This window comes from Salmo trutta, chromosome 39 (genome assembly GCF_901001165.1).
Source record: "Salmo trutta chromosome 39, fSalTru1.1, whole genome shotgun sequence".
In the NCBI taxonomy this organism is placed as follows: domain Eukaryota; kingdom Metazoa; phylum Chordata; class Actinopteri; order Salmoniformes; family Salmonidae; genus Salmo; species Salmo trutta.
Window position 1 is genome coordinate 19,273,753 of NC_042995.1, and position 109,773 is coordinate 19,383,525.

General features: G+C 44.8%; 4 protein-coding genes and 1 pseudogene across 9 annotated transcripts; all 5 read right to left on the reverse strand.

The window, feature by feature from the left end:
- Positions 1 to 4,182: 4,182 nt before the first annotated feature.
- Positions 4,183 to 17,569, reverse strand: LOC115179860 (NGFI-A-binding protein 1-like). 2 transcript variants are annotated; one of them, XM_029741722.1, is made up of 7 exons: positions 17,483 to 17,569; positions 9,199 to 10,016; positions 8,810 to 8,943; positions 8,349 to 8,520; positions 7,733 to 7,901; positions 6,813 to 6,950; positions 4,183 to 6,603 (listed from the first exon to the last, which is right to left on the reverse strand). In XM_029741722.1, the coding sequence occupies exons 2-7, from the start codon at positions 10,012 to 10,014 to the stop codon at positions 6,527 to 6,529; spliced, it is 1,506 nt and encodes a 501-aa protein (XP_029597582.1). In that variant the 5' UTR covers positions 10,015 to 10,016; positions 17,483 to 17,569; the 3' UTR covers positions 4,183 to 6,526. The 2 variants fall into 2 exon arrangements, with proteins under 2 accessions (XP_029597582.1, XP_029597580.1); XM_029741720.1 differs by lacking the exon at positions 17,483 to 17,569 and adding an exon at positions 10,844 to 11,277.
- LOC115179859 (major facilitator superfamily domain-containing protein 6-A-like) lies at positions 16,454 to 25,316 on the reverse strand. 4 transcript variants are annotated; one of them, XM_029741717.1, is made up of 12 exons: positions 24,983 to 25,313; positions 22,979 to 24,309; positions 22,750 to 22,820; positions 22,479 to 22,533; positions 22,019 to 22,344; positions 21,204 to 21,301; positions 18,456 to 18,617; positions 18,079 to 18,177; positions 17,797 to 17,882; positions 17,483 to 17,683; positions 17,253 to 17,256; positions 16,935 to 17,044 (listed from the first exon to the last, which is right to left on the reverse strand). In XM_029741717.1, exons 2-12 carry the CDS (start codon positions 24,305 to 24,307, stop codon positions 17,034 to 17,036), a joined length of 2,442 nt encoding a protein of 813 aa, XP_029597577.1. In that variant the 5' UTR covers positions 24,308 to 24,309; positions 24,983 to 25,313; the 3' UTR covers positions 16,935 to 17,033. The 4 variants fall into 4 exon arrangements, with proteins under 4 accessions (XP_029597576.1, XP_029597577.1, XP_029597578.1 ...); XM_029741716.1 differs by lacking the exon at positions 17,253 to 17,256 and having other exon boundaries at positions 16,454 to 17,044; positions 24,983 to 25,312; XM_029741718.1 differs by having other exon boundaries at positions 16,986 to 17,304.
- A 139-nt stretch (positions 25,317 to 25,455) lies between these two features.
- Positions 25,456 to 27,761, reverse strand: LOC115179861 (insulin-like growth factor-binding protein complex acid labile subunit). 2 transcript variants are annotated; one of them, XM_029741724.1, is made up of 4 exons: positions 27,445 to 27,761; positions 26,806 to 27,148; positions 26,466 to 26,625; positions 25,456 to 26,325 (listed from the first exon to the last, which is right to left on the reverse strand). In XM_029741724.1, the coding sequence occupies exons 2-4, from the start codon at positions 27,132 to 27,134 to the stop codon at positions 25,753 to 25,755; spliced, it is 1,062 nt and encodes a 353-aa protein (XP_029597584.1). In that variant the 5' UTR covers positions 27,135 to 27,148; positions 27,445 to 27,761; the 3' UTR covers positions 25,456 to 25,752. The 2 variants fall into 2 exon arrangements, with proteins under 2 accessions (XP_029597584.1, XP_029597583.1); XM_029741723.1 differs by lacking the exon at positions 27,445 to 27,761 and having other exon boundaries at positions 26,806 to 27,244.
- A 20,666-nt stretch (positions 27,762 to 48,427) lies between these two features.
- On the reverse strand, positions 48,428 to 109,070 carry LOC115179613 (aryl hydrocarbon receptor). Its single transcript, XM_029741245.1, has 13 exons — positions 108,346 to 109,070; positions 107,550 to 107,570; positions 107,238 to 107,428; positions 85,035 to 85,150; positions 78,885 to 78,974; positions 75,430 to 75,553; positions 74,438 to 74,571; positions 64,949 to 65,151; positions 58,909 to 59,018; positions 55,408 to 55,549; positions 52,776 to 53,279; positions 51,293 to 52,529; positions 48,428 to 48,595 (listed from the first exon to the last, which is right to left on the reverse strand). The coding sequence occupies exons 1-13, from the start codon at positions 108,384 to 108,386 to the stop codon at positions 48,428 to 48,430; spliced, it is 3,081 nt and encodes a 1,026-aa protein (XP_029597105.1). The 5' UTR covers positions 108,387 to 109,070.
- Positions 67,119 to 69,448, reverse strand: LOC115179219 (polyadenylate-binding protein 1 pseudogene; annotated as a pseudogene).
- Positions 109,071 to 109,773: the final 703 nt, after the last annotated feature.

Here is a 109,773-nt window from a genome sequence, read left to right on the forward strand (position 1 = left end):
CTACACACATTAGCATGTATTGTTATTGAATTGCAGGCTACCGGTAATTACATTTCCCCAAAACCTTTATGATTTTCCTGTGATGTTTTATTGACGTGCGCAGTGATTAAAAAAAATTGCCATACACTCAAATAAATAACACCACTCAAATGGGTAGACCGTCTAAATAAATACTATTAGCATATTCTTTACAATGAAATAAATTTTCTAGATGTCATGCCGAAGAGAGTGATCCACATGCATGATAATACAAATGACCCATTATTGACTTGTTATACTGTCAACAGTATATGTCTGTCTGCCTGCCCATGTGCCATTAAACTAGAGTGCTATTTTGTGGTAACTTGACAAGGTATGTCCACACACGTTTAAATATGAATTGCCTTTACTTGCAAACTAGAAAATAAAGACGTACAGCAGCCATGTACAAACGGTAGAATACTGAGAGCGATATAGCCAATTTAACATGAGAAGTGTCCCGTTTTACTGCGCCGACTCTGGGCGATGACATCACAGAAGGGTAAAGGTCACGGTCAATACTAACGTCCATAATAACAACGCTTACATGAATAGTAATAATACTATACTGCAGTTAAGCACAATTCAGTAGGAATTATTTGTATAGTGTTCACCGTATAACACATTTGTACAATGACCAGAATAAACAACGTAGGCCCAGTTCATTGTTCCATTTGTTTGTAGAGAAAGTCAAGCTGCTTTTCACTGAGGTTAACTGAATTTGAGCATAAAATGGGCCAATCTTTCTCAAACCTTTCCCCTCTTTGACAGTGCAGGCAGCTGTGGGCCTACCATCCCACTGCATTACACCCTCGTATTGCTCAGAGGAGAGAGGAATAATGTACATTTCTAAAAGTTTAAAACCCATCCTTTGAAATTATTTTCTATTAACTGTAATGTTCATCTCGCTCATGAAAGCCTTTTTGATTGTATTCTGACACCTTCTGGCCAACATGTATACTGCAGCCATTGAGTGAAATAGCGTAAATGCCAACTTCTACACAGCCTATACACAGCCTATACACAAACTCAAACCTCTCTCATAGAAACATAAAAATAAACAAAAATACACAAAAAACTTTGATGGTGGTGCCGAGTAGGATGAGCACAGGTCAGCACTGACAATTGAATACATGCAGAAAAGAAAAAAATCTATTAGGTCATGGGATAGTTCACCCAAATGACAAAATTGCATATTGGTTTCCTTTCCTTTCATTTTTGATATATATAAAAATTACAACCCCCACCATGTGAAAAAAAGTGATGTCATCAACAGCCAATGTTTACTTTTTTAATTTGGGCTATAACAGTCTATTACAAATCAGTCTGACAGTACTTTTGACAGTATTTCCACCTGACAAATCAGTTTGACAGTACTTTTGACAGTATTTCAATCTGAAGGAAGTATGGCTTGAGGTGACTGAAAAGCATCAGAAAGGTATTGGGAAGTTCAGAAGATCATCAGGTCATCAGATCATTTCCCCCCCAGTCTGATTTAGTGCCTGGTCTTGTCCACTCTGTTCTAATGAGTCCTGCATGGTTTGTGGGCATTGTAGAGGGAAACAGAATTCTATTTTGTAGTGTAAACGATTCAAAAGATAGAAACACATTTGTTGGAAGAAAACCGAAACCGCTCTGTTTATTACAACCACATGTTCTATGAACCAAGCTCAATTTTATTTCAGAGTTTCTCCCGCGACCGTCATTTTCAAATGAGGTGACCCCACATTGGGCCACGACCCCTAGTTTGGGAAACACTGCTGAAATAAAACCCAAGCATACCTTGTCCATACGCTGATTACAGGGTAAGGAAACAAATGTCATTTTGCAATTTGTGTGAACTATCCCTTTAAACAAAGCAACCTCCTGGACTTAACACTCTGATAAAAACTGTTCAAATAAAAACAAACAAATAACTAAATAATCAAACCTTTATTAGTTGCACTATTGGAGAAGATGAGGAGATAATTCACTTGATACCCACCTCTATTCAAGCACTGTTAGTTTCATGCTTTGTTAAATGGGGGTGATGGCGCATTCACCAGATCACACCCACGCAGTTTAGCAGCCGGGCTGAGCTCCCTCCCACTGCCTGTAGTGCCGCCGCCTACAATCACTATTGCCATGGCAACACATCAGTGACTTGCATTGGCAGGGAGGCCATCACACAGGGCTGAGATTGGAAGGATGGGAGGGAGGGAGCTACACATGTGGGTGTTCAGTGATGAGTTGACCTGATCTCAGGAGAAAATCTGTGTGTGTGTGTGCGTGCGTGAGAGAGAGAGGGCGAAAGAGAGAGAGAGATGTGAAGTATGAAAAGGACCTGCGTCAGAGTGAGCAGAGTGAGTCATCGGGCAGTTTCAGAATGTTTTAATATGACACTGATGCAAATGCTTTACCACAGACAGCGGTTCATCATCCCTTTCTTTTTTAAGAAGAGAAACTGTTGACTGGACCACATTCAGTCTGTCTGTTAGCATTCATTATACCTATAAATACCAGTATAGGTTCTCTGCCATGGAACAGTTTAGCTGTCTAGCTGTAAAAAAAAAAAAAAAAAGAACCGAAAAAATCTAAATGTTATTATTTTATCGTAGGACACAATAATAAGATTAATATACACTGCTCAAAAAAATAAAGGGAACACTTAAACAACACATCCTAGATCTGAATGAAAGAAATAATCTTATTAAATACTTTTTTCTTTACATAGTTGAATGTGCTGACAACAAATCCACACAAAAATAATCAATGGAAATCCAATTTATCAACCTATGGAGGTCTGGATTTGGAGTCAGACTCAAAATTAAAGTGGAAAACCACACTACAGGCTGATCCAACTTTGATGTAATGTCCTTAAAACAAGTCAAAATGAGGCTCAGTAGTGTGTGTGGCCTCCACGTGCCTGTATGACCTCCCTACAATGCCTGGGCATGCTCCTGATGAGGTGGCGGATAGTCTCCTGAGGGATCTCCTCCCAGACCTGGACTAAAGCATCCGCCAACTCCTGGACAGTCTGAGGTGCAACGTGGCGTTGGTGGATGGAGCGAGACATGATGTCCCAGATGTGCTCAATAGGATTCAGGTCTGGGGAACGGGCGGGCCAGTCCATAGCATCAATGCCTTCCTCTTGCAGGAACTGCTGACACACTCCAGCCACATGAGGTCTAGCATTGTCTTGCATTAGGAGGAACCCAGGGCCAACCGCACCAGCATATGGTCTCACAAGGGGTCTGAGGATCTCATCTCGGTACCTAATGGCAGTCAGGCTACCTCTGGCGAGCACATGGAGGGCTGTGCGGCCCCCCAAAGAAATGCCACCCCACACCATGACTGACCCACTGCCAAACCGGTCATGCTGGAGGATGTTGCAGGCAGCAGAACGTTCTCCACGGCGTCTCCAGACTCTGTCACGTCTGTCACGTGCTCCGTGTGAACCTGCTTTCATCTGTGAAGAGCACAGGGCACCAGTGGCGAATTTGCCAATCTTGGTGTTCTCTGGCAAATGCCAAACGTCCTGCACGGTGTTGGGCTGTAAGCACAACCCCCACCTGTGGACGTCGGGCCCTCATACCACCCTCATGGAGTCTGTTTCTGACCGTTTGAGCAGACACATGCACATTTGTGGCCTGCTGGAGGTCATTTTGCAGGGCTCTGGCAGTGCTCCTCCTGCTCCTCCTTGCACAAAGGCGGAGGTAGCGGTCCTGCTGCTGGGTTGTTGCCCTCCTACGGCCTCCTCCACGTCTCCTGATGTACTGGCCTGTCTCCTGGTAGCGCCTCCATGCTCTGGACACTACGCTGACAGACACAGCAAACCTTCTTGCCACAGCTCGCATTGATGTGCCATCCTGGATGAGCTGCACTACCTGAGCCACTTGTGTGGGTTGTAGACTCCGTCTCATGCTACCACTAGAGTGAAAGCACCGCCAGCATTCAAAAGTGACCAAAACATCAGCCAGGAAGCATGGGAACTGAGAAGTGGTCTGTGGTCACCACCTGCTGAACCACTCCTTTATTGGGGGTGTCTTGCTTATTGCCTATAATTTCCACCTGTTGTCTATTCCATTTGCACAACAGCATGTGAAATTTATTGTCAATCAGTGTTGCTTCCTAAGTGGACAGTTTGATTTCACAGAAGTGTGATTGACTTGGAGTTACATTGTGTTGTTTAAGTGGTCCCTTTATTTTTTTGAGCAGTATAAAATATATTTTTTAAATCTTATAACATAGAAAACATCATTTTCCTTCTTTCTGGATCAGACATATACCATGAACGAGGAAAGACAACCACCATAAAAAATAAAGTTTAATCATGTTTATGTGCTGTATAACAAATAAAATATATTAGTGTTTAAAAAACAGGTGCATATCTACTGTGTAGGCAAGCCTAGGCTAACTCGATGACTTACGATAACAGCGATAAGTACATGAATCAATGTACTATTAACATCTTGACTGTCTATCACGCTGCTGAACATGCGTCGGTCTGTGAACGTTACACGACACTGATTAAACTAAACCAGTACAGAGGACAGGAGAAGTCACCTAGCACAGAACAGAACAGACAGTGGGCCCAGAAAGTATGTACTTAAACAGTACTTACAAAAGTATTGCATTTGTTGCAGTCTTATTGAGCTAGAGAGACTACTATTAGAAAACTGTTGTGACTGCGGTGACCCCCCAAAAAAGACCAACAGACTATAGAGCAAGACAGATTTACACATTGGAAACACAACATTAAACTACCATCTGAGAGCTAATTCTAACATACATCTTGAATTATACATTGGTGGTCACAGCTGAAACACCGCTAGGATCTAAGACTACTAGGCTATGTAACATTAACATCTTATGATAACAGACACTTTCACTTGTTTTCTCTAACAACAGTTATTCGGTTTTTGCTCTACACACATAAACACTGTACTGAGATTGACACCAACACTACACTGACAAAACCCTGCTTTTGGGATTAGGCAAATATTCTTGTAATACTACAGGCCAAATTGGCCCTGTCGATCCTACAGTGAGATATGTATTAAAACACAACTTTCTGGAGTGCAACAATATAACAGATAGTGATAGGGGAAGAAATCAATACAGTTACATATCGGGATATTCTTTTTGACAATATATTGCAATATTATTTTGGACAATATCGCAATCTTATTTTTGTGCTTGTTAGCTGTACATGCGCAAAAACTCCAGTATTTTCTCTTCTATAGCTTGTTATCCATCTTCTTTTAAAATGGTGAGCCAACATCCTTTCGGCACTTTTTCACATGACTGATCAAAACACCTTTTTTGTGGCTTTAATGGCTCTTTTTTCATGGCTCTGCAGTATCAAATCACAACACATATCGAATTGGCACCTAAGTATGGTGATAATATTGTATCGTGAGGTCCCTGGCAATTCCCAGCCCTAATAACAGACCAGGGGCCCTACTCAATAAAATGGGTAACTCAGTAAATGTTGTGTTGAGGTTCAAATGTGCATTCTTACAGTTCAAGATCATGTGTTTGACAGACTTATCAAGGAAACTCGATTTGTCTAGGCCAACCCACGGGCAGACTGGCCATCTGGCATTTCGGGCAAATGCCAGATGGGCTGGACAATTTTTTTGCCTAGTGTGCCTGTCTAAACAGTTTTTTTTGTGCACAATTATCATGATCTGGCTAATAATGGGGGCCTCAAGGGGAAAAAAATGGGCTGGTATGGGGGCCTTGAGGAAAGAAATGGGCCTGTGTGGGGGCATCAAAGTAGAAAAATGCTGGGGCTGATTTTTGGTCCCAGTCCGTCTCCAGGCCGACCTATCCCATAACACTGATCTGAACTCTGACTGGAGATCTATACACAAACAATTCTGCAGCCTCAGTTTAATTTACAGTACCACTCATAAATACATACAGTAGGATGAAGCAAAACTATAATTTCTCCTCTACAGATAGCTCTCTCTTTTCACCTCTGATTAAAACAGAATCCTACTGTATTCTTTACAGTACATCAGTTACCCACCGATTGAACACGACAAGCCAAAAATAGCTTGGGGTATTTTGGTTCTTTTTCATATCCTGACCATCCTGACCCGCTGCGCTCTTGTTTCACTTAACTTCATTCAAATTCATGTAGCGAAACAATGTAAGCTCAGGAGATCAGGATTGTGGTACAAGGCTACTTTCCCTACCCATCATTCTTAAATAACATCATGTACATCAATCAATAAATACATAAAGACCTATTCAGCATGAAAGGTATCCTGTGAAAGGACATCCTTGTTCAGTTTTCCCCATGACTGAGTCTGTGCTCTACTCTAGACGCTTTGGCAAAAAACCTTAGACAAAATTAAAGAAAATAAATGCTTTTTTTGAGGCAACGTTGGTTTGTTAAGGCTCTACTGTGGCTGTGCTTGCTTTAGTATCCATTGATTTGACTGAGATAGATGCTTAGTGTAAAAAGTGTATATGATGACTAAAACCGGATGGGGAAACAGACGAAGGATGGGAGGCACTATGTGGAATCCTCTGGTTCTGATTTGATGGTCTTCCTGTCAGTGTGGTTGGCCGCTTGATGCGAGGATCCATTTTCTAAGGTAAAACACAAAGAAAAAGTCATCAGAATAAAACATGCCATGTGTTTTCTAATCATATACCTTTTCACTCATACTGTAGCTTGAATGTAGGCAGGTGTGTGCATGCAACAGACCATTACTAATACTCACCGTTTGTAGTGTGTATGTATGTTAATACATATGTGAGTCAAGAGTGAACATACATTTGCCTGAGTGGTGCTGTACCTGTTGCTGGTGCTTTGGCCTCATCTGTGTTATGGTTGTTATGGTATCGTTTGAGCTCATTGGCTAGCTGCTTCCCCAGGGGAAGCTCCCCCTCCGCCACACTCTTACTGGCCACACGCAAGTTCATTGGTTGCTCGTCTGAAAACATACATAAACACACAGACAAACATGGGGGCATGGATAAACCATTGAGACACACGCATCCATATTACACAGCCAATTCCAATGGCGCTGCTGTTAGAGTATCATTCAAGAAGCTGCTTAGATGATGCGAAAAATGACATTAACATTCCGTCTCTCAAAATCTTGAGAGATCTGATGCGCATTTGCTGTGGGCCCGAGTTTGTACTCCACTCGGTGCCCAAAAAAGATTTTATACACTTCTTCTCATTCAACTTGAATAAGGTGCTTTAAATAGCTTATGAAGGAGAGACAGGATGAAAGAGAGAGAGACAGAGAGAGAGTGGGAGAGAGGAGAAAGACAAAGAGAGAGAGAAAGAGAGAGAGAAAGAGAGAGAGATCGAGAGGGAGAGAGACGCCCCTGGGCAGCAACATGGCGGAGGAGGTGAACAGGCGTGGGAGAGTTAATGACAGGTGCAGAGAGAGGATAATTATGGGTAACATGAATATAATGAGCTGTCAGGAGTATGGGCCGTGCGAGAGAGAAAAGGACGAGAGAGAAAAGGACGAAGATGGGATGAGTCCCTGAGGGATGGCTACCGGCTTAACACAGTTATGATTCCTCCTCACTTTGAGATGTGTGAGAAAAAAAACAGATACAAACTGATTCCCTGACTTATAAAATAAGATTTGAAAGCTGGAAATGGTGATTCACAGAGCTGTGAATTTGGAGCATGAGGATAGCACTCATGTACGAGCACACTACAAAGAGAGATACAGAAGACAGACAGTACCATTACCTTGGTGCTCTGTGCTTTTGTCTACCGACGTGCCGTTGGTGCCTGGAGCCTCACTGAGGTACTTCAAAGCCCCTGCAGGTATCCTCCAGTCCAGAGCGTGTAACCTCTCCTGTACCGCCGCATCATGGAGGATCTCCATCTGTCTGGCTAACAGACGGTCCAACTGCACCTGTTAAAACACAATACATTTACAGTTCGTTAGCGACTGCTCCTACTCTTGTCAAAGACATGCCTCCAGAAATGACAGTGTCAAATAAACGTGTCTCCTATAATGTTTACTTTATAAAAATATAAAAATGTAACCCCTTTTTCTCCCCAATGGAAGCCAGCCGCAGCAATGTATTGGAGGAAACACCGTTCACCTGACGACCAAGGTCAGCCTGCAGGCGCCCGGCCCACCACAAGGAGTCGCTAGAGCGCAATGAGCCAAGTAAAGCGCTCCCCTAGCACGGACGACCCGGACCCGGACTCCTGATCACGGCCGATTGTGATACAGCCCGGGATCAAACCCGGGTCTGCAATGACGCCTCTAGCACTGCGATGCAGTGCCTTAGACCGCTGCGCCACTCAGAAGGCCAATGTTTACATTTTATAATCCATTTTTCAAGTATGTTACCTGAAGGTTTCTCCCAACTATCTCCTCTCCTTTGGACTTGGCGCAGGCTAGCTGTTCCCTCAGTATGCCCTGTCTCATGTGGATGGCCTGCAGAGCCTCCTGGATGTCAAAGAAGTTCTCCTCTGTCTTGATTCTTTTAGGAGACGGCTCATCTCTGTCGCCGCAGCGAGACCTACAGTGGAGAAGACAATAAATTCAGTTTGTATGCAGAGAAACATTGAAAGATATGGAAAGCATAGTCTGAACATGACCTGAATCATACCATACGATAATTTACACAACTTAAAAATATGTCTCTGTAAAATGTAACACACTACAGTAATTAGTTACATAGTAATAACCATGAGGAGAAAATGTACTTAGCAAGTAAATAAGTCACCCATGCTTCCCAACTTACCTTAGCATTGCTAACTCTAACAAGCAAGGTTGTGTGAGGTGCAGTGGAGGAGAGTGGCTCTTACTTGCTGGTCCTGTAGGTGTATTTGTAGGTGACCTCTCTGGAGATCTGCCTGGCCAGACCAAACAGCTCGTCTCTACGGGTCAGTAGTACCATGTCTCTCATACACAGCTGGGCTGCTGCTTCGTTCACTGTCAGCTGAAAGAAAGAACAAAGATGAGTCATGTTGTCAACTATAACTGGAGATACACAATTCTGTCAGAGAGCTCTTCAGTTGTAACTTCTACTGACCTAGTTTTAGACAGCTGAAGCAAGCGCACACATTTTCTTCAGGTGATTTACGTTTTGTAGTTTTCACCTCTTATTTGAGGAACTGAGGTTTGTCACTTGTATTGCACTGCCACTGAGTAGACTAACCTAGTACTGCAAAAGTATCCCATCTCTTATCCCTACCTCATGAAGCGTCAGTTGTTTGCCGTCCCTCCTCTTCGAGTCGAAGCGTCCGTAGATGGCGCTATACTTCCTGATCTCCTCCTCTCTCCTTGGATCATCATCACTCATATCAAAGATGTGGCTAATCATCTTAGCAAGTTTCTTATTGGTCTTCAGCTGCTCTTTGACCTCCGCGGGGTCGCTCTTAGACAGGGACGGGGTTATCCGGTCCACACACTCCAGGACAGACTGCAAAGCTGCAGCGTCAAGTGCCTCCTGACCCTCTCGGGGTGACGACGGAGACCCCCGATCGGACGGAGAGAGGCTCTGTTCGCTGTCGTTGCTGTGACCCGACCAGAAGCGCCCCTCGCTGCCGCTCTGCAGTGGAGACCCCCCTGACACTCTGTCCCTGGCCACTTCCAGCTTTCCTGGATCCAGACATGATGCAGCTATGATTTTGGGAACCTTGACATGGGTCTCGCCACGGGCGCTGTTGCTACCCCCTCGCTCCGCGCTGACTGGCGTGGGTGACCCCTCGGGTAACTTATAGACTGGTATACTACACACCGGTACAGATGTCAGGGGCTGATTAAACAACGTTGGATTGGTGACCCAGTCTCGCAGGGATTTCTGGAGCCTCCGGACGTGCAGGGGCTTGCTGGCCATGCCCACCAGAGCCATAATCTCTAGGAACTCCTCCTCCCCGGCCTCACAGAGCTGCTGCACATCATCTCCTCCCTGCTGGATGAAGGCCTCGTAGTAGTACAGCAGGTTGGCCCTCTGGAGGATTCGGTAGAGCTGCAGCTCCCCCAGAGTTCTGGGCAACGCCGCCGCCATGCCTGGGAGAGAGAACACAAGACGGGATGGGCAAGAGGTTCTGCCTGACCAGAGAGTGTTGGTGTGTGTGTGTGTGTGTGTGTGACTGGCTAGCTGACTGACTGAAAGAGGAAGAGGCACTCCCTCCACTCTGTCTGAGTTCCCTTTGTAAGTTCTGCACTACTAGGGCTGCAGAAGGAAGAGTGGCGGTTCGCAGTTAGAGTCCTGTTAGTTGCTGATGGGACCACATGCCACAATCCTCCTTTGCAGTATGTGTAGGTGGCCTCTCTAACACACACAGGCTCCACTTGCTTTAGCCAAGGGATTGTTAACTACCCATTTCTTGCAAGTTAGAGGACTATGCCACAAATAATTAGATATTGCTGAACGACCCTTGTGAATGATATAATTTGATTGTTTATCATAAATGGGAATTCAGAGAGTGTTTGCAAACAACTGCACAACTACTTCATAACCACATGCTGTCAAAACCTCTGGGCAAAATGCAACGCAACCTGATAAAACCCGACCTTCCAAAGAACAGAGAAAATCAAGACAATATGACCATGGAATATTTGCACAAATCAATCTAGCTAAATAGAAAATAAAATAAATTCGTTTCAAAACACACAAAGTAAAAAGGTAAATACAAAATGCAGTGACCCAGCACCAGACTAAATGTCACTCACAACCGGTCTTGCAAGTAAATCCGCATCAGGAAGATGAGTAAAAAATACCATTGTCTGCAATAATAGAACAGTGCTGCAACATTGTATCAAGGCCACAACTTGTTAAAGTATTATCATAGCCCAATAACTTATTCCAACGATGTATTTTAAGTGTTACATACCTGGTGAACGTTAGTCCCCTTTCGTTTCCTTTATCTAGTTTTTACAATCTACCAGCTACAGTATAGGCTGAACTGCCATAAACTGTAACTGAATAAACTGTACAATTATCTGTAGATCTATAATTTCCTAATAAGCGCGCTCTCTGGCCTAAAAAGCCCTCGAGTTCTTTGACGTTTCCCTTCCCTCCTTCGCCTCCTTGAATAGAAATACGAGTGTGTTGAACGTCTCTAGACTAGATGAGTGTGAGCTGCCTGCTTGCTACCCTACCCCCCTCCTCCCCGGCGATTGAAATTGGGATATTCCGCGGTTGCTACAGTGCTCACTCCCACGCGCCTGCGTGACGCAAATCCTGGCGTGGGCGGACAGCGGCGTGGGAGGCTTCTGCATGGAATACCAAGCACCACATCTCAGCAGTGGCAGAGGCAGGCAGCGTCGGTCACCTGGGACGGTGTGAGGCGAGGGCAGAGTAGACCCTAAAACGCCCTTTTGGCTATATGACTGTATAGAAGTGAAACTGTTGACATTTCAGATAGACTAATAAGGATCGGCTCATATCATCTATGATGTAATTAGGTTATTTGATCTTTTAATTAATTGACTGACATGTTTTTCACTCCTTCACTCTTTGGATAAAACACGTTAGTATATGCAAATTATGTTTCTATGCAAACATTTATTTTGAGGGTCTTGCCATGACAATTTAGTGTCTTGGTGTTTTACCCATCAGATTACTCTCAGAATTGAGGCAGTAAGTGGTAATATAGGCAGAGAGAGAAGGGGGACTTTGCCCTATGTCTGCATGGGAACCACAAACATTTCTCTAAGGACTTACACACACCCACACAAATCTTCGGCTTTCACCAGCCCGTTTTCCAATATACTCTCAGACTTGTGCATTGCCCATTTCACTTTGGGCGTGGACTGTCTACAATACACATAATCAACTCACAGAACAAGACGTTCATTCTGTGTCCTTCACTGTCATGTGACTATAAACTCTTACTTTCACATTGTTATCACAAATGATATAAAGGAGAAAGGCTTGTTCTCTCTAGAGACACAACAGAAAGCGTCCTGCTTACTGTTATGATAACTCAATCTGCTTCTGTATCAATGAGCTATTTCTGGAAAGTAGGCCATGCAGCCACAGCACACAGCACAGCCTTAGGGAGATGATGAGACTTTGTTTTTATCCCGGAAAATAGATCTATAATATATCTAGAATCTACACACTGCTACTGAACAAACTCTCAGCGCACATTTCTTGTACTCATGAGAAAAGAGACTCGGAAGCATTATACACCGACTAACTACTATCTATATTTGCAGAGCTACTTTTTTCAGCTGCAATTTTTTTTTAAAGAAAAATTATAATTATGAATATGTATTTACCGAGCTAGGCTACTACTTTAACTGCTACGTTTTTTTTTTACCAAGAAGATGAATTATCAAGATAATTGAGTAGAGAAATATACTGTATTTCCCATCCTTGTGAAGCTATGAGACCAGAGAACAGAGAAAAGAACCGACTAGCTACTATTTACAATAGTTTACTACATTATATTTTATGGAGAAGATTAATGATGAGGATAGGTAATTGAGTCAGAGAATGCGTCCCAAATGGCACCCTATTCCCTATATAGCGTACTTTGGACCTGAGCCCTATGGGGAACAGGGAATAGGTAGCCATTTGGGACACAGGCAGAGTAGAGGAGCAGCTGTTGTGTGGTTTTGATGTGCTTTCCACACAGCCAGACAGGGCCAGGGTAACAGAGAACAGGTACGTCCAGCCCAGATAGTTTCCAGCAGCACACCCACTCCTTTAATCCTGTCTGTGGACGGCCCTGACCTGCCAGAGCCCACGCGCACGCATGCACGCACGCACGCACGCACGCACACACACACACACACACACACACACACTCTCCGAATACACCCGGCATTGCTGCCATGCACCCTGTTACAGGGCTACATACACGCTAGATATGTTTTCCATTGAATATGTCCACTTTTAGAGATGAGATAACATATATATTTTCCATTTGCCTCAAATAGTTTTATCGGCACTGTATTTCAGGTTTCTATAAGTGCTCTTTTTAAAAGTATTCTGTACATCTTCACTGTTGTACCAATTACAAACCCGTTTCACCGACACCCACGCACGTGTGAGCTTGACAGCCCCTCGCCTTCCCCTGTGATAACACCCCCACACACACCAGAGGAAGCTTCCTGGTCTCAAAATGGTTAAGATGAAGGACATGAATAACACATCCATTAGAATATAATAAATTCAATATTTACAGACACGAGCACCTATGCAGGTGTTATAACACATTATGCATTAAACACTATTAAACTATAAATGTGAATAGTTGACTTTCATAGTTTTGTTAGTAAGTGAAAAGTAACATTTGTGGGCGAACCCTAAACGGTATGTAACGTATAGCCCATTATTTGGTGTTTTTGTGTCCGATGCCATGAGCATCTTATGTCTGAGTGAACATGTGTCTGCGAGCTAAGTGTGGGTGGAAGTGTGCGTGTGGGCGGCAGAGTGTGCTGTGTATGTGGGCGGAAGTGTGTGTGTGGGTGCGGGTTGAGATAAGTACTACAATCTTAGAACTGACGAGGTAGTATTACTACAATGAACTTGACAGCATTTTTAGATCAATGTCATTATGTTGATTGTGCATCTCTATGTCCATAAATGCAGCAGATGAAAATTCAGTGAATTCCCCCCCCCCCCAGTAAATAGTGGTCTGTCTATACAAAACAGATACGCCAAACTAGTACCTAATGACAAACACAGAGGCAGGCTAGGATTGATCGGCCCACACTCAGGGTCCGTAGTGGGTTTCTCAGTGTCATAATGAATGGAGATTACATTCCTAAACCCCGGGGGTTTTACCCATGTGGGTGGGCCTACGATCATGCAGGTTCCAGAGACCCCCTCACCGCCCACCGCCTAGCCCAGCTAATGTGTGTCATATTATCTTCCAATGTACTCACTCACTCACTCACTCACTTATCCCCATCACGACTGGGCTGGCTCATAGGGCAGCAACAAAGGCTCTCCACTTCTGCCGGTCTTCGGCCATCTTCCCCACTGTGCACCAGCTCTGATGGTGTTGGAGCTCAATCTGCTAACGCAGGGGAAATATCACCTCACACAGATGCCAAGTCTAGACTCGTGCTCTTAAATGGCGGTTTAATATGATGATTTATTTCAGACACATTGTATTATATCCTCAGTCTATCAAAGATAACCCAGTTCCCTTTATAAAAACGAGTAGAGCTGATGAAACAAACTGTGCAAACGAGAAATGAGTAAAACTAATGTTGGTGTTCTCTTTGAAGCGAAAGCCGGACAATTTTGCATGATTATTGCTGTTAAGTTTTTGATCTCAACCCAACCAGCATGAAAAACAACAGCAGACGCTAGGGATTAGGATCCCCCCCACTCACACGCCCACCCGCAAATCAAGTCCCTGACTCAGTGACAAAACCTCAGCAACATAGTTTGCCTCACATGTACTTTTCAGTACTTATCATATGTACTTATCCAAAGGGATGAGTCTGTTTATCTCTCTCGGCACTTGACAAGAAACTGACATACCAATTATTTAAGTGGTGAAATGTTAAGTCAACTGCTTAGACCTCATTGAACCACTACTGGGTCGGGGAGTCATTGTACTCTTCCACGCTGTCCTTGCTCCTTGAATCCTACGGCTTTGCTGCCCAACCGGGTATTGGTGGGAGTAACCATGTTTCTGAGCTCCCTTGCTGTGCCTCCTGCAGGCTAAGGCTGGGGCTGGTGTGGGCTGTGGGCTGATGGCTGGCCCTGTAGGCGTTATGTATGGTTGTATTGATGACGGTAGAGACAAAGCCTCTCACTGTGTCACACGGGGCACTTTTTCTCACTCTGCAGGACATCCTGGGTCATGCTTAGTAGGGCACACAGCCACCGCAGCAAAACTGTTTGCAATGGAAAGCGACAATCTGTGCTCTAATTTGACACATTCAGGTAGTAGGCCTAGGCTACCACTTCCACTGTTTTAAAAACGTTTTCCACCAACTTAACAACATGACCCTGGTGACTGTATGCGACGTATGTGTAGAACTGCATCAGTTGCATTGGAAATCAAATCAGGCATTTTAATTTACTAGATGTCAAAAGGTCCTAGGCCTACAATATACACAAAACGCATAATAATACAAATAATAATTTCAAATGCATAGTGCTTTTCATTAAATAAAATAATCTCAAAGCGCATGCAAAGCAAAACACCACATGTAAATTGATGGTAGAGACGGATATTGAATCTCTCTCTATTTGGCTTGGGATGAAAGGTTAGGAGTTGAGGAAGTTTGGATTGGAAAGGCAGTGTAGCTTCAGCGGAGGGAGGGGGCCTCGATGGTACAGCCAGAGAGAAACCAACACAGTCGGGACATTCCAATAATCAATTCACTGCCTCTCCGCTGTAACACGTAGCACATGTTGAACTATCCCGGAGTGTTTCTCAAAGATCACGCAGGCCTACACAATATCACACCTATCATTCCAATGATCAGCATGATTATTACCATGCGTAGCTATTTCATCAGTGCAGCATTGTCAGTGTACAGTACTGTGCAAATCAATAAAAGGATGATGCTACAGTACTACAGCAGTCCCATGAGGCCCTACTGAACATGGCAGCTGTTCGGTCCGATCATGTCCTAGCATGTTGGAGTGTCCACACCACAGGCATAAATAGGACCAGTTCATGACTCAACACTATCAGCAAAGCCATACACAGCCACAAGGCATTGCAGCGGGACTAATGTATGCGCGAGTCCGTGTGGTCAAGAGTAAACAAATATTATACTGGTGTTTGCCTCAATAAGATCGTTGAGGAACATGGGAATGTCATCTTTTTTTATTATGCTTTCAAATGAACTGATTCATGAGAGTACTTTCAAATGAACTGATTCATGAGAGTTCTTTCAAATGAACTGATTCATGAGAGTACTTTCAAATGAACTGATTCATGAGAGTACTTTCAAATGAACTGATTCACAGAGTGCAGCTGATAGAGAAACCTTAAGGTAAAATGTAAAAATGATTAATTCCTTAGATGTAGACAACAGGCTTAACAATATTGGATAAGACAGCTGCCACGGTCAGTCTTAGTCTCTCGAGACTGTTATAGTAGAATCACTTTATATAGAGTACACCTAATAATGATAATGAAGGACATTAACTGCTGTGTTGAAAACAAAGACGATTCGGGGGAAACAAGTCCAATAATGAAATCATTTCCCCCCCCTTCATCTTCAACATCAATATTAGCTTATATTTTCTGCCGAGACAAGGGATGTTGCAGGTGGCATTGTGGTGTAGTTTCTGAAGAGAACACCATTACTGTCCTCCCACACACTCCCATCAGCAGCAACAGCAAGCACAGCCTGACCTCAACACACACACACACACAGACGCACACACACGCGCGCTTATGGTTAGTACTTCAATACGGTACACTACTGCCACCAAGTGTCTACTCTTAGGATTTTAAAAACATGCCGGAATAGACAGCCATAATATAATTGAGACCCCAGAAAAGCAGCGAAAGTTAATGATTTATCTACGAATACATTTTTATTGTATATACACATATCATTTCATCCCAAGAGTCCAAATAATAACATGATTGTCAGAAGCGCGTGCAGGAAGACACAGATGAAATAAATACATTACATTCTAGAAGGCAACAATTCCCTTTTGTCCCTTTCTGGATCAAATTCTATTTACACAATGCCAGATCACACACACACACACACACACACACAGAAAGCTTATCATTCAGTACTTTTTACAGCACACAGTCATCGATGTGGACTAGTGCTCATTGCTCCTTACCCCTTTCCTACTGCACGTCGCAGGAACCCAATGAGGCCCGCGAGTGAATGTAAGTACCGTCTCTAAACTCAAATCAAGCAGTTGACGTGACGCCTCAAAGTTACCAGGTGAAAAAGCCAGAGTGCTCCACAGAGCTCCCCTAGTCTGGTATGGGAGAGGGCTGGGATTCGGGGTGCTCTGCGGGGCGGGCCTTGCTAGGTATGCTGCTGGGGTAACCGTTATGGTGGCGTGGGGACTCCTTTTGCTCTGCGTTGTGTTCAGTCTTCACTACCTGGTATTCAGAAGAGTTCTGATCATTTTCCTCCTGGCAACAGACGAGATAATATAACATCATTGGCTAATCAATCGTGACAAAATGTTTTGGATACACTAACGATATAACCAAACCATGCACTAAACTAGTAAACCAAACACAGGCACATAGGACATTTGACCACATTCACCACCGCACGTCACAAAGACAGTGTCGAATTCACCGCTACAGTGCACACAAAGAGCAAACACAGTCTCACCTTTCTTTAGTTCACACGAAGGCGTGGGGAGGAAATCGTTCACATATTGTCACTGTTAATCATACGATATAAAAATAAATCTAATTGAAGTAAAAGATTTAAAAGGTTATAAAAAAAATAATAACAAATTGGCTTGAAATTCTTAAACTTTCGATGCGCACATCCGAGGACAAGAGTTCTCATTGAGATTTGACACATCTTTATAAGATGACTACCGTTCATCATCCTACCTGCAGTGGCTGTGTCTCTGAGGGTAGACTACTCTTGGTCATGCAGTACATCTCTCTGATCTGGCAGACAGCGAAGGCTATGGTGACCCAGGGGGATCCACTCAGCACCCAGGCAGGTCTGTTAACATCCTCCTGCTCCTCCTGGTGCTTTGTCTTCTTAGCCGGGGGTCTAGGGTTAGAGCGGGGCACCATCACACCAACCTGGTAGTAGTAGTAGTAGTAGTAATTAGTAGTACTAATAGTACACGTCATTGTCCCACAATAGGAAATTGGTTTGCTGAAAGAAGCAGTACAACAATTTGGAAAGTTCTGACCTGGCTCTGGTTCTGCATCAAGTCTATGGTAGCGATGGGAACTGGACTGGAAGGAACTGGAATGTTCTCTGCTAGCATCCTGTCCTCTATTGAGGGGGAAACAATTTAGGTTATTTGTGTATGGTACACTGTTAAAAATAAGGGTGGTTTGCAGTTCTATAAATAGTTTGCTTTTAGTGCAACATATGAAGCAATCCATTAATCCATTCTATACAGAACAAATTCCTCTAACAGTGCAGGGTCTGTAAAAAATATGAACTGAGGTGCTCTCCCCTCCCTCACCCTTTTCCTCGTTCTGTCCGGTCAGACATTGAATGAAGGAGAAGATGAGGAGTATAACCAGGGAAGCCATTCCAATCCCTCTGAACGTCTCTGCAGCTCCTGGAAAAAGAAAGATGCACTTTACAGATACAGAAAAAGCATAATGGTTACACTTTGTATTAAGGTGTCATTTAACAGGGTTATGAATGGTTTATACATCCGTTTATAGACAGTTGATTATTAGCGGGCGTGCAGTTTATAAATATGTAATAAATAGTATAACTCATTGGTTCTCAAAATCATGTTCTAATATAAAAACACGGCTGTCTGTCAAGAGTTGCAAAATTTCACTACTCAAGCGGGACTGTCAAAAGGGGCCGTTGTTGTCGCATCCGTACCAAAATAGTTGACGAAGACGCCCCCCACCATGGCCCCACAGCCCCGTCCCAGCCCCAGGTGTAGACCCTGGAGGATACCCTGGGCAGAGGTCCTCAGAGCTGGGGGCACCGCGGCACTCAGGTAGGAGATACAGGCTGCCCAAACCGACGCATGGGTCACACCTACAGCCCAAAGAGACGGACAGAAAGACAGACAAAACAAAAAGTTTAGAGAAGTGAAATACTCTACGTGGCTCAATTGGTAGAGCATGGCGCTTGCAAAGCCGGGGTTGTAGGTTTGGTTCCCACGGGGAACAGTACGAAAAAGTACAAAAATCTATGCACTCACGACTGTAAGTCACTCTGGATAAGAGCGTCTGCTAAATGACTAAAATGTAAATGATGCCAGAGGACAAACATCGATGGAGGTCTTAAACATTACACAGCCTATAAGGATAAAAATGCTTCTTCAAAGTAGGGGCGGCATGTAGCCTAGCGGTTAAGAGTGTTGGGCCAGTAACCGAAAGTTCGCTGGTTTGAAACCCTGAGCCGACTAGGTGAAAAATCTGTTCATGTGTCCTTGAGCAAAGCCCTCAACCCTAATTTCTCCTGTAAGTCGCTCTGCATAGAGTGTCTGCTAAATGACAAAAAAACCCGTAAAATGTTATACATTATTTCAATAATAATGCCATATAGAAGAAAAAGCAGTCTGTCTTGTAGTATTAGCATCAATTGGGAAAACAATCTAACAGGAAACCTCGCCTCTCTTTTATTTAAGTCCTATGGTTAAGGAAGTGTTGACACTTAGACTTCCATTCATCATCAGTCAGGCAGACGGACTTGTCATTCCGTGACCACAGATTCAAGACGTCAGATAGATATATATACATATCCTTACGCTGAAGTAACGGGATGGTCATCTTACTTTGCTTTGTGGGCTGGGACTGCAAAACACTCCTCTAAGACACAGAGCTCAGGAAGAAGCTATAGCACCAAAGCAAACAGTGCCTCTCACTTATGACCAGTAATAACGAGCTTATTCTTATGTATTGAGCATATTATCTGTTTTTACTAGAAATATTGTCATGAGGCGTAGGCCTATAAGACATTTTATCCGCCACCATTCAAAACACAACGCCATAGTTAAATTCCTTGCAAGAATCATGGATGAGTACATTCACTATACAATACGGGACCTCTGTCCTAGAGCAGGGGATGGCAACAGGCTTTCTTTTTTGGCCCCCCAAAGTTTTTAGTAAAATAATATACAAATAATCATCATATACTCTTCTTGACCAAAAGTATGTGGACACCTGCTCGTCGAACATCTCATTCCAAAATCATGGGCATTAATATAGAGTTGGTGCCCCCTTTTCTGCCATAACAGTCTCCACTCTTCTGTTAAGGCTTTCCACTAGATGTTGGAACATTGCTGCGGGGACTTGCTTCCACTCAGCTACAAGATCATTACTGAGGTCGGTCACTGGTGTTGGACGATTAGGCCTGGCTCGCAGTCGTCGTTCCAATTCATCTCAAAGGTGTTCGATGGGGTTGAGGTCAGGGCTCTGTGCAGGCCAGTCAAATTCTTCCACACCGATCTCGACAAACCATTTCTGTATGGACCTCGCTTTGTACACGGAGGCTTTGTCATGCTGAAACAGGAAAGGGCCTTTCCCAAACTGTTGCCACAAAGTTGGAAGCACAGAATCATCTAGAATGTTATTGTATGCTGTAGTGTTAAGAATTCCCATCACTGGGGCATCCCAAGTGGCGCAGTGGTCTAAGGCACTGCATCGCAATGCTAGCTGTGCCACTAGAGATTCTGGGTTCGAGTCCAGGCTCTGTCGCAGCTGGCTGTGACCGGGAGACCCATGGGGCAGTGCACAATTGGCCCAGCGTCATCCGGGTTAGGGGAGGGTTTGGCAGGGATATCCTTGTCCCATCGCGCACTAGCAACTCCTGTGGCGGGTCGGGCACAGTGCACGCTGACACGTTGGCACGGTGTTTCCTCCGGCACATTGGTGTGGCTGGCTTCTGGGTTAAGTGGGCATTGTGTCAAGAAGCAGTGGTTGGGTTGTGTTTCAGAAGACACAAGACTCTCGAGTGTAAAGTAACCAGGAATTCATCTAAAAATGTGTTTCATTTAGGAAGTCTGTTGTCAAGTGTTTGCACACCAAAAAAATTATGATACATGATTGTGTCTCAAAATACAATCTCTTTTTGGGCTTAGTTGTGGTCAATTTGCAGTGTACAAATTATAGTATGGATCTAGTTGCCTACCTCTGTCCTATTGGTTATTGTGTACCCAAGGTGTCTGAAAGAGGGAGCGGAACAATATATTCTCTTGTCCAGTGTTTGACAAGACCCATCCAACCTGCTCTTAAATAATCTTTCATCTGTAACCACAGAAAGACAAACAGGGGTAACATTGTGCCTATTCACTAGTCATATGACATTACCAGGATATCCTTATTCAATTTCCTTTTGTTGATACTGTCTTTTAATACGACAGTTTTTGATGTGATACTGTAATGGCCTTTTCACTTAAAATCAATATTAACATTCCTTTAAATTATATCTTATCCTGTTCTTGTTTAGTTGGCACGGACAAAGGTGTTTCATAAGGCAGAAATAACAGAGATTCCCGTCCTAAGACGTACTTTACTGAGGCTCCATAATACAGCCCTTAACAACGGACTCAAATTTGAACCTTTCCTCAGTCAGATGTCAACAGGAAGTAACGTCGATGTCGGACCCGCTCTCTCTTACCTTGTAAGACCTCCATAGGCAGAACTATCCATGCATTCTCCAAGTAAGAAATGTACAGGTAGCGTGCTGTGTTACATGCCAAGCCAATGTACAAGACCCTAAGTTAGGAAAACAGGGAGGAAAGAGAGGAAATGAGTGATGAGATTTTCAGAGGTTAGGTACTCGAGCAAAAGTTATTAAGAAGAAGCAAATAGATAAAATAGTGTGATGTATGGAGTGTATAAGCTTGTCAGCCTTTTTGATTTATTATCCCAGGTCTAAAGAGATGCCCTACTTGGCATAGTTAGTATGACTCTTTGCGTACAGTGCCCATTGAACTGGTGAGGCAAAAAGCAGTGGCACAAATTCTTCTTGAGACCTTTGCACTAATAGGTAACTGCATTACTTGCCGGGTTACAACCTCCCAAGATGTTAGAGAAGAATGTTTGAAAATTGTGCGTCAAAATGACATAGGTCACACAGAGCTGATAGAGTGATGGGCCTCTCTCCTTAAACATAACACCACACTCTCAAATGTCCCTGCTCTGTGCTAGGTCTGTCTGTCTGACTATAGTATACGCTCAAGGTCTGTGTGACGTTCAAGCAAGAGGCACTCTAAACGAACACGATTGTTTACATGCAGCATGTCTAGTTGAGGTAAAACGGGAGAGCAAATGTGGAAATCCTCAGTTTCAGAAAATACTGTGGGCTTTGGTTGTTGTTGTTGCTGCTGCTGTTTTTGGTAAAAGATTTGGCTAAAAGAGATGGATAATGCGATATCCCTTCCTCCACCACCCTCCCAAAACCTAGAACAACATCAACAACCCCATCCTTACCTGATATGTCCCACCAGCTCGATAAACTTATGACTGGTGAAGTAAGCAGCCAGCTCCGACACATGACTCAAAACCGAACACACACCAAACAGCGTGGTGGTTCCCTTCAGGTCCTCTAGATGCCAATACAGGAAGGTGAACACAAAGCCGTAACCGAAGCCCATGAACCAGGCGACGAACAGCACCGTGCTGTACTGAACACTACAGAGCAGCCTGAGGAGGTCAGTGTAGTGGAAAGGCTGTTCGGTGGTGGACTCTGGGGTGATGGGGGTCTGGTCCGTGGCGGAGCTCACGCTCCCCTCTGGAGATGCAATGTTCCCCTCTACCTGTGTGAAAAAATGAAGGTGTAAAACAAATAAAAAATGTACAATTTTCTATTTAAAGCAGTATTTACTTCTGCTAAAGAAATTAGAAAGACTATTTCCACTTAGTGTGAGTTTTAATTTTCCAGTTGATTTACCTGTGGTATCTCTACCTCCTGGGGCCTCTGAGGCACCTCCTGTCTGTAGTCCCCACTGTCAAATCAAATCAAGCTCAATTTAAAAGATCATTTAAAACCCCCACACATTTACCGTAAAATAATACAATGAAAGATATTAAAAACAAACAGCAATTGTATAAAATAGATGAATAAAAGTACATAAAACAAAATGGAAGTCTAAAATAACAATAAAATCATTGATTTAAGGAAAAGCTAAAAGGATAGGGTTTCAAACATAATTTATTATTACCTGTCGAAGTAGAATTGGGTTGCTACCACCAGGGCCAGGCCCATCATCACTCCAAACACTATGAAGGCCACCTGGGGAAGGAATGAAAGAAAGAGAGAATGAGTGAATGTATGAATGAGTGAACAACTGAACAAAATTAAATTAACTCCATTTTTATTTACGTATCAACTATGTTGCCCTTAGTGACCCATCGCTTATTATTTGTCACATTTTCAATGTCATACATTACCTGGTAGTTCTTGTACTCGGGCAGGATACAGCCGACCACGCCGTCGATGAGCAGCGTAATGTGGGTGTGGTCTATCCAGATACCCACTAGCAGCATGGTCACGCCCCAGCCAAGGGACCCCCACATTCTCTGCAGGCCGTAGCGGTCCCGGTGCTTCCCCAGGTACTCTAACGTCACCGTGTCCACAATGGTGACTGCCGGTGCGCTGAAGAACTCCCCCACGATGATGACCAACAGGATTAGGAGAAAGATGCTCTCGACCTGATCCTCGTTGTACTCAATGATGTACTCTTTAGGTTGGGTGGGGGCAGGGGTAGTGGTAGTTGTTGCCATAGTTGTTGAAGTAGTATTTGGTGTAGCTTGAGTGGTATTGGCCTGCTCGTGAGGCACCAATATGGAATGTGTGGTGGGGGCATGGGTAGGGGCAAGGGTGGGGGTTTTAGTGGTCAGTGGCATAGTTGTGGTATTCAGTAAAAGCTGAGCGGTATTGCCTTGCTCATTCGGCACCACTCTGGGTTGGGCATGGGTGGGGGTGTAAGTGGTTGTTGCCGTGGCATTGTTCTGCTCGTAAGACACCCCTGTGGATTGGGTGGTATTGCTATCAGCACCTCTCCTATGCCTGCGGCGTACGCTATAGCCAGAATCAAGGCCATTCAAAACAAAAAGGAAGCTAGGAAAGTAACTTCGAAACAAATCCCGACGACTTCTCCTCGTGTGATTGGTGGAAACGTCCGGGAGCGAGCCATTAATTGGTGTCATAGTCGTCAAGGGCAGTATTGGTGGAGCCACAGTGGTGATGTCCACCTTCTCCTTACAGATCATGGCAGCTGGTTTGACAAAGCCGATGCCACAGTTGAACACCAACCAACACAGCACAGAGAACAGCAACAATGGCTTCCCTTTCTTAAAACGATCGGCCACCACTCCCCAGAATGGCGCACTGCAGAACTCTATAAAGTACCGGATCCCAACCAACAGTCCACTACGGCTTGGCGACATCCCGAGCTGCTTGTAGTAGACGGCTAGGAGTGGGTGCAGGGAACCATACGCTGCATAGAAGAAGAAGTAGAAGATCTTGGAGATGAGGAGCTGGGAGTTGACTCTGAGGGATATCCTCTCAAAGCAGCCTAGGTCTTTCAGTGGTGAGGCCATGGGTGTCTCTGGAGCAGACTGTGTGTCTGATGCTGCAGCAGACACTGGAGTGGAGCCTGGCTCTCGGTCGGTCTGCACCTCCAGGGAAAGAGTGTTGAAGGGTTCATCCAGGACGTACTTCCTCTTCTGGTCCTCTTCATCATCCGATAGGATTACCACTTTGTCGTCTGCAGCCATCTCTGGAAGACAGGAAGTTAGATTCACGTTTACTGTAACCTAAACAGTAGGCTACATTGATTATCATAAGGATACAGTCTATGTGTAGCAATATTGATGTTACTCATATTGATGTTACACAGGAAACGGAAACCACTTGTTACTTACCTACTTCATGTACTTGATGTGCTGGTTAACAATATGCATAATAAAGTTTGCTTAACTATATATATATATATTTGTCTGTCGTGACTACAACACAAAGCATATTGAAACACTATGCTATACAGTAAATATGTTTAGCATGGCTAGAATTGGCTACAATAGATATTAGGCTATCAACAAGTTGCACAAGTGGTGTAACAAATATAGTAACATTGTTACAACCTAATAACTCATGTTGCTCGTGAGTGGGAATATCATATCAGAAGAACCGGTGAAACCGGTGCAAAAATACGTTTCGCCGTCCAATGCGGAAGTGTAAACGAAATGCATGTTTCACTATCAAATAACACTTCACACCAAATTGAATAAATAAAGGTGCAACGTTTACTTTAAACAGTGCTGAACAGCGCACTTAAATCATACTATTGTAGATACGCAATAAAATAAAATAAAACGTCATAAATGTGAATTAGCACAGTTTATCTTTAAATTGGAAATGAGCTTGGACGCCAACTTTCTCATCAATCTTACCTGCAAAAGTCCCCGGTCCGTGTTTCCTATTCTTTCAACTATGACAACGCAGGTTCGGCAGTGGCAGTTGCGTCTCCAAGTCTGAAATCGAAAGCTTTCTGCATTGCCTACAGTACAGCTTATTCCGTCGTTATCCTATGCATGCATGATACCGATGATATACCATAAGTAATATCCTTAATAAAGACCAATAAACACATCCTAGTTCAGGCCATTTCGCTTAGACTGGAACTTCCGAACTCGATTCGCCCAGACGATGGGCCTCGTGTGAAGTCTGTTAAAGCGAACCCAACCTCTAAACAGTGTACCGCTGCCCTTCAACATACACCAACTACTGTAAATGCATAAGAGCATGTTTATAACGAAGGGTAAAGGCAAGATGTGCAATTGTTATTGTTTCTAAAAAAAATAATCTATAAAATGTATATTTCCTACACCATAAAGGAAATATATAGAATACAATGCAGCCAGTGCACATTTCAATTTCGTTGAATTTAATATTTTTCACACCTGTAGTATTGTTCATATTGTATATCAAAGTATCTAATAGAACACTACAAATTCTGGTATTATTACAAATGCAAAAAGTGTACATATTGAGTAATTGATGAATACATTTGTGTACAATAAATAATTGGTGAAATTGTACAATAGCCTACTAAACGCCCTTTAAAATATGACAACGTTTATAACTGTCTCTGATAGATATTTTCTTCATGTTACTGTACAAATGTATTAAAAGGATTGTGTTGCCGAGAAGAAGTCAATCCCTAGTGATCTGAGTCAGACAAGTTGCCCTGCTCCGTCCAATGCTTTCCCCTCTTCTTCTTCTTTCTCTTCCTCTCCGCCATGACGATGGCCCCCAACACTGTTATCACCACGGTGACCGTGATAATCAGCACAATAACCACCTCGGCGATACACAGCTCCGTATCCACATCCATCAACCTGTAGTTCGCTAGTTCTGTCGGAGCATTACAGCTAAGATTATAGTAATCATCCAAGAACAGCCTTTGAACACTTCTAAGCTTATGGAACACTTTCTGCAGGTCACAATTGCAGTTCCAGGGGTTTCCTTCCAACAGGATATGGGTACTGTAGGTGTGGATGCTTAGGAAGGTCTTGAAGTAGATGGTGCTCATCTGGTTGTGGGCCAGGTTGAGCAGGGCCAGGGAGGTCATGGGTGTGAAGACACCCTCTTGGGTCTTGTTGATCTGGTTCCCCTGCAGGTTGAGGACCTCCAGGGACTTCAGCATGGAGAACACCCCGTTGTTTAGGGAGACGAGATGGTTGCCCTCCAGGTGGAGCTGCCGCAAGGTGGACATGGAGCCAAAGGACCTCACCTGGATGGAATAGAACAGAATAAAATAAAATAAAACACAATATAATATAATATAGTAAAATAGAACAGAATAGAATAAAATTGGATAAGTCCTGTGTCACTTTATTTGATGTTGTTCAACAAAAGTAAAAACAACCTCACCTGGATGTTATGAATGACGTTGCCAGTTAGGTTGAGCCTCTGTAGGCCATCCAGGTGCATGAAGCTCCTGCTGTCCAGGGTGTGCAGGTGGTTGTGGCTCAGCTGCAGCTCTCTCAGAGCATTCAGGCCCAGGGAGAAGCTCTCGCTCAGGGACGAGATCCTGTTTAATCAATCGATAAATGAATCAATGAATCTATCTATCCATCCATCCATCAAATTTCATTGACAAAGCCCCTTTGACATGAACAGTTGTCACAAAGTGCTTTACAGTAACCCGGCCAAGACCTCAAAGAGCAAAACAAAAACAAGGGCACAGCGGCCAGGAAGAACGTTCCACTACCTGTTACAACTCAGGTCCAACTTCTGAAGGAACTCTAGCTGGGTGAAGGCCCCGTCGGCCACAGCGCTGATGTTGTTGTCCTTTATAAGCAGAACCCTCAGTTTGCGTTCCATTTGGAAGGAACTCTTCGGAATAAAGGTTAGGAGGTTCACAGATAGGTCCAGGTGTTCAGTGTAAGGAGGGATGTGGTTGGGCAGTTGGGTAAAGAGGGCGTTAGCGCAAGTGGTGAGTTTCAGTTCCTCGTGACAGTCGCAGCCTTTCTCGCACCGGGTGCTGTGAGACTTGGAGTAAACCGCCATCAACAGTAGTAGACAAAAGAAGTACTGCATTTTGGCCCCTTACACTGGAAAAATGAGACAGAGAAAGTGTGGTAACACTTAACATAAAGTTGTTGTGCCTGTGTATTAAGGCTGTAAGTACACTAGCGACTACAGTCTACTTGCATTTCGGAACTGGATTCTAGATAGCGTAATGGAGTTGAGTAATATAGCCCTGAAACGTTCAGGAAGTAGGGTACCATTATACAAGTATCCCTGACACAACAGTCTACAACAAAGCATCCATTTTGGCCATAATAAAATAAAGAGAAAACATGAACGCCTTACATGTGTGAGGAGCGGCAGATCTGTCTTTACTCACCCCGCCGTTGATCTGTCAACAACCTGTCTGAGGCAGGTGGAAAACGCACCGAGGGAACCAGATGGCCCTCAGAAAGCAGACAGAAGGGTGGCCCTATTGTTCAGGGCTGTTGTTGTTGCTGTTGAGAGAGAGAGAGAGAGAGAGAGAGAGAGAGAGAGAGAGAGAGAGAGAGAGAGAGAGCTTGTCAATAATTCACATCTCTGATGAGGAGGGGGCTGGAGAGGAGAGGGGGTTTAAAGAGATTGCTTGTAAACTGAAATCTGAGAATAAGGCGACACTTCCCTCTTTGAAACATGACTGTGTGGGTTTTGTGATTTAAGGACAGCAGGTGTCTACAGGGGTGGAAGGGAGTGAGATGATCCTCCATTTATGTAGCCTAGTTGATGAATCAGATATTTACCTGCTGAACCTGTTGAACTGCAGTGAGAAAGATGATAGTAATTCCAACCAAATGCCTAACTTAGTTTCACTATCTATCCTTCAATCAATCCATCCACCGACATTAATCTGACATCTCAGTTTACCCACATAAGCCTTTCACCGATCACCATGTGAAAGGCAGAAATTGTTTCTTCATGGTGGATGCTTGTGGATAGCTAGCTTCTCCTCCACTTATCTGTTGTGTTGTGTAGCTCAGTTGGCAAGTGCATGGAGCTAGCATCCACAATGCTGTGGGTTCAATTCCTGGGTGTATTAAATACACACACAGCCTACTAAAAAGGTATGCATTCCCTGAACTGTAAGTTGCTTTAGATCAGGGTTTCCCAAACTCGGTCCTGGGGCCTCCACTGGGTACATATTTTGTTTTTTTCCCCTGTACCACACAGCTTATTCAAATAACCAACTCATCATCAAGCTTTGACTATTTGAAATCAGCTGTGTAGTGCTAGGGCAAAAACCAAGACGTGCACCCAGAGGGGGCCCCAGGACCGAGTTTGGGAAACTCTGCTTTAGATAATAGCGTCTGCTCAGTGGCATACATAATCTAATGACTGTAGATCAGGTGTCTGCTATGAAAGAGAAGTTAGACAGAGTTGTGTAGGGGTTTGAGTTTCATTCTGGCTCATGGTTTTCCAGCAAGGCCTGACCTGGACAATTCTGTCTGTGACTGGAAACAAAGTATTGATATTTCAATATAACAGATCTTTAGTCTGCCACACAAATCGTACACTGAACAAAAATATAAATGCAACATGCAACAATTTCTGAGTTACAGTTCATATAAGGAAATCAGTCAATTGAAATAAAATCATTAGGCCCTAATCTAAGGATGTCACATGACTGGGAATAAAGATATGCATCTGGAGGTTACAAATACCTTTAAAAAAAAGTAAGGGTGTGGATCAGAAAACTAGTCAGTTTCTGGTGTGACCACCATTTGCTGCATGCAGCGCGACATCTCCTTCGCATAAAGTTGATCAGGCTGTTGATTGTGGCCTGTGGAATGTTGTTGCACTCTTCTTCAATGGCTGTGCGAAGGTTATGGATATTGGCGGGAACTGGAAGACGCTGTCATACACGTAGATCCAGAGCATCCCAAACATGCTCAATTGGTGACATGTTTGGTGAGTATGCAGTCCATAGAAGAACTGGGACATTTTCAGCTTCAGATCCTTGCAACATGGGGCTGTGCATTATCATGCTGAATCATAAGGTGAGGGAGGCGAATGATGGCATTAAAATTGCCATCGATAAAATGCAATTGTGTTTGTTGTCCATAGCTTATGCATCCTGCAGATGAAGAAGCCAGATGTGGAGGTCCTGGACTGGCGTGGTGACATGTGGTCTGCAGTTGTGAGGCCGGTTGGACGTACTGCCAAATTCTCTATAACAATGTGGGAAGCGGCTTATGGTAGAGAAATTAACATTAAATTCTCTGGCAACAGCTCCGGAGGACATTCCTGCAGTCAACATGCCAATTGCACGCTCCCTCAAAACTTGAGACATCTGTGGCACTGTATTGTGTGCACATTTTAGAACGGCCTTTTATTGTCCACAGCACAAGGTGCACCTGTGTAATAATCATGTTGTTTAATCAGCTTCTTGATATGCCACCCCTGTCAGTTGGATGGATTATCTTGGCTAAGAAATAAGCTTTTTGTGCATATGGAACATTTCTGGGATCTTTTATTTCAGTTCATGAAACATGGGACCAACACTTTACATTTTGTGTTTGTATTTTTGTTCACATTACTTATAGAAGACTGACTGGACAGATTATAGATCATATTTAGTTACATGCCTACATTATTTTAACACTCCATAAAATGTATACTTTTTAGTAAGTAATGTACTACCCTAATCATGTTTGGATATCTTTACTTTTCCAATATTATTTTACTATCAATCTTACTGAAAACATCACATTACTCTAATTTCCCCTATGACTTTTCCGTTTGTAGATTGTCTTCATTTGCATCAACAATACGTTTTGAATGATGCCAAAAGTCAAACACATAAATGCCATGTTTGTGGAGGAAAACAACAGTCAATGTAAAGGTAATAACACATACCTTTTCCTGCTTGTCCTTTGAACAGTATTGTACATCCAGTGACATCCAGTGTTTTTATCTGTTGTCCACATGGAAGAACAGAGAGAGGGCTGGTACTGAAAGGAGTGCATCGGTAAGCCTAAGTCCTATAAACAAGGATCGTCTCTCTCAGACCCACAAGACTACAGCTGAAAAAAACAACCTGACAGGGGCTAAATCAATGTAAATATCTCTAGAAGTAGTCAGTAGCATCAGAAGATTTGTGAATTACTGTAAGAATAACACTGATGAATTTGTCATCCTCGCCCCGGATTACACAGACGCAGTGATGGCGACGTCACCGTGCTCCACATTGCTCTTGATCTGTCCCAGTCTCCCAGAGTCTCATCTGTCACTGCGGTGTGATAGAACAGGAGTTGTCATGGAGACACCTGTCACCTGCTCCAGCCTAGCTGTGGGATACATGATCGATTAAAGACATGATTTGGCCAACAGCTGGAGCGGTTGGATTGAGTGAACGTCCAATTGAAGCTCACAGGTGCTGGGAGGACCTCTCTAAACATACTATATCATGGTTCTGTAATAGGATACACCTCTACACACCATGCTCACCAGACCTGTAGGGACAATGGACGTGTCAGTGGCAGCAGAAATAACGAGTGACCTAAGTGAAATCAACGTTCTAACATTAGACCCAGTTATTTCCAATTCCACCCATTCCACAGCCATCTAAAGTTGAAAGATAATGGTGGATGAATGTGTGTAAAAATCTACATTAAATCTAGATGGATGCCTGAATCAAATCTTTATTAGAAACATGATGCAGGGGGGCATAAATGGGTTGTGGTGGTTGTGACTAATGACTCCTCCTGTGATTCTGTTGTTGACCAGCAGAGGGCATCAGTCACTCGTTTAAAATCAATACACATCAAGCTATTTTACAGTACCTTCTACCTTTGAATTTGGTACTGCATGTACCAACTGCTATTGTATTTTTGCTGTCATGTTGATCATGTCAAGTGAAGAGTGTCATGTGGTATTCAGATAGTTTCCTATCCTCATTGTATGCCAGCGCAATGGCACCCTATTCCCTATATAGAGCACTACTTCTGACCAGAGCCCTATGGTCCCCAAACAAAAGTAGTGCAATAGGGTGCCATTTCGGACTCAAGCAATGTTGGGTCACATTCGATCAACACATTGAAACATATTAGAATCACTGTCTGAGGACCTCTAGTCCTGCCAATGGTCCTCACATATCAAGGCTCAGGAGAAGACCCAGATTCAGACAGTTCGAAGTAACAAAAGTTTATTACAGAAACAGGGGGGCAGGAAAACGACAGGTCAAGGGCAGGCAGAGGTCAGTGGTCCAGAGCAGAGTCCGAAAGCTACAGAACGGCAGGCAGGCTCAGGGTCAGGACAAGCAGAGGTCAGTAATCCAGGGTGGAGTGACAAGGTACAGAACGACAGGCAGGCTCAGGGTCAGGGCAGGCAGAATGGTCAAACACCGGGAAAGCTAGAAAACAGGAACTAGAGAAAGACTGGAGCCCGGGGAAAACTCTGGTAGGCTTGACGAAACAAAACGAACAGGCAACAGACAAACAGAGAACATAGGTACACTGGGGATAATGGGGAAGATGGGCGATACATCGAGGGGGGTGGAGACAAGCACAAAGACAGGTGAAACAGATCAGGGTGTGACACTCACAGATCCATCAGACCTGTTTCCACCAGCATGCATTAGCCTGCAAATGAGACTAGTGAGAGAGAGAGAGAGAGAGAGAGAGAGAGAGAGAGAGAGAGAGAGAGAGAGAGAGAGAGAGAGAGAGAGAGAGAGAGAGAGAGAGAGAGAGAGAAGGGGAGAGAGAGAGAGAGAGAAAGAAAGAGAGAGAGAGAAGGATGGAGAGAAAGAAAGAGAAAGTGAGAGCGGGAGAGAGAAAGGGACTCATCACACGTTTGCCTTATAACGTTTGGTAAGAATGAGGAACAGGGGGTCCATACAGAGCTTTATGACTGAAAGGAGGAACACAGAGGAACAAACAAAAAACTATAGGTTTAAGGTCACAATGCATTTTTTAAACAAGTAAGTGAACCTACCAATGATCCTGTGCCCTTTGACTCAACAGACAGAAGCTTATGGCCAATTTGAGCAGTTTCATTTGAAATAGAATATGTGTGGGGTCATCAGAGTTTATGGGAATGTGTGAGAAAGAGCTGTGAAAACAGCCACTTTGCAATACAAGCCAAGCTGTCTAAGCTGTCCAGGCTGTCCAACAAACTTGGTAACATTTGCAACACTGTAGCGTAGCTTACTGCAATGTTCTTATTGTTAGCTGTAGGAACAGATTGGGAGCAGCAGGATGGCCAGACTGAACGTTCACACTAACCAACATCAAATGTAGCACCTCACACAGACAGACAGCGAGGAAGAGGGTGTGTGTAAGGAAGAAGGAGGGAATTAACATAGCCAGTGCAGATTGTATGCGACTCAGCCACAACAAGGGGAGTGGGCCAAGGATCCACAGATGTGGCACTGGGACTGGGACTGGGACTGGGACTGGGACTGGGACTGGGACTGGGACTGGGACAGGGACTGCCATGACTCATTCCTATGAGGTGTTAGTAGAAAACACATCCCTCAAATACAATACAGCCTTCTGTTAGAAGAAATGGTGCTATAGGCTATAGGCTATATAACTAAATTGGCTCTCCCGTGCCTCTCGAATCCTACAAAGGAATTTGACAGAGAAAGCTCGAGGAATAACAGCTAAGGCAGCATAGATAGGACATGTCCGTTTGTGTGAATATGAACGGTTAGGTTAGTTGTGGTGGTAAATAGCGCCCTGTGGCACCGGGCGGAGAACCAGCCAAGCGGTAAAGAGACACTAAGGCAGGCAGCAAGCCACGCATGATTGGATACCTGCTTCAGCCGTGTAGCGTATGTGTTGTTGTGGCCCAACAAATGATATCCGTTGTTTGAATGACACACACCAAACATGCAGGCCCAACCGACCCACAAACACATGCTCAGTCACGCTCGCATAACGCATAACACACATACAGAGAGAGCTACACACACACACACACACACACACACACACACACACACACACACACACACACACACACACACACACACACGCACACACTGTTGAATGTGGGTCAAAAAGACCCACAGGAATTTGTTATGATTCCTCCTTATTCCTCCTTATGTGGATATTACAATGTGTTATATAGAGACATGTTGAATAATATGGACCACATTTTTCTTGCCCTGTGTGACTCAGTCGGTAGAGCATGGTGCTTGCAAACACCAAAGTTGTGGGTTCGATTCCTGCTGTGGCCACCCAATACAACAGAATGTGCGCATGCATGACAGTAGGTTGCTGTGCATGAAAGGGTCTACCAAATGGCGTATATTATTTCTACACGGTATATGATTGTGGGGAGACCTCTTGTGTGGTATTTGGCAAAGATATGCAACAGATCCCACTGGTTCATGCAGTCAGCTACTGAGTAATGCTTTTTTGGAGAGGATTTCCTCAAACCTGTGAAACTAATGTGGAGTTAGGTAAACTCAGGAGTAAATTGTATGTGCAAACATCATTTAATATTGGACTATGGTGTTAGGTGGATTATGGTCACACAGTGTGACTCTTTCACAGGGTTTTGGAAGGAATTCCTAGCACACACACACACACACACACACACACACACACACACACACACACACACACACACACACACACACACACACACACACACACACACACACACACACACACACACACACACACACACACACACACACAGTCTTGTATAACTAACCTTGTAGGGACACACAATTCAGTCCTTCAAAATCCTATTAACCATAACCCTAACCCCTAACCCTTAACCTAACCCTAGCTCCTAACCCTAACACTAGTTCTAACCTTAAACCTAAACCAACCTAGAAATAGCATTTGACCTTGTGGACACACACACACACACACACACACACACACACACACACACACACACACACACACACACACACACACACACACACACACACACACACACACACACACACACACACACACACACACACATACACACACACAGGGTTCTAATATTATCTTACATATGACTTAATCCTTAGGTTTTTATCTATGCTGTCCTTGGAGGGAATTACACGAAATAAATCATGAGCAGATGAAATCAGAATAACAACCATATCGGAACAACAGAGGACCAAGGAACATTTGCTCCCTCTCAGAGAGCCTTTGATAAAACCAAGAGAGATTCACTTTCCCTTGGCTAACCCAGATGGTTAGTGAACCTGACAATTCAGAGCAGGATGAAACACAGAAATGAGATGGAAGAGAAGGAACTGAGGAGGGGAAACTACCAGGAGGGTATTTTTGGAGAAAGGTCACTGTGGTGATGGGGTAATTCATATGTAAATATTTGGATGTGTCGTTCTGCTGAGGAACAGGCTGCATCAGTGCGTCAGAGGCTGATTGGAGAGACTGACTCAGTGGTCCATCTGGGTTGAGAGGGGAGGAATGAATTCCTATGAGTTTAGAGGCAGAGAGAAGACAGAGAGGGAGAGAGGAGTAGGGGAGAAGATGGAGGGGACAGAGAGGGAAGCGAGACAGAGAGGGGAGAGAGGTTAAGGGGAGGGAAGGAGGAGAGGGGAGAGATGGGAAGACAGGGAGAGAGAGGGAGAGAAGGGAGAGAGGGGGCGAGAGGTGGAGAGAGTTGATTGAATGTGTCATCAAGGCTAAAACCTGCTTCTTGTCCATTCTTCCATTTTTTCTCTTACTTAATTTTTTGTATACTTCATTAGAGTAGAACATGTAATAGTCACATGTACAGGGTTGCAGATGTAATTGCAGGGTACAGTGAAATTCTTGAGGGGGGGTGTCTATAGGGGGAGCAGCCAGGGGAGCAGGTGAGGGAGGGGGGACAGGGAGCGCAGGTAGCTGACTAGTGGTGGATAGTGGATATTCTGCATGATAAATGTCCATTGGGGTGGGGGTAGGGTAAAAATGTCAGTATAGGGGAGGGGGGGGGGGGGTCCATAGGGGGAGCAGCAGGGAAGTAGGTGGAGCAGGTAGCTGACTAGTGGTTGCTATTCAGCAGCTTGATGGTCTGGGGGGTAGAAGCTATTGGCCAGTCGTACATGATGCTCCTGTAATGAGTGATGGAAACGGGGAAAACAGGCCATGGCTCGGGTGGCTGGGGTCCCTGATGATCTTCCTGGCCTTCCTGCAACACCTGGTGTTGTAGGTATCCTGGAGGGCAGGCAGTGTGCACCCAAGCGCCGTGTGGTCCGACAGAGGTGGAGTTGCTGTACCAGGCTATGATGCATGCATCCCGACAGTATACTCTTGATGGTGGTCCTGTAGAACACTGTGAGGGCTCACCGGGGACAGGACACATTTCTTCAGCATCCTGAGGTTGAAGAGTCGCTGTCGTGCCTTCTTCACAACGGTGTAGGTGTGCTTTGACCATTTCAGCTCCTCTGAGATGTGTACGCAGAGGAACTTCAAGTTTTTGACCGTCTCTACGGTGGCCCCGTTGATGAGGATGGGGACATGCCCAGCCTGGTTCCTCCTGAAGTCCACGATCAGCACCTTTGTTTTGCTGACATTGAGGGAGAGGTTGTTTACCTGGCACCACGCCATCAGAGTGCCTACCTCCTCCCTGTAGGCCATCCCGTCGTTGTTGGTAATCAGACCTACTACTGACTGGCAATCAGCGAACTTGATGATGGAGTGGGAACTGTGTGATGCCACGCAGTCGTGGGTATACAGGGAGTACAGGAGAGGACTGAAGACGCACACTTGTGGGGCCCCCGTGTTGAGAATCAGTGTCGAGGAGGTAATGTGGCCTAATTCACAGCCCGTCAGGAAGTCCAGTACCCAGTTGCATATGGAGGAGTTCAGTCCCAGGGCTGTGAGCTTGGTGGTCAGCGTAGAGCACAGAACCAACCAAACCATCCTTCTGGTTGGTAGCTAGGTAAGTTAGGTCATTGTCATGCGGCTGGAGCTTGGGTTACAGAGGAAGCAGGCTGCCAGGCAGGCTATTAAAGTGACGGTACACATTACACAGCTGAGTGAACTGAGGTGAGACAGAGAACATCTCCAGACAGAACCACGGTCGATAAAGAAAACACCTCCGGGGGAGAGAAGGGAGAAGGGTGTGTGTGCATGTGTGTGTGTGTGTGTATGTATGTATGTTTGTGTGTGTGTTTGTATAGTGCCTGTAACAATTTTCTGGAATTTTGTGTGTGTATGATGTGTGTGTGTGCATGTGTTAAGTGTGTGTGTGTGTGTGTGTGTTTGTGTGTGTTTGTGTGTTTGTGTGTGCGTGCGTGCATGCGTGCGTGTACGCACAAGCGTGTTTGTGTGTGTGTGTAGTATATGGGAGGAAGACTGGACAGCCAGGTACAGATGTAGGATCTTTATTTGATCACCCTGTTGCAGAAGAACTTTGATTCAATGTGTAGTATATTTGAGGTTGAAAAACGCTTTTGAAGTTTGTAATTTCCACTTTCAAATTTCAGATTTGATTTTTCCTCACGAAGAAATGATGATGCGTTTTAGATCATATGATGCAAAATGCATCGTCAGGGGATGATTTCTGTATTTTGAAAGTTACATATCTTGAAATCCGGATTGCTGACAAGCAAAACATTTTGGGACTACAGTATGTCAACAATGGACTAATGAAACAAATACCAAAATAGCGTTTTTGGGTGGAGTTTTCCTTTAAGATCCTACATCTGTAGGCAGTGGATATTTTTTAAACCTATAATTGGCTCCCAGTGCCAGTCTATGAAGCCCTCTGCTGTCACTTCCAATCTCATCAAGGCAACAGGAGATGGTCTCTCTCTGCTCTCCTCCTGCTCCTCCTCCTCCTCCTTTCCTCTTACAGCTCTGTCCTCTGTATGTTGCAGGTGTCTTTGGTAACTAACAAGTGCAAGGAAGGCATAGACAGTATTGCTGTCTGTGTGCACAGCCTGGTTTGAATGAGTAATTACAGTCACTAGCACTGAATGTATAGTATAGACATATACCTGTATGCTGTAATTGATGCTGTAATTGAGGAACGCTCAACTCCGTTCTCTTATATCGAGGCAGAGTTGAGTTTTGATAACTGGTTGTGGGATTTGCTTATTCAAGGTATGAATTTCAACATCCCATGGAAAGACCGCAGTTGTACAGAACAAACAGGTTTTCCGGTTTTCTGAATTGACCTTTTTACAAGAATCAACTGATGGTGACTCAATGTTGTTGCAAACAAATCCCACGACCAGTTATCAAAACCATACCCCATATTGTGTAGTTTATCTTCCACTGAGTGAATATGACCTCGAAGACAAATCTCTGAGCATATAGCAGATGGTACACACACGCACGCACGCACGCACGCACACACACACACACGCACACACACACACACACACACACACACACACACACACACACACACACACACACACACACACACACACACACACACACAAGGTTGGGAGGGGCCTTACATCAGTGGCCACAGTGCTTCTCCTGTGCACTGTCTTCAGCCCCAGGACAAAACTAGGGTGAGTCTCAGCTCGGTGAATTGTTAACATGGAGAAGCCCTATCAAAATATTATGAGTGGGGGGTATTCTCTTCCTCCTTTCTCCCTTTGTTTACGTTTCATTTTGGCGGTCTACCAATCAGAAAGCATTACAGAGAAACATGTCTGGGTCAGCTCCATTATGAGGCAAAACAACAGAGCAGGGCTGGGATCTTCCTCTTTGACAGCAAATAGTCTCATAGCAAATAATATTTACAAGTTTCAAATTTCAAGTTTTAATGTCACATGCACAAGTACAGTGAAATTCCTTTATTGCAAAACTCAAAACCCAACAATGCAATAATCAATAACAATGTATTGTCAGAAAAAAACACACGAGAAATACGATTAAGAAATATGAAATAGACAATAAAGTAAGTAAACATACAATATCCAAGAAATACTTAACAAGTCAGTTCCAATGCATGCAGGGATAGAGGAATGATAGAGATAGATATGTATAAGGGTAAGGTGACTGGTCAACAGGATATAAGATAAACAGAGTAGCAGCAGCTTGCGTATGAGTGGGTGTGCGGGTGTGTAGAGTCAGTATAAATGTATGTGCATATTATGCGTGAATGAGCAAATGATGGCATGAGCGTTCGTGTTTGTGTTGGAGTGACAATGTGTGTGAGTGTGTAGGGCCCTGTGAGCGTGCATAGAGACAGTGCATATACTGAAATAAAAGGTCAATAAAGATACAAGGTAAACTCGGTCCGTGTAGCTATTTTGTCAACTATTTATCAGTCGTATTGCTTGGGGATAGCAGCCTGTTGGTGTCAGACTTGATCCACCGGTACCTCTTGCCTTGCGGCAGCAGAGAAAATAGTCTATGGCTTGGGTGGTTGGGGTCTTTTGACATTTGATCATAGTCCATGAAGAGATGCAGAGGAGGAAATACAATGTGTGTAGAGAGGCTGATGGCTGTGTCAAGATATCCTGTCTGTACAAAGGGGCTCACCAAATAGAATTTGGAAAAATGAAAAAAAGAGATTTCAATTAGCTAAATTAACAAATTATTTCATCATGAGTGGAAATACACAGTGTGCTGGTCATCTGGGGCTGAGACAATCTTGCATCAGTAGGGGAATTGCAACTGTTGCACTGATTTCCAGGTTCCAATTAGATCCGCATCAGCGTTGGGGTCAATTCGAATAGTCAGTCAATTCAAATTGGAATGTAATCTCTAAAAATTGAAAAAACATCTACATAAATGCCTTCTCATGTTCAGATAATGACAAGTAATTGAAAATAGATGCTCCTTTTTCCTTTTTTTATTGGGATTTTAGTTTACTTCTTGAACTGACTGCTTTCTATTTGAGTTGACCCCAACCCTGGTTAGTTCCACATAGTGAATATTTAATGTTTCCTCCTGTACCCAACTGCCTCCCCCCACATCCACTGGGGCTCACCAACTGAGCAGCTGATCAAAACCTGTTGTGGCATATTGACACAAAAGACAAGCTAATGGTTGGCCGCTGCTTTGAGTCACCCATAACACACTGCCAGAGAAGGTTATAAGTTAAACCGTGCTGCAGAATATGCTCACTGAGGCATTATACAAAGGCAGAAGGAATGCCTCCTATTGTCCAATGGATGAACAGTGTACTGTTCATAACATGCACAGTATGTGTGAGTATGTGTGACAGTGGGCAATTGGGCATAGGCTTAGGTTAGATTTCCTGTTGGCTCCCATAGGTGACTTTAATCAATGTTATTTTGCGTCTCAAAAGATCCCTGGGGCCCTGGTCAAAAGTAGAGTACTATAAAGGGAATAGGGTGTCATTTGGGATGCAACTATTGTGTGTCAAGCCAGGGACATCCAAAACAGCATCTACTCTAGCAAGGTTCCATGATGCTGGGTCAGGTTGATCTGTGAGGTCCCTGTTTTGTCCACTGGGAACAATCGTTCTCGTTCAACCAACCGCCCTCAAGAGTGCTGCCGCTGGTCTCTCGCTGAACTGCAGGGAACAGAGACGTGACAGAGGAAACATCTGACAGACTGTCACTATACCTGGGCCACAGAGGGGAGGTGCTAAGAGTTAACCCCAGCAGCAGAAGATCTCTAGAGTCTACACCTTTTCTACCAAGAAGTCCTCTCTCCATATCTTGTTGGTTAACTACCTACAGTACATTGGGCCTCCAGGTCTAACAGAGAAAGCACTCACTGACCTTTACAGAGAAAAAAATGGCCAATTTAATTTGATCTGTGTCTATTTAAAGCACTAGGCTGGCTGCTGGCTGGCTGGCTGGCTGGAGAGCGAGCCAGGGTTATTATTGGCACAGCCCCCTGGATGTGCTAACTCATTGAGTGGAAGGTGGCAGGGCTGGGCCGCCCCCCTGCTGGGAGGAATAACATTGTATTAGCTGATGACACATCCAGATACTGCAGAGCCCCTGGGCTGGTTGGATGACTTCCTGCTTCCTGATGATGATAATGTCTTGTATGACTTTATTAAGATGCCACAGGAAGTGAAATTGTTGAGTGATGTCGCTGTTTATCCTGAGGCATCACATCGTATTAGGCAGTTCCCATCGGATGAGGAGGATGAAGAGTGACATTTACATTTTAGTCATTTAGTTGACGCACTTATCCAGAGCGACTTACAGTTAGTGCATTCATCTTAAGATAGCTAGGTGAGACAACCACATATCACAGTCTTAGTAAGTACATTTTTTCCTCAAAAAAAGTAGTTATCAGCAAAGTTAGATCTAGTAAGAGTGAAAAGAGTCAAGTGTGAGGGTTAGTTCACGAAAGGCTTTTTTTTAAACCATTATTTTTAACATAAAGAAAGGGGACAAATAATTATTTTTGACTGTCTCTTTTGCTAATACCGTGAGCTCCAAAAGAATTGGGACAGTGACACATTTGTTGTTGTTTTGGCTCTGTACTCCCGCACGTTAGATGAAATGATACAATGACTAGGAGGTTAAAATGGAGACTGTCATCTTTAATTTGATGGTGTTTTCATCCATATTGGGTGAACCGTTTGGAAATTACAGCACTTTTTGTACATAGTCCTCCAATTTTAGGGGACCAAAAGTATTGGGACAAATTCACTTGTGTATTAATGTAGCAAAAAGTTAAGTATTTGGTCCCATATTCATAGCCCGCAATGACTACATCAAGTTTGTGACTCTACACGTTTGTGAACGGTAAATAATGTATTGTGTAATTTTGGAGTCACTTTTATGAATAGAATATGTTTCTAAACACTTCTACATTAATGTGGATGCTACCATGATTACAGATAAACAGGAATGAATTGTGAATAATGATGAGTGAGAAAGTTACAGGCAAACAAATATCATACACCCCCCAAAAATGCTAACCTCCCCTGTTATTTTAATGGTGAGAGGTTAGCATGTCTTGGGGATATGATATTTGTGTCACTGACCCAATACTTTTGGAGCTCACTGTGTATGTTGATTGGTTGTACAGCAACATGGACATCACATAGCCCAAGTAACAAGTGGAGGCTGCTGAGGGGAGGACGGCTCATAATAATGTCTGGAACGCAGCAAATGGAATGGATTCAAACACATGGAAACCATGCGTTTGATGTATTTGATATCATTCCACCCATTCCGCTCCAGCCACTACCACGAGCCCATCCTCCCCAATTAAGGTGCCACCAACCTCCTGTGCAAGTAACATTTGGCACAATATGCATGAGTTAATTTCAGTTCTTTTCTACACATCATTAAAGCTGTGTGATCTGTCTAAATGTACATTTCCATTTATGTTTAGTACGTTCTGTTGAGCCACTACTTGGTCTCCCTACATATGATATTTAAACGCCTTCCCTACAGTATTGCAGAGTATTGAGTGCTGCTGAAGTCCACACACAGGGGAGCTAGTACAAGGTCAGGAGAATGGGCATCCAACTGGCTTGGTGGATGCTAGCAGACTGATGACCAATTCATACTCCCTTAGCAACCACCCCCCCACCCCACCCCCTGTGGGCTCACTAGACACTAAGTGCAAGCTTTCAGTTGGCCACCGGATAATTCCTGACCTTCTTTCCCACACAGCCAGGAAATGGACCATCCAAGAGGCATATATTTAGAACAAATAAATATATGGCTCTGGACTGTCCTAGTTCCTGCCTGTCTAGAAGTCTTCAGTCACCAAGAATGTGTTTCTGAATTTTCTAGACTATTTGATGAAAATGTTACTGTACCATTTCCACTGGAGACAAAAGGTCACTTTAATGTCATTTCTCCATAACTAAATTGGTCCGTTTTTTTCATTCATTTCCATTCGCAATTGCAAAATGAAAAACACATGGATTATGACAAATATACATTTTAAGGCTCTGTTCAATCTGTATCGCTGAAGCATTACAGATTGCGCAATCGAAATATAGAGGTCATTTCCGACACGCAGCATTTACCGTGAATGCAGGGTGTCTGTCTACTGCATTAGCAGCATTCTAGATGGCAGGCTAGCTCCACTGAGCTCCACACCTCTCAGGGGGGATCTCAGGATCTAGGTTAAGGTCTGTATACTCCGAGGGAGGGTTGCATCATGCCCGGGAGGGGAAGACCATAGGAGCTTTCCTCCCTCTCTTCCCACACTGGCCATGCCTCTTCTTTAAACCTTCATGACAGCTCCCTCTTCCACATGTGGAGGTGTGGCGGACCCATGCCTGTTTTATGCTTTGGCTTGTTGAGCTAAAGGGATTTGATATCTTCATAGTTGATGTTAAGAGCATACAACATTCTGTACAACCTTCTGAAGCCAAGAGAGGATCAAGTGTCTCGGTGCACAAGTCTTCTGTTTATCTGTTCTTTGTGTGAGTGCAAGCGCATTCCATTAGAGACAACATAACATGGAACGCTGGCTTGTGTCTGCTGTTGAAGTAATGTTGTTTTTAAGCACCGTGTCGGCATATGTAACTACTGTTGAGGCTTCAGGTTATTGGTGCTCTACGCTACAGTTGAAAAGTACACAGAGAGACAGAGAGAGAGAAATCCCCTTCAACTCTGCCTCCACCACACCAACAGAATTTAGTCACAGTCAAATGCCAAAAGTTAAAAAGAGTTAAAAAGAATAAAAATGATCTTAAAATATAAATATAACCCCAACAAAAATCAATGTTGCTATGAAGAGGAGAGAGAACGGGGAGTCTGTGCAACAAGCTGGAAGTAATGTGCATTGACAGCCCATGGGGTGGTGGGAGGGGGGGGACGGGGACGGGGGGTGTGTGTGTGTGTTGGGGGATGGGGGGGCTGAACGACGGGGGACTAGTGGGGAGGGAGGGATGTAGGGAGGGGCGGATGGATGGATGAAGGTAGGGAGGGGTCGATGGAGAGATCTGTCTCCAGCAGCAACACTCTTCCTGGGCAACACAGTGTGTCAAGTGCACAGAAGACAAATAAAAAGAGAAGCGAGACGAAACAACAGAGAATCCGATTTATAAAGAACTCAGAGTCCCTGGAGTGGACAAAGGAGAGAGGATACTCCAGGACAAAACGCAAGACTCAATGATAATGTTGAATGGCATGTTCATTCACAGACAAACAGCGGTACTTAAAAGCAAGATCAACCTCAACCCTTACTGAGGCAAACGCACCATCTTTCTGTTGCTTTTTTGGAAAAAACAACTGCAGTATATCTAAGGCCCTCTCAGTCCTACCCTGCAGTTAATCTTGATTGTCTGTCGTCAAGTATTGGCCTATTGTATTGTATTCAAGTAGGGCGGCAGGTAGCCTAGTGATTAAGAGCGTTGGGTCATCTGTTGATGTGCCCTTGAGCAAGGCACTTAACCCTAATTTCTCCTGTAAGTCGCTCTGTTTAAGAGCGTCTGCTAAATTACTAAAATGTGATGTAAAATGTAAGTATTGCTGTCACCAGGTCACTCAAAAACCAGGTCACCACTTTCTTTCTCAAGATTGCTGCTCGCAAAGCATAGGTACAGAACCTATATTTGCCATTCGGGAAATGGCCTGCCCTGAATGGTATGGAGCAACCATTGAATATTTCATATCCTTTCTATGCATTAGGAAATCAGCCCATGTGTAGGCTGCTGTGGTGACATGAAACCAGGAAGCTTCCTGATCGAGGAGTAAGTTGTCGTGACCTAATGTGAGAGTGCTCATTGGTTCACTTCCAGGGTTGACGGTGAATCTATAATGCATATAGTGTTGTGCACTACGGCAGTGTCCAAATGGCTTCTTATGTAGTGCACTACTTTTGACCAGGGACCATGGGGCTCTGGTCAAAAGTAGTGCACTTCGTAGGGAATAGGGTACCATTTGGACCGTCTCTGTGTTCACTGTTCACACAGGGGCTAGGTATGGTGTAGAAAGGGATCATCTCAATGACCAGGACATGAAAACACACACTCCATTCTCCTCCTATTCCCCAGCAACTGCCTTCTATACATATGAGCTCCATCCGTACCATAAAAACATTCCCCCCACTGGAATGGAGTGGGACATGCTGGAAAACACTGGGGGGAGACCAAAGGGCTAGACCTGCTTCCTCCTGTTGATCATGTTACAAGCATGCATGGCTAACTGAGGAAACCAAAGGAGATGAAAAACTCTTCTAAATGATTTCATGCGGGTCATTAAAGATGAAAACAGCTAGTGACGGAGGCAGAGGCAGACCGGAGGGATTGGTTGGCTTGGGTGAACCTGCGCATCTGTCATTGGGCATTGCGTCTCTCTTTGGTTTCTCAACACTCTCCCCATCGTTCTAAAGTAGATAAACATGTACAGGATATGTGCTGCCAGGGACTGGAATAAAGCCATGCTATTATTACATCTATTTCTAAAGGCGAATGTAATGGAGAAGCTTTGTAAAGCATGAACTACTTCCAAGATAATACTGTATGTAAAAGTCCCCCAGTGAAGGATTTACAAATACATCTAGCTGAATTAATGCTCCCAAGACGGTTCAACTAAGATTTTTTTGTGAACATTCAAAAATAGCCCTTTGCGTTTCTATTCAATAAAATGTGTCAGGCTGTCACACTTCATTAGACAAGAGACTGTTTGTAACTTGGCAGGCATTGGAGTGATGAGGCAGGGGGCTGTTTCTGTCTGGACTCTGGTCTGTCTCGCTACGCCACAGAGGGTCTCTCTTCTGTCTCCACCAACCAACACCTTGTCTATTATGGTCCAACGTGTTCAGTAGGGCAAAGCGTACCAAAAAGGTTCGCAACAGAAATTCAGCTCTACCTCGCTCAGTTTCAAAATATGTTCTCCCATTTCGTTGCTTATGAACACAACCCATGAGACACATACAGGAGACATATAGGAGAGACAGAAAGGAGATAGGAAGTGATGGAGAAAATGGCGTGCTCGTTTCATGGACGGGAAGTCAGTCAGACAGGGAGAAAGAAAATGGATGCCTGTCACTGTCCCCCCTCTGTTGGTAGCTGTAGTTATTCTAGTCTCCAGCGGGGGTGACTGTGATATGTGTTTGTTTGCTTGCTCCTGGGTGAGTGTTCACACATTGCCATTGTGCAAAAAGGGAGCGATTGTCCTGGGGATTAAGGGGGGATGGATGGAGAGAAACGATCAATGATGGAGATAGAAGCACTCTCAGAGAGACTGTCTCACTTCCTGGTTGGGTGGTGCACAGCGTGCGTCCCTCCTGTCTCCAGGACAAGTCTGTCTGTCTCCTCAAACGTCTGTCCCACTGGACTGCACTGGAGACAGCGTCCAAGATGGACGCCCGTTGTTTTCAACGTAATCTACTCAAGTTCGCATACACCGCTTCGTGGTTGTTGACATCTATGCCTGTGCACTAACACTGGCCAGACAGCAGTATCGCGCGAACATGCTCTAGGAATTCTGACAGCTGGGCTCATGACATCAGAGCATGAATATAAAAATATGATTAAAAAAGAAAAAAGAAATCGGCCTCAGCAACTAATACTTTAATAATTCAATGGATTTTTTTGTGCACAAAGGTGATGACTAAAGTGTTTTATTATGAATTTGACTTCTCTATGGGGCTGTCTATAGGAATTGTCTTTCTGAGCCATACTTCAGTTGAACTGCAATACCAAAGCTGTCCTCTGGGAATTTGAAAGCATGCTTCCAGACTGGAACTCAGGCTCCTTGGTTTCTCCCCTACAAGTCAGTCAGTCAGTCAGTCAGTCAGTCAGTCAGTCAGTCAGTCAGTCAGTCAGTCAGTCAGTCAGTCAGTCAGTCTGTCTGTCTGTCTGTCTGTCTGTCACCTACTGTCCAGACAGCACAGCAGTCATTGCCTTTAATGATCCTACTGTATAGGCACACAAGTGAGCTGTGAGACTTGTGGGTGAAGAAATGATCAACCTTCGTTTTAGAACATACACAGCCCATTTTCACTTGTGATTTTAATACCCACAGTGTTAAAGAATCAACACCTTTAAGTTCATAGTGTACATTACAGAACCAATCAGAAATAATTGTTAAATGAACACTTTTCAAAGAGACCCATAATAATATGAGCACAAACATACTGTGATTAAGATGAACTGTGATTGCACAAATCCTTTATTTCCAGGATCAAAGTGAATTTTAACATTTGAACTGCTTTTTTTTTTACATCTACAATAACTTTGAGTGTGTTAAAATATCAAAATAAATTCAATGTGATAAAAAAGAACAATGACACAATTGTATCTTTAAACATAAAACATAAAAATCTGGGATGTGAGTTTGCAGTATGTCACCACTATGGCACCATATTCTTTTAAGTCACAAACAGTTCTCCAAACATGACTGAAATAAAACACAGAACTGTAGGTACTGTAGTCATATAATATCGAGTCCAAAATTATTTTCTACAAGCCTACTTTTTCTGCTAGAGAAAAATTGCTTGTAAGGAGCAGTGCTTTTTTCAAAAGTAGTGCTTGCAACAAATGTCAAAAATGACCTTGAACTATTTACAGTTTTGAACTATTAACAGTTTTTTTTATTAAGCAGTTTTGTTGTTATTGATTGTCACCTTGCTTTTTTATTTTTACATATATCTCCTGGTTGATTGAAATAAATCTATTTCATATAAGAAACATATACAAAAAAAGAAACAATATAAAAGAGAGAGAGGCAAGTCTGTAAATGCATTTGATTGTGACATTTATGCAATAAGTTACATCCCAAATGGCAACCCATTCCCTATATAGGGCTCTGGTTAAAAGTATAGCACTATGTAGGGAATAGAGTGGCATTTAGGACGCAGATATTCTAACACTACCAATATTAATTAAAAATGATTTTCCAGAATTTTTTACAATGAAATACTGTAATAGGATATTTTTACAACTATTTTACAATATACACAACACATTCAACATTGCACCTTTTCAATATAGACTATTTAAAAGACTTGTCCTCTCATTTGTTTTTTTGTATCAATGTTCATGAGTATGACCAAGTCAATCCTCATGGAATGTTTTCAGTGCGATTCATCAGTGGTTCTCAAACCTGTTCCACGCTTTTGATCTTTTCTGAAGCTAGCCCAGCTGATTCAACTTGTTAGCTAATCATCAAACCCTTGACTAAGTGAATCAGGTGAGCTAGCTCAGGGCTACAACAGAATTGTGAGTCTTCTGGGGGTCCCCGAGGAGAGGTTTGAGAACCACTGTGATAGATGACCATGATGGAATCACTTGGGGCCCTGTAAGAGAGGAGGCCCATCGAAATGACCTTTCTCGTCACGTCAGAAACTGCCGTTCCCGTTCCTCTGCCTCTTGGCATTGAATACAGTTTGTTTAGCTCAATTTCATTTCAATTCAGGAAATCAGCTTAAATCCAAATTTCAGTTTTTCCTCAAAGCTTTTCAACGAGGAATGATGATTCTGGAATTTGTTTGTTTACTTCCTGAATTTAGTGAATTTAAGCTGTGTACTGCTGTATTCCGGAACTTAATTTACTGAGTGATTTCACACTGTAGCCGGTCAAGAAAAGAAGAAAATGCTTCGGTTGATTTGAGATCTATTTAAATAAATACACAACATCATTATACTGGTAATGTAAACTTCTTCCAGGCTAAAATGCAACATGAAAATAAACAAACACCAAAACGGTCATCCCTTCCTCCGATCTGCTCTCCCTCTTCATATTTAGATACCATTTGACCATAATATGGGATCCGTTTCACATATTCAGTCTCAATAACATGCAAGACGACAACCTAAATACTCTTATACCAACACGCAGATCACCAAAACAAAAATGATAGGCCTGAATCAATTCCTCATCTCTGTGGGCAGATGACACAACAAAACGTAACACACAGGACAGAACATTTGTAACTTAACTCGCAATAATTCCAGACGTCCAGCTCCTTCAATCAATCAATATGTCTTATCATTCTTCATAAGGAATATTCATCTCCATAACAATCCTTCTCTATACCCACATTCACTTTCCCTCCTTTAACAAGTTACACTGTATTGAAGCGCAGTACTGTAGCTATGAGTGATAAAAAAAAAATGGCTCTTCTCACAGTCTTAATAATCCTTGTCAGAAACTGTATTTTGTACACCCATAAAGAAAAACAATGAAATTCACATTGAAGATACCCTTCATAAAAAAAAATGTGGAACATGAGAAGATGCATTTGTTTCCCCCTGAGCTGTGTGCCAGCGGGGAAACTACTGTCAGAGAGTGCAGAGAGACACTATCCTGAGCTCTTTCACTGAGTACTGAGTCCGTCGTACACAAATTAAACGGAGAGAACGTTACATAGAAAGTCGTAACAACCACAGTTCAGTTGAATTCTTCTTCTTTTGCTTCTCCTCCTATTCTCTCTCTATTTTTTATGCCCCCCCCCTCCCCCAATCCACTCTCTTGTCCTGACAAAATGGTCCAATGGTCTCTCTTTGGCCTGACACCCCCTCCTCAGCCCCCCCCCCCCCCCCCCCCCCTCTCTCTCTCAGAGGTAGAAGCCAGTAGTCTGTGGGTCTGGGTCTGGGAGGGTGGGTAGGGTCTGTAGGGCGTCGGGCTGAAGACTGTCGCTGGTTGTCTGGCTGTTCACATTGGGCAGTAGACAGCTCTCTGTGTAAGCCACGTTGGTGTCGTTGAGGATGCAGCCGTTCTCCATCTAAAAACGCAGAACAAGGAAATATCATTGGCGCTGTATAGGACACAACCCCGCACTTCTCCCTCCCCAAAAACAAACTAACTATAATCACTACACTAGGCTCTGTTCTGTAGCGTGGTGAGGGCATTGACACTAATCAGTTAACCTTTAAATGCAGTGGGATAACTCAGGGTCACAGAGTGTTTCTTGGTAGTCTTAAACAAATCTACTTTGAAACAGAAGTATAGACCTCACACACATGGTTATGGGCTTTAATAAAAGAAGACACCTGTACCATGTCAGATATAGAGCTGAAATGTATTACATTTTGAGTTTACATCCCAATATTACACTTTATATATACATCACAGAAGACTGAAATATAACAAAAACGTTTGACATAGAAACAGATTTTCTGTGGGATTTTAGAAATAATGTTGATTAATTATGAAATTATAAAAAATATGAATAACATTTCACCCATGAGGACACTAGGTCATTTGACTGCAGGAAAGGGCTACTGTAGGGCAGGTCAGCCAGAGAGCGGAGTGGAGCAGAGCACACACACACACGGCGGTGGACAGCAGAGGCTGGGTGGACTGGGGGCCCGCGGTCATCAGGACAGAGAACACATTACATGACATTGAGAAGGGACTAAACCATGTACTGCACCAGAGTAGGATTACTATAGGACCAGGCTACTGGCTAAACCTCCCCCACAGACAGAGCCTGTACGACACAAGATAGAGTAGCTAACTGTAGCTAGTATATGTGCGACTACTACAAGCTAACTACAAAAAGTAGCATATCCGCCAAACCAACAGAGTACTGACACTGGTACACACACTGAGCTCCCCTCTCTTACTCCACAAGTGTGAGTATGTACTTTGTGGCTTCCCTGTATGAGGGAATCCTCTGTGTGTGTGGGGACAGGGTGTCTGTTGTGACAGCTCCTACCATCGGCCTAATTGTAATCCTGTTTAGTGGGCCCTGACTGGATTAGCTAGGCATCATCCATGTAGAAATCCTAATAGGGGCCACCTTATATAGGCCCCCTATAGGGGCAGACCAGCAGGACACTGAGCACCTGCAGCAGGACAAACCCAGCCAGGTTAAGGTAGGCCAAACTCAACTAATCTCTAATTCTCTCATGCTACTCCGTCCCAAATCACATCAACACCCCCTGGGGAAACAGCACCCCCTATGGTGGGATGTGACACCACGCGTGTAGGCACGCACCCATGCGCATACACAACATTTCCACACATTCTTCTGCCCCTGTATGTATTAGGTAACGACGATGAGCAAATTGTAGGTCAGGACAGCTCATGCTTGACTGGCCAGCTTGGCTCTATGTTCCTCTGGGGCATGGTCGCTGACCCCCGAAGGAAAACACAGGAAAAGCAGAGTGGGGCGGGGCGGGGGCATGAATGGCCGCCGGTCCTGTTAGCGCTCGCTGCCTGGGAGCTATAGCTCTCATTGTGGGACTCAACCTTGTTCTATTCATTACCGTTCCTCACCATCGTCTCTCTCCCTCCAAAGAGACAAACCAACTCCAGAGCTCGTTACCCTTCATGGATCTTGAAACATTAATTCTGCACAACAACAAACAAGGAGAGAAAGATGGTGTCCAGCATGCAGAATGGACTGTGTGCTGTACTAATGAGCGGAGCTCTATAGTCCAATTTGTCTTGCCCTGAGGCCTTGTTGTGACTGACTGGGCCCCTTGTGTCCCTACATGACAGGACTACTGTATACAGTTACAAAAGGCACGCGTTGGTCCGAATCTCATCCTCGTCGCCAAACGTACGGAGGTTTGTTGTGCAATTAAACTGAACGTCTTGACTTAAGATCAACATGTTAGTGACTGGTACAAACTTGTGTGACACTCACACATCCGTGCATGCACAGCGCGCGACACACTCTTAAAAGCAACATCATTCAATACTCGACTGAGCTAGAGCCCTACATTACTGAACACAACACATACTGTAACTGTATAGTACTGTACGAGACACCCTGAAGCAGCAGCCATGGAAGTGGAATAGCCTACTGTTCTCTCTAACGCCTACACTATTTTCCTCCCATAGTGTCCTGATCTGAAGTCATGCTTACATTATCAGCTTTGAACAGATTGTAAGGTGGTCCTACAGACCAGAGCTGCTTTCTTCACAATCACATTGCGGTAGGATCAGACCAGGCATTTAGGTCACGGTTATGTTGTGCTGCCCGCAAGGAAAGAACCCTGGTGGGAGAGCTTATTCCGACTGCAGTCGATGCTTAAGTTGACGGAATCATTTCAAAAGTTGACTTCATTGAAATGCAATCCCCAAGGATCAAAGCTACTCCGCGTGAGGCCTACTTCTCCTCTCCGTTAATAGACTCTCCACTGCCGTGACCCCTGCCCTCCGCACGTCTGTTTACGTTGCATGTCTGTTCACATCAACATATCTTACGTTGAACTATAAAGCAGCAGCTCAAACAAGCCCGAGGCTGGTCTTCCCATGCTATATTATATTACAGAGAACCATCGCTTTCATGACATAGAAACGGAGCTTCTAAATGCTGGGTTGTCAATGACCATTAACAAGACAGTCCCATAAAACAACAAGACAAATAGACATACAGTCACAGAAAATACCCCAAATATTACACAAGAAAATGACATTAGGTTGATTATCTATCGACGAGCATCTTGCTTTATTCTTTGACTCTTACCTTGCAGTGAGTGGCATCTTGGGAAGCGGGGCTATTCAAAATGCCGTAGGCGTCCAGAGTAGGCGTGGTGTGTTGAGGCTGCGATAGCCCCAGGATGTAATCTAAGGAGTTCTGTGTGGTGGAGTACTGCTGAGGGAAATAGGTGGATGGGACCTGTGGATAATGTTGTTTGTGATGCTCCAGATGGTCTGAGGGGTTAGCAGTCACCCCTCCTTGTCCCTGGTAGTGACCTATACCCTCTACCGTACCCCCGTTCATGACCATGGTAGTGGAATCAGCCATACCGTAATCCGTGTGAGTGACCTCTCCTTCTGTAGTGTGTGAGAGGGTGTCCGTGTGCTCGTTGGGGTAGGAGACGGTGCAGGCTCCATTAACTGTCAGTCCCAACTGCTCGTCGTAGCCGGAACTCTGCCAATCGGGATCAGGGTGCACCCCGTTGAGAGTTTCACCGCTGCTGCCACTAGCCTTCTGCTGTTTGAAATGGCACTGAGACTGAAGTTGGACCTGTAGGTGCTGGTTCTGCTGCTGCCACTGGCTCTGAAGATGGATGTTGTTCTGGTGCTGGTGGTGTTTGAGCTGCCCGGCCCCGTGAGGCCCCAGCTGGGATGTCTTACCGTTAACCAGGGGTTGAAGGCTGTGGCAGTGGTCATCCAGCCCCGTAAGCATATGCTGCTGCTGGGGAAGCCAGTGACCATTATGGACCACGGTTAGTGAGGTTGTGTGCTGCAGTGTGTCTGGCTGGCTTGGCGTGGGGACGTCTGTTTGGGTTGGGGGCCAGGGGTATTTTGCCAGAACGGGCTTTACTAAGTTGAGGTGCTGCTGCATCTGCTGGGAGAGCTGCACTATGGGTGGCTGTTTTGGTAGTCTGTGAGGGGGTAACATGGGTTGGGGGGCAGGAGGGTTAGTAGCCTGGGGGTGGAGGGTAGAGATATGCATAGTGGGGGTGGCTTGGGTATGAGGGTTAAGGATAAGGACAGAATTAAGGATAGGGTCTGGGGGCTGGGTTGTGGTTGAGGTTTGTGGTATGGACACGTGACTGTCCACACCCTGGCCCTCCTCTGTCTTGTTCTCCAGCGAGTCGTGGATGTAGGAGAGGATCTCATTGTTGGTGAGCAGGTCGTTGAGCGAGGGGATGTAGTCCGGATCCATCTCCACTCTGATCATCCTCTCATCCAGCAGCAGTAGCTCCAGATCCTCTGCGTTCAGACCCAGGTTCTCCAGAGCAGAGAACAGCTCGCTGATAGGAAGACATTTATTTTATTTCACAAATTCGAAATACATAGAGTTGTCTCAGCCATGGGAGTACAACAATGCATACATAGAAAAACCATCTGAATTAAAAACTCATTATCAGAAGGGCAAAAGAATGGAAAGCTTGGGAAAGACTGGCTGTACATCGGGCAGTCCAATGGTACTTTACACTCAATTCAATTGGAAAATACTTATAACATATATAATATTATATACACAAATTTACAATCACCTGTTAGAGCATGTTTCGTCCCCCTCCAGAGATAGTGAGTCCAGGGTGGCGAGCAGCGGGTCAAAGCTGGACGGAGGCTCACCGTTGGGGCCAGTGGAGGCGGTGGTGACCCCGTTGGGCACAGAGCTCCAGCTCTCTCCCAGACCCCCACCCAGAGGGCCACCACTATAGCATCCACTGCTATGCCCTTCCCCCTCACCTCGCTCACTAAACAGACTACTGTGGAATGACATCTTGGGCTCGACGGCTGGTTGGCACACGTACACGGACTCATCCTGCCTCATCAGCGCCCCGAGCAGGGAGCTGGGGTCCAGTCCACCGTTATCCTTTGACGAGTTCTTGTCCAGCTTGCCCTTCTTGGATTTGGTCTTGCCTTTAGTCTGGAGTGAGTCGGTGAGGCCGTGGATGGGGTAGCTACTCTGGTAGAGAAGGGCCTCGCCCGTGGCGAAGGTGAAGGGGAGGTGCATGGAACGCTTCCTCAGGTGCTCTCCTCCCTCCTCCTCCCTGGGAACGAGAGGATGGAGAGAACCAATCAGAACACTCTCTTACTGTTTAGGATAAAACTCCAGCAAAGTCAAGGTTTCGTGTCTTTAAAGTTGGTGGCAGCTTCATTTTAACAGTGTGCCGCAGCGGTTCCCAAACTAGGAGTACTGACCCATGTCGGGTCGCCTGATATGAAAATGGGGTCGCGGGAGAATTTCCAAAATCCTGGTAAAAAAATATATATAAAAAATATATTTTGTCCCTCAAAATCATTGTAATGTGGTTAACTTTAAAAGTCAAAATGAAAATGATTCAGATCTAAAAGTTAAAATTCAACCAGAGCGCGCCCTTAGATCGTGGGAAAAGGCCGCTCTTGACCGTTGCACTTGACTAATTTCCATGGTGAATGGCTAAACCCGGCTACGCTATGAAACCACACACTATTGCAGAGACTGACATTACCGGCCGCAATTGATATGGAGAAAACAATGTGTGGGGAGGCATAGGCACAGAAACTCACATCAAATCCTGTGTCAGACAACACTGAAACTAAGAATTGATGGTATAGCTAGCAATCAAGGGGAAACGCTGACTGAACAACTCAAACTCCCCACCTTATGCTCTCCAAATGGATGTTAGCGGTGAGGGCCGAGACGCCCATGCATTACCTTTAGTTCGCTGCATGTCGGGGGATGCTATTCATGAGGACATATTGTTGTCTCACGATTCCCAAGCATGATGTGGCACAGGGGATGTTCACTGTGCTGAAAAACAGATTCCATGGGATCGAATGGTGGGCTTTTGCACAGATGGGGCTCCATCTATCACTGGGCGGCGTGCCGGGCCTCTGCACTTTAGTTATGAACGTGTCTCCCTCTGCCATATGGACAACATTGTATGATACACCCACTGAGCTAGAATGGATACACCGAGAGCTGAGCGTGGAACTTTGAGATACGCAGTAGGTAAATTCGATTGTAAACTGTACTGAGTTCACCTGTATGGGATCAGAGCATGACAATGTTCTATTTCACACCGAGGCTGGGTGGTTATCGATAGGTATTGTTGAAAATATTTTTCGAATTGAGAGAGGAACTGTTGTCATTCGCAATGGGTTTAAATTAAATTACAGACTTTGTTGACTTTGTGCAATGAAAAGAAAACGTGTCTCCTTGCCTATGTAACAGACATATTTGGGGAACTGTACGAACTGAAGGCAGGCATGCAGGGAAATACAAACAAATTCTACGGATGGGTGAACGAATCAGCGAAATCCGTTTGACTGTGATCCTGGGTCAGTTGACGTGCTGGTAAGTGAAATTGAACAGCTGATCGAGCTGCCATGTGACTGAATGCTGCAGACAATGCGTTCACCGGTCACCATGGAGAAGTTTTGGTTCTTGACTCCAAGGGAATACAAGGCAGTCTCCCTCAGAGCATTAAAACTCATGGTATGCTGATTCAGTGCTCTCATTTGCATTAAAACCAAATATCGATCCAGGTTGGACGTGACAGGAGATGCGGTTCTCACTGTTGACCCCCCCACCCGGCTTGGAGACGCTCCGACATGACATGCATCAAACACACCCATTTCATTAGTGGTGGTGAGATAAGATACATTATTTAAATGATTTGACTGTCAAAGCCCCACATTAAAAAAAGTAAATGACTTTTTTTTTCACATGGTTGGGGTAGTGAGAATTTTCAGATATCAATATGGGGTCGAGGGCCAAAAAGGTTTGGGAACTCCTGGTGTACAGTGAGATAACGTGATGATATCCCTCTGGCTCACTGGGAACAAGAGCAGGATGAGAAAGAGATTACCAGAACACTAGGGACTACTATATGGACTAAAGTCCCTAACACTATGAACGACTATACGGACTAAAGTCCCTAACACTAGGGACTACTATGGACGACTATACAGACAAAAGTCCCTAATACTATGGACCAAAGAGCTCTGACTGTATAGAATTACATATTACATTCACCTCATTGAAATCCTTCATACAAACAGACAAAGCAAAATCCCCAGTGCTAAAATCAACTCTAGTGTTACATTTAACACTCAGAAAAGTGTTTAGGGTTAAAAATGTATTCAAAACATCATTGGGTTATGGAGGGGTGAAGAGGCTAGAGCTACACTTACACCAGGGGCCTCTGGGTAGCGATAATGTAGTCAGGCTTGCCGTTCTTGTAGACCAGTCTGGCGTTGGCTTGGACCCACCTCCAGCGGTTGTCCTTAGTGAGCAGTCTGAACACCGTCAGCCCGCTCTCTCCCGTCTTGATCACTGGAGTCACATAAGACACTGAGTCAGGGGGGATGTTTCAGAACCTATGATTGTATGGTCATAACTGAACACAGGCAACAGTACATACGTGCACCCATGCATGGAACCAACCCCTACACACTCATGACGCTTACAAAAGCAAGTCTGCAGAAATACGCTATTTGCACACACGCGAGTGTACACGCACTTATGCACGCAGGCACCGTCGCACCTCAGTGTGACCGTCACACCTCACTCAGGCCTACCACAACATTACCACAAAAGGTTCTACAGCTGCACCATTGAGAGCATCCTGACCGATTGTATCACCGCCTGGTATGGCAACTGCTCGGCATCTGACCGTAAGGCGCTAGAGGGTAGTGCGAACGGCCCAATACATCACTGGGGCCGAGCTTCCTGACATCCAGGACCTATATAATCGGCGGTGTCAGAGGAAAGCCACATTGTCAGAGACTCCAGTCAGCCAAGTTATAGACTGTTCTCTCTGCTACCGCACGGCAAGCGGTACCGGAGCGCTAAGTCTAGGACCAAAAAGCTCCTCAACAGCTTCTACCCCCAAGCCATAAGACTGCTGAACAATTCATAAAATCGCCACCGGACAATTTACATTGACCTTGTACACTGCTGCTACTTGCTGTTTGTTTGTTACCTATGCATAGTCACTTTGCCCCCACCTACATGTACAGATTACCTCAACTAGCCTGTACCACTGCACACTGACTCGGTACCGGTGCCCCCTGTATATAGCCTTGTTATTGTGTTACTTTAAATTTTAGTTTACTTGGTGAATATTTTCTTATTTTTGAACTGCACTGTTGGTTAAGGGCTTGTAAGTAAGCATTTCATGGTAAGGTCTACACTTGTATTCGGCGCATGTGACAAATAAAATTTGATATGTACACACACACACACACACACACTCCTTGATCCTTCTCCCAATTTGCCTATTGTTGGCTTTGCTGAGTGTGTTGTGGAGCAGAGCACGTCTCAGCTGTGCAGCTTTCCAGAGTAGGTTCATTGTGGTGAACGGACACAGGTGCGAGGCACTGTAGACCCATTGTTCTACAGAGGCTTGCAGTAAAGAGATCTGCAGACAGTGCAGATTTTCACCCAATGTGTTTCCCCTGCAGTGCTACTGAAACTCTTATTAGTGTGTCAGTTTCAGTGGCCACTGGTGGACTTTGGATCTTTATTCCATTCCTGATATGGATATGTGGCCCCAGTTCACCACTCTGCGGTACTCTGCTCCACTCTGGGCTTTGCACAATCTCCTTCATAATATGGATTGTGAGTCAACATATTCTCCACTCTAACCAACCATGTGCCACACAGAGACACAGACGGGTTGGTTGTTTAGCAGCAAAAACGTTGCATGCGTAACTTTCTGGCAGAAAAGACGGGGTCGGCTTAAATTGCTGACAACATGTAAACTAGATTTTGTTTCCAAATGTTAATTGAAAACATAAATTAATTTGCACAATGAGCGCTTGTCTCTCAAATACATCGATTGAGTTGTTGGTTTGCCAGCTAGCGATTTTTTTGCCATATTAGAATCGACATGAAATCAGTCAAAACACCTCAAAACAAGACATGGTATCAACAATAAGATAAAACAAGCCACCTACGATTCCCCACAAGGCAGCTTTTAGTCAGTGTTGCTAGCTATCTGACCGCTCATCTTTTAGAGTCACCAACCTACTACCCTGGACTACTTTCTAAAAGCAATGAAAGGTTGTGAGTCAAAAGTTTGAAAAGGCAGAATATACTGAAATAACTATCTGTCCAACAACGAATGCTGGATTATTTGCTGTTGATATTAATAACATCATGCTTGTCTTTGCGCTCACTCGTTTATTTTAACTCTATCATTAGGCAAATTGTCCCCTCCAGTATTTCAACTCAGAGAGCTCGATTTGTTACGTACTAAAAACTCAGAGAGATGGAAGGGGAAGTGACATTGTGAACTTAGAGAGATGGAGTTATATTTGCCATCAACCACTGAGCTGTAAAGAGCAGTATGGAGAGTAGTGATGAATGGTTAGAACAGGGTCGTTGTGTTTATATGCTACTGTAATAGGTCTCGGTCTCTTCCCCTCATGTTTAGCTTACTACACAGAAATATAATTAGATAGCTCTATGTAGTACTAATATACTTATGTAGTGTATGTGGACACCCATTCAAATGAATGGATTTGGCTATTTCAGCCACACCCGTTGCTGACAGGTGTATAAAATCGAACACACAGCCATGCAATCTCCATAGACAAACAATGTCTGTAGAATGGCCCGTACTGAAGAGCTCAGTGACTTTCAAAGTGGCACCGTCACAGGATGCCATCTTTCTAAGTTCGTCACATTTCTGCCCTGCTTGAGCTGCCCCGGTCAACTGTAAATGCTGTTATTGTGAAGTGGAAACATCTAGGAGCAACAACGGCTCAGCCGCAAAGTGGTAGGCCACACAAGCTCACAGATGGGACTGGTGAGTGCTGAAGCGCGTAAAAATCGTCTGTCCTCGGTTGCAACACTCACTACCGAGTTCCAAACTGCCTCTGGAAGCAACGTCAGCACAAGAACTGTTTGTCGGGAGCTTCATGAAATGGGTTTCCATGGCCGAGCAGCCGCACACAAGCCTAAGATCACCATGCCAAGCGTCGGCTGGAGTGTTGTAAAGCTCACTGCCATTGGACTCTGGAGCAGTGGAATTACGTTCTCTGGAGTGGTGAATCACGCTTCACCATCTGGGAGTCCGACGGACGAATCTGGGTTTTGGCGGATGCCAGGAGAACGCTACCTGACCTAATGCATCATGTCACCTGTACAGTTTGGTGGAGGATAAATAATGGTCTGGGGCTGTTTTACATGGTTCAGGCTAGGCCCCTTAGTTCCAGCTTAAGGAAATCCATACAATGACATTCTAGACGAGTCCGTGCTTCAACGTTTGGGGAAGGCTCTTTCCATATATATTTTTTTTTATAAAAAATTTTTTTGGGGGGGTAGATCAGCTTTAATATTACAGATAGATTGTAGATTCCATCAATTTAATTGTCTGCATGATTTCCAATCCCCCATATATTTTTTGTATATATGGGGCTGAACGGAAGCAAGTCCCTGCAGCAATGTTCCAACATCTGTTGGAAAGCCTCCCAGAACAGTGGAGGCTGTTATAGTAGCAAAGGGGGAACCAACTCCATATGAATGCCCAGGATATTGGAATGAGATGTTCGACGAGCAGGTGTCCACATACTTTTAGCCATGTAGTGTACATCAAGTTTAATTGTCAAGGTACTGTTCTAAACCAATGTTATTTGGAATATTCCATTATTTTTAAAAAGGTAGAGACATCATAGTAAAAGCCTTACTGCGGACGTGGTTCTCAGCACAGTAGAGCATATCAGCTGCATGGATAAACTGGTATCCAGAGCCTCGGACCCGGAGCTCAGCCTCAGTGTAGCCCAGCACGATCTTCCCCCTGCAATGCAATAAGATTCACAAAAACACCATTATTATAGACGAGACAATAATGCCTATAATAGACAACTGGTTGAAGCTCAGTGTTAAATTCAAATCTCCCTATCATCATATGTAAGCCAATATGACACAAATCTCTAAGAAAATTAGAAATCAACTTGTAGGTGCACAACACACTCCCCGCCTCTCGTCGTGAGCCGTTCGTCCATTACCGAGAACCACATAACAGATTTTTTTAACAGGGCAGTTAGCAATTGAGTTTTAAAATAATTTATTACGCCAACCTAGCTCAAATTCAAGACGTTGGATTAAAACAAGACTAAAGACTCCATTAAGTGACTATTGGGCTTAAAAAACGCCGGATTGACTAAATTTGTAGGTGCATCAGTTTGTATAGTGTATAATGTCTCTCTCTCACTTGCACATTTCCGTCTGTTAAGAAACAACGATCTACATTTTTATAGCTGACAACGCTAACATCTTTTTTATCCGAAACTCACAACACTGGGTTGGTTGCTCGGCAACACAGCTGCTTGCACTATGCTGCCAGTCATATGAAGTGTATATGAGCAAACCCAGGCTAATGTATATATAGCTAGCTATATGCTGCTATTCAAGCTAAGGTTCATCAATGAATGCAAACGGATATTTTGATTAGCTAGGTAGCTTAAGTTACTTGTACAAAGTCCAGTAGCTAGCTAACACCAGTCCGCTGAAAGCTAACTAGCTAACGAACAGGCAAATACAGCTAGCTAGCCAATGAATGTGGTTTTGTTTATATAGGTAGCTAGCTAGCTAACGTAACATTATACCAGTCAGATGAGAGCTAACATTGGCAAGGTAAGTTAGCCAACCAACAAGTGATGAAAGCTAGCTAGCTATATTGTGCCAAGTAGGGTTTTTCACATAAGGCTAAAGTCATCATGTGTAAACTGCTGACCTAAACACTTGCGTGTAACAGTTAATTGGAGTACAAATAAACTAGCGAGCGTCCTTGGCAGCCAATTAAATGAATCTAGCGAAGTAACCTTAGCCAACGTATGACTAACGTGTATGGTCAGTTCTTGCACCACGATATATCATAACTAGATAGTTAAAGTTAGTTACGTTAAGTTTAAAACCACCAAACGTTGTGAAAAATACCACTCTAATCACATTCATTTGCATTGTACAGACCAAGCTACGGTAACGAGGTAACGTTAGCCAGATTTCAGACAAGGTAAACACTGCAATTAGCTACACTACATTTCCTCGACTAAGAACAACCAAGACCACAACACAAACCATAGCCAAGAAAATAAATTGATTTGTTAAGAAACAGTAAATTAGTTATGTTGAACCGCATATAGTAAATGGTTGAACCCCAAACACACACGTAAACAGAATCTCAGTTGTGCATGCTTAAAACCTGTTGGGGCTAGGGGGCAGTATTTTCATGGCCGGATGAAAAACATACCCAATTTAAACAGGTTACTACTCTGGCCCAAAAACTAGAATATGCATATTATTAGTAGATTTGGATAGAAAACACTCTGAAGTTTCTAAAACTGTTCGAATGGTGTCTGTGAGTATAACAGAAAAACCTGAGAAAAATACAACCAGTAAATGAAAAATCTGGTGCCCATAGGTTATTCAAGTCATTGCCAATCGAACACACAGTGACTAAGGATTCATTTTGCACTTCCTAAGGCTTCCACTAGATGTCAACAGTCTTTAGAAAGTTGTTTGAGGCGTCTATGATGAACAGAGACCGAATGAGAAGGCTGGAAAGTTGGTAACCCAGGGGAGGATGTCATATACAACGTGCTATACAACGCTATACAACGTTTGACATGTTTGAAGAAACGTAAATATATATTTTTTTGACTTTTCGTCGTGACATTTTCCTCGCGCGTCCTACATTTTGAGTAGCTTACTGAACATGCAAACAACATGGAGTTATTTGGACATAAATTATGAACTTTATCAAACAAAACAACATTTGTTGTGGACCTGGGATGCCTGGAAGTGCCTTCTGATGAAGATTATTAAAGGTAAGTGAATATTTCTAATGCTATTTATGCATTTAGATGACTCCAAAATGGCGGCTATATGTATTGCGTAGTGTATTTTTCTGAGCACAGTACTCAGATTATTGCAAAGTGTGCTTTCCCAGTAAAGTTATTTTGAAATCTGTCAATGTGGTTGCATTCAGGAGACGTTAATCTATAATTCTTTGAATAACAGTTTAATATTTTATCAACGTTTATGACGAGTATTTTTGTAAATTGTAGTGCTGATTCACCGGCAGTTTTGGGGGAAATACATTTTCTGAACGTCACGCGCCAATGTAAAATGCTGTTTTTGGATATAAATATGAACTTGATAGAACAAAAAATGCATGTATTGTCTAACATAATGTCCTAGGAGTGTCATCTGATGAAGATTGTCAGCTGGTTTTCTGCTTTTGGTGACGCCTGTCCTTGCATTGAAAATGGCTGTGTGTAATTTTTTGTCTATGTACTGTCCTAACATAATCTAACTTTATGCTTTCGCCGTAAAGCCTCTTTGAAATCGGACAATGTGGTTGGATTAAGGAGATGTTTATCTTTCAAATGGTGTAAAATAGTTGATTGTTTGAGAAATTGAAATGATTCGATTTTTGCTGTTTTGAATTTCACGCCATGCTATCTTGTTAAGCAATCCCGTTACCGGGATGAGAACGGGAAGGGGTCCCATAGAGGTTAACAGACTGACAGCATCGCTGTTTCAAACACTTGTCGAATAAATTCCAGCTCCGGCATAAACTGCCTCTCCTGCCGTCTTGACACTTATAATCCAAATGCGTGCACACAGTGTCAAATTACTTTCTGTGTGTTCACAGAAAATCTTAAATCGCCATCCACAAGTAAAACGTAGTCAGGGGGCTCCACACGCTGCACCAGGTTAAAACAACAAAATAATCATTGCTGTGTGCCAGTCAGTCTCATAGACTATACGTAACATAGTAAATGTAAATCCGGCACACTGAAATAAGTGTTATTTTACGTTTGGTATGGTTACATCAGACAGAAGGTTACTTAAAGGAGACTTTTCCTAAATCTCTGTTTTTCATGTAAATGGCATGTTCTCAAAAACATACCAAATCACAAAAAAGTGTCTGGATCCTTCTATAACATGCCATCACAAATAGAGATTTACTTCAGAAATAGGAAAAGTCTCGAGGGTGGTTGGTCGGGTGGAAGGATGGGCGTATAACAAGGATGTCTAGCAACTCAAAAGTAGTTTGAAGCTCATCATGGACAACTTTAGCATTTTAGCTAACTACCAACTTTGCAACTACTTACTACTTTTTAGCTACTTTGCAACTACTTAGCATGTTAGCTAACCCTTCCCATAACCTTAAAACCCTTTAACCTCACTCCTAACCTTAACCCTAACCCCTAGCCTAGAAAACGTTAGCCACCTAGCTAACATATCGTACATATTGCAAATTCATTAGGTCATATTTAGACCATTCTTTCATTTATAGTTTTGACAGTCCCCTCCCGACACACACAACCTTATTTACATTTATTAGGTGGTTCTTAAAATAACCTTGGGTTCGTGGAGAGGCAAGTGGCAGTGAGTGGGGTAGTGTGTACTACTGCGTACGTCTTGCTAGAACGTAGGAGAGATCAGCTCTCACTCTCAAGGAAGAGGTTGTTGCACTCATTCGTGAGATGCACGCCATCCCTCCCTTGGTTTTTGCCTAAGCACTACACAGATGATTCAAATAATCAAGCTTTGATTATTTTAATCAGCTGTGTAGTGCTAGGGCAAAAAACAAAACTTGCATCCGGGGGGGGCAGGACCAAGTTTGGCAAACCCTGCCCTACGGTACTGCCCAGGGACATTGTGATTTATGACAAAGTGGCCGATTGTGGGCTTGCGCCTGTAACAGAGAAATGCAAACACCAGCTGGTTGACAGAGCGCCGGGCCATCTCTATGTGTTTGTTGATGTTCTCCTCCCACTGAAACATACAACTCCTCCACTGTGTGATGACAGAGTAGACCACCGTTGTTCTGGGAACATTTGGATGACTACCTCCTAATCAGCTCGCGTCTGACGCACCAGGGCTGTCCCCTGTATGTGTCCCAAGTCGTTTCCATCGAGGTGGATGACTATGGTATATTCATGGTCACACCTCGCCTTGGCGAGAAATAATTTTTCAGAACCCTTCCATTGAGAACAGCTCATTCATATTTTGTGCTCCTGTAGTCATCTAGCCCGCTACATTGTGTTATCGCATAGTAAATATTTGCTTGAGTCTTTGTTTACTTGCTCTTGCCAATTTGCGTTGAGCAATGATAAGTAGGAGTATAAGCTGGGATCTTATCAATAAAAAAAATGTATAAAACGCATGACATTGTGAGGGTTCACAAGGAGAGCATGTGTTATGCTCTATTATAAACTGGGTGATTTGAGCCCTGAATACTGATTGGCTGAACGCCGTATACCACGGGTATGACAAAACATTTATTTTTACTCTTCTAATTACGTTGGTAACCCTCAGGGGTTTGTGGTATATGACCAATATACCACAGCTAAGGGCTGTATCCAGGGACTTCGCATTACGTTGTGCAAAAGAACAGCCCTTAGCCGTGGTATATTGGCCATATACCACCCCCACCTCGGGTCTTATTTCTTAATTATAATGTTGTTTTATAATGTTGCGTAATCACCTTCCAGTGTAAAAACCATGGAAATAAAATTAAAAAAGATATATTTAAGTGAGAATAGGCATTGGTCTGAAGCCAAAAAAGAAAGCAAATTCACAAGCACCCATGCTCTACCAAGGTTTTCCAGCACACAGCTTTCACCTACTACAGTAGCTATGCTAATATTGTACTTCAAACTATGTATCATTTGACAGTATGTCTTTTTTGACCTAGGCCTGTTGTAAATTCGTATTATTGTTGCTTCACCATCTTTATTGCAAATATAAATACAAGCACAAACATAACTTGTTTGAAACACAATTGGTTCTGAGCTTATGTCAATGTTACACAGGTAAGCTAACGGTTACAGAAATCAGGCATGCAGACAGGCTCTATCTGAGCTACTAGTCCAACACACCACCTGTTGTTATGTTGGCCACTTACAGACCAAAAAAGGATGTTATTATGATAATGTATTTTTAAAGACATGTTTTGCTAAAATAAAGGTTTTAGCAAATACAGGCATACACCACATTACTACAAGACGAAACAGCTCAATCAAGCCTGATGGTCTTGTAAGTATAAAAGCAAAGCTTGCTTTCATTTTATAAAAAAAGCATGAAAAGGTAGCATGAGAACTTCTCACTGTGGTGTGTGAAGAATCAAATACTTTACCTTGTATGTGGTACAAATCACAATATTGTGGACGCACCACCTCTAAGATTATGAATTAGGCTGTTTGAGAAGGTTTGAATCCTATTCAACCTGCCTACACATAGTTTGAAGTACAATACCAACATAGCTATTATAGTAGGTCAAAGCTGTGTGCTGGAAAACCTTAGTAGAGCATGGGCGGAATAGGCATTCTGGTGCTCGTGAATTTCCTTTCTTTTTCGGCTTCCTTTCTTTTTCAACTTAAAACACTTTTTAGTTTTTTATTAGAGACAGAATATAGGCAGAATAATCATTGCAAGACTATTATACAATAGGACATCAATGGCAGTGAAAACATGTTTGAATTACCACTACTTCAAACATATTATAGCCATATGACAAGAAATTGCTCTTCACAGTAACAAACACCCTAGCAACACCCCCGCAGGCAAAACTGGTTGAAATTACGTCATTACAACCAGAATACAACAAATTCTGTTTTTATGACGTTAATTCAACCAGCTATAACCGCTGGAACTTGAACTTCAACAACATTCCATCATAACGTGAAGTAAGACTGAATAGTGTGGGCATACTTGGCGTCGCAGGCCATGGGGGTGAAGTCCAGCTTGTGTTTGGTCCTGAAGATCATGTTCTTGGTCCTGATCTCCAGGATGGATGGAGGCTGGAGGGGGGTGGCGATGGCAAACAGGGCCAGCTGGGGAGGCACGTTGCAGCCGTCATCCAGCCGGCAGTTCTGGCCATGCAGGAACTTCAGACGGCCCTGGAGGGTCAGGGCCTGGGGAGAAAAAACAAAGAGCTAGTTGGTCCAGGCTTTCTCATACAGTATTTGTTCAGAAACCAATAGTCAAGTAATGAATGAGACAGACTTGGGAGGATAGCAACGTGAGACGACAGTATCAAATGAAATGAAATCACATTTTATTTGTCACATGTGCCGAATACAGTGAAATGCTTACTTACAAGCCCTTAAACAAGGCAGTTTTAAGAAAATACCCCCAAAAAAGTAAGAGATAAGAATAACAAATAATTAAAGAGCAGCAGTAAAATAACAATAGTGGGGCTATATACAGGGGGTACCAGTACAGAGTCAATGTGCGGAGGTACCAGCGTTGAGGTAATTGAGGTAATATGTACATGATTGTGGAGTTATTAAAGTGCCTATGCATAGATAGTAACAGAGTCTGGTTAGCCATTTGATTAGATGTTCAGGAGTCTTATGGCTTGGGGGTAGAAGCCTCTTGGACCTAGACTTGGCGCTCCGGGTACCGCTTGCCGTGTGGTAGCAGAGAGAACAGTCTATGACTAGGGTGGCTGGAGTCTTTGACAATTTTTAGGACCTTCCTCTGACACCGCCTGGCATAGAGGTCCTGGATGGCAGGAAGCTTGGCCCCGGTGATGCACTGGGTCGTATGCACTACCCTCTGCAGTGCCTTGCGGTTGGAGGCCGAGCAGTTGCCATACCAGGCAGTGATGCAACCCGTCAGGATGCTCTTGATGGTGCAGCTGTAAAACCTTTTGAGGATCTAAGGACCCATGTCAAATCTTTTCAGTCTTCTGAGGGGGAATAGGTTTTGTCATGCCCTCCTCACGACTGTCTTGGTGTGCTTGGACCATTTAGTTTGTTGGTGATGTGGACGCCAAGGAACTTGAAGCTCTCAACCTGCTCCACTACAGCCCCGTCAGTGAGAATGGGGGCGTGCTCGGTCCTCTTTTTCCTGTAGTCCACAATCATCTCCTTTGTCTTGATCACGTTGAGGGAGAGGTTGTTGTCCTTGCACCACACGGTCAGGTGTCTGACCTCCTCCCTATAGGCTGTCTCAACGTTGTCGGTGATCAGGCCTACCACTGTTGTGTCATCGGCAAACTTAATGATGGTGTTGGAGTCATGCCTGGCCGTGCAGTCATGAGTGAACAGGGAGTACAGGAGGGGACTGAGCACGCACCCCTGAGGGGCCCCTGTGTTGAGGATCAGCATGGCGGATGTGTTGTTACCTACCCTTACCACCTGGGGGCGGCCCGTCAGGAAGTCCAGGATACAGTTGCAGAGGGAGGTGTTTAGTCCCAGGGTCCTTAGCTTAGTGATGAGCTTTGAGGGCACTATGATGTTGAACGCTGTGCAGAATGTCAATGTATAGCATTTTCACATCGGTGTTCCTTTTGTCCAGGTGGATCTGTTGGGGCGGTATGCAAATTGGAGTGGGTCTAGGATTTCTGGGATTATGGTGTTGATGTGAGCCACGACCAGCCTTTCAAAGCATTTCATGGCTGCAGACGTGAGTTCTACGGGTCGGTAGTCATTTAGGCAGGTTACCATATAGTAGTAGTAGAAAATACTATTAGTAAATACTAAAAGTATACTATTTTATTACTAGTTTGAAAATAATAAAATAAAATAGTAGTATTTAAATCGTACTTGTATTTGTGCACTTGACTGAGCTTGTCTGGTGCCAATGGAATAGTTTCAAAAGTGCAAAGTGCCAGCCCTGCACATCTGACACCACTGTCAGACGAAATCGAAAAGCTGAAAGTATTTGAAAGAAAATGGATACTAATTGAACCCAGGTCTGGTGTAGAGCGGTGCAGCTACTGTAAGACATGGATGTACTGTGCAGTATTTAGGCCTGTCGTCCCATTGATGGCCTTTAAGATGTGCCGAGATTTGTTTCATCCCGGAGGGAGACACACTGATGGATCAAAACAGTGTGTGTTTTGAAGAACAGTGTTTTGGCAACTTTCCATCCCTTAAGTCACTGTCCCTCCCTCCCCCAGCTTGTCCCTCTGATCGTGGAGCAGTGCTATGGGCTGGTGGAGAACACGGGTGTGGAATAGACAAGTGTCTACCGGGTGCCGAGCAACAACACCATCGTGTTGAACCTGCAGGACCAACTCAACAAGGGCCTGGAGATCAACGCTACCAAGATGGTGTGTGTGTGTGTATCGGTGTGTTTGAAATTATATTTCAGCCAGTCTTCAGTTTCAAACTGCTCAGTTATCTTGTCCGTGCACGAGACAGTTAATGTCACGGGCGGGATCTGAACAAGGGTCTACCACAGGAGAAACCAACATCTTAACCATTAGACAAAGAGGAAACTCCCTTTTGGGCCATGGGCCGACACTGATTATGAAGTCGCAGGCAGGGCTTCCCCATCATGAGACCATGAGCAACCATGAGCCCGACTCATGTCAGCAACATACAAACACAGTAAAAAGAAGTAAAACAAAGGAAACTCATATTCACCTTTTTTCAGACCTGTCACCAGGCAGGCTATAACTCCACCCATGCAAAACCTGCTGATTACAAGGTTCTGCGTAGATTGTATTTTCAACCAGCAACTATTAGGAAATAACACTGATAAAATGTTTTCATACTTTTACAGTCTTAGTTTCATCAGATGTTATGACACAAAACACAGGAAACATAATTTTGACTGCACTAGGCCTTTACTGTAAAATATACATTTTGTTTAAATATTTCTTTCTTCTTCTGTGATGGAAGTTTGAAGGACCCTGTCCCTCTTTTGGCTTCAAGCTCCAGTGTTTGGGACAGATTTCTGTCCGGCTTTGGCTTGGTGAGGCTCCAGGCCTTAAATATGGACTGCCGTGGGGAGCAGAGGAATTATTGTGTACGCCATCGCCAGCTGCGAATGTTGAATTCATCATGCCAGGGCTGGAACTCAGCTGGGCCAGTTGATTGCTGAAGTAGTAGGCAGCTGCATCGGACTGGGCCTGTGGAATGTACACATTGGAATAAAAGGCTATATGGAATTCGAAGTTAGCATTTCTCAATAAAATGTTCATTACTCATGTCCAAGTTGGATATATTATTGTCTGCATGGACTCTTGTTTGGATTTACCTGTGGAATAGGAAGCTGGTAGGAGTTGATGATGGGGTTGGGCACTGCCATGACACTGACCATCCTCTGCTTGTACCTGTCTGCCAGGTATTGTTGGCGCTGTTCCTTGCTCTGAGCCAGGGCCACGTAAAGCGGCTTGGTGCCCACGATACGGCCATTCATCTCCGTCACAGCCTTGGTGGCCTCCTCGGGGGAGGAGAGGGAAACAAAGCCAAGTCAGTTCTGTGGCCGCTCTCCGTCATCACCTTGGCGCTGATGATTGTTCCGAATGCAGAAAACTCCTTCCTTAAACGGTGATCATCAAAGGCATCATCCAGGTTCTTTACAAAGATATTTATACCTCTGTATTTGGCCTTGGGGTCAGGCTTCTTCTGCCCAAACTTGAGTTTCAGCAACGTCTGGCGCTCTGCTTTCTTCTGGGCACGGCCTACATATATCAGCCTCCCGTTTAGCTCCTTCCTGCTCATCTCGTTCACGGCTCTCTGTGCATCCTCATGCCTCTCGAAGCAAACAAAACCGAACCCACTCGACTTCCCGTTATCGCCTTTCATAACCTTGACACTAACTGTCGGTCCATATTTTCCAAAAAGCTCCATCAGTTTCTCATCGTTCACGTCTCTGCTAAGATTCTTGACAAACACGTTGTTGAACTCTCTGGCCTTGGCTCCAAGCACCTCCTCTCGCTCTTTGCGTGACTTAAAGCGCTCGATAAACACTTTTTCGTTACCCATTAACATGCCATTTAATTTCTCGATGGCTCTATCAGCAGGCTCCTGGGTCTTGTATTGAATATAACCATAACCCTTGGAATGGCCATTCACGTCACAAACTACCTTGCTAGAGTAGATGTCTCCAAAATGCTGAGAAGGTCTCGTACAGGTTTTTGTTCGTTATGGACTTCTTGTCCAGGTTCCTGATGAAGATGTTTCCCACCCCACTCTTCCTCAGGGTACGGTCAGGATCAGACCTCATGATGCGCAGATATCTTCCTTCAAGCATGTCATTGCTGAACATGAGCAGGGCGCGCTCAGCATCGTCTGGTTGATAGAAGTTAACGTAGGCGTACCCGAGGGAACGATGTGTAACCCGATCCCTACATACACGGACAGAAAAGATTGGTCCGGCCTCACTAAACATCTTGTTTAGGTCTGCCTCGGTGACGTTTTGGTGGAGGTCACCGACATAGAAAGAATTCATTTTGGAGATTTTGGACCTAATTCACACGTATCGAAGCTAGCTCAAGAACACAGAATGACAGGTGAATGAACAGCTGACACGTGTTTAAATTCCCGGAACTGACTCGTTTGTGATGTCATAAGTGATGTAGCGTCAAACGCAATTCTGACGTGCCATCTTTCCTTTATTGCATCATAGTCATGTAGTTTCCAGGATTTAGATAGCAAACAGAAACATTTCCATTTTAAACACATAAATACATGTACCTCAATCTTTATTTTTTTAACAGTTTGGGAAGTCAGAGAGAGATATATATAGATAGAAATGACTATTATAACTTCAACACAGGATACACATGGCAAACACTAAGCGTGTTCTCTTTATCGATGGATAAAAGTATGCCAAATAATAAAATAGAAACGAGTAGGTTTGAATGATTTTCTATCCTCAAATCGTGCAGACTCGCGTTAGAGGAATAGCGTTTGGTTCACAGTCGTTGCACCTTCAGTGAGAGGTTGAATGAGCAATACCCCTGTAAAACTAAACCGTTTAAAAATGTAATAGAGCTCTGTGTCAGTCAGGCTTGCTATTTATATCTGTTTGTATACTACAGTGGGGATGTTATTCATTCGTATGCTGTAAAGAGAGCTGAGGAGTGTCAGGAGAGAGTGAATGCTTCAAACAATCTTCCTTAGCCAACCACAGCAGTCTAGACGAGAGAGACTAGGACTCTCTCCTCGCTCTCCCATTCAATTGCATAACATATTCCTCTGCTGCCTTTGTGACAATGAAAATGATATCACATGTGCTCACTTCTCCCTACTCCACTCAGAGTGCCTGTTTCATTTCACCCTGTCTCACGCAGTCAGCATTATTTACATCAGTCACCTCTAGAAAGGAGAGAGAGACACACAAAGACAGAGAGAGACAGAGAGCAATAGCGAGAGAGAGAGAGAGACAGATAAGAGAGAGGGAGAGAGAGCAGACGATGGAGAGAGAGAGACCAGTCTTAATGGCTGAGCCTGTCTTTGAGCCTGTCTCTCTGTCCCTCGCTAGGCTGGCTGGAGGCCTGGGGGCCCTTGGATCACACTGTAAACATACAAGATCCCCTGTCATCCCCAGCCATAACCCAGTAGGCCATAACCCTGCTCATCAAGAGCTATGTTATGTTCTGTTCCTTCTCCGTGGCCTGTTTCCACGGTAACACATCAGTCCCTCTCCTGACAGTGATGAGTGTCATGGAGCTAATGAAAGGGAACTTCTTCTTCTGTCCCTGTTAAAACGTCAGGACGTTTAGCTAATTGGCTTTGAGTAATTACTAGGAGTTGAGGTGCACTAGGTGCACTGGGACGGTATTTTTGAGTTCCCGCCTGTCCTGTGGATTTCTGCTTAAGCTGCAGGTTAGGAACATACTGGACCTTCAGGTCAGGAACATACTGGACCTTCATGTCTGGAACATACTGGACCTTCAGGTCAGGAACATACTGGACCTTCAGGTCAGGAACATACTGGACCTTCAGGTCAGGAACATACTGGATCTTCATGTCTGGAACATACTGGACCTTCAGGTCTGGAACATACTGGACCTTCAGGTCTGGAACATACTGGACCTTCAGGTCAGGAACATACTGGACCTTCATGTCTGGAACATACTGGATCTTCATGTCTGGAACATACTAGACCTTCATGTCTGGAACATACTGGACCTTCAGGTCAGGAACATACTGGACCTTCAGGTCAGGAACATACTGGACCTTCAGGTCAGGAACATACTGGACCTTCATGTCTGGAACATACTGGACCTTCATGTCAGGAACATACTGGACCTTCAGGTCTGGAACATACTGGACCTTCAGGTCAGGAACATACTGGACCTTCATGTCTGGAACATACTGGATCTTCATGTCTGGAACATACTAGACCTTCATGTCTGGAACATACTGGACCTTCATGTCTGGAACATACTGGACCTTCAGGTCAGGAACATACTGGACCTTCAGGTCAGGAACATACTGGACCTTCAGGTCAGGAACATACTGGACCTTCAGGTCAGGAACATACTGGATCTTCAGGTTAGGAACATACTGGACCTTCAGGTCAGGAACATACTGGACCTTCAGGTCAGGAACATACTGGACCTTCAGGTCAGGAACAAACTGGACCTTCAGATTAGGAACAAACTGGACCTTCAGGTCAGGAACATACTGGATCTTCTGTTATTGTAATGAAGGGCTGTAGTTGAATAGAACGCTACTACAGCAGTACAAATTACCTAGTCTCTCGTTTAAATGGCCAGCACGCAACATTTGGTTCTGGTTGGGGAACATACCTTCTGTTTATGTAATGAAGGTCTGGACTTGCTACTACTAGGTTACGAATGATCACGCAACCAGAAACAAATATTGCATGCGCTGGTCAGCTAACAGCGTGTCACGAGAGATTCCAGCACAGACGACCAGGACGAACTAATGAAACTACTGTACGTGTGTCAATTCACCGGGACATGTAACTGTCAAACCAGCAAAAGCAGAATTCTTTGAGCTTGATTTGTGTGACAGCTTGAATCACCTACTGGAATATTGATGGGATTGCGTCTCCTGCTCAAAGTCGGTCTCCAGTGCAATCTTTATTCAGATAACGTTGCACATGAGTGAATGTCGAAGCTAGACATTCTCACAGGAAGAAATGGCTTTTTCCTGAGCCAAACGGTAGCCTCCTAAGATTTCATGGCCTACGAGCTGACGGATTCTAACGACAACAAAAACCGTGCAAGGACTTGTGTGTTTGAGATCGAGACGACAGGCATTATTATAATGAACAATGTCATGTTGAATATTGTCCGATTTATAAAAACAAGAATGGGGAGAAAAAAAAGAACATTATCATTAATGCATCTCTTTTACTTTCTATAACAGCTGAATGCTCGAGGGCGAATATAATTAGAGTTCACAGTACTTCAGCAAAATGAGGAAAAGCAAAAAGGATTCAATTAACTTGTTCATTATCCTTCTACTAGAGTCAGATACAATACAACATGCTGTATGTAATAACCCTCATATAATAGGAACATGATGTTTAGGAGGGAACTGATGACCCCAGATGAGACTTGTTCTGTGTCCTATATGGCACCCTATTCCCAATTTAGCACACTGATTTTGACAAGGGTTTATAGGGCTGTGGCAAAAGTTGTGCACTTATATAGGGGATAGGGTGTCATTTGGGATGCAAGCTTGTACAAGGCTGAGGGGGCCTTGAGGGGAGACGGTAGTAATTGAAGATTAGAGAACATGCAAGGAAGGGATAAAACACCAAAGTACTGTAATGTAACTGGATACTTTGTCCTCTGCTCTGCGTCCTCTGTAGTGATTACATCAACAATTCAAAGATGAGAAAGTTTTATGAGAACAGTAATTGGAATTCATTTCTTTCTTCTTCTTGACGAGTTTAATTTGGGCCTCGTCCTCCCAACTATCCTCCCCCTAACTCTCTCCACCCCTCCTCTGCTCTCCCTTTTTCCTATTTCTCCTCCTCCTCTACTCTCGGCCCGTATCCTCTCATGCGAGGCCAGTATGGTGTGGTGGGTCTTATGGCCCTCTCCTCCCATCTCCCCCTAGCACTTGTTCATTGATCCTTCTGGGCATAAGGCGAGGTGCAATAATGTCAAGAATCTACCCTCAAATAGCAATAGGATTACCAAAACAATGCTATGGAAATTAGTCCGAGCCAGACCCTGGGCTTACCGCTCACGCAAATGACTTCCACAAAGTTGAGAAGTACCCCGATCTTACTCTCCTTTCTTCTTCCCTTCCCCCTCCCATCCCATCCCCAACCACCAGCCCCCCGCTACTCTGCATGGTACCGATCTGTACTGGTGAGATGGAGAGGCTAGGAGGAGCGGAGGGGGCCAGGGGGTCATGCTACGGTCTCCCACTATGACACACCCACACCACCACCACGAGCCCTGCATGCCAGCTTTAACAGCAAGCACAGGCAGATATCCCTCACAGCTTTCTGAGTATGCTTTTCTAACTGCACACGGACTATCCTGTAGGCCCCTACATCAATACATTTACTTGTATGTTACTGTGTTCTAGCCATGTCAATGTGCCACACACACACACACACACACACACACACACACACACACACACACACACACACACACACACACACACACACACACACAAATCTTCTCCTTTAGTCTGAGGAGAAGATTGAGTCCTTTGGGAGTCCTCGAGCTACTCTGACTACTAAGCAAATTCCTCTATGGGTGCTCTCCTCCTCTGGAGGGCAGATTGAAAGCCCTTTTCCCCCACGACCCTGTGGCTCTTTAAGACGGATTACTGAGGGTGGGTAGTGGCTTCTGATCCCGCCGTGGTCTGAAGTGGTACGACCCCATGCTGACCAGGCTAATAGGCTCTCTATGGCTCTCTAGCTACTGTAGCTGGGAGAAAATAGTCTCCTTTGGCCTCAGAGTGCTGGGATGCTGACGGAGAAGTGGCGAAAGGGAGTGATAGGGCCAGGAAGGAGAGGGTAGGGATAAGGGGGGGGGGTTCAGTAGTCCTGTAAAGCGCCTGCCTCTGGGGCTCTCTGGCGGGAGTCGGGACACTCCACGCCAGGAGCCAGACTAGAAGTATCTGGGTATTCCCAGGCCTTTGTTCTTGTACGGCTCAGCCTCCCTCAGTACAGTCATGGGACACAGTCACAGTGGCAAAGTAGGCAGGAACACTCTCTTCTAATAAAGCTGAGGTGTGATCTGACACATCTGACACAGATGTACGCACGCAAGCAAGAGTGCAGTACACACGAAAGTAAGGACGCTCGCACGCACAGACACTTACACGCCTTCTTCCTTATATACATGCATACACAGACCATAAGTCCAACAATGGCTGTCTTCAATGGAGGGCAAATCTCTAACATGAGCTCAAACATCATTGCAAGAAAAATCTTCCCAAAAGGAGACATGTCAGTCTCCAGTACTCCTGTGTGTATGAGGTTGAGAGAGGAGGAATATGATTGGTTACAAACCAGGAAGCCAGAGGAGTTGTCGAGGAGACAGCGGAAGCGACAGACGAAGTTCCTTTCCAGGAAGGAGGAGTTCTCAGGAGGCAGCTGGTCGGGGTTATAGGTCACCAGGGACGAGCTGGGGACTGGTTTTCCATCTGAGGAATAGAAACAGGACAAGGACAAAGTCAAATCACTATATTCAATGGCTACTTTATTTGTGGTCTATTACTATGTCTGTTCAACAGAGTTTAACAGGGTTCCGATGCTCCCACACTACGGTATGTTTGGTGAGTGTGTGTATGTGCATGTGGGTGTGTAGCTCCAGTCTGTCCCTCCCTCTCTCCATTCCGTGCCTGTTCTAAAGTACCACGGTAATGCTACGCTAGCTAGCTCTAACCCCTGCCTAATTAAAACAGACGGCCGTGTGTGTTCTAACATTTACCCTCAAAGTCATGGAGTGCCTGGTAAAGGTCACCTCCCTCTCTCCATCTTCTCTACTCTCTCTCCTCCCCTCTCTCTCTCTCTCCATGCTCTTCCTCTGTCCCTCTCTGCACAGAGCTCAGCTGGGGAAATTGGGGTCAGCTGTTTTTAGGGAAAAGTTAACCCATTGGGTGTGAGTGACTTCAGGCTGACTCGTTGCAGTTCTTCGTTTGATCATGTTTTCATGTTTTTTTTATTTTCTGCTAGTAGTGAACGTCAACCAGTATGGTGTATACTGTCACTGAATGTGTGTGTCACTTTAAAGTTAAACGACGACTTCAATTCGACTAACTATCATACTGAAACAAAGCATCAAACTAGCATCTCCTTTTTATCTTTAGTTTTTTCTGCTAGTAGTTCACCTCAGCACCTCAATTTCAGTATGGCATACATCTGTAAATTTGCAACAGAGCATCAAACATACATCGCTAGCTAGTAATGTGAAAGGCTCACAGTGGCCTTGGAAAGCTTTGTGAAAATGCGTCGGCCCGGCATAAAAGGGGGTAGACAGTGAGACGCAGTGTTAGACTGACCTGGGGGTGACTCCACCTGCTGGGGCACGGCCGGGGGGTTGAGAGCCCAGTGCAGGTTCCTCCTAAACTCCTGCTGGTCCTCAGTGTGGATCAGATCAAACACACTCTGGTGCATCACGTCCGTCTGGAACAAGGAGAGAAGGAGAGAGGTCTTCGGAACAGTCACGTGTACCAACACATAGGACTGGGAACTATTGTCTGACTTCCTGAAAAATAACCTACACGCAATTGAATTCACTCCTGTAGAAACAGTAAGATGATATACACACACACACACACACACACACACACACGACCCCTTGTTTTGTGGGCTTGTTTTGTGGGCTTGTTTTGTGGGCTTGTTTTGTGGGCTTGCAGTGAGGAGGAAGGTTAGGGCATGAGCTGGACCACCTCAGAGAGTGGTGACATGGACACAGAGAGTGGTGACATGGACACAGCACAGCCTGAGGTTCCGTATCACACTAGCATCTCAGTGCTACTTCTCATTACCATACACACAGCTCCACAACAGGCAGCCACATCCAAAAGGATTTCGGTCAGCGCTGTAGATGTGAAGTGATGGTTGTTGAAATGAAACAAGGCCTGAGAGGTGTGGCTCACACTGTGGGAACATTTCTTCTACAGCAGCTTGTGGTTAGTTACAGTGCATTGCAAAAGTATTCACCCCCCTTGGCATTTTTCCTATTTTGTTTCAACCTGCAACTTAAATGGATTTATATTTGGATGTCATGTAATGGACATACACAAAATAGTCAAAATTGGTGAATTGAAATGAAAAAAAATACTTGTTTCAAAAAATAAAAAAAATAAAAAACGAAAAGTGGTGCGTGCATATGTATTCACCCCCTTTGCTTATGAAGCCCCTAAATAAGATCTGGTGCAACCAATTACCTTCAGAAGTCATACAATTATGTTAAATTAAATCCACCTGTGTGCAATCTAAGTGTCACATGATCTGTCACATGATCTCAGTATATATACACCTGATCTGATAGGCCACCGAGTCCACAACACCACTAAGGAAGGGGCACCACCTAGCAAGCGACACTATGAAGACCAAGGAGCTCTCCAAACAGGTCAGGGACAAAGTTGTGGAGAAGTACAGATCAGGGTTGGGTTATAAAAATATATCCAAAACTTTGAACATCCCACGGAGCACCATTAAATCCATTATTAAAAAATGGAAAGAATATGGCACTACAACAAACTTGCGAAAAGAGGGCCGCCCGCCGAAACTCACGGACCAGGCAAGGAGGGCATTAATCAGAGAGGCAACAAAGAGACCAAAGATAACCCTGAAGGAGCTGCAAAGCTCCACAGCAGAGATTGGAGTCTCTGTCCATAGGACCACTTTATGTCATACACTCCACAGAGCTGGGCTTTACGGAAAAGTGGCCAGAAAAAAGCCATTGCTTAAAGAAAAAAATAAGCAAACACATTTGGTGTTCGCCAAAAGGCATGTGGGAGAGTCCCCAAACATATGGAAGAAGGTACTCTGGTCAGATGAGACTAAAATGAGCTTTTTGGCCATCAAGGAAAACGCTATGTCTGGCGCAAACCCAACACCTTCCATCACCCCGAGAACACCATCACAGTGAAGCATGGTGGTGGCATCATCATAGTGTGGGGATGTTTTTCATATGGCAGGGACTGGGAAACTGGTCAGAATTGAAGGAATGATGGATGGTGCTAAATACAGGGAAATTCTTGAGGGAAACCCGTTTCAGTCTTCCAGAGATTTGAGACTGGGACAGAGGTTCACTTTCCAGCAGGACAATGACCCTAAGCATACTGCTAAAGCAACACTCGAGTGGTTTAAGGGGAAACATTTAAATATCTTGGAAAGGCCTAGTCAAAGCCCAGACCTCAATCCAATTGAGAATCTGTGGTATGACTTAAAGATTGCTGTACACCAGCGGAACCCATCCAACTTGAAGGTGCTGGAGCAGTTTTGCCTTGAAGAAAGGGCAAAAATCCCAGTTGCTAGATGTGCCAAGCTTATAGAGACTTACCCCAAGAGACTTGCAGCTGTAATTGCTGTAAAAGGTGGCTCTACAAAGTATTGACTTTGGGGGGATGAATAGTTATGCACGCTCAAGTTTTCTGTTTTATGTCTTATTTCTTGTTTGTTTCACAATAAAAAATATTTTGTATCTTCAAAGTGGTAGGCATGTTGTGTAAATCAAATGATACAAACCCCCCAAAAATACATTTTAATTCCAAGTTGTAAGGCAACAAAATAGGAAAAATGCCAAGGGGGTGAATACTTTCGCAAGCCATTGTACAGCAGTACTGCACACCACAGGAGGTTGATGGCACCTTAATTGGGGAGGACGGGCTCGTGGTAATGGCTGGAGCGGACTTAAGGGAATGGTATCAAATACATTTGACGCCATTTCATTTGCTCCTTTCCAGCCATTGTGAGCCGTCCTCCCCTCAGCAGCCTCTAACTGATGACCACAGAGAGAAAGAAAGCTAGAGGGAGAGAGAGAGAGAGAGAGAGAGAGAGAGAAGGAAAGAGAGAGAGAGAGCTTTAGCGGGTGTTAATAATTGCTAATACAGCTTAGCTCAACTGTGTACGCAAGCATGGATGTTATCAAAAACCGATCCAACCTGAATAAATAAGGCTATTAGAGCGGTTAATCAGCTGCTGGGGGGGAAATTAATTAAAGAAACGTAGGACAGACAGTATGCATGCTTATAGAGGTATGTGATTAAATATGCTATAGATCAGCTCTTATTAAATTATTAACCTGCGTTTGACCTGTCTGGACGGGGTTATCAAACTCTTATCCAGTGGAAATCCTGAATCAAGCAAGCTAAAGCGCTTAGCACAGAGCAGGGCTGGGTACCAGAGGGCAGAGAGGGCAAGACTAGGGAACGGAGGGGGCCGGAGGTGGGGCCAAAGGGCAGGAAAGGACACAAGGCGATGTTGGGTGAAGGTTGGCACCGTACAGTAGCATATTTGTTTTCATATTCATTCTGGCTGCAACTGTTGGGGAAAAGAAGAGGGGCAGGATGCAGTGGAGTGTATTACAGGGCTCTCCAACCCTGTTCCTGGAGAGATACCCTCCTGTAGGTTTTCACTCCCACCCCAATTGTAACTAGAAATCTGGTGCGCTAGAATCTGGTGCACTAGATTTGGTTTGGCACAAAAACCTGTAGGACTATAGTTTTCAGTCAGTGTCCCAGCACTCCCTGGGTCGTTCCATAAATAGAATGAGGGCAGAGTCATGTTGTTGTCCAACTGGCTTGGCCTAGGCCAGGGTTAATCTAACCTCCAGACTCCCTCTACGCCATGCTGCGGCTCTGTAGGCAGGCCCAATCCTCCTCTCTCTGCTGTGCGTGTGCGTGTTTGAGCGGCAGTGTGTGTGTGTGTGATGTATGGCGTGTATGGTGTGTGTGTCAGTGGGTTTGAGTGGCTGCGAGCCCTGTGATCAGCAGCAGAGACTTACTTGGTGGAATCCCAGGTAATCCTGAATGGTGTGAGAGGAGTAGAATATGATCCCCTCTGCAGTGATGACCAGGACAAAACCGTTAAGGGCCTGAGGAGGGAGAACAAGTCACAACAGACAGGAAGTTAGGGAATGTCCCTCACTGTGTACTGCTATCAAAGACGTTAGAGAGTGCAATTATTTTGGCTGGACAAAGAGGATATAGGGAAGATTGACGCAAATGAATAACAGCTTTTGAATGATCGTGTTTGGTATCCATCACGAGAAGACAGTGACAACCCCTATTATAGTGATACATTTGTGCCATTTGGTGTGTTTTGTATTTGACTGCCAACACCTAGCATGTATAAAACAGCAGGACAGACTACAGCGTGCAGACAGACAGATTCCTGAGGACAGGAGGTCGTTCAAACCTGGTCTATTCTGACAGACTCAACTGAGAGAGGGGGAAACAGAGGTCGGGAAACGAAGGGGGGAAACAAAAAGACAAACTGCAAACGGGGGCATGACACCACTTCAGGCTGCGGAGGACAGGAGAGGGGGAGGAGAGGAGCAGTGGAGGAGAGGTGAGGAGAGGAGAGGCAAGAGGCCCCACTCTGAGGATGTGTCACATGAACACAAAGACAGGCTGGAGATGGGGAGGAGGAGGGGAGGAAGAGGGAGAAACAGAACCATACAGTATCTCACACTTTGCTATTCCATCTCCCCCCCACAATGCTCAGGGGCAAAGGAGTCGGTCTGCCACTCTTAGCTCTAGGTGTGTATGTGTGCGTGCGTGGGTACACGTTCCCTAAACCAACCGACGGCACTACAGGGCAGTTGTCCTGACGCCCACATCCTCTAATACCCCATCATATTCATTTCCAACATGTCAGCAAGGAGAACCCCATTACACAATCTGCACTGGATGGAAACCATAGCCTCATAGCCTACCATACACGGTCATTACCTTCATCAAGTCCTTTTTCCATGGATGTCACCCAGAGAAACGTAACCCAGATAATATCAGGTTGGATGATTCCATCCCTTTAGCAAGTAAATAACTATATAACTCAAGTTCTACCTGGCAGACCCAGTATCATATTCCCCCAGTTAGCGCTGTGTACCGTACTTCTTAGCTTTTGTCTGGGTAAGCTATAATGAATTCAAGGGCCACAAACTGCTTGTCCCGGCCTGCCTTTATTTCTGTTTAAGCCTGAAGGCCCCTAGTCCTGTCTGAAACCCTGACATCCATGGGATCCCGAGGAGGCTCGCAGCTGCCGGCTCATATAGCTTCTTCTTTATTATGCAGGCCTACGCTCCCTCAAAACATATGCAGAAAGCTGCCACCAAGACTGCCACCCCGGGCCATCTATAAGTCCTTCCTTCTCTCCTCAGCAGCCCCATCCTCCACTTCCTAGTTCTGTCTCTGTGGTCCGACGCCCCCACTCTGTACACAAACACTCAGAAAGCCGAGCGGTGTTCAGGCTCTCTGTATAAATATTTAGATTCATCTGTCTAGCTGAAGAACACACAGTCACCTCCCTGGGGGGGGGGGGGGTCGGGGACATGGGCAGTCACCAAACATCTTGATCAAAAATGTATTTTTCATATTTCATGGGGCTGTGGACATCATGCACTTGTCCAGGATGAAAGAACGCTGCCTTCTGTAGTTAAAGCGGCCGTCGGCAGACAGAACAAAACACAGAGTGGCAAGGGGATGTGAGAGACGCACTGAGAATGGAGAGAGAAAAGATCACGAGAGAGGCAGGAAGGATGAAGGGAGATAGAAAGAGAGAGGGATACGAAAAAGAGAGAGATGGAGTAAGGGAGAGATTGAGAGAGCCTGTTCCAGTCGTCAACATGGCACAGCTAGCTGTTTGTTTTCCCAGCCTGTATGTTATCTGGTCTGGATGTATGCCCAGTGAAAGACTGGCAGGGCATACACTGGAACAGACTGGCAGGCCAGACGCTGGAACAGACTGGCAGGCTAGACGCTGGCAGGTCAAACACTGGAACAGATTGGCAAGCCAAACACTGGAACAGACTGGCAGGCCAAACACTGGCACAGATTGGCAAGCCAAACACTGGAACAGACTGGCAGGCCAAACACTGGAACAGACTGGCAGGCCAAACACTGGAACAGACTGGCAGGCCAAACACTGGAATAGACTGGCAGGCCATACACTGGAACAGACTGGCAGGCCAAACAGTGGAACAGACTGGCAGGCCATACACTGGAACAGACTGGCAGGGCATACACTGGAACAGACTGACAGGCCAAACACTGGAACAGACTGGCAGGCCAAACACTGGAACAGACTGGCAGGCCAAACACTGGAACAGACTGGCAGGCCAAACACTGGAACAGACTGGCAGGCCATACACTGGAACAGACTGGCAGGCCAAACACTGGAACAGACTGGCAGGCCAAACACTGGAACAGACTGGCAGGCCAAACACTGGAACAGACTGACAGGCCAGACACTGGAACAGACTGGCAGGCCAAACACTAGAACAGACTGGCAGGCCAAACACTGGAACAGACTGGCAGGCCAGACACTGGAACAGACTGGCAGGCCAAACACTGGAACAGACTGGCAGGCCAGACTCTGGCAGGCCACAGGGAACACACTGCAACAGACTGGCAGGCCAGACGCTGGCAGGCCACAGGGAACACACTGGAACAGACTGGCAGGCCAGACACTGGAATAGACTGGCAGGCCAGACACTGGAATAGACTGGCAGGCCAAACACGGGAACAGACTGGCAGGCCAGACACTGGAACAGACTGGCAGGCCAAACACGGGAACAGACTGGCAGGCCAAACACTGGAACAGACTGGCAGGCCAGACACTGGAACAGACTGGCAGGCCAAACACTGGAACAGACTGGCAGGCCAGACGCTGGCAGGCCACAGGGAACACACTGGAACAGACTGGCAGGCCAGACACTGGAACAGACTGGCAGGCCAGACACTGGAACAGACTGACAGGTCAGACACTGGAACAGACTGGCAGGCCAAACACGGGAACAGACTGGCAGGCCAGACGCTGGAACAGACTGGCAGGCCAGATGCTGGAACAGACTGGCAGGCCAAACACTGGAACAGACTGGCAGGCCAGACACGGGAACAGACTGACAGGCCATACACTGGAACAGACTGGCAGGGCATACACTGGAACAGACTGGCAGGCCAGACACTGGAACAGACTGGCAGGCCAGACACTGGAACAGACTGGCAGGGCACAGGGAACACACAAGGGTATATTCCTTTTTTGTACAATCAGTTGTTTTCTTTTTGGTATGTACAGATATTGATTCATGCATTCATGTCTCCCATGTCTTTAGTGAACTTCAAATGCTTATGGAATTATATTTTGATCCACTGAAAAGGTAACCTGAATGACGTGGACTAAAAATGGTAAAGTACATTAGGCTATATGGAGAATATCAAATTACACCTTTCTGCTCTCATTTTACCGTCCTTTTCAATAATGGATGTCCTCACAGCCACTCTATAATTCATGGCCAAGTGTCTGAAATGGAACATAGCAAGACAGCCAGCCCTGGTCAGAAATAGCCTCTCCTCTCCTCCGACCCCCTCTCCTCTGCTTCCCCATCCCTTCTTCTCCCTTCTCTTTCCGGCCCTGTCGACAGCAATGTCATGAATAAGGACCTCGCCTTCGTTTAGCATCTCTCGCTCTCTCTCTCTTTCCCCCTCTCTCTCCATTTACTATTCTTTCCCTCTCAAATACAATATTTCCCTCATTTCCTAACCCCCCTCCCTCCCTCCCTCCCTCCCTCTGTAGCTCAGCCTGTCTTAAGAGATTCTGTGTTGACTGTTCTGGCACGGTGGGATTCTGCATGATGGCACAACAGTGGGGGCTGTAGATGAAGCAGATCACATCTCCCCTGACTGAACATCCAGCACAGAGCAGGGCAGAATATAGAGCACTGTCCCTTTAAAGGACAATTCCACTCCAAAACTACATTTTGGTATTTGTTTCATTAGTTAACTGTTGATACAGTCCCAAAGATCAGGGCAGAATAGAGCACTGCCCCTTTAAGTGCAGGGCCAAATAGGCCCCTGTAAGTGCAGGACAGAATAGAGCATTGTCTCTTTAAGAACTGGGGGATGAATGATGGCACCAAAGTAGGCTATGGCATGGGCATCGAATGTTTTCCCATGTAACTTTTGTAGCTACTCTAAATGAGTCCAAACTAATCAGCTGGTCTCAGCAGGCCTGGTACAACCTTCTCTTTCTAGGCTGAGATCCTGTTAAGGAAAGAGCCCAATCTGCCAATAACCATCATGGAGAGTGGTCAGCATGTTAGCGAAAGGTATCTCTCATCCTGTGGTTGGTCTCTCTCTCTCTCTCTGACAATCTCTAAATGCAGCAAGACATGGCGTCTGTTTGTCAAAACCAGCAGTACTTAACTTTCCCCCATAGAAATAGAATTATAACACTATCATTATATATATCTATACTTGTTTCCATGTGGTGCGCTCCCGCTACAAGACAGACTTTCCATGTCTGCCGTGTTGTGCCTGCTGTGTGTGAGAGCCCTGCAGTCTCCTGTCTCACCTGCCTCTCTGTCAAGGCTCTTACTGTGCCTGCTTAACGGAGCTACGCTTCAGCCAGACAGCTCTCTCTCTCTAGCTCTGTCTCTCGCTCTATCTCTCGCCAGGCTCTCTCTCGCCAGGCTCTCCCTCTCCAGGCTCTCTCTCTCCAGGCTCTCTCTCTCTCCAGGCTCTCTCTCTCTCCAGGCTCTCTCTCTCTCCAGGCTCTCTCTCTCTCCAGGCTCTCTCTTGCCAGGCTCTCTCTCTCTCCAGGCTCTCTCTCTCTCCAGGCTCTCTCTCTCCAGGCTCTATCTCTCGCCAGGCTCTCTCTCTCTCCAGGCTCTCTCTCTCTCCAGGCTCTCTCTCTCTCTCCAGGCTCTCTCTCTCCAGGCTCTCTCTCTCGCCAGGCTCTCTCTCTAGCCAGGCTCTCTCTCTCGCCAGGCTCTCTCTCTCTCCAGGCTCTCTCTCTCTCCAGGCTCTCTCTCTCTCCAGGCTCTCTCTCTCTCCAGGCTTTCTCTCTCTCCAGGCTCTCTCTCTCTCCAGGCTCTCTCTCTCTCCAGGCTCTATCTCTCGCCAGGCTCTCTCTCTCTCTCCAGGCTCTCTCTCTCGCCAGGCTCTCTCTCTCTCGCCAGGCTCTCTCTCTTGCCAGGCTCTCTCTCTCGCCAGGCTCTCTCTCTCTCCAGGCTCTCTCTCTCTCCAGGCTCTCTCTCTCTCCAGGCTCTCTCTCTCTCCAGGCTCTCTCTCTCCAGGCTCTCTCTCTCCAGGCTCTCTCTCTCTCCAGGCTCTATCTCTCGCCAGGCTCTCTCTCTCCAGGCTCTCTCTCTCTCTCCAGGCTCTCTCTCTCTCCAGGCTCTATCTCTCGCCAGGCTCTCTCTCTCCAGGCTCTCTCTCTCTCTCCAGGCTCTCTCTCTCGCCAGGCTCTCTCTCTCTCGCCAGGCTCTCTCTCTTGCCAGGCTCTCTCTCTCTCTCTCCAGGCTCTCTCTCTCCAGGCTCTCTCTCTCGCCAGGCTCTATCTCTCGCCAGGCTCTCTCTCGCCAGGCTCTCTCTCTCTCCAGGCTCTCTCTCTCTCCAGGCTCTCTCTCTCTCTCTCCAAGCTCTTGGCATGCTTAAGGGACAGAACAGAAGCCCAGAAAGTTTGGGGAAATGCTAAGACATGTAGCGATGCCCTGTGGCAGGCAGGCAGGCAGCGTGCTCTATAAAAACCAGGCCTGATCTGAAGCGAGACACGCTAGATGAGATGAGCTTCACAGAGTGAGTAGTCTTCTTATGTCTACTGGTCAGTTTGGAGCAGAGAGGAGTAGACCAGATGTGCCTGGGCTGCAGGTGGTGGTGAGTGTATAGATGTGTGTGTGTGTGTGTGTGTGTGTGTGTGTGTGTGTGTGTGTGTGTGTGTGTGTGTGTGTGTGTGTGGGTGGGTGCATGTGTGGAAAGATAGATCACAGTATTCCTTGACATAATGAGTGGCCATATGGAACATTCTGATGCAATGATTTGAACATATTTTGATACAGTTTCAGTGCACAGAATGTATGTATAGTGCAGGAGCCAGCTGGGGTGTCACACTGCTGGTCATGTGTGTGCCCTGCACCTGGAGCCTGCCCACCAACCTGCAATAGGAGTTCACCCTCGGGCATCCAGCCATCCACCGATCCTGTTGTCTTGCTGTTGTCATGGTTACCACCGTTGGCCTTCAACCCCTTGCAAGCATGGGTCTTCAGGGCAACTATAGAGTGCGAGAGAAACAGGGAGAGGGAGATAAGGAGAGAGGGGAAAGAAAGGGAGAGAGAAGGAGAGAGAAGAGAGAGGGCTTAAGTCTTTGGAATAATGTTTACAGAGAACTGCTGTGAATGTCAGAGTGCTTTATAACACAAAGGCATGACAGGCCCCTAGCTCATTAACAATTCATTAAAAACCATTTCTGAAAAGGCTCATTCATATGACTCGCAACAACAAACGCCATCCACCACCACAAATACGAAACCGATCATATGGCATTGATCATCAAAACTCGAAACAGTTTAAAGGGGGCTTTAAAGGCTGATGTGGGTTCTGTCAGCGTTCCAGGATTTCCCAGCAGGCATTGCGGGGTGCTTTCTTTAGCCTAGTCTAGTGCATGCTGCTGTCTATTCTGGCTCTCTGTAGCTGTGCTAATGGCTCACGTCTGCTCTGACTGAGCCCATGTTAGCTTGAAGTACTACTGATGTGTAGGCAACTGCTCATTATGAGAGCAGGATGATCCAGTGAGGCAGAAAACATTGGCCTGGACAGAAGGAGGAGAAAACCATGGAGGGGATAGAGGGAGGAGAAGACCATGGAGGGGATAGAGGGAGGAGAAGACCATGGAGGGGATAGAAGGAGGAGAAGACCATGGAAGGGACAGAAGGAGGAGAAGACCATGGAGGGGATAGAGGGAGGAGAAGACTATGGAGGGGATAGAAGGAGGAGAAGACCATGGAGGGGATAGAGGGAGGAGAAGACCATGGAGAGGATAGAAGGAGGAGAAGACCATGGAGGGGATAGAGGGGGGAGAAGACCATGGAGGGGACAGAAGGAGGAGAAGACCATGGAGAGTATAGGGAGAGGAGAAGACCATGGAGGGGATAGAGGAAGGAGAAGACCATGGAGGGGACAGAAGGAGAAGACCATGGAGGGGATAGAGGGAGGAGAAGACCATGGAGGGGACAGAAGGAGGAGAAGACCATGGAGGGGTTAGGGGGAGGAGAATGGAGGGGATAGAGGAAGGAGAAGACCATGGAGGGGTTAGAGGGAGGAGAAGACCATGGAGGGGTTAGGGGGAGGAGCAGACCATGGAGGGGATAGAGGGAGGAGAATGGAGGGGATAGCGGGAGGAGAAGATCATGGAGGGGATAGAAGGAGGTGAATGGAGGGGATAGAGGGAGGAGAATGGAGGGGATAGAGGGAGGAGAAGAACATGGAGGGGTTAGGGGGAGGAGAATGGAGGGGATAGAGGGAGGAGAATGGAGGGGATAGCAGGAGGAGAAGACCATGGAGGGGTTAGGGGGAGGAGAAGACCATGGAGGGGATAGAGGGAGGAGAATGGAGGGGATAGAGGGAGGAGAAGACCATGGAGGGGTTAGGGGGAGGAGAATTGGAGGGGATAGAGGGAGGAGAAGACCATGGAGGGGATAGAGGGAAGAGCAGACCATGGAGGGGATAGAGGGAGGAGAAGACCATGGAGGGGATAGAGGGAGGAGAATGGAGGGGATAGAGGGAGGAGAATGAAGGGGATAGGGGGAGGAGAATGGAGGGGATAGGGGGAGGAGAATGGAGGGGATAGGGGGAGGAGAATGGAGGGGATAGAGGGAGGAGAATGAAGGGGATAGGGGGAGGAGAATGGAGGGGATAGGGGGAGGAGAGGGGGAGAAGAATGGAGGGGATAGAGGAAGGAGAATGGAGGGGATAGGGGGAGGAGAATGGAGGGGATAGGGGGAGAAGAGGGGGAGAAGAATGGAGGGGATAGGGGGAGGAGAATGGAGGGGATAGGGGGAGGAGAATGGAGGGGATAGGGGGAGGAGAATGGAGGGGATAGAGGGAGAAAGAGGAGATGTGGGAATGAAAAGAGCTAAAGCCTTACAATGACACAGATAAAGCATTCTGAATTATTAGTATACTGAATATGCTTTAGAGGGAGTGCGAGAGGAAGAGAGAAAACAGAGTAAGAGAGAGAGAGAAAACAAAGAGAGGGAGTGAAAGAGAGAAAAGTGAAGGACAGGCAGGACATTCATTAGTGTACGGGTGAGAGAAAGGTCACCAACAGCTGTGACAACCCTATAGCACCTCTAAAGCTGGAGCATCACTTTGGAGCCTCACTCTGTCCAGTGTGTGTGTGTGTGTGTGTGCGTGTGTGTGTGCGTGCGTGTATGCGCATCACTCTGTAGCCTCAGTCTGCCCTTACCGTAGAACTAACTAGGAGTACTCTACCCACAGTACCCCCTCCACATCCCACATGGTCCAGTCTGGATCACTGGCTCAAACCAGTGGGGAGGTAGCCTGGCCCTACAATATGGATATACCATTAAACACCACACACACACATATAGCTCTAAGAAACGGATATTAGAAATCTAACTGAACATGTCATATTGGATGTAGGCTACTGCTCAACTGTAGAAAAGGAAGTTTGAGTTGTAACACCCAAACACAGAGAGGAGAGGGATTAGACTCTAGAGTCTTTCAGCATGACCCCTGACCTCTGACCCCTATATAACTCCCTGACCCCTGAGCAGCATGTGGACATGATGCTCTAAATGAACAACACACAGGTCTATAGTGATCTGGAGGAGGACTTGATTGAGGGGGCTGGGGTGTGAGGCTAGAGGGGACAATGGAGGGGTCACAAGGTCAACCCACCCACCATCTATCGGCATCAGGTCAATGTGCTGGGGTTCAGACCCAGATTCAGACCCAGACTCAGACTCATACCCAGATTCAGACCAAGACTCAGACTCAAACCCAGATTCAGACCAAGACTCAGACTCATACCCAGATTCAGGCTCATACCCAGATTCAGACACAGACTCAGACCCAGAGTCAGACACAGACTCAGACTCATACCCAGATTCAGACACAGACTCATACCCAGATTCAGACACAGACTCAGACCCAGAGTCAGACACAGACTCATACCCAGATTCAGACACAGACTCAGACTCATACCCAGATTCAGACACAGACTCAGACCCAGATTCAGACACAGACTCATACCCAGATTCAGACACAGACTCAGACCCAGATTCAGACACAGACTCATACCCAGATTCAGACACAGACTCAGACTCATACCCAGATTCAGACACAGACTCAGACCCAGATTCAGACACAGACTCATACCCAGATTCAGACACAGACTCAGACCCAGAGTCAGACACAGACTCATACCCAGATTCAGACACAGACTCATACCCAGATTCAGACACAGACTCAGACCCAGATTCAGACACAGACTCAGACTCATACCCAGATTCAGACACAGACTCAGACTCATACCCAGATTCAGACACAGACTCAGACCCAGATTCAGACCCAGACTCATAATCAGACCTAGACACAGATTCATACTGACACACTAAATCCTTCTGCTTGGTAATGATATAAACTCATCTACTGGGAAGTATCAGCAAAGGATCAAAAATCAACATTCCTTTTCTGTTTGGTCAAGATAATAAGTTAAAACTTGATAGAAAAAAAGTTTCAGCTCTGTTTCATCCGTTAAGATTCAATAAAAGGCATTCTAACACAGTTTAATTAACACATGACCAAACAATGTTTTGACGGAGACAAATGGAGAGAAGTTTAAACGTTAAAAGCCAAGGGGAAGCACTGGAAAGAGATTGAAGGCGTTCTGCCTCGTCTACATCGGTCTGTTCCTTCAAAGGCATTGTGGAAGTTCTGTGGCCTCTTTCCCATGGCTTTAGCTGGATTCCACCAGCGACGGGGCTAAAAGGCCAGGCGGCCAGCACGCAACCAATGGTACTTCTCAGGACCCCAACACATTCTCTGTGACTGGAGGGTGAAACAGAGATACTAATCGTTTCACAATGCATGCAGTAGAAAGATTTGAAATGATAGAAACTCTCATAGCATTTCATGTACAGTATAAAAGGGGTTGGGAAATGCAGGTTCACTGTGACTAGACACTACAGAAATACTATACTTGTTAACCTTTTACTCAGTGATTCCTTAGTGATATGAACTGTATATTGTAGCCTCTGATGACAGACAGCACTTTACAGACGTTTTTTTTTTTTAAAACACTAAACTGCAAATGAACAAGCACATCTGTGAAGTGGACAACAGATAACGGCTTCAAAGACAAACAGCTGGTATTGATGTGAGGTTGGTGTTTACGCTCAATATCACCAACGGTCCTCCTCATAGCATTCCCTGTTTAAAAGGGGATTGGGAAATGCTGCTCTATTAGGTACAGAACAAGCTAAGGAAAATACTACAGTACAGTATATTGCAATACGCTATAGTACAGTGCACTACAGTACATTACAGTAGAGTACATTACAGTACAGCACACTACACAGGGCCTAGTGCCTGTCTGTCTGTCTGTCAGCTTGGGGTTGAAAACATACTACCCTCTCTCTCTCACACACCCAACGTTGCTCTCATGAATACGGATATGTATCTCATTTCCACAATGAAGCAGCAGAGCAGTAGTGTGTCCGTCTGTCCTCCTCCTCTCTCTCTCTCTCTTCCTCTCCTGCCAACTAGGAAGAGTATTCCTAGTTAGCGGGGCTGTTTCCCTAGCTACCTGAAATCTAGAGTCGTCGCCTCTGTTGCCGCTGCTGTTTTTCTTGTCGCTGCTGCGTCATGGGTCGTTGTCTACATCGTAAAGCCTTTGAGCACGTGGAAGAAAGGCTGAACATCAATTGGGTGAAACTGGGCGGCCGGATCCCGCTTATAAAACATTAATTAACACGTTGGTGCAAATAATGTAGCGGTGGTATTCTGAAGAAGACGAATCGGCTGCTTGTTGCTATTCTGGACAGGACAGAACAGGTTTCAGTTAGAACCCTGGCTTATGGAAGTCATCTCTATCCCATCTCTCCAACACGATCAACTCTTTCATTCAACATAGAGATCAACTGGATTCTGGAATGCTCATAATTAACCCAGCGCTTGCCGAACATACCATGTACTTCGGCCCAGAAATCAACAGCCCAGATATGAGAAAATCCACTATAACGTTAGCTATAGCAACTGTGGCTTGACGGCAAGCGCCATTACGTCACATCGGTCTAAATGAATGAACAGGGGAGTGATGAGAGCTTTCACTGAGAGAGAGTGCAGTGTCGAGGAACCAAGGGCGAGACATGTTAGCCATCAAACATTAACACCAGGGCCTATTTGTACGCCGCGTCACGTGTTGACACCACAGCAGCAGAAGCCTGTGGCACACAACGCCCGGGGCGCCTTGGAAACAGAAAGTGCTTTGGACTCCGTAGAACAAGGGGAGTGCCTGCCTGCCGCCCGCTTACTGAACACACACACTTCCTGTTGGCATAATGGAGAGAGTGGTGGCAGCCAACAAGCAATATAAACATCAGAATAGGAGCTCCTCAGCTCCAGTGTAAAAATGACCGACTCCGTCGGGGCGGGCCACCACAGGCATTCTCTAACCTCCCTACTTCTGGCTGTGACTCTGTGGCTGAGTGCACTGGGGATAGATGGCTACTGTACTGAATACTGTAACAGTAAACGGCATTGTACTGTTGTAAATATATGGCTGTGTGGTTGAGTGCATACCCATGCACTTTGTGACTAACCCTAAAGATGGTCACTGTACTAATGTATTTAGTTACTGTGCTGTACTCTTTTAAAGATGGTTACTGTACTAATGTATTTAGTTACTGCGCTGTACTATTTTAAAGATGCTTACTGTACTAATAGTACAGTAAGCATCTTTACAGCTACTGCGCTGTACTATTTTAAAGCTCTCTAAACTACTCTACTAAATACTGTCTCAGATAGCTACAAGTTCAACCATGAACACAAATGAATCAGTTTACAGTTAGCGCTCGCTCTCCTTCGCTGAAACCCTCTTCCCTCCTCTACCTTTTCCTCCCCCTTGAGTGTGTGTGTCACATGAACAGTGACCCGTTAAATGCGACAGCTTGTGTTGGGGACACACATTCATCCCCCCCGATTCATGAATCATGAATGAAAATTACCCAGAAACACACACACACACACACACAAGGGAAGGAGTGAACTGCCCACCACCACACCATGGGCCAAGAGACACCAATGGAACGTGTGAAATATGTATGTAGCTAATGGTCCAAACGAACAAGGTCAATCCCAGTTGAGGTCACCAAATCCTCCTGCTAAACCCCATCTCTAAATGTAGGGGAGAGAACATTCAACCTAATCTTAGGTTGTTAGCAGTGACGTAGAGGTTCAAAAAAATTGGTGGGAAAACGCTGATTACCGTTCACGGTAAAGTAAAGCTCCCTATATTTTCAAGACATTTCTTTCTGCAAAAAGTGGGTCACCACTACACCACTGGTTGTAGGCCTTGACTATCGAGTTGTAAACTCTAAATCTAAAAGCACCACTCCAGGACTGAATGGAAATGGTACAATATGGAGATAGTTCACTCATTAGAGGACTGTTCCATTCATGTTCTGCTATTTCCCTTCTCCTGTCAGTGAGATGCTATAGCCGGACATATTAGTACATGAGTATTTTAGCCTCATGATATCTCTTAGTCATGCTGTGCAGCACAATAACATGCTAAACGCTTGGAATCACGTTATATGGCCCTATATTTAGCTTGGTAATGAGTTACATTATTAAGATGTGATTAAGGCCATTCTATGCTAATGACATGATGTGAACTTTTGTAGAATTTGAATCAAACATGGTAATTATACAGCTAGTATTCCATGCAACATAGCACATGGACTTCATGAGTGGCTGAGCAGGTGCAGTAGAGGAGAGAGAGAAAGAGAGCGATGCTGCCCGGGACAATGTTACTACAACGATTATACAGCGTTACTACAAAGTTACAGGCTGGTCCCAGATCTGTTAGTGCTGTCTCGCCAACTGCTATGGTCACTGTCATGCCAAACATGACCAAAGGATTTGGTTATAGAGCACAAACAGATCTGGGGCCAGGCTATTTAAACGCTGTACTACGACACTGCACTAGAAAGTTGGTCTACAGGGCTTCCACTTTAGCCTTGGTACCAGTCTTTGTGCTATCATTCCACTCCTTGCCACTTGTTGTCAGGCCAAACAAGGAGTGGCAAGGAGTGGAATGATAGCACAAACAGACTGGTACCCAGGCTACTTCCACTCTCCATTTTAGCGGAAGATCGGCGCCTCTCTGGGTGGGGAGGATGGACTTAACCCTCGACACACACCAGGGAGGCTCAGGATCAGGAAGTAAAAATAGAACAGGTGTAGCTTAGCACAACACTCACAAACCCTTCCCCATTCAAACCATCCTTTATATTAGATAACAGAACCACTTGCATAAATAAATACATTAACCACTAGCATAAACAACATCTGAAGAGTGCAGTATGTACTGCTACAACACACACACGCGCACGCACACACACACACACACACACACACACACACACACACACACACACACACACACACACACACACACACACACACACACACACACACACACACACACACACACACACACACACACACACACAGGATGATAATAACATGAACTGAAAAGCGATGTAGTGTTACGTAAGCCCTAATCTGCCTGCTCTCAGATCACTGCAGAGCAGATGGCCTATCCTGGAAACAGTGGTGTTTGGATGCCCATAAAGGGAAATAAGGACAACACAGTGTAAATACAACATTTTACATCTACGTCATTTAGCAGACCCTCTTATCCAGAGTGACTTACAGCAGCAATTAGGGTTAAGTGCCTTGCTCAATGGCACATCAACAGATTCAAACCAGCGACCTTTTGGTTACTGGCCCAACGCTCTAACCGCTAGAGTACCTGCAGCCAAATACAACTACAATACTACTTAGGCCAGGATTCAATCGGTTCACATTTTGTCTGCTATGTGCCATTTAAAGGTCATTTCCGATTGAGCTGACATATGCAGCGTTTACCGTGAACGCGGGAACATCGCCTTTAAAAGGTGCATAGTCCACAAAGCGTGTTCGGACTGAATCCCGGACCGAAGAACCACTAGAACACCACCTTACCGTTACGCTCTTGTTGTCAATCCCAAACAACCACCAAGTACGCAGTCTTCATTTTTTTTATGCAAAACAATACGAAGGTCACAAGTTACAAAATTTGGATTTTGTGAGTGCTTATGTGACTGACTGACTGACTGACTGACTGACTGACTACCCCAGGTAATACTGAAAGCTTAAAGAGAGAGGGAGAGCTCCCAGTTGAATAGCCTCCACCACACTCGACTGAATAAATCCATGAATGAATCGTGATGACATTCAACTGAGTGGAAAGCGCACACACGGCTTAGAGAAATGGTCCAGAAAGAAACGTTGAAGAAGCAAGACGTCCTCAGAGACTAATAAACATGTGTTTGGCTTCCTGCCAGATCCCACTGTCTGTCTGTATAAACAACGCTTTTTAAAAAAAAACACATATACCGTGACATGTCCTTGATGCTGTCAACTTGACTCAAATGAGGATGTTTATTTTGTCAAAAGGTAGTAGGTCTCTTGAGTGAGAAAATCTGTTATTTGTTTATCCCCCCCCATTTGTGATTCTGTCTTTAAAAGCACATACTTTGTTCCAAAGCATTTCCCAAAGGGATATTAAAGTATACTATTATACTCTCTTCCTCTTCAAGACTGTCTTAAAGCATTTTGTTCATCTGAGGGTGAGGACAGCAGTACAGCAACAACAGACAGCTAACATGATCACAGTACCACTATATCATGGCCACAACAAGCAACGCTACTATTGTTGTATAATATGGTTTTAATCAGCTGATCCGATCAGGACAGTTGAGTAGTGCAGAACATATAACACAGTACAGTTGGAGAGGACTATGTAGCTGGCTAAGAGGACTCCTTTCACTTCCTGGAATACATTTTGATGCTGCAATGAGCTGTAAATTGGCATACAGTGGTTTGTTGATGACTCTCGTTGCCAAGGTTATCCACTCCAAGCATATAGCCATTCTGTACCGGACTCAATGAATCCCTGGCTGGCAGGGCTAGCTCCCAAATTACACCCCATACCTGAATACGGGAGTAATCTAGTTTGGGTGAGCTGGGGATTTCAGACCCCCATGCTTAGCAGCTTGACACCAATAGCCTCTCTTCCTGATGTCGGTAACAGAAGGAAGCTGATTCTGAAATGGGAAGACAGAGCTGAGGACATGCTCAGTTAGAACTGCTTTTTAACCTACATGGAAGTACAGTCTGGAACACTGGCCTTAGTGTACATGTTCATAGTGTAATACAAGAACACATAACTGTGATTTCTTATGTGTAAAATGTCACTATGAAGAATAAGGGAATAGCAGCTTTGAATCCAGCTGAGCCAAACTTTAGCACGGTCCACCACTCGTCATCAACAACACTTCCTCTTTAACAACAAAACACTTCCAAGAACTGATGCATCGGCAATTCCAGTTCCCCTAGGAGTGTTTGACGCTAGCTGACGCTGGATGATGTAGCCTACAGGGCAACAACACGCACACACACACACACACACACACACACACACACACACACACACACACACACACACACACACACACACACACACACACACACACACACACACACACACACACACACACACACACACTTCATGGTGGTCCTGATCCGGTTTGATGTTGCCTACAGGGCGACAATACTGTAGCTAGCCAACTGGCAGAACTGACATGGGTTCTCACTGTTTCATTTGGTGGCAGAGAGGAGAGGGCACACACACACGCACGCACACACGCACACACACACACGCGTCATTGGGTGGCCAGAGGGGGCAGGGCAGGCACAGTTGGGGTGGCCCAGCTCGGAGAGAGAGAGAGGCCCTGGCACTAACCGGACTAATTTATGGATCTCCTGTTTGTCTGCTGGTTTCATTACACACTAATTACAAAAGACAAACATCAGTATGCCTCTTGATTAAATAAAGCTGTTTATGCTCTGTACCCGTCCGTAGCAGTGACTCCCAACAATGTACAGCATACCACCGTTCTGCCTATGTATCAATTTCAGTCAACTCTATAGGCCTACAATGTACCATGTGGGTTCGGGTTGCACCATACGATAGTTGAAAAGCAGAAGAAATTAAATATTGATAATATGGACAGTGCTTCTGGGAGTAAATACAACAAACAGAAAAAAAGGGCCCCATAAACACACAGTGAAAGTGAACAGGGATCAGGTGGGAAATAGTCACATAAATCAGTCCATCACTGGGGGCCGGTTTCCCAACCATACTGGACATCTACTCAAAACGTTGTCTAAGGGAGACCCGCAACATTATCAGGGACCCCACACACCCCAGCCACGGCCTGTTCCCTCCTGTACCGCCTGGCAGGCTGTATCGGAGCATGGGGTCTAGGACAAGCCATCAGACTGCTAAACACACGAACCGGGATTGACCGTTTGTGCTGACTCTCCACATCTTAGCACACATGCACTCATTCACACAGCCTCACATATGCACAACACATATACACACACACACGCACGCGCACACACACCGAGACGTACGGTATTTGGCCCTACTACACGTCTGCCAGAAGCAGTTATGCGTCAGTCTAAGACAATGTAAACATTGACATGACCAATAAGGCCCAGGTAGCAGTGAATCTGTCAGTGTGGATTTGTACAGCCTTCGCTCTCCCTCCCCCAGCTCTCCTTCCCAGCGCTTTGCTTTGCTGGCACGTATACACACACACACACACGCGCACGCACACATTCACTCTACACACACATCACGACTGCTGCTATTAAGACATCTATTTATTATTGCTAAACTGCACAAGTTAAACACTTTGCTCTCCATATCCCCCTTCCTGACACACATGTAAATATTGTACTGTAAATGTGTAGAATGGATTCATTTACATTTTTTACATTTACATCATTTAGCAGACGCTCTTATCCAGAGCGACTTACAAATTGGATTCCTTGTATTTATATTATATATTTTTTAAATGTATACTTTATAACTTCTTTTTTTCTATTGTTGTTGTCACATTATTGAACCTCCAAGTCAGTATTTCATTGTACTGTGTACACTATGCGTATCCTGTGGCTATGACAAATAAACTTGACTTGACTCTGGGACCTGGTTTAGAAGGACCTTCAGTGGCCTGGCAATGCTCTGGAGAAGGCTGAGACTGCACGTCAAATGTGAATTGGTCCAACAATTAAGTCAGCAGCATCTCAGCTGAAAACAAATACAACCCACTGGCAACAAAGCTCCTGCTTCCAGTCATGATGACCTAAAAAATATACTAACATTACATGAACAAAACTCTGATCAAAAGAGGTCAAAAGAGCACGCTAGGCCAAATTAATGTCACAAAATGTCATATCACCATTACCATATCAATTTCAGTAGCATAAAGCTTTTGTCACAGCACTTTCCCTCTCTATTTCGTTTTGTGGGGACTGTTTTCCCTTTCGTTTTTATTGGAGCGCTCTCAGAGTAGTGGATAGTTATCAGGAGACTGCAATGCCTTGTGACAGCTCAGCAGCAGAGCACTGGTACACTCCCCGCTCCATCAGATTTTAATGAGCATTAATTGCCACTTAAAGCAGAAAAATGTGTGACTGACACACAATGATCAACGATTTCCTGGCCTTAATAGTGGGTACCGTGGCTAGGACGGGTTCTTGCTCAGATAAGAGAGTCTTTGTCCCGACACTGTCTGTAGTTATTCTACTGTCTCACAAGTCATGGCAGAGAGAGAGAGAGAGAGAGAGAGAGATAGAATATAAATGTACAAAATATATAGAGTACTGTACACACTACAATTACTTAGGTTTAAAAATAAGCTCAACTGGACACCTTAATAAGGCAGTGAATGAACTGAGAGAGAAAGCACGCAGGGCATTCTACGCCATTAAAAAGCAAATTCAAATTGAAATACCTTTTCAAATTCAAATTTGGCTAAAACTAATTGAATATGTCATTGAACCAATTACACTTTATGGCAGCGAGGTGTGGGGTCCACTTGCAACACAAGATTTCAACAAATGGGACAAACACCCCATTGAAACCCTGCATGCAGAGTTCTGTAAGATTCTCCTACATGTCCAGAGGAAAACTACAAACAATGCATGCAGGGCAGAATTAGGCCAATATCCACTAATAATAAAAACTCAAAAAAGAGCAATTAAATTTAGGAAACATCTAAAATATAGTGACCCCCTCTTATATCATTACCAAGCCCTGCAATGCCAAAAGCTGAGCAAAGAAAAGAGTCCCCTCATCCAGCTAGTCCTGGGGCTGAGTTCACAGACCTGTTCTACTAACACACTGAAGCCTCAGGACCAGAACATCCAATCAATCAGAATAAACCAAATTACAACACAGTCAAAACAAAACTTGCTTATTGGGAAACACAAGCACAAACACAAAGCAAAATGCAGTGCTATCTGGCCCTAAAATGACAGTACACCGTGACTAAATATTTGACCATGGAGTAACGCCCTGGCCATAGAGAGGGGTTTTTGTTCTTTATTTTGGTTAGGACAGGGTGTTACATTGGGTGGGCGTTCCATGTTCATTTTTCTATGTTTTGTATTTCTTTGTTTTGGTCCGTGTGGCTCCCAATCAGGCACAGCTGAAGTTCGTTGTTGCTGATTGGGAGTCACACATAAGTAGCCTATTTTTCCTTTGGGTTTTGTGGGTGATTGTTTTCTGTCTCGTTCGTGTTTGCACCTGACAGTACTGTTTGGCTGTCGGTTTTCTAGTTTTTTGTATAGTGTTCTTACAGTTAATAAATTCCAGAAGATGAACACTAACTCCGCTGCACCTTGGTCCACTCTCTCTTCAGACAGCCGTTACAGAATCACTCACCAACAACGGACCAAGCAGCGGAGGAAGGAGAAGCGCCAGGAGAGGTGCGTTCAGGATTCCTGGAGATGGGAGGAATTGCTTGACCGAGGTGGACCGTGGGCTCAGGCTGGGGAGTATCACCACCCGCAGTGGGAGATCGAGGTGGCGATAGCTGAGAGGCGCTGGTACGAAGCGAGGGAGCGCAACAGGCACGAGAGGCACACGGGGCCGCCAGAGCCGCCCGCCATTCCGGAGCCGCCAGAGCCGCCAGCCAGTCTGGAGCCACCAGAGCCACCCGCCAGTCCGGAGCCGCCCGCTTGTCCGGAGCCGTCAGAGCCGCCCGCTTGTCCGGAGCCGTCAGAGCCGCCCGCCTGTCCGGAGCCGTCAGAGCCGCCAGAGCCGCCCGCCTATCCGGAGCCGCCAGAGCCGCCCGCCTATCCGGAGCCGCCAGAGACGCCCGCCTGTCCGGAGCCGCCAGATCCGCCCGCCTGTCCGGAACCGCCCGCCAGCCTGGTGAGTCCTGTGCCTGCGCCCAGGGCCAGGCCTCCTTCATGTCTCCCCAGCCTGGTGAGTCCTGTGCCTGCGCCCAGGACCAGGCCTCCTTCATGTTCCTCCAGCCTGGTGAATCCCGGGCCAGAGCCGCCCGCCAGCCCGGAGCCGCCCGCCAGCCCGGAGCCGCCAGGGCCGCCCGCCAGCACGGAGCCACCAGGGCCTTCCGCCAGCCCGGAGCCGCCGGGGCTGGCCGCCAGCCCGGAGCCGCCGGAGCCGCCAGGGTCGCCCGCCAGCCGGGCGCAGCCAGGGTCGCCCGCCAGCCGGGCGCAGCCAGGGTCGCCCGCCAGCCGGGCGCAGCAAGAATCGCCCGCCAGCCGGGCGCAGTCAGGTTCGCCCACCAGTCCTCCGGCGCGGCCAGGGGTGCCACCTAAGTGGGCGACACCGAGGGTGTAGCGGAGGCCACTCCCGCACCTGAGCCGTAAGAAGGCCCACCCGGACCCTCCCCTTCAGAGTCAGGTTTTGCGGCCGGAGTCCGCACCTTTGGGGGGGTACTGTAACGCCCTGGCCATAGAGAGGGGTTTTTGTTCTTTATTTTTGGTTAGGCCAGGGTGTTACATTGGGTGGGCGTTCTATGTTCATTTTTCTATGTTTTGTATTTCTTTGTTTTGGTGCGTGTGTGGCTCCCAATCAGGCACAGCTGAAGTTCGTTGTTGCTGATTCGGAGTCACACATAAGTAGCCTATTTTTCCTTTGGGTTTTGTGGGTGATTGTTTTCTGTCTCGTTCATGTTTGCACCTGACAGTACTGTTTGGCTGTCGGTTTTCTTGTTTTTTGTATAGTGTTCTTACGGTTAATAAATTCCTGAAAATGAACACTAACTCCGCTGCACCTTGGTCTACTCTCTCTTCAGACAGCCGTTACACATGGTTACTGATCACGTAGGTCATCGTGTCTCTATTTCTACAGTAAGCCTCTCTCTGGCTAAAATTGTTATCATGCTCATGTAACAGTTTAACTTCCGTCCCTCTCCTCGCCCCTACCTGGGCTTGAACCAGGGACCCTCTGTACACAACAACAACTGACACCCACGAAGCATCGTTACCCATCACGCCACAAAAGCAACGGCTCTTGTAGAACAAGGGGAACAACTACTTCAGGTCTCAGAGCGAGTGACGTCACCCGATTGAAACGTTATTAGCGCGCACCACCGCTATCTAACTAGCCATTTCACATCGGTTACACTCAAAGTTTACCTAAAAGCTGGCAAAGCAATTAAGAGAACTGTAAGCTGTGTTGGCAGGGGGTCTGTTTTCCTCTACTCCTCACGTAAGACGGCCTGACTGATCTGTATGGAAGCTTCAGTCTAATAAGTGACCAGGGCTGAGCTCAGTTCAACACACACACTGGCACCCACGCACAAACGCACGCAGACACACAAACACACTGGGCACTAGGGTTGGGCTTAGCCAAAATAAACACGGCCATTGTTGTGAAAATATGGAGACCTGTGATTAGAGCAGGGTGTGTGTCTGTGTGTGTATTGAGGGGGTTCATTGATGGAACATAACGACGGTGGTTCGTACACACACATACGCATGCACACACACGCACGCACGCACACACACACACATGCACACATACACACACCTAATTAGCAGGAATGCATTCTATGGGATCAGGCATACCAGTCAGTTTTTCCAGGAATTAAGAAAAGCTTGTTGACAGTCTGATGGTGTAAGTTAAAGAGCAGGAATTTGGAGAGAGAGAGAGAAAGAGAGAGAGAAAGAGAGAGAGAAAGAGAGAGAGAGAGAGAGAGAGAGAGAGCGAGCGAGAGAGAGGGAGCGAGAGAGAGTGAGAGAGACTATTAGTTCAGTTTCTTCTTCATCTGCTGAATCTCATTTTCTCCCTCTCTAATAGCACTGGGCACTACAGTAGGTTGAACCATGAGAAAATAGCCCAGTTGACGGGAAGGTACACTCTGGTATTCACACCAAAGTGACCTTTTAAGACCAATGTATTCCTGGCTGGCTACCTTGACATAGCAGCACAAGACTAGACCTTTTGTGTCCACAAGGTTTGATTCTGATGTGCTGCTGGAGTTTTTTCACCCATCCCTTCTTCTTTTCCTTTTCAAAGGAATATAAACCCTCTTTAAGTGGATTAACCCTGTTGTTTTTATTCCAAAATACTTTCATCCTCAAATGCTCCTTTTCAGCGTATTGTAATGACAGTACATTGGTAGGAATACATTGAAAAACAAAAGAGACACTTTATTTTGTGGCCAGTTATGAGAAGACCTGTTTAACAATTTTACACTTATAAAAGCTATATTTCTTTAATATTCAAGCCCTGGAACTAAACTTTCTAGTGCGGTTTCTTTGTTAGTTTTTGCTCTCTAGCCATCCACTTATTTTGGCTTTTTAACCAGTTTTACATAAATCTGTCTTGTTCTCTGGCTCCGATTGGTCCACAACGTCCTCATCCATTACTTTTCCATTGGCTCTAGTCAATTCATCATGGACCAGTCATAAGCTTGTTAGCACAGGGCCTCCTCTCTCTCATGCAAAATCACTGGGAGTTCATTCACCAAAATGATCTGGAACCGTCATGGTTGAGACTCATTCAAATCAATCCAACCATGGAGGTAAAAAGACAAGGCAATCTGAGGCAGAACACACCAGATCTAGACAACAGATCTACTCTTCTCCGGCCACTGAGGTTTAGCTATCGTTGTAACTCAACACAAAGCCAAGGCTGTGCCGTAAGCTGTCTTAAGACAGTCAGGCACATTTGTAACCCACGTTAAGTGGGGAATCCATCCTTTGTGAGCGAGACAACGTGGCAACGGTCTGCGGGAGGCCTTTACAACAGAGTGGATAGAGGAAACGTGGAGATACACTCAATTAAACAGAGCTTAGAGAGGAGGCAGGCACGGGCGGGGTTGACCGGGTTAGTGTGACGGCACGATGCAACCAGAAAATACAACAACACCATCATCACCTCATCTCTTCTAGTTGGAGAGACATCGAAAAGACGGAATGCTCTTTCTCTAAATCGGTATGTTAACAAAAACAAGAAGCAGGTGGGCAAATTGAAACGGAACCACCGGCAGCAGAAGGGAAACATGCAGAAGCTCTACCCAGTACCCAGATAAAATGCCAACAAAAAGGCCAAGAGTACTGTTGCGTCAAAAGACAGGTATTGATATTCAAGGCGTTCAGATTTTCAACTGATTTCAAAGATAAAACACCAGCAGGGGGCGAAAGAGTGTATGCATTGTGGAACCCATCATTAGCTTGTGTTTCCCTGGGGAACATATATACTGGTGCACCTTTGTGATAGCAGGTGGTGAAATGTTTGGTGGAAAAGCATTTCACTGGAAGTCCTTCACGGAAGAGGAGACTCATCCATACACATTCAGCTCATTTAGGATTCTGGAGACTCAACCGGTAGGCACATGGACATTGTTGTGTAAAATTGTTGCAACTTAGGTGTTTATTTGTGTTGAGAATTGAGACCAATTGTCTAATTTAGTATATAGTATAATTTAGATAATATGACTACATTGAGATTATGTATTTAATTTGAAATGACCTTACTTGAAGTAATGTATATTTATTTTTGTGTTTTGCCTTTAAAGGTTATCAACCTAATGAACTAATTATCAAGCTAACTAAAGAACTAATTAACTAACTAACTGACTAAAGAAATAAAAGAAGTTAGAAGAAAATTGAGTTGTCCCTTGCGTCCTTCAGTCCTTAAAGGCCTTTTTCAAGTTTGGGCAAAGAGCTGCAGTGTGAACCATACACAACTTGACAAGTACGATCAAACACCCCGTTTGAGAGAAAGTAGCAGGGTTACAGGGCTGTGAGGCAGAACACTTCCCGTGTTTGAAAACAGCTGGACAGTGGTGTCACACACACACACACACACACACACACACACACACACACACACTGCTACAATAATCTGCAGTCAGGGCCTAAATCATTTCCAGTTGTAGTCTTTGCTACAGTATAACACAATCTCCACCTTTCAATTTACTAAGAACATTCAATACGGAGGGTACAACGGTTGATAAATGAGTTTCAAATATCTTCTATTTACTTAGTATATCCTCATGTCTCTGAGGATGCTTGAGGCATCATAGGCATCAGTTACGGCCAGTAAATCTTATCTCATAATGTAGTCTACCAATATCCAACTTTTAGGGCTCTATTTTAACAAACCTAACACAATGATTCATCTAAGCGCTGGTGGTAGCGCTATAGGTTCTGAGGGGGTGTCAGAAATATTTCTTTGCTATTTTCACAACTGGAATTATGAGTACAATAGCTGGCGGTGGCGTGAAAGGGCTGGGTTTTGATGATTAAACAAGTTATAGAAGTGACGAGGGCTTGGCCACTCACTGTCTTAATACTTACATGCTTTTGTCTCAGGTTCTATAGGTTATTGACGTCTTTGAATTGTCAAATCCAATTGTGCTGGGAGCACGGAATATTCTTGTCCCGGTCCATTGTGGATTGATACTACAGTTAAATAGCATAGGCTACAGTAACGAGTAATAGCAGAAATAAACGCACAAAAAAAGTGTTTTCTCAATAGCCAATGTTTGGAGTGTTGGCAGCCAACATTGTTGTAATTGGCTTCAAGAGCCTACATGTCTTTACGCATCGCACTTCTCAAATAACAAATACTAGGCTCCCATGAATTGTATTGTATGTGTGAGGCACGTTCTCACATAGCAAGATATAACCTAGGCCTACCGTTGATACTGCATTACAGGACTGAATCATTGAAATACGTTTGGAGGAGAGTGTCTTTGTTAACCCGATGAGAGGCGCTCTTTGGAGATGGGGATGGATACTGAACAAGTTAAATGATGTATGCAGGTATGCATATGTGTGCATGTTTTAGGATGTGCGGTATATTTTCAATTCAAGGCACTCTGACGAATGAAGCATTAAACACCTTTGACGGATGGGCTACTTTGCAAGGCCAGGATAAAAAAAGACACGACGCATTGCTGTTGAACCAGGCTTAGTAGCCTAGGCTTAGGGTAAGGGTAGCAGGGGGCTTAAAATGAAATGGAAAACAATCTTTTTTTTTTTTTAAACACCACAATATTTCTAAATAGAATGGGGTCAGAAGCATGATATCTTAAATCGCTTCTCTCGTTCCATGGCACTGTGTACACATTGTGTACTAGCACATAGAGGCTGCTGCCTACATACAGACTGCATGAAATGGAATGTATGCATTCACTACTGTAAGTCGCTCTGGATAAGAGCGTCTGCTAGATGACTAAAATGTAAATGCAAATGTAAATCATTGGCCACTTTAATAAATGGATCACTAGTCACTTTAATAATGCCACTTCAATAATGTTTACATATCTTGCATTACTCATCTCATATGTATATACTGTATTCTATACTATCTACTGCATCTTAGTCTATGCCACTCTGTCATTGCTCATCCATATACTTATATATTCCTTTACTTAGATTTGTGTGTGTTAGGTATTTGTTGTGGAATTGTTAGATTACTTGTTAGATATTACTGCCCTGTCGGAACTGGAAGCACAAGCATTTCGCTACACTCGCAATAACATCTGCTAACCATATGTATGTGACCAATAAAATGCGATTTGATTTGACACTAAGGCCTAAATGTTTTTAAGCATAATATTCGCACGTCTACACAAAATACTAGGCCTTTGTCAATTGTAAGTGTCAAACGCACGTTAGTTTGTCATTTCGTCATCACTGGCACCCTGGCTTTTTCCAGTCCTAACGCGAGGTTCAGCAATTTATATGTCTTAACATCAGCTCCCTTGGTGTTGGGGTGGTAGGGGTGGCAATATTTGAGGTGTGTCCTCGAAAACAATTGTTTTCCCCCAATTTCATTTCATTTGATTAAAAACCAAACAGCCTAGCCTCCCCTTAATCTAGACTGGTTTAACAGCATCGCATAGGTGCCTATTTTATCCTGGCCATTATCCAGGTAACTTATGAATGAAGGGGTTTCAAATGGCCTACTGAGAGTGCTTTGAAATATTTTGTCGTTTTTTTCCCTCATGCTTTTTCATTATTCACAATTCACCAACCTGCATACTTTGTTTCGCTTATTCAGTAGCCTATCCAGCCACATGACCAAAGAGCGCCCCTCATTCGGTTACCAAAGACACGCTACTCCAAACTATTCAGTCCTCCATATCAACTGCTGATTTTTTTTTTAAACCTGCCTCAAACATAGGCAATGATACAATTGACAGAGGCCTAGTATTTTGTATAGACGTGCGAATGTTACGCTTAAAAACATTTCAAATCAAATCTGCCGCTCAGCGCCAGAAAGAAATAGAGCCTTCGTGTGTGAGCATTTCTTTGTAAACTGGTCTTTACACAATATTCAATTGTCACCATATGAGTGATTTGACACTAAGCTGCACATCTGGAAACAGTTCAGCTGAGTCATGTAATAGCTTAACATTTACATTTGAGTCATTTATCAGACGCTCTTATCCAGAGGGACTTACAGTAGTGAGTGCATACATTTTCGTACTGGTCTCCCTGTGGGAATCAAACCCACAACGCTGACGTTGCAAGTGCCATGCTCCACCAACTGAGCCACACAAGACTATTACCATGACATTAGAAAAACATGACCAAAAAACTCAAATAAGTCAGGCTTTAAGGTCTGGCTTAATTGTTTCCATCCTTATGTGACCCATACCCACACACCCACCCTTCCTGTCTGTCCCGCTCCCCATCCCTATCCCTTTCCCTCTCTCATGACCACTCCTCTGTGACAAAAACCCTGTAAAGATTGCCCTATGTGTACTCCAACGCCACTCTGAATATCTCCAATGGCCAGACTCACTAAGAGTCTCTGTCAGACCCAGGGCACAGTGGAAAACCATTGAACTAATGATCTACCAATGTTAAATTATGAACAGTGTGAGGCTACTGTACCTCAGTCAACCACCCATTGGTCAAAACCTATAAAAAGAAAGCTACGTCACATTCCATTACCCAGAATCCTCAGCCATCCTACTGCACAGCACAAATGCTGTGATGACGTATTAGTTGCTAGTTGAATCTAAAGAGCTATGCTGGCATGTTGCTAAACTTCCATTTAAAAATCACACAAGCTCTTCACTAAAAACCTGTAAAACATAACATAACTCACCTAATCCCTGCACATCAAGTAGCATTTGTACTATTTTCACATAAATAATGGTTCACTGCAAAGGCTACACAAGAGTGGTATACCCATGTTGTACCCTTAGTTTGGGTGAAATGGTGCAAAATGGTGCCATCGAATGCAGGAAGACCCACAGCTATTTTCTGTAACTAGGTTATATTGTAGCTAGCCATGCTTTATTCAAAACCTGTGATCAGATTTGTATTTTTTCTTCAAGTGTTACATTCTTTATGTTCATTTACATTGCTGCTGATATAATGCAGTTATAAAATTTAAAGTGTTCAATCCATTTAATGAAACACAGTTTCTTCCATTTACATTTAATCAATTGTTGATTTATAGTGTAACATAATGTACAATATATGTCATTGAGCAGTGACTTTAATCCAAAGCGACTTACATGTGCACACATGATCATATTGTCGATCACAGGAAAACCGTAACGGAGGACTTAGGAGGACCCATCACACTCAGCCCTTTAGTTCTTCTCCCATACTTTCATTCTCTCCCCTATCCTTCTCTCCTCTTCCTTCCTCTCATCCAGTTTATGTTAAGCAGTGTGGTGGATGGGATGGGAGGGAAGGAAGGGACTTCCTGGGAGTCTCTGCTCCTGGTATATTAAATTCAAATAACTCCCTGTGGAGTCCTCTCAAATATGAACCCTGTTATTGTCTCCACAGACACACGCGGATCCAAAAGCAAACCTCCAATCTCCCTTCCACTTCCAAATAGACGGGAGCCTACATGATGTTATTCATTTATTCAGATGAAATCTCTTAAAACCATAAACATTGGGTAGTAAGGTCCAGCAGTCACTGAGGTGAAACGTCTCCCACAATATTTGAGCTTGGTTCCAGTGTGCCTTGAAGATAGTCCCTTAAGCAATCTCAACCCTGCCCTTTCCTCCTCTCCTCCCCCCAGCTATGCACTTCCCATTCCCCATGCAGCATCTTCAACACGGCTCTTACCCACGGCAGAGTCGGGTCATGCCCACTGTTTCCATTCGACTCACCTCAACAACCATTTTAAAATCCACTGTCTAAAACAAACATTTTCCTCCCTCCATTTTATAAATAATTGAAGCTCGCTCCCTTTCAATTATGCATGACGCATCCCCACCACCAGAAGTCAGCGCCTGCACTGCAGCATCATCCTAAGACAGGAAGGACGGTAAGGGTGTGATAAAAATATGTTTTTGTATGTCATTGATTAGCTTATTGAGTAGTTCAGTACTGTCTTTACATCATGTGGTGTGTCTCGAGAGAAAAATGTGAAAGGATACAGCGTGGCAACATTTCTTGGAAAGGCCTTGACAAGATAACGCAATTATTTAACACGTTTAGAAGGAATTGGATAATACAATCTAATACATTATTTTCAGCACAAAGTCCAATTTCAAATAAATAATATCATATAATGACTATATTTTATTTTATTTTAAGGAAATGTCCAAATAACTGGTCATATGTATGTCACTACAGTGCATATCCTACATTTAAAACCTCCACACAGTTACCTGCAGCCAACACACACACACACACACACACACACACACACACACACACACACACACACACACACACACAATCACCTGAGAAGAAGTTCTTGGTCCTCAGGTAGCTCACGCTGAGCCGTAAAATAGAGAGTTTATCCAAGCTGGAGGTGACCTCTTCTGGGAAGGGCAGTAGACTGGCCAGACGGTCCAACTCAGAGTTCAGACGGTCCCGGTGGCGCTTTGATGGGTTAGACTTGGTCCCTTCAGATGGAGCTGTCTGTTTCTCTCTGAGCAGGAGAAGAGACATGGGGTTTATTAGGGAATCACAGAGGAAATGAAGTCAGTAGGCTAATTCTCTCAATGTTGATAAGAAGGTAAACAGTGGACATATTACCACTCAGTACTCACTTTTGGTCTTTCACTTCGATGCTAAATGATAAAGCATATAATTAAATATTGGTATTAATAATAATAATATAAGTTTAATAATAAATAATCATCATATCAATAATAATAATAATAATAATAACAATAATAATAACAATAATATGATTATAATAATGTTCTTATTTCCTTATAAGTAGAATTATTATTTTCGCTCCTATTTAGCTTATTGTTTAACCAGTTATAGATAAGCAATAATAACATTGTGAATACAGTGTGAAAAAATATTAATAGTCAAGTTACAAGTACTTGAACGTTTCACACGATACAATAATGGCACACTGAACTATGAAAAATACTGAAACGAAAATAAATACAAAAGGCCTGAGAATGATGAGCACGAGCACTGCGCGCCCTGCACCTGTGCCCGGAGCACTGGCTTGGATTCGTTTGGATTCGAATTGAATCATCTCTCTCCATCTGAATTGAACATCACTTCAACCATTTGACCTCATCATGATTAGGAGTCAAATTAAGTTATTGAGTTATTTTTATTTAGGACATTATGCATCATTATCCTGACACAATATACTATCTAGGATAAAATTACTGCTTAGAATATATAAATACAAATATCCAAATCTGTCTGCACCAAATAATATTGAAGATATATACATGCTATTTGGATGGATAGTGAGTGACTATCATGTCGTATAGCGTTGACTCATATATTATCAAATAGTAAAAAATAATAACGTTATGGTGGGCCATTTTAGTTCATTGTGCAAGCCAATGCAACGTTCAAAAAACTCTCACTTACTCTCTTTGCGCCGGTTTTCTTCTTTTCCGTCCAGCATACATGGTTGAGGCTTTACTGCGGTATAGCCGAATTATTCAATGTTAAGTGAAAACCGAGCCGACCTACATAAACCCGGTAATGATTGTGTAATAACCCATCTAGTCATCGCCTGATCTTGTCCAGAAAGAACGCTGTTTTCAAGAATGGATCAAGCAATGCACCGATGAATCAGTCCTCTTGTCCTACATCAATGACGTTGATGTTTGTCAGGCGGTTCAAATAATTACGCCTACAAACAAATACTGACAACGTTTGTATAAATGCTATTGCATGCAACTAAACTCCGTATCACAATGAAATAGAGTTTTCGTCAAAAAGTGGCAGCAGCAAGTGCATCCCTTCCGCGGTGTTTAACCGGTGCGTAAAATGCTGTTGACATCCGATATTAAATGCCTTCCTCGTCATGCAAAGTCCATGTCATCATTTGTTTCGATACAAAGTTAACATTAGTGGGGGAAAAAAATGAGGAAATAATGACGACATTGAAATATGTTGCAGTTTTTTCGCTAACGCATCTTTGCAAATCTCCTCTTGTGGCACGAGCAGCTAAAGCGCGCTCTCAACCTGAGCCCACAACCCCCCTCACAACCCAGTTAGGCCGGGGTACACGCATTGGACTGGACTGACCAGGCAACCCGCACAGATTTGTGCAAGAGCGCGCAAGGATCAGAGGTGGAGGCGCGCGAATCAGAGGCCCTGAGTTAGAGGGCGCGCACAAGTATTAGGCCTCATGTTAGAGGGCGCGTGCAATTAACAGAAATAGGATCAGCACAAGGGGTCCATTTGGTCACTGGCACAACTTGTCAACTATTTGTAAAGTTGGTTGGCTATTAGGCTATGCAATTATATATTTAGTGAAGTTGGAAAACCTTTCAGAAGTTTAAATAAATAGATAGGCATAACAAAATCTTGATTTGCTCATTTTGGTTATGCCCTTCTATTACTAAAATAATCATGAGGACCTTTCCTCGGGTGAGAAAAGGAAACTTCAAAACATTCCAAAACATTTTTTTCTTTCTTTCTTGTAATTTTCTCCAGAGCTAAAGAAAAAAAGTTACTCTTGAAAACATTTTTTTCCTGTTTCAGTCCAGAGTTACCATAACATGAGTTGTGTGCAAACATTATATTATCTCTATTTTGTGGAAAACCAGAGGGCTTGTGGTAATGTTATGTGAGTAGGCTCCCTCTAGTGACCAAAATTAATATGACATAAAACCGTTTCATAAGTGGCTGGGGTAAACTACTACTTTTACTTTTACAGATAACATAACATGGCATAAAGTAACATAGCATAACGTAACATAACATAGCATAACATAACATACATCTTTGAAAAATGTATGTCTTTACAGATAAAATAATTATTGGAAATAAATACTCCAACTGCTC

Coding starts and splice junctions, on each gene's coding strand:
- LOC115179859 (XM_029741716.1), bottom strand. CDS start 24,307: ATGGCTGCAGACGACAAAGTGGTAATCCTATCGGATGATGAAGAGGAC. Junction 18,178..18,455: donor CGTCTTCGTCAACTATTTTG/GTACGGATGCGA, acceptor TTCTTTTTCCAG/GAGCTGCAGAGACGTTCAGA. Junction 17,045..17,482: donor CAGAGACACAGCCACTGCAG/GTAGGATGATGA, acceptor GTCTGTTGCCAG/GAGGAAAATGATCAGAACTC.
- LOC115179613 (XM_029741245.1), bottom strand. CDS start 108,386: ATGTATGCTGGACGGAAAAGAAGAAAACCGGCGCAAAGAGA. Junction 78,975..85,034: donor AGGGTGAACTCCTATTGCAG/GTTGGTGGGCAG, acceptor CTCCCTCCTCAG/GCCCTTAACGGTTTTGTCCT. Junction 75,554..78,884: donor ATTACCTGGGATTCCACCAA/GTAAGTCTCTGC, acceptor TCCTTGTTCCAG/ACGGACGTGATGCACCAGAG.
- LOC115179860 (XM_029741722.1), bottom strand. CDS start 10,014: ATGGCGGCGGCGTTGCCCAGAACTCTGGGGGAGCTGCAGCTCTACCGA. Junction 6,951..7,732: donor CAAAAGCACAGAGCACCAAG/GTAATGGTACTG, acceptor GTATGTTTTCAG/ACGAGCAACCAATGAACTTG. Junction 6,604..6,812: donor GGCCAAAGCACCAGCAACAG/GTACAGCACCAC, acceptor GTTTTACCTTAG/AAAATGGATCCTCGCATCAA.
- LOC115179861 (XM_029741724.1), bottom strand. CDS start 27,134: ATGCAGTACTTCTTTTGTCTACTACTGTTGATGGCGGTTTACTCCAAG. Junction 26,626..26,805: donor TTGGACCTGAGTTGTAACAG/GTAGTGGAACGT, acceptor TTGATTAAACAG/GATCTCGTCCCTGAGCGAGA. Junction 26,326..26,465: donor ACGTCATTCATAACATCCAG/GTGAGGTTGTTT, acceptor TATTCCATCCAG/GTGAGGTCCTTTGGCTCCAT.